We start from the raw sequence: 141,214 nt of genomic DNA, 5'->3' as shown, positions 1-141,214 counted from the left end.
ACTGGTGATTTACTGTGGATTCCTGGGCCCATTTGGTAGTTTGGATGTGTATTTTATTTTTTCCTCAAACGTACAACATGATGTTACGATGAGATATCTCCAGCGTAGCTACAATGGAGTGTAGTAGAAGAAAAAATGTCAATGATCTAAAACACCAACAGTACATGTCAGGTTTGAATGATTGTTGAACCAACATTTAACAATTATTCAGGGAGAAATCCATCGTAGAAGAGGCAGAGAGACCAATCCTCCATCAACAGGAGCCGCAATAGACCAGAATCCAATGCAGCCACAAGACAGGTTGTGTTTTGAGTAAGGGGCGTGACTCGACTGGAAACTTTCACTCTCTCCACCTACACCTAAAACCAGCCCAGTCCAGGAAAGTTCTCTGGTGGTTTTTGCAAGGCATTCTGGGAAATAAAAATGAAAATGTAAGGAAATTATTAGATATCTTTTAGATTTTGCCCATATTAAAAGCAGTGAACATACAAGAAGTTACATTTATATTATATATTTTAGACTCTTTGTAATATCACAGAATTAAACATTGCTAAGCTTTACTTAGTAAAACTGGGGGCTCCTGTTGTTTCCTTTTACAGTCCAGTTTCACCATATGTACGCCGTAACATTTATTGCAGAAAATGTATAGTATAGGTAATACAGTGTTTTACCTTGTACCTTTACATAACATGGTATGTGTATGTTGGCCTGAATTGAATTGAAAAGGAAATAACCAGTTATCAATGATATGGTAAGAACCTGGTTCATTACATGGAAACAAGCTTTCTTTTAAAGTTCAGTTTCGCCTTCGTTTCAGAGAAAATTTAAACGTATTTCTTAGTAAAAAGTAGTAATGGTCGCCATTACGTAGAGATGAATCTGAGAATACCAAACTGATGCCGACCTATAAGAATGTATCAAGGATTTAAGAAAATGTACCATGAAACCATGTTGTCTGTCAGAGTTTGTATGAGGTCATTATCAAAGAAAATGGACAACTTAGAAACAGGGTTAATAAAGTGGGTAGAGCCATGAACAATTACTATGCAAGAAAAGATAATTTATGGATGAGTACTGCCTTAATTCCTGAAAAATACACAATTAAACTGGGCTATTGTTAATATAAACCGTCAGTACCTACAGGATAGTTCCTTGGCATGATGGGTAATAGAGGTGTTAAGAAAGTGTAGCCTAATTACATAGGAAGTATGCTGTTAAACTTTTGTTATTGTTGTAAACCTGAGACAGTACCTGAACTGATGAGTAATACAAGATGTGATAGTACCTATTGACCTACTTTGCTATTACAGTGTTAATTACTTGGTAATTTCCTATTCTTACCATGCATTTACCTTGTGAATACCTAGTTTGACTATAAAAGGAGCGGTGACCAAAATGATTACTAGTCTCTGATTTTTTTTTTCTACTGCAGATTTACAGTAGAATAGAAGAAAAGTTACATTTCTGCATCAACTGTCAACACAGAATGTTATTTCTTATTCATGGATCTAGTTATCTCTTGTGACATTTGATTTTGATCATCAAAGTCTATTTGAGTAAAACAGCCAAAGAGAAAATGCACATCCCAAACAGATTTCCTCACAGCTGGCAGGCAGAGATGAATTCAGAACCAGTGGGCTCTGTGCCTACGGTTTTCATGGTGGAAAAAAATGATGTCTAGAAAAAAATAATGCCAAAAATGTGTTCTTTCCACAACCAAAACACAAGAGTCTGTTGGATTCTGTATTTTCTTTCAACGTCAATTTGAGTCCTACAGTTTTAAAATAGAAGACACATTGTTCAGATTAGAGATTTACCCATAACTGGAGTCACATCACAGCTATCCTCCCTTCAACTTCATGGGTCACAACCCACATTACGTCCCACCATGTCATACTGATTCCACTTGGTTCCAATTATCCAGGAAACAACTTCCATGAATCTGTCCCCCGCGTAACCGTTTGACAAATGGCCTAGTGTCAGACATACATTCAGCTTTTATTGTTGCATATGTTTTCAGCTTTTTTTTTTTTTTTTTTACAGGTCCAGCTACTGCTCCGCTCCTCAACCACTGAGCATCCACGCTGTGCCAGATGCACAGTTCATATCACTCACTGTGGGAGTTGCTATTGTTTGTGTCTTCATGCATCAGCACATGAATTACAAACACATCCAGTAAAGATCAGTGGGATGAAAAGATGGAGGGTGCAGAATAAGTCCGCCATGAGGCTATGTGACATTCCTGACACTGCATATAGACAGTAGAAACTACAAGTGACTACATTTACAGGCGCATTGATATTCAGATATTATCCTACTCAGGTGTTCCATTGAAGAGTTACATTGCAGTGTTACCATTAAAAACTCAAATACGATAGCTGGGATATGCCGATGTTGCGATACTAAGAGTTCACTGATTTTGCATCTGTGCAAATCCTGTTTCCATGGTTAACATTAGGAATATTCCATTCATCAATGTATCCATTTTTGTGACAGGAATATGAAAATGCATTGAAACACCTTATTCTTTCTTTGATATCAGCCAGGATATGAGATCTAGATACTCACTCATACACTCATTGAGGAGCTCATCAGGTGTCCAAGCACCGCTGGAGGTGCTGGAACCCTGTTGTGTTTGCTGGAATTCTTTCTTCTTTCATCTTTCTTCTTTTTCTCCACTAAAGGTGTCTGCAGCTAAGTCTTACAGCAACCATATTTGGCAGGCGGGCTCCTATGGCCCCCCCCACTACTCAGGCAAGGCAGCCCACGCATATTGGCCACATGGTGGCGCTATAACAAGCAACTTTACGTTTTGTCCAATAACTTCTGTACCGTTTGTCATAGAGAGAAGATTCCATAGGTTTATCACTTTTAATGTCCACCATATTGTACTTTCCACCATTTTGAATTTTTTTAAAAATCACTTTTTTTGCAATTCCTCCTGGGCTGTTCATCCAATTCACACAAAACTTGGTGTGGACCATCTTGGGACCGTCCTCTTTCAATGTTGTGTAAAGGTTATTGATAGGCCAAATGGTTTGGCTTTTATCAACCAATGACCTGTATACAAAAAATGCCCTAACACAAAATTGACCATAACTCATTGTCCATTCATCTACTACTTTGAAGCATATGTTGAGGAGTGTGGCTAGAGCACGGCCATAAAAGTGTTTTGAGTTCTACCACTAGTGGGCGCTACAAATACAAAAAGTTTATCACATAATTGACTGAAAAGATTTTTATGAAATTACTCTGATGCCCAAGTCGATTTATGAAATTTGGTTGTGATTGATGAAAGTGGCCGTGGCTTATTATATAACAACCAAATCTCCGTAGATATTAAAGCCAAAACTTCAAAAATTTGTAAAAAAATAAAACATATGTCCTAGAGAGTTAAAATTTTCAGGACATGTCGGCTGAAGTGAGATAAATCTTTCATACACTGGTACCTACCCTCGATTCCTTATTTTGAAATCGTCATACCTTAATTAGTAAACAGATAAAAAATTGTAATGATATCTTGAAAACTGAGCGTACGGTAGATTGAAATGCGCAGCTGCAAATAGTTTGATAAATTGACAATGTGATATGTTCAAGATATTCTGATCAATCTTTATCAAACTAAAGACAAATGATGTCTGGACTCTCAAGATGACGTGAGTAAAGCCAATGATTAATGTGGGGCACTAATACAGTTATAATATTCTTTCTGAGGCTTTCAGCACAGGTGGAACTATATGACCTATCACTTTTGTTTTATTTCCTCCATGTGGAACACCAAAGTGGAAGTTGGCAGAGTGGGTAAGCACAGGTCTTTGGAGCATGAGTTCAAGTCCCTGACGTAGTGTGATAGTTTTGAAGTTTCATGAAAAGTAAATCAACACTAAATCACAACTCTCTAAACTCAGAGCAGGTGTTTGGCATCATCTGTCAAAGGCAAAATACCTGATTTTGACATCACTGATTGGGGTGTGGCCAGAAGTGCTTTAAATTTTCAACCCATAGAGAGCAGTGCAATTGTGATTTAGTATTGCTCGTTAATGGAGAGCACAATAAAGCTGCATGTGGTTAAGTGGTTAGCAATGTCAATCACACGCTGCGGTATCACAATACTTCTCCCTTTAGTTTCTCCTCTGTGAAACCAGGAGTGTGGCTCAGCAGGTAAAGCATCAGCCTTTCATGTGGAAGACTGTGTGTTTAAATCCAGGCTTGTCTTGTCTGAAATCATAAACTGCCAAGAACAAGGGTCATATTTTCCAATATGAAGTTTGGCCATTGTGGATAACTTGAACAATGTACGATGAACAATATCGCCGCAATTGAATGATAAACTTGACAAAAGTCACAGGCTAACACAAAATTAACATGTGCAATCTTCACTAACCGCATCTGTCTGTCTAGCTTGTCTGCCTTCCGTAATGTTTTGTCTAGCTGTCTGTCTTTTGAAAGTGTGCTTGGACCCTACAATCCCCACTTGCGGCTATATTTTAGTTTGTCCTTTGAAAATAACCTGACACCAGGAATCATCAGCTTATTGCCGGATGTAGTGCAGGAATGAAGAGGCACAGATGTGAGTGCATCGTTCCAGTAGCAGAATTTTTGAATGGCTTTTTCAGGATCACAGAAGCTGGTACACATATTCAAGATTTGAATCTTTTTCCACAATGATATTGTTCCATTTAAGTAATAATCTACTACATTTTCATTTTAAATAAATGTCCATTTTGCTACTCTCTATAAACACTCGGTGTCAGGTGGTTCTTTCCTAGTAAAAATCCTCTGGCGCAGAGGAGGTGATGCGTTTTATGTTTCAGGTTTGTTTTTGGAATAAATAGAAGAAGGATTGGGTAGGGAAGTGCAGTGCAAAAACAGCAATGACCAAACATGGAGAAAAAAAATGAATAAATGAATAAAAAAAATGCGGATGCTGTAGATTACCACTTTAATGCTATTTGTTCTGATCTCATAAAGAAGAGGTCATGAGTTAGAGTTATAGAGGTCATGAAACCTTACAAATGTACACAGTATTTGCTGGCTGAAATGTCTAGCTCTTTATCTCAAAGTATGACGACTTGCACTGATCTTTGTACTCCATTCATGTTTTAACAAAGCGTATCTTAAACCCAGATAAATCCAGATCCCTAGAGCGCTTTAGCTTTGAAAACAGTTTTGTCCTCACTGACCTGAACCTGCTACACTCACATCAAAGCACAACTTTTCTTGAGACAGGTGCAGCTCTGCTCATTCCAACAAAATAGCAAAAACCTTATCTTACCTCTCCTCAACTGACATGTGCGTGTGTGTGTGTGTGTGTGTGTGTGTGCATGTTTTCATATCATATCACATATCATAAACAATAAGCCAAATAACACAAAACATACACAATGCAAAATTTATAAAAATATGTGTAATGTCATTTAATGTATGAATACCTTACATGACAATGTAATAAAATCATATGGACTCTACAGCTACACAGGCAAACCAGAATGTTCTTGTCTTAAGAGTTTTTTTTTTTTTTTACAGTAAGTCAAAAACCAAAGATGAAAACTGAGAGAAAAAAAAATCTCATATTTCCCACCCAAAAGATACAATTCGCACATATTTCTCCCAAGTGCCTGGTTGTCTGTGGCTTTGGCTTCAACAGGCTATTAAACATGCACTGTTTATATTCTGGGAGGCTGACTTAAGTGTCCAGCACAGGTCCGTCCAAGTAACACCATGAGACTACACATGAAAAGATGATTTCCAATTGCACTAAAAATGTTGCAAACTTGACCTCTATCAAGGCTACAATACACACTGTCCCGCCCTCCTCGCCCTCAGCTGGTCAAGTTCACGCTCCAACAGTTGTCACTCATCTTGATGAGCTATTTACCTTCAAACAGCATCTATCCTGAGGCTGAGCTAACTGGCATCAGTAAAGCCTCCACAGGTGTTGGATAAGCAGATGGTGAGCACAGCCAATCTGCAATAAAAAAAACAAAGCAATGCTCATGTTCTCTGTGTTTTTGAATAGCTTTTGTCTGCCACACATTTAGCTTGGCGGTACTTTTATGTCTTACTGCTTTTCTCCATTGTTGTTGCTGTGGCTTCCCTGCTCTGTGGCCGCTAGCCTCACCTTAATAGCCGCAACCAGCTCACTGCTGGCCACGCCCACAGCAAATCGATTACACCCCAAAATGTCCCCAACAGCATTGAAAAGGCAATTTCAGGCAAACAGGAGAATTTAGGTACGAACACACAGGTCACAGATAGACACAGACTGATAATGTAAAACATATCCAATTTGTTTTAATGTCAGAAAAGTTGCATATTGTAGCTTTAAGTTCATCTACAGTCTATATCAAAGCAAAGTGTCATGAACCAGCCTCTGGGAGCAGTTTGATATCTGTCCCTCAGAAGAATGAACCACCGCTTTGTACTCTGCTCACTGCAATGTGAACGCACATTCTCATGCATTTAAAAAACTGGACCCACAGGAATTTTCTGACCTCAATATGGGTTCACCAGCCAAGAAAGGTTAAGAACCCAGGGCTTAGAGGCTATCCAACAGACAGCCCTGCCATTTTGATTGAAGACGCATGAATGTGAGGAATCTGTTATTTTCCCAAACGTGTTTCAGTGCTGAAAAATCCTACATCTTTGGTCACAGTGGTGATGGTAATTCGTAGTGATTGGTGTGGTGGATGCACCTTGGGTTGCATTGTTATCATTCCCAGCAGAATAGTACCCCTGAGGGAATATGGCCTGGTAGGATCATTCCTTCTCACATAACATCTGGACACTTGTGGTTGTGGCTCGGCCGTGGAGATAAACACTCTCTGGCATACAAGGCAAGGGAAGGTGAGCAAAAGGTCCTTGGGTCATTATAACCTTCAACACTATTCTTTTAAAACACGACGACCTCACTCGGTTGCTACAATGTAATCAGTTAACACACTATTGATCAAAACACCAGTGGTCTTTGGACAGTCGACCTGGATGGCATCAACAGTCTCATAAAATGTTGTGAGATGAGCATGAACTCTGAAACGCAGATTACGAATTACCGTAAAACTTCAATTAAAAGCCGAGTCCCTTTTACTGGCCGGGTGTGGCTACAAGTTTTGACAAGTAAAGGCCGATCTCAATTAAAAGCCAGTTGCCATTGACGCTGAGAAGCAGTTTATTATTTTTTTTTACTTGCATTCAAACGTCAGTCACATTTGCTGATCGCCATGGCGGCACAGTAGGTAGGCTGGCTACCGGTATTTTGATTGGGGCTCGCTCGCTCGCTCTCTCTCTCTCTCTCTCTCTCTCTCTCAGTGCATGAGGTTGGCCTAGATGCGCTGTCTCTCGAAGCAAATAAAAGCCCGGGCTATTAATTGAAGTTTTACGGTATGTGAAGATTACGTTTCTCCACCACTGATTGACAATAGCACAAAGTGGACACATCATTTGAAAAGGTTAGCTAACTGTTAAGTCTGGGCAGGTAAAACAACTATAGAGTTTATAGTGCACTGATTCTTTCATCACTCGCTCGATCTTGATCGGGTACGGCATTAGGACTGCTGACAGATTGATGCACGCTGAAGCTCCACTGCACTAAAATTGAGGTCACGCTGATCTTTAAAGGTGGGCTTGTTTAAGTGCAATACATTTGTACCTTAAATTTAATACGGCAATAATTTTTTCTCAAAACAGCTGCTAGTGTGCTTGTCGTTTTAGTCCGTTAAGTCCAGTAAGCTGAGGTTTTACGATTTCCGCCCCAACTTCCATGCCCTCAATTTCCACCGCACTATTTCAATGTCAGACTACTTCATGTTTCTAGCTGTGTCTCCTTCACGTAATCCATTCATGGTGAGGAAAGCGCATTTTACTCACTTTTCGTGCACGGAGCATGTATTTGCATTTTAAGATCTCGTGCTCATTTCATGAAATTTCGTGAAAAGACGCTGATGGTTTTCCTTGACATCACTACTCCTACCAGTTTGACGGATCATCATGGCCAACGGTGTCCAACGGTGTTAAACAGCGTCCATCCCAGTTCAACCAATGCTGCTGCTTTGTACCCGGAACGCTCTTCCCAACACTGTCCACAGCCTTGAGGTCAACATGAATGAGAGGTTGGCTCAGCTGGGATCTGAATTTCTAGGACAGGGTGGGGCTGCTGTATGGAGCCTGGCTAAGAGGGGGAAGAGGGGAAGGAAAGTAGCAAGGAGATACAGAGAGAAAGAGGTAGAGACTCCTTAGGTTGGATCAAGTTTGCTGGCACAGACCAGAATGTTTTTGGATGATAGCTTGCAGGAAAGCTTGAGTTTATTGCCTTGGGTTTTTGCCATGGGTGTCAGCACATTTCATTTAGTCAGTCACCTGTAAGTTTTATCTTAGAGAATCACTACTGAATCCATAAACCGCTAACAACAACCAAACAATACTTAATCAATTTACTCAAAGGAAAAATAACCTACTGCGTATTCCTACCGGGAAACCCCCTGAGAGGGTAAAATGGTATGTGGAAGTTGAATTTGATACACCTCATTCTGTCCTGTGTATTTTTCTCTAATTTGTTCTGGGTATATAGCTGAATGTTTTAGTTGCATTTTCCAAAGCAAAGTATAGCAGAGGAGTTCAGTCTGGGTAAAGTTCTGTGTTATGTTCACTGGTAATGTTTTGCACTGGAACGCACCGGTGGTTGGATTTCATGAGCCTGTGCTTGTTTTATATTTTCACAGAATCACTGTGTCACTCTTATTTTGCCAATAGCTACACCGCCGATTTATTATTCATTTCATCATTGGGATCAGCATTTCTGCACTGAGTTAAAGTAACATAAATAATTCTGGCTGGCATGACTTGAAACATCCTTCTCGACTAAAAAATTATAATATGAAATGAAACCAATATACATAACAGTTTTTCAATTGTCTTCAGTTGATTTTGTTTGCCGAAAATATTTTTTTCCTAGTGGATTAGTCTTATCAGGAATCAAAATTTAACATAAGATGAACTTCATCCAGTGTTGCAGCCTTCTGAGTCTCCATGTTTGCGAGGTGAGGACCTCACAGGAGACCGCAGGCTGGCCTGAGCCCCACTCACTCTGCGCACGGCTTTCCGATTAAATTTGACTTGGAAATCCGACCCAGCTGTGGTCTTTACAACACAAGCCTCTGACTGTAGAGACTTCACTGGTGAGACAAGAAGGCAAGGCGAGCCAAGTCAGGCCAGTGACGCCCAAATAGAAACTCGATGCAAGAGGCACAATTGTCTGTGTTTGGTGTCTTCATAATGATCTAATCCCATTACAAATTAGGAATGTGTTGTTCTCTCAGTGCCACTATTTATAATTAGGGAAAACTCTGAGTGGACATATTTCACTTTACAAAAGATCAACATTTGAATACAATGGTTGTATTGAGCTGCAACGTGGGTGTGATTCTGCAGAATATTCCTCTCTGGTACGTGACCTCGTCATTGATGTGTCTTCTGATGAGAACCTGTGAAACTGAGAAAGTGCACCTGGTGCATATTTCACTGAGCCTACTGTAGAGCAGTGGTTTTCAATCCTGGTCCTCAGGACACAGAGTACTGCTGGTTTTCCCTCCTACCAGCTACTAAAATGCAGTTACTTGCTTTCACCTTGCATCTCAGGTGCGTAATCGTCCCCGATTAGATGGCTAGAATGAAAACCAGCAGTACTCAGCAGATTGAGAACCACTGCTGTACATGACTCTGATGACCACTGATTTTGTTACATTTGATTATCATCTTGGACAGAGCGTCCATGAGCCACAGGGTAGCAAATCAAGAACTTTATGGGAAAAAAACATGATTTTTATTAATTTAATTTCTAAAATATTCGTAAAAGAAATAAGTAAAAGAAGGTGCATCATTCCCATGCTACTGATATTTACTACATCTTCTCTCATGTAGGATCAATTCCTGAGCAGGCTATGTTTTCTTATGGGCCTCAACAATAATATGGTAACATGACCAGTAGACCCTTAAGAGTTACAGAACATATATCTTGACTCATTCACACTGGAAGGTGTACAATTTTACAATCTTATTCATTATTAATTGTGATTATTGACATAAAATATGCAGTACATACATAAGATAAGATAAGATAAGATAAGATAAGATAAGATAGCACAAAGTATGTAAGTACAGGTAATAGAGAAATAAAGGAAATAGCTACTAACATAGAATAAAGGTAGTCAACATAATATACAACAATAGAGACAATAAATATAGTGCAAATAATACAAATAAATGCAAATAACAAATGCAATTCAGATTGTTCCATGGATATATTCCTGAGGTACATAGTATCCCTGTTCAATAGTCAAGACTCAAAGGTCAAGAGTTCAAGTTATTACATGAAATACAAGAAAATATGTAAGATATGTGCTGAGACAGGACTTCATATGCCAATGGCCTATCAAGGTGGTCTGTTTCTATTCCATTATAACAGTTGAACTGCTGGATTTTAGTCATCTTGTACGCTTGATTTTTTCATAAATGAAAAAAAGAATCATGAAAATGATAGCTGATACAAAGAGAGAATGGGCATGAGTCATTTCTTTCATTGAAAAGTTATACTAATTCAAGTTTCTAGCTCGTGTTCTCACTCTGACACTTTGGTATTCGATGTTGAATGGGATCTCACTGTACTCTACGAGTCCATTAATCTCTGGAGCCACGTGAGAGTTGTAGCTGTCCAAGCCTGTAGGAGAGATGAATGGATGTGGACCGGACGTGGCTATGCGGGTCTTGTTTTCGAAGGAGCGTTTGATGTTGAGTTGAGTTGAAGTTGAGCACAGTGGGGACTAGCGGTTCCAGGACCGCAGCTCGCCACGCTGCTCTCTCTTGATTACTTCAGGCCTTTACGTAGCTTTCCCGTTCTTCCGGGCACGCCGACACATGCACGACTTCATTTCCACAAGGAAGAGGGCAAACAATTGGCCCATTAAATCCAAGCTTCTTCATAGGGAGACAAATAGAGATTTAAATGAAGTTCTGCTCCGCACAGAGGAGCCAGGCAAAGCGGAAGGTGTTATTCTTTGGTCCTGGAGGCTTTCTCGGGCTGATCAAGGGGCGCAGCCATCAAAAAGCTCTAGACAGTTCATCCTGCTCAAAATTTAAAAAAAAAAAAGCTAACCTCCCGAACCAGTGTGCATCTGTTATCCTTGAGAATTCCTGTTGAGTTACTGTGCTACTGAAGGTTGCAAAAAACATTCATCCACAACTTAAGATAACGGTTTAGAAGAATGGTTTTATAAAGCCATGAAAAAAAAGAGTATTGTCTGAAATATGGAAGTACAATACCAGAAACCTTTGTGCAATGATTCAATACTTTGGAGTAGGTGGATTCTAACTACTATAGCTCTATGCTTTGACAAATGACTGCTCTGGGCCTCCAAAGGAACTCATTCATCTAAAGCCCGAGTATCATAGGTGAGACAGAACGTAGCGAGTGACAGTCTCCTGAGCAAAGGGTTAAGTATGTGTTTGCTGTGGTCTAGATGTATTTATTTCGCTTCACATTTGAGATCTGCGGAGCATTGTTTCCACAGGGGAGGGTGAGCAACAGGTCGCCCCTGTACAACAGTCACTGCACAGTCTGCACGTGCTCAATGATTCTCAGGACAGAGTGCAGTTGTGCTCCCATCCAGGTGCATGGAATGATAAATATGTGTTCTTTTGTGAGTACCGCTCATTGGGGAGAGCACATTTTGGAAATTTTATGGGAATTTTTATATATACTGAGGGAAGAAGTCATCATGACATACATATATTAGCCTATAGGCTATGTTGGAACCGTGCATTATCCTCATGAGTGTGGTTTGATTCTTGCATGAAGAATAGAATAGAATAGAATAGAACTTTAACATCCAGCCAAGGCAGGAAAATTGTCTTGGTCTCACCTTGGTCTCACCAATTAAAACACAACATCACATCCATCACATCAATAAAACAAGAACATCACATCAGTGAGAGAAGGGGTGGATTAGTGCAGTTTGCATTTTAAGATAGTGATTTTAGTCCAGAGCCAGAAAATGCATCCTCATCCCAATAAAATCCTCCTGGGTATTATATCAAAAGGACACTTTCCAACTTTTGTCGACCCCAACACAGAACTCAGATGTATAATCCTTGGCTGGCTGTTTTATACAAAATGGAACATTTTATGTGTGGAGCTGAACTAAATGACGTCTCCTCTATGGCTGGAATTTAAAATGAACGGCCTCCCCCATCAGCCATATATCATCATGATATACAGCAAGTAGAGCAGGGATCTAGTATAAATTCACAATCCACACAATCACTTTCCACAATGCCAAGACTCTCAGATCCAGATTCAGTCCGGGTTGTCAGGAGCTGTCTGGATAACTATGTTTTCTCCAGGTAAACAATTGCATTTTTGGCAACATTCAGTGCAAAATTGAAATAGTCCAAAATATGTGGAAGTCTTCCCAATAAGCAATTGTAGATTCTGTCCAGTCCCACGCACATTCATGGAAATGACATAGTAGATCTAATTTGAATATAACTTCAGCTCCCTGGCTCCCTGGTTGATCTGCCTTCATCTCTTCAGTAACATTAAGTTAGCCGCTTTGCTAGTTAGCATTAGCAACTGAATGATTAGCAAACATAGCTTACACCAGAGGAGGTGTTGCCCTATATATTCAAGAGCATCTGCTGTTCAAAGTGCGGGATGATCTATGTGTGAATGGACTAGAGATCCTGTGGATTCAAATTCACCTCCCTTTCCAACAACCAACGTTAATTGGATGTGTTTATAGGCCCCCAAAATCAAACACATTATACCTGGATAAAATATGTGAAAGTATTGATCTTGCTCTGGATGAAAGGAAGGAATTATTTATGCTTGGGGACTATAATATTGACTGGAAAAGCAGTCACTCTGATGGGAACAAGACTAAGTTTACTCAATATATAGAGAGTCGTAATTTATTTCAAATGGTACAGGATATCACAAGGTCCTCAAGAAACAAATTTGGGCACAGAACTGAAAGTATTATTGATCTGATATTCTGTAATGCTCCGAATAAATGCTCAAATGTTAAATCTGTCCCGTTATCGTGGACAGATCATAATATTGTGTGCATTACTAAATACACCAAAGTGCCAAAAAGACCTCCTAGAGTGACTATAAGACGGAGTTTTAAAAAATTTAACTTAGAAGACTACCAGACAGATCTGGCCGCTGTTCCATGGAACCTTGTGTATCTTGAGGATGATTTGGATTGTGCTGTTGATTGTTTTACGAAATTGTTTACTGATGTTGTTGAGTACCATGCTCCTATAAGGAAAAGTACAATTAAAGCCAAATCATCCCCCTGGATTGACCAACAACTAAGAGAAGCAATATCTCAGAGGGATGAGGCAAAAACTGTAGCATCTAGGTCAAGATTAGATTCAGATATTATGCTATATAGAAAATGCAGAAATTTTGTTGTAAAATTGAATCGTCAGAAAAAGACCCTATATTATAAAACAGCTTTTGAGGGATGCAGAAACAATTCAAAACAGATATGGCATACAGTGAATGGTTTGCTTGGTAGGTCAAATAGTACAAGTCCTGTTAGTGTGGAGGTTGATGGAAAGATTAGAACAAAACCAGTAGACATTGCCAATTACTTTGCTGACTATTTTGAATCAAAGATAAATGATCTCAGGTCCAATATGAATAACAATGCCTCAAATGAATTACTGGTAGGTGAAGTAGACAAAAAGATTATGAAGGGGAAAAATTTCAGTTTTGTATTACCAGATATATCATTAGATGACATTGAGAAAATCTTGATTTCACTTCCTGATAATAAATCCCCAGGGTACGATCTTATTGACAACAAATTGTTGAAATCTGCAGCCCCATATATTGCTAGACCTGTAAAGTATCTATTTGATCTTTCTTTGCAACAAGGAAAGTTTCCCACAGAATGGAAACATGCAAAAATCTGCCCCATTCCTAAGGATGCTAAAATAGCTTTTACCGCACCCAACAGTCGCCCAATTAGCTTACTCTCCTCCTTAAGCAAAATTTTGGAAAGAGTAGTAAGTGATCACATTTGGAAATATATGGAAACTAATAACCTTCTAACCCATGCTCAACATGCATATCGTAAAAATCATTCTACTGAAACCGCTCTGTTACATATGACGGATGAGTGGCTAAGTGCCCTGGATCAAGGTAAACTTGTGTCGTTACTTCTTCTTGATTTCACTGCAGCGTTCGATTTGATAGACCACACAATTCTACTTAAAAAATTAATTAATTATGGCTTCAGTAAGAATGCTATTAATTGGATGAAATCTTATTTAAACGGTAGAAAGCAATCTATTTATGTTAATGGCTCCTTTTCTTCTCCACGTATGATTACCTGTGGCATCCCACAAGGGAGTTGCCTCGGACCATTGTTATTTATTATATACACAAATGATCTTCCCTTAGTGTTAGCCAACTCAAATGCACATATGTTTGCAGATGATACAACCATCACTGCAGTGGCAGATTCACAAACTCAGTTGCATGAATATTTATCAAATGATTTTAAATGTGTCATCAAATGGGTGGAAAACAATAAATTGGCATTAAATGTAAATAAAACGAAAAATATGATTATATGTACTACAAGAAAGAGGAAGAAATTGAAGCCATGGTATTTAACATATGGCAGTGTTCAAATTAAAGAGGTTACAGAAGTCAAATTATTGGGAGTTAAAATACAAAACAATCTCTCATGGACGGCTCATATTACAGATCTTTCTAAAAGAGTGATGAAAATGGCAGGAATGGTTGGACGAATTGCAAAGTTTTTATCTAAAGACATTCTAAAGGTAATATCTCATAGTCTAATCTATAGTCACATTAATTATTGCTGTGCAGTGTGGGGCAATGCAGCTCAGAGAGATATGAGGAGACTGCAGATCACACTTAACAAGGCAGCAAGAATGGTCTTAAGGTGTGGGTTTGAAAAAGGAGTGAGTGAACTACATATTACAATGGGATGGCCCACAGTAGTAGAGCATGTGAGACAACATTCTATAGTACTAATTTCAAAAATTCAAAAGTTTAAAAAGCCAGTTAGTATTAAGGACAAACTGCTATTAGTACGTGATAAACATCAAGTTAACATAAGAATAAGAGATAAAAATCATTATGTACTACCAAAAATAAAAACTGAAATGGGAAGACGGACTTTTATTTTCAGAACTGTTAAATTATGGAATTCATTACAATAACTCACTCAAGAACAGTACGGCAGCTGGATTGTTGATTGCAAGATTTCAAGATTTAAATGTAGTTATCATCACACTATTGTATTGCACTGTCAGTAGGTTTGTAGAGTGAACACATGTAGATTAATATGTGTATATATGTAGGTCCATACGGGATAAGTGTCAATGTATGTAGGTTATAGGTGCCATGCATGTATGTATATGATATATGTGTGTCAATAATTATGTGTTGTATAATATGAATTATTGTATGCTTAAATGTTTTTAATGTGGACTCTTGGAAGATTAGCCAATAGGCTAAAAGAGATCCAAATAAAATCAAATCAAACCAGTGATTCTCAACCTTTTTCACATCGAGGACCCCTACAGACCCCCATTTGATGAGATTTTGTCTCTCAGACCCAAATCTGAGAATATTTGTATTGTTAGATATGATTTTGTCCAGAATCCCATGACTATCTGTATTGTAGGTAGAGAGATAACAGTGAAACTATAATCAAAATAGTCTACATTTCTTCTACAATTGTGTTAAAACTTCTTGTAAATGGAATAATGGTGAAGTTTAACAATTCATCATTTTGCTGGGGACCCCCTGTAACCCCCTCAAAGACCTCTGGTGGTCCCCGGACCCCACGTTGAGAACCACTGGCTTACACCATATTACATACATACATAGAAGCACTGCTTGTATAATAATGTGATTTAATTTAAAATGCCAGAATATGTTATCCTATAGATACCGCTCAATAAAGAACAGACATGATTTGTAGGAAATGTATTTCTCAAATGCTAAAAAAAAACAAAAAAAACATGCTTTTTGCCCAAATGGTAAAAAAAAATCGCTTTAATTTGTGTTTGTTTGTTTGTTTGGCAAGATTGCCTTTTGGCAGTAGCATCTAAGCCACACCAGCCTAACTGTCCGGACAGCCAGCAGAAACTGTGCCAATAACACACTGCCTGCCCACACCTGCAGTTTCAACACTGTCCAACACAGTCCAGCCTCTGTATGTCCAACTTCACTTACCAGTGTGCTAAAACTTATGGTCTACATTTGATTCAAATTCCAAACGCTTAACTTGATATTCAAACGTGATATAAGTTTAAGATTTTATGTTTGATTGTATGTCATATTGTGTTAATTATTATAATGGTTATTATATTGTCTATTATTATGTTATTATTGTTATTATAACTATTGGTGTTGTTATTACTGTTACTACTATTATTATTATATAGCATGACAATATAAAATAATAATAAAATCAACTCAGTTATTATTGTTAGCTATTGTTGTGATTATTATTGCTGTTATAATTGTCTCTTTTTCTATTTCAACCAAACCTGTGTACATCAAATTTTTTGTAACCAATCTGCTTACTGTTGATGTGAGAAACCCCATTTTGAATATTTTGGTTTCTATTCTTTCATGACTGCTGTGTTTGTGTAAAACATTTCTATCCATAATAAAATATTATTCACAAAAATAAAAAATAAAAAATACATGAAGAATTAAGCCACGTGATTTGAGATAAAGCCAGAGAGGCTTATCAGAATTATCTCCGTAACGTAGTTAATCAAAATAAAAATCACAATAAAAGTTTATGTAAATTGAATGTATATTCTGAGCGTTACATAGCCTTCAGTGTCTGGGATCTACATCGATAAGCCTGCTAGTCTTCAATTATAAGGAATGTCAAAGAAACAGTTAAGCAATAGAGACTTTGCACACACCCCATCTAGTTAAATAGGGAAATTTCCAGAAGTGTCACCATCAGTGCGTTGTAACCTGTCCAAGACCTTGTTTCCACAAGGAGAAAGTGGTTGTAAATGTCATGTCTTGTTTACCATGTGAAGTGATGAAGGCGAGGTGAGCGGCACAGGAGCAGAGCCAGACCTGGCAGCCGGGGTGTACAAGGCTCCTCACTAGTCTGACGGGAACCTGAGGGAGCAGCTTTCTAGACTTCTAGACACTTCCCACCCAGTAGACAGGTCACATGAGAGCAGCATGCAGGCCAAGCAAAGACAGGAAAGGGAAAGACAGGGAAAAAAGACATAATTTCCCTATATAAAGCAATGTTTATTCTGGAGGAAAAGACATGTCATCTGGCGGAGATCGCTGGTCTGCATCCCTGTTCACACCAAGCTGCAGAAAAAGGCAACTGGGATCAACAATTTAATTCCTCTGGTGTTTTGATAATACGAACTAAACACAACGCATTCCCTGCTAGTTTCTAATCTGCAGCCATGTGACTTTGTCTTCTCACTGACTTGTATGTGACCTGTTTCTGTGCTTGTTTTTGTCCTGCTGTCATGCCTGCTCTTTGTTTTACTTGACAGGTGATGTTTTTCTGACCATGCAGACTATGCATTATCTGTACAAAAAAGAAAAGAAACGGCACGACACCCCTTGCCAAACCAAACCCACTGACGCAAATAAACATACAGTGAAAAGACAGTAGCCTCTGTCTAAAGTGGGGGTTTCAAAGCCTGTTCTTGCATTCAAAGACGATACAACTTTGATGTGAGGATAAGCTAAAGCACCGCAGCTGGCGCTGGATTTCACAGCTTTTCTGAGATTTTGAGATTTTGAGAATAACTGGTTTTTCATCATTTCTGCTGTTTTGCTTGATCTTGGTTTTGTAAGGTGTTTTGAAATGAAACTCCAAAATGAAACATCAAATATCTGAGGGAAAAAAAGAAACACCTATTTCGAACACAAAATTAAAGGATAGTTGAGTAGGTAAATCCTGGATTAAGAAAACGCTTGGACAGACTGGATCCTCTATATTTTAAATGCATTTGAATGATGAACTAATGCCTTTTTTCCCCCTCATGATAGGTACATAGCATATTAGAAATGAACTAAATTTGTTCTGTTCACCACCTCAAACACATTATAATCTATTCAACACCTTTCCATGCAAAGCGCTGCAGCAATAAAGAATCCACTGCATAGTGCCAAGATATAATTACAGACTCAGATGTTATTCTTGGACTAAACGAGCAAACATTCCGCCAACATTAGTGACATTTTTGCACCATTGATGGAGACTTATGACGACTTGATTTATTTGAGGAAGAGTTTATTTGTTTATGAGACTCCCTGTTACTCTTCCTGGGGTCCACACACACAAGGTCTAATCCCCCAGGAGACTTCAAGGCCTCTGCGGAGGGAGGGAATGAAAACAGCGGAAGGTTACGTTTTCTGCAAAACGGTGTCCGAGTAAAACCTGTCTTACTGCCCCTCATGAGGAATAATACGGATTCTTTACATGGTCTTCAAACTTTGTATTTGCAAGCATTAACTCCCCCAACATCAGCATTTCCAACGGGGCTAGAGATGCTTTCTATCAAACTCTGCTGGGAAGGGATTGCAGAAGAATAACAACTGACAACGAGACACAATTACAGTCTTTCTGAAAATGAAAGTAAACAATTACAGTGACATGTTATTGTAAGACAAGATCTAATGAAACTTAAATGATCCCTGTGGGGAAACTGGGTTGTTGCAGCAGCAAATAGTGACAGGATACAATGTATAGGTACAATGTATGAATGAAAAGTATGGGAAAAGGTATGGAATTACAGTATTATTATAGTTCTGCAAAATAGCAGTAGGACTTACTAAGGGTAAGAGAGAATGATTGAAGAATATGTACGATATGAAAATACACTAAAAGTATATATAGAAGATATGGAAATATACCAAAGAGTATTAAAATATGCAATATGAAACTGGTGTAAACGATATAAAAGTATCAATATACACTCACGGAGCACTTTATTAGGAACACGGTGTTCCTAATAAAGTGCTCAGTACTAATACTGGGTAGGTATCAGCTAGCAAAGTGACATCCGCCTCCAGGTTGGACGTGTTGTGCATTCTGGGATGCTTTTCTGCTCACCACAGTTTTAAAGAGTGGTTATCTGAGTTACTGAAGCCTTTCTGTCAGCTCCAACCAGTCTGACCATTCTCCTCTGACCTCTCTCATCAACGAGGCGTTTCCGTCCGCAGAACTGCCGCTCACTGGATGTTTTTTGTTTTTCCCACCATTCTGTGTAACCTCTAGAGACTGTTGAGCGTGAAAATCCCAGGAGATCAGCAGTTTCAGAAATATTCAAACCAGCCCGTCTGGCACCAACAGCCACGCCACGGTCAAAGTCACTGAGATCACATTTTTTCCCCATTCTGATGTTTGATGTGAACATGAACTGAAGCTGCTGACCTGTATCTGCATGATCTTATGCATTGCACTGCTGCCACATGATTGGCTGACTGGATAATTGCATGAGTAAGCAGGTGTACAGGTGTTCCTAATAAAGTGCTCGGTGAGTGCATATAATATATAACAATGAGAAGGATATGGGACTATGAAGACAACAGAAACATGAATTTACAGCACAAATACATAATGCGCAAAACTGGGATGGGACAATATATCGAAATTCAACATATCGCAATACAAAAATGTAACAATACGCATGCCCATACGCAGGCAGAAAAATGAATCGCAATATTAGCTCCATGATATTCTGCTGTAGTAATCACAAATGAGACAACCTCATAAGACCATCACAATTTCACAAGCTCTCCATGGAAATGATATTATTGTCACTTTGTAATGACATTTTGAAATTGTTGTTTACATTCTAGCGAGCCAATGCCATCGCTAGAAAGATTTGTGGCTCAGAAATAAACATAATTCTGCACAGTCAGACTTTGTTGTCATTGAACTTTTATTTATTACATCGTATCATGGTTTTATCGAATCGTGAATCCCATATCGCGTATGGAATCGTATTGTGAGATAAGCAGATCATCCCATCCCTAGTGTAAAATGTGTGTGATATCCACATGAACACATCTACAGGGGGCCATGCAATGTATAGAATGTGTCTAGGCATGTAGATGTGCGTTCTAAAAACCAATGCCCCATGCCATATATTCACTTCACAGATGATAGATAACGTATGTACACAAGATGCCACTTATATACATTACTACCTGTCCCCTTCTCAAACCTCTGAATGGAGGCACCAGCAAAATGACAATGTGCAAAATGCATGTGCATTATACATAATCTGTACTCAAGATCTAGTGAGTCACGTGATCAGGATGGTCTTACCACTCAATATAATAATAATAATAATAATAAACTTTATTTGTATAGCACCTTTCGTACAAGAAATGCAGCTCAAAGTGCTTTACAACAGAGAAATTACATGCACCGAGTGCTTCACATAAAACTTGATAATGATAGTGAGAATAAGATAAAGAGGAGAATAGAATACATAAAATGCATCTTCACATGAAAATAGACATAGAATGAGCATAACATAAGATGGAAAATAAAACCCACTGAATAACAATAGTAAAAATATGAGGAATGCATAACATAAGATGGAAAATAAAATCCACTGTAAAATAATAATAAAAATAAAGTTAAAAAATAGAGTACATACTCAAGATCACTATCATTATCAGAACAGGGACGGTAGCATACGTATGGAAAATGCTTCATATGTGTTGAATCATGGAGAGAATGTACACAAATACGGTTTGACCAGATTGGGAAAGACAGTACAAAAAGGAATTCTGGGTAATTAGTAGACAGTGCAGGCGCCACGCTTCAGCACCCTCCTAGCCTTTCATCATCATATTTTAGGCTGTTATGGGACGTTGTTTGCCTAGCTGTTGTAAACTGGACTGCACAAATAGGAAGCCAGGTAACATAGGTGTTAAATGAGACTAATAAATACTGATAAATATTAGGGTTCAAGGTTGTCAAACTTTTGGACTTTGGTGTCAAAAGTCATTAGCAGGAGCCCCAATCACAGACCAAGCTTCATCCTTATGCGTTCAGTCTAAACATCTTGTCTTACAGTCTCACATGCCCAGCAGAGTTGAATGATTGATTTACATGTAACGGCAGCAGTGTGGTTTCACCACAGCTACCAAAACACAGCATGTTGCCCAGTGAGTTTTCAGCACATGTATGCTGTGCACAGTCGACACTGGCCCATAGACAAGCAGCTCAGTCAAACAGAAGACGCTTTTAATGCAGAGCGCTACTGTATGAAGGTTAACTGCAGCTTCTGATCACGTCCTTTCTGAAGCCGCTCAGTAGGCCTCACTGTTACCTCTCTCTTCCACAGCAACAGTCTCGTCTGCATATTCAGCTGGAAGTCTCTCTGAACAGAGGATAATTTGAGCTGACATCATGAGGAAATGAGTGAAATATAACACTCTGGGTTACAATGTGGAAATTATTTCTTAACCGTAAGCAAATCTACTCACTTCCCATCCTTTTATCTGGAACAGCTCAAATCTCATGCTATAATTTTCTTTGCTGGTAGACTAATTGGGCACAAAAACATTCCATCTAGGATTTACTCAAATAAAAAAAAATACAAAATACAAAAAAGTACATCTTGATTTGACATTTCGTCCCATCCCTTCTACCCATGTCCCACACATAAACTGGCACTCAGAGTAGTACTTGATGTCCACTTTCGCAGCTCTGTGACAGTGAACATTCTGAGATGTTTCGAAACTCTGATGAGCAGCCAGTGATTTACATTAACTCAATCTGCAATGCTGCAGATTAACGAAGATGGCAGGAGGATGGTGTCTCAGTGGGACACTTTCTCAAGAAAGCTATTAAACATCGGCCAAGGGAAACTCTAAATCTGTCCTTCTTGGTATTTCAAAGTTTTTTTCATTCTTGAATCCAGAACTAGCGGAAAAATCCAAGGCTGTTCCCAAACATCGATGGCTGTTGGATTATCAACATGCAGGACAAACGGATCCAAATGCAACAATATCAGTCTTCTGGCACATACAAGGGTGTCTGACTTCCAAGCTATGATTAATACGTCAAGTCTACAGCTGAGGCAATGATGGGGCCACAGATTTGGCTTCTGATTTATCTTCACTCCACACTGTCACATACACTGTAATTACACACAATGGTTCTATCTTCATTCCCCATGGAAATGAACTGCGCTGTGATCTTCTGGTGGAGGCCTCTAAGAGCACTATATCATCGTCCATCAATTTTAAATTCTGTAACATCTTAATTTGCAGTTCCACAGGTCGAAGACAAACGCTGACAGTGGCTATGTCAGTGTGGTTTTTTTAACGTGGCACCTTTGCGTGTCTCGTTTTGTAGAATTGTGTAACATTTGAGACAAACAACAGGTTCCCATCCTTTGAGTCATAAATTCATCACTTGGAGCTGCTTCCAGGTCTGAGCGTTGTGGCACGCAACCAGTCTACGGAGAGAGCAAACCACAACAACGCCCCCCACCTCACCACCCCCGCTCAACACCACCATACCCACTACGTGACTGTCGTCGTCCCTCCCCTTCTCTCGTTGCCCGAGGCTATTCATGTCCTCTCATGTTCAGTGTGGCATGTAAGACCCTAAAATTACCCCGCTACACCTATTTACAATTTATTTCCCCTCAGGCGAGCACAGTAGTTGTCACTCAGATCACGATTACAGATATACAGCATGTCTTGACAACAAAACAAACACAAGCATTGTTTGAATAACTTCAGAATTTGGCTATAGATAATCCTCAAAAACAGTCCACAAAATCACCCAGAAATTGAATTTAATGTATTTAATTCAAAGACAAGACAGTAATAAAGTAAGATAATGACACAATAAAGAACAATCAAATCAGACAGCCAACATAAATTACTGTAGTTCTTAATTAACAAATAAAATGGCAGTATAAACATCTCAGGGGAAGTACTAGCAAACATATTTGACATATTCACAAAGTTGTAAGATTTCAGTTGACTTCCAATAACCACTTCTGGTGTTTCTCAGGGCATTTGAGCAGTGTAACACTGTAGAGTAGTAAGGCTGTGGAGACAGTCACTGAGTCGAGGCTCTGCACCCGTCTCACTGGGATACACTGCCACCTTGTGACCAACCACATGGCCCAAGTTACTTTCCATTGGACCATGGTCATACAGGATGTCAGCCTCATGGATCATGTCACACAGTCCTCACAGTGCAAAGGGCATCATGCAGCCTTTCTGGTTAGAGCTGCAATATGCAACATTTGACATCTGACATTAAAATAACAATAAATAGGATATGTTATACATGAACAGCTTGTGTCTGTCTGTGAGTCTGTGTGTTCATGCCTAAATCCGCCTGTTGGTCTGAAATAGGCTTTCCAATGATGTTGGGGACATTTTGGAGCGTAAACCATGTGTCATATGGGCGTGGTCAGCAGTGAGCTGGTTGTGGCTATCAAGGTGAGGCTAGCGGCCACAGAGCAGAGAAGTCACAGCAACAACAACCATGGAGGAAAGCAGTAAGAAGAGGAAGAGTCAACTACATGCACACTGTCCACTGTCCAGGAGTAGAATGCAGCGTGCCATCAAATCCATCCATAAGCTATCACACCACAGTACTGTTTGGACAACTGTTGCTTAAGGGACTTGCTGGTGAGGCTCTTTGGCAACTTGTTAACGTGCTGTCTGGGGCTTATGTCCTCTCTATAAAAGCTGTTAAGCAGTTAGCATGTCTGTCTGTTGATGTCATCTCTTTAAAAGGCTGTTGATGGCTTTGATTTCATCACCAGAGAGAGGAGAAAGGCTGTAGCCCCTCAGCTCAGGTTTTCCTGGAAATAAACAGAAAGACACACATCATGGTCATCATTCAAAACATTGTTAGCATGGTATAACATGGTATAACCTGACTGCCACTTTTTTTAAAGCTCAGGAGCATTAAAAAAGTCATCATGACTGTGGCCTTTTTCCACAATTCCCATGAAGGATTTTCCCTTCATCAACAGGTTTTCCTGAAGAATCATTTTTCTTGTTCCTTGTTTATTCTTCTGAGTGTACAGCCAGCTTGATGAACGCTAACTGGAATCAGTTTCCACACCCCTTTCCAACAACCTGACCATTAGGGCGATAGTACAAATCTAATGACACATCAGCGTCTATGGAAAACTTTCAGAACAGTTCATCTTCTGTATGAAATATAATGGAAAAGAGATGTTCCTTCTGCACAGGCTAGGGATAGAGGACATACAGTGAATTTTCAATGCTCAGGCTCTTGTGAGGACACCATTTCTCTTCAGTTTTATTTGTTTGTTGTTGAGCTAATTCATCCAGAGGGAGAGGCTTTAAAGCACTATGCAAACATCTCCCTGGGCAGACAGAAACTTTAGCCTAACAGAAAAATCATTAAGCCAAGAATACAAAATAAGAAAGAAATGTTGCTGACATAAGGTGCAGTCTGTATGGTGTGGCCGAGTAAATTATGCTCCCCTCTGTGATTTATATTTTGATATATGTCCAGAAATATGTCCACTTTCCAAAATACAGTTCTTTAATTCCACAGAATCCCATACAAAGACCTCTTTGGTGTTATTCACATTGCATTCTTTGTATAATGATTTATTTTAGATGATACTGAACTCAAGATGAGTATTCTGGTCAGTTAACTTTGCTTTTCATGTACCAACAAGGACACAGAGTGTATATTTGTAAATGGACAAAATCAGTCATCATTAAATTAAGTCCCATATGAGCACTGGCATTTGAAAATGAATCAGTGATGAAATGATCTTAAATGACTATAAATTAACTTAGTGTGAGGCACAAATCACTGAAAATCTTTCCAAATGGAAAACTAGTCCCATCCCAAACAGTGTCACATATAGTTTCCCCTCAACTGTTACTGAAACTTGTGACCTTTTTAACTGGTACATTGCCAAGTGGCCAGCTGAATTGAATTACAGCCAGAATGGTCATTCATACCTTGCATCTCATTGAGACGATTGACTTTTGCTTTCAGTCCTTTGCGAAGGTCATTTATTTCCTTGTCTAGCTGTTCCTGGTCTATGGGAAAAAAAAAAAAAAAAAAAAAAAACATAACAAAAGTGTTTAGGATTGTTTCATAATTAACAATTAGATTTAAAAAACAAATAAATAATTACAGTAGAAATCTATAAAATATAGTTAGACGTTAACTGAGCAGCTCTTACCTTTCTGAATCATCTCTCTGGTCTTTGATTTGGGAAATTTGATGAACATGTTTCCAAAGCAAACCTTCACTTTCCCTGGAAACGATAGCAATAATAAATAACATTTGAACTACAGCAACTATAAGCTTGGCCTATGACTAAGCCCAGAAGGCACATCTACACCTACACAGCTGGCTCATACAGGCCATGTTTCAAATCAAGACGCCAGGACTGTTTCCACTGTGAAACAAATCATGAAACCTTATGTGCATAATAGTTGGTTTCATAGCCTGAGCCAACGTGTGACAATGATTGCCCATGATGTCAGTGACTGAATGTTTGGGCCAACATGTGCAGGAACAATTAACACTAAAACAGGATAATGGCCTACTCTATGTTATGGAGCAATGTTATAACAACACAGAGCCTTTCATCTTCTTTGGCAGCATCTCGTCATGAAGGCATGGACACTCACCTGAATCTGGTATGTCGTTTCGTAGTGCGTTCAAAGCCTCTCTGTTCCTATTCCTCTTTGAGTCTAGGTCCACAATCTGAAAAAAACAGAGAAATTTAGAAATGATGCTAAACCATTAACTCTCAAATTAATAAGAGCTGCTGGGTTAACATTACTGCTGCGGCAATGTTAGTTCCTTTGTTTGTTCATTAAAGACTGGGGGAAATTAAATATCAGGAACAGATTCACAGCCCAGTATCCATCAAGTATTCAGATTAGGCTTTTAAGAAAATCACTATAATATCCCCAAAGGACTTAAAGTGTATCTGCGGTACTCAATAGTGACCTTGTATCTGAACTTCTATTGTATCACTGTAATATTTATTTGATACTGCATGCATTTATAGTTTTGCTGTGATATATGCCTAGTATCCTTCTAGCATACAGTAGTTACTACTACACTTTTCCCAGTGAAGAAAATAAAGTAAAAAGAGGGGAAATGTAATCAGCAGGATGTAAGCCTCATGAGTCAAATAGCTAACTTAGCTAGTTAGCTTAGCCGCTAACACTTCATTACGAAGCAAACAGAAGGTTGCATTAAATACCGCGGGGCCCGCCGGCCATGTTTTGCAAACCATTATTAGTTTTTGGTAAGTCAGTAGTTAGCTACCTGTTGTTTATTAGTGAGAACATCTTCAGCCGCCTCCTCAACTTCTGTCAAATACTCCAAAACACGCTTAGATTCAGCGTCCATAGTGAACGGTGTGTGTTGCTATAAAAATACGTCCGGTCTGAAACAACGACTGGCCCGGACCTGACCGGCAATAAGGTAAAGACAGGCAGCATACAATATGAGATTCCTCATTGATCACCAATTTTAAAATTCAAACTTTCTGTTTCCTCCTGCTGGAGCTGTCATTTTTATTACTTAGAACAATCCTAACATATTATTACATACATAGAAATCTTAACATAGCTCTTATGCTGTGAGTTACAGTTTAAACACAAATACAGGGTAATTTAATGAAAAAAGAGAAGAGGAAAGAAGGAGAGGTAGAGAAAGTAGAAAGCTACATCCAAATGCTCTTCACGTATTCATATCTTGCCTGAGATTTGCTATTTTTATTTTTTTCCAATATAAGGGAAGTTTCATTGCTTTTTTGTTGGTTATCTTATTGGATATGGAGTTTTAAAAATATGCAAAATACAGAATATTGGGCTTGGACTTCATCACTATGTAGGCTACTTATGTAGGCTACATGGAATTCATCAAATGGGCATAAAAAAACAGTATTGCAATCAAGAAACACAACCATAGACCTACTTTCTTTGATATCAAGAAGTTTGTTAAAAGCATCAAAATTGAGCAATGCAGTACCTATCCAGAATTTAGAAGATAAGACAAGATAATGAAAGATTAGAAGATAAATTGAAAAATAAATGTGATATTGCTTCTTCTTCGATATCACAGAGGGAGCAATGTGGTGAGATATCTGCTTTAAATTTGCATAAAAAATGTGTTGCACAGGTCAAACCACCCATATGAACTTCTTTGAATTTACTGTGCATCATAACCTTGTTAGGGTAGAAATTGGAAAAGATAGCTTCCATAAAAAGAAAGCTGTAAGGACACAATTCTGGTCTAAACATCTATTTTACCTTGTTGTTTTTGGAGTTTAGTAGTGCAGACAGGTGTACAGACCCTCTTTGGCATATTCAAATTTGTCTGAAGGAGACAAAAAATCTATGCCACATTATCCCTGACCTGTAGCATTTTGTGATCCCAAATCAAGTTTTTATTATTATTGTATTATGTTACACTATTATTTAACACTCAAAATAAGTGGTGACAGAGTGGGCTTGTTAACACTACTAGCAATGGTGAGTACCCCTTCCTGTACCCTTGTTTCCACCTGTCTTACCATTCATTTCATGTATGAGCTGGGTAGGCGAGGACTACCTGACGACCTGTTCACAGGCTGAGTGAAAAACTGCACCCATGACATGAGGGAATCTCATGGAAACGCTCCTCAAGGGCCCTGATAGCAGCCTGCAACATGTGAAGTAATGGCTCTCTTGTGATTTTAAAACAGACCTGGAGCCTCAATTATAAAACAGATTCCATTCTATGATCATTTCAATATATGAATGATAATAAAAAACATGAAAATGATATCTATGGGATTTATACCATGGGTCAGGATAGAAATTCATTTTAGCTTTTGACATATGAAAGAAAAATGGAATAAATCTATGTAATCCACTGATTTTGGCCTCGAGATCCCTTTCATGTCACAACAAGCTCAACTTTTGATGGAATTTGGTCAGTCAATTATCAAAATAGTGTAGTGTAATAGAGTACTTTTTAGAAATGAGCCTCCTGGAGGTTGGTCTAGTTGTAAAACTAGACTATGTATGGCTGCAATAATCAATGTGTGTATGTGTATGTGTGTGTATTTATGTGCATGCGTGTGGGAGTGAGTTAAATAAGAGTATGCATGGTTACCTTTTCTTGAATTTTGTGTATTACAAAAGAGTGTATTACCTTTTTTATTAGTGTACATTGAAATCCAAAACTTTTAAAAGACAAATGTTAGTATAAATATTCATAAATATGTGGTCATAAGATTCATGTATGACCAAATGGGCATGTATGATACACACTGGCTGTAGCATTAGCTTACTCCAATGAAAGCATTGGATAAAACAGAAATAAACATAAATGTGACTAAACACCTGGTGCCCCTGATATGAGAAAATCTGGCAAAACACTGCATCCGCATGCATGAACAAATTTGCTACTTTTGTTGTTGACTTGTTCAAATGAGGAAAAATGACTGAAAATACATTCGTATTTGAGTGACTGAGTGACATGAAATCAAGTGCATTTAATGTGATGACTATAGCTGTGGCAGACAAAAACGCTTCCCGTAGTCAAGTTGCTGCTACGTAACAAACTCAACCTGTTTCGGCCTGTTAGGCCTGCTTCTAGGTGAATGCTTGGACCCGGGTAAATTGTCCATTATTGCAGTGACGGCATCTGGTTTTATCTCCTGTTCCTTGAGCTCCGCCGCTCTCCTCCGCTCAGCTCTTGTTCTCCTGCACTCAGAACCACTCCTCCTTTTCTCTGATCCATCTCGCTGTCTCTCTATCCCACCTCTTCTCTGTTCTGAGCCGCTCCTTCTCCTCAAACCCGTGGATCTGCACTCCCCTGACCGTACGTCCCCCGCTCCCCAGCAGTCCCTTCGAGCCCCGACACTTGAGTCCCTGGCAGTGGAGTGAGGCTTAGTGGCAGCACCTTGGACAGGGTTGCGAATATTCCCCAAAGCTTGCATACGTCTCAGGTGGCCGTTCCCCCTCACCGGGCTGTTGAACCTTTGGACCCGGGACGTTAAGTTCTTGTCCGAGGAGTGCACCCGGGTCTCGCTGTAGCTCCTCTTGGGGAGGGAAACGGGACCCCTGCGCTCCGGCAAGGGACTCAGTCTGGACTGACGGCTGAGGCCGTGGCTGGAGCAGCAGCACGAGGCGCTGCAGGCGGAGTAGCGTATGCGGCAGAGTGTGCAGGCACAGCCGGAAAGCAGGGCAGAGTGGCTGGCCAGGCAAGAGAGGAACGTGAGGGGGAAGGAACGCTGACACTGGAGGATACTCTTAGGAGAGCTGAGGCGAGACGAGGCGGCGGCGGGCGACCTGTGGCAGCTGGCCGGCACGTCCGACGCGGCGGATTTCCCGCTGTCCTCCTGCGCAGTCTGGATCTGGTGCCACTCCAGCTGCAGCAGCCTCTCCATGTACCTCTCCAAAGGGCCCACGGGCCCAGGCCGGGGGGCGCCCCTGCCCTCCACGTTGTAGAAGACGGCCAGTTGGCCGAGACTCCAGGAGTTAAAGGGCGGGGGCAGGAAGTCCGGGAAATGGAAGCCACCGTGGCCCTGCCCTCTGGGTCTGCGGCCGTGGGAAGGGAAGTCTTCGGGGTCGATGACCTCCGGCCGCAGGTCGAGCTGCGGAGGAACACGGGCGGCGGGCGGCGTAGGAAGTCTCTCCGACTCGGACAAATCGCTGTCACTGTCCCCTTCTCCGTGGCCGCTCAGACCCACAGCCTCCTGGTTTGGTGTGTGGCTCTCCAGCAGGTCTGGGCTTGAATCAGACATGCGGTGGCAGGGAAAGGCCGGTGAATGTCGAGTCCCTCTGAAGCCTGCATGCTTCTGTTCTCTGTGGCGGCAGCGCTGAGCCGCCTGCTGGACCTTTGGCTCCTTGCTGTCTCCTGCAGGGGACGCTGGATGGGACTTTGAGTCTGACGCTCCCTGAGTACTGGAGGGAAACATACATTTGACCGTCTCAACATCCAGGCAGCACAGAATGGCATGAAAGGTACGTTTTCTCTCACAAGAACAATCTCACCTGTGTTGATGCTGTGGTACACTGCATTTGGTCGAGGGGATGTTAGCTTTGTGCTTTCTTCGTTGCTGGAGCCTCTGTGATTACAGAGAAACACTATTAAGCCTGCAGATCCATAGGAACTATACACACCTACTTAATTATTCATGCCAAGCACAGTCTACTTAATATTAATACATTGTCCTTCTTTAAATGCATCATTTTTATTACTTAACACTTACTTTCTCAGTATGGACACTGTCTTGAATTGGGAATGTGTTCTGTGGCTGCAGTGACTTCCGTTGTGATTGCCGCCGACCCATTTTGTTACTTGGGGAAAACCAACAAAACAGATTAAATATTAGAAACACAACCAATGACCCAAAAAAGCAAGGCCTTCATATGTTAGAATACAGTATTTGAAACATAAAACATAAACGGCGACATAATCATTTGGAATCACTATAAAAGCATTTTATTTGTATTTTTTTATATATATATACCTTAGGTGTAAACACACAAAAAATAGTATTTATAGATGCAGGTATCTACACAGACAACAGCGTTCCGGCGCCGCCAGTGAAGCAACAGTGAAATTACAGAGCGCGCTTACATTTCTCCCAAGAGATCCCATAGAGCATCCCTCGCAATTTATAATCGAGTAACAAAAATAAAAATTCTAATAATAATATCGAATCCTACCTGGCCACATTAGGCCTGTTGTTGCTCCACGGCGCCTTCTTCCATTCCCTCTCCCTGATGGAGAGCCTCTCCAGGCATTGTTGTGGCACCCGCTCCTGCAGAATTGTGCCCATCCCAGCTTACGATAAGCACCAATCAAACGGGCGAGTGGGTGCTCCACGCAAAACACGATGGTGTGATCATTGTGAGTGGGGGTTGTGCACAAAATGCATCTTTTTTTTTCTACCAGAATTCGTCGGCTTGCAGTTGGAGCCCGCAGCACCGCGCACGACTCGATTACCGTCCTGCAGAGAGCGATGGAAGCCAGTATGGGCTGTGCGCTGCTCTGTCTGGTCTACAAGCAAAATGCATCAGTCAGGAGCCTATAGATCATTATAGACATGGATGCGCCCTGCTCGCATGTTGTCATACGGCGCTCCTCTTATAGATCAGAGAGAGGGAGAATTTCCACAAAGAGCAAATGCAGTGTGGGGTTGGAATAACACACCTGCTTTTGTCGAAATGTAGGCTAGGTGTTATGTAGTGTAGGAAATGCAGTCTGTGTATGTGTACGTGCGTGGACGTGCGCATGTGCGCGCGCGCGCGCACACCCCTGTTTCCCATCCCATAAATTCATTAGTTTCATTAAGACTTTATCGTTAAGAATATTATGAAATATTATTTTATATTTTCAATTCAATTTGCCACTGCAACATAAGACTACTCACTAAAAAGTGATAATTCGCTTTCTTATTTAAAAACCTAATATGACTTGTATAGATAGCCTACTTTTAATTGTGAATTTTGAATTTTCTATTTTGCAAATATAGGCTAAGAGATAGGCTACTTGTAATCATTGTATAGGCTCAGTACTATTGCATATTGAAATACTAAAGTAGTGACTAACAACAATGGAATAGTAACTATTGAGAACTGGAGCAGTAATTTAATACAGCTGCTGGTGCCCTTAATCACTAATGAGACTGGAATAGTTACACTACTAGTAAGACTTCAAACATAGACAAGTAAATTGAATGCAGTTGATATTTAAAATAGGCCACATAGGATTGTGACTACTAAAAACAGAAAGCAACTGGTGTAAATCAAAATAGTTACTAGTAGTTTGACAACTGAATCCTCTTAAAAAGTTCCAAGTAAAAATAGATAACTGATTTGTAAAAGCAAGACTTACTAGTAACCATTACAATTGTTTCTATTGCTATTACTGATAATATGTAACCCACTTCTATCTCGTAAACAGTTGGCATTTCATGTTAGTAACTATAAAGAAGCAATAACTGAAGGCATCCTCAGGGAACCAAGAGACACAGCCTACTAGAACCTGCTATAAATATTCACACCTCCCGTCCCCAGTTAGGGTCTCATGTTATATGTCAAGGGCTGAACTCAAAGGGTGGGAGCCATAGATTTGTTCTCTCTAGTTGGCAGACCTGTCGTTGGGAGAATCCATCCTCAAAAGGCTTGTGACAGCTTTGTAGGCGGGTTACGTTGTATATTAGAGTCTGTGGTTCCACTCGGTTCATCTGGGGCGACTTGCAGTAGCTGGATTATTTTTTGCTCAAGATGTTTGTTGTTTCCTGTGGAGCATTAGTGGCATTTGCTGGGATAGGCAGGCTCTTCACTGTCATGTGGTCGCAGTTGGGTTCGTAACAACTTTGCCCTCAGTGAACAAGGTCAGTGCAAGAAACCAGTTGACAGAACACCAGACATCTCTGCTATAAAGGTTTGGTCCTATTTGAACATTTTTAGCATGCAACTGTGTTAAACTGGAAAAACATTTACTTAATCATTTGTACATCGTAAGCATTTGGCTGACGCTCTTATCCAGAGTGAGAACAAGGTAAAATATAACAGCAAGAACTTTAAGCTATTGTTGACATCATAGAAAAATAGCATTTGTAACTGTCTATTTGCAGTGTAGATGCACATGTACAGTATGGGAATCTGAGTGATGAGGTTTTGCATTGGTTGCTTTGTTTTTCAAGGTGTGCTTAGTGCGGTGAACATGTCCGGAGCTTGTGAAGGCCGGCAGCAGAGGGCTTCTGCTGGGAAGGCTGAGACACATCCTCAGTTCATCAGCGGCTTCAGCAGCGCGTCCGCCACCAAAACAACCACCATCCGTCTTAGGGACATTTACGATCCCAAACCTCAACCTCCCAAAGCCCCGGTCCAGATCCGCCCTCCGAGTCCGAGAACCCCCTCGGCGAAGGAGCCCGCGTTGAAGCAGAGCCTGTCCAGCGATCCTCCAACCAAGCCCATCATGAGGAGACGAGCTCAGTCTCTTCCTTCGTCCGCGGAGAGGAAGAAAGAGCTCAAGAGCCCGCAGGTGCGCTTCGTGGACTCACTGGGCCTCGAGCTAGAGGAAGTGAAGTTCTTCAAAGTTGCGGAGAGCCCCCTGATCCCGCAACACGTCTTCTCCAGACTGCTGATGAGCTCTGAACTGGCCTTCGGGAAGTCACTGGAGCTGTCCCTGCCCTACTTCAAGCCTTGTTTCCCCGACAATATGGGAGCTCAGCCCGGCTTCCTGAAGCGTCTCTGCTGTCAGAGCGTGTGCCTGGAGCAGGTCCTCTGTTCAGAGCTGGGGATAATTGGCACTGTACAAGTACTTAATTTAGCTTTTGAGAAAGAGGTCACAGTGCATTACTCTTTCACCAACTGGAGGATCTCCACGGACACGGCGGCATCCTGGGTATCAAGTGGTTGCCGTGGGGAGCCTGATGCGCCAGAGACGGATATCTTCCGTTTTCGCCTTCCTGTCCCACCCTTCATTTTGCAGCCTGGAGCCATTTTGGAATTTGCCATCTGCTATCATGTAGAGGGATGTAAATACTGGGACAACAACGATGGGCACAATTATAAACTATCATGCCATAGCTACAAACTGACTGTGCCAAGAGAGTGTGAGGATAGCATGCTGCATTTTACATGAGTGGCCACATGGGAGAGCCACAACATCAGCATACAGATTTTGGTGACAAACATTAAGTGAAATACAGTAATGCCTTATCAGTATTAGAACATTTCCCTTATCTTGGTATGTGATGCTTTAATTAGGCGCATGAAGAGCTCAAATTTCGCTAGAAAGGCCAATGGATTTTGGGGAGTATAAGAGGAGGCCAACAAGACATCAGTTGAAAAGGTTTTGAAAATCTAACAACATGGTTTGTACAAAAAGTGGGTCTAGGAAAAGTCATAGAGGACATTTTGAAAGCTGAGGTACATTATTTCAATTCTAAAAATCCAAATAGCCATCAATTGAGGGTGGCTTGGCCTTTCCAGTGTTAATAGCTGCAAGAAAATACACAAATGTCTTACTTCTTAAGTCTGCAATTCAAAAATAACCAGGTCTCATTAAAGCTGTATCACTGTCCACAGTACAAAACCCACTCCTAATGGATGATTGTAGCTTGATGATAATACACTGTTACTGATACAGTAATGGGCCTAACATCTGGTTAGTCTCACCACGCAGTTCAGTTCAGTCATAAAATATTGATATTTGTTTGAAGTCATGGAAGGATTTGTCTGAATTCCTGCTGTGATGGTATTCAGCTTAAATCCCTGGCACCCCTCTAGAGAACTACAGAGGAATTTGCTCACTCGTCACTTTAGCAAGTCTGGTGACCCAATTTTACACGATCGACAGTCTGACAAACATATGTACTGTTCTACCTTAACAGATGAACGCAGAATGGCACAATGTGACGAATTCATATTTTGCATTGATTTCACACACATGGAGGAGACATAATAATGTACTTGTAACATGAGGCGTCTGTGCCGCTGCATGCTTTCTGCTATAACCAACAGGGCCTGACCCCATTCTTCTGGAGCCTGTTTTGTTTTGGGAGAGGAGGGTTCACGCGGATTACAGGGAGCAGTGTTTAGGTCATCTGCCTCAGAGTAACTGGCTCCCTTAGATCCAGACGGTACTGACCTTTCACCAGACAGTTTCCACTGATACTAGAGCCCAGATTCCAGAGGACTTTCTGGCAGGCCGGCCCGCTTGGCTCTCAGGAGGGCATTCTTCCGTTTGCCTCACTCGCTGCAGCTGTATGGCCACATGGCACGCTTTAAACATGATAGCAGCTAGCTGAGCATCCACAGCCATTACAGAGCATATCAAGCCTTTTCTACAACGCCCGTCGGTCTCAAGGTCTTACCTCAGGCTGACCAGAATAAAGGGATTATTCATTCATTGAATATTGACTGAGAATATTGCTGTAATTTGAATCACTTGGTTATTTAAAAATGGCAGAATTAGGTAATAACAATGCCATTCACCTATCAATCACTTACTACAGGCTTAATACTGTTGATTTCATATGGAATAGGTTGTTACAGTCACATGTTAGTTAGTAAGCACTAGATGGAGCTATTGCCCAAATCTAAAATCCCACTTTTTCTAATCTTTTTTCAAAAACTACCCAAGACCAATGTGTAATTCCTTATCAAATAATCACAGTTCAAAAATGTCAACCTGAAATAATAAATAATAAATAAGAAAAGTGTCAAGGCATATTTGATTGAACATCATTGTTGCTACATCTCCTACTGTTTTAGATCCACACAAGTTCAATATGTTTTATCTTGACTTTTTTTTCCCCCTTTCATCTCATTTGACACCTCATGAATACATGCTATAAATATCTCTGTTTTTATTTAGGTGACCTTTTCTTCATATGTCCAAAGAGTGTTTTTTCAAGCCACCCCACGCATTGTTCTGTTCATGTGCAATCCTCGTATGTCATTGTATGTTTCGATTCACTAAATAAACCAAAGTAAAATATGAAATAAACTGTATGGTCATTTTTGCGTTCTAGTCCCTGCAGAAGTAACAGTGTCATCTGTTGAAATGAGATACACTTTAGGTTAGGGTTGATTTCTTCATACCATCCCATCACTTCCTTTCTCATCACCGATTCCTGATCGCACTGTACAAAAGCCTCTTTGTCTTCAAAAAGTTTTGTCTTGTAGGCGATCAATTTAGCAAAAGTAACAAAAACATTCTGCAATTGCACTCCCCAAAGAAATCTGTTTTATATCCATGGCTCCCAGAAGGCGCTCATAACCTGGCAACCCTCTGTTGTTGTCTCTTGCACTTGGCCTCTGTAGGTTGCTGGTAATTATTGGATTCACAGACGATGACTTATTCCACTGTAGCAATTATTGTGGATAAGGGCATTAACTAAACGGTAAACTGTAAACTGTAGCAGAGCCTCGACAATGAAGCAAACATCTTAATACTGCAAGGCTTTATATTCACATCCAACGTGTGATTATCTGAAACGTCTCCATACTTGAGCTGAAATCCTCATTGTTTATTCTAAACCTGCACTGAAAACAATAACTAACTTCAATACCTCTGTCTTTTAGGGATGCTTGGGTTTCATTCATCATGCCAGTGTGTTGGGACGCACATCCATGCAGCAGAGCAGCATTGTGCCTTTTTTTGGGCTGCCATCCTGCGCTTGTTACTGGCAGTTATATAAGAAGCCTCCATATAAGGTCTACAGCATGATGTGCCATAGTGACGTTTTCTCTTCAAAATGAACGCATCGTTATGAGTCCCAGGCCTGATGTTGCACCATTAAAACACCATTATGTCCCGTGTGTTCTGAAATAAGGGGCGATGCATCACTGCTAACAGTTGTTAATTGTTACTTTCAAGTGTAATGTGAGCACCAAGTGATTTCCTCAAACGCATAATTTAAAGCTGTAACAATTTGTTCATGTGTGTGGTTCTTACTGTCAGCCTCTATGTGGTCTTATGCTGTTGAGTAATGATGTTGTTATGTAGTGCTTTTACGTCATGCAGGGAATTGTTCTTCATTAGCGTGGCCGGAAAAATGGGAAAAATGTTTATCAGGAATATGTGGACCCCAGGAAGACTAGCTGTGCTTTAGGGCAAAGCTAATGGGGATCCTAACAAATAAACAAATAAACAAATAAACAAATGTGGAAAAAGGAAGTGGTCCAAAGTATGACGCACCTTATATTCCATGGCATGTTAAGAGGCTAAAAAGTCATCACGCTTACAGTTGGCTAAAAATTGCTCAACATATGTTCAGTGTGTGTGTGTGCGTGTGTGTGTGTGTGCCTACCCTTGGCCTTCACCCATCTGAGGGACACCCGGAAGTCAGGATATCCCACTCAGGCCTATGAGAGCATCCCTTCCTCCCACACACCTCCACAGGTCTCAGGCTGTTTTGGAGGGATGGGGTGGGGTGGGGGTGGGGGGGGGGGACTGGTCACTACCGGCTCACTTCATTACTCCACACCGCGAGTGGTCTTGGTGTACAGTAAGACTTAAAATGGAGCCGCCATCTGTCCTCGGGCCAGTGCCAGGCTGCCGGCTCTGACTCACACAACGTGTGCGTCGATGTCAGAAATGTGGCTAAAAACTGCGCTGCCAATCTAAACGGTGCGCTTGAACGAGATATTAGCATCTTTTTGTTTTTCTCTTTTTTTAATCTAATCCATGTCACCAAAGCATGAGGCTTCTACCTCCCGAAAAGCGGATTTTCCATGACCTCACATGTACCTACAATTGCTATCATTTTAATGTGTTTGTCAGGGAATAAGCAGGTATTTAATAGGCAGGCCGGGGGAGAAGTGTGACACGGGGATCTCAATAAGCCAAACACAATGGCCTGTTTCTTCCATTCTTGTTCCTCTGCCAGCATGACGCAGCGGCACAAACAGTTATTAGGGCAGCAATTTTCCCCCAAACTGGGTAAATGCAGTCAGGTGAGCTGGTTTTTCATGATGCAGATTAACCTAACTAACCTGCTTAATACCGTGCAGGTAGAGATAATGCCCTAAAGATGACGACTGGCCTAATTTGTCAGGGAATAATAGATTGCATGATGAAAAGGGACGGAAAGAGGCTACAAATGGGTCACTGCTTACAGCTTGTAGACTAATTGCCCCTTGTTTTCTCCTAGAGGGTCTGTCAAACCATTTTCTGTCAAGACTTGCACTTGGGATGTCGTGCTACCAGCTGACGCAAAACTGTAAAGTTGAGTATCTGCTTATTAAAACACACAGAACATAAATTTGAAGGGATTATACAACCTATTTATGATGTGTAGTCTGCAAATATCACCCGAATTCACGTCACGACAGTATGTACGCTTTGCAAAACACACACCGCAATCACACCGAACACAAGACAAACAAGGTTTTCTTACAAATTCAAAACCTGTATTGTGCAGACAATAAATAGTGCTTACAAAGGGATTTTTGTCTTGTACACAGACAAGGTTTCTGTTTAAGAACATTTACACTGTCGATATGAAACTGAATCAACTGAATCGGTGAGACCCAGACACAGCTTGGGGATGTGACTACTGGTACTGGAGTGGGACAGGCTGACTTGGTCACATGCACATTTCCCCCGTGTGGCATCGAAAAAGGCCATCTTCCAAAAGAGTCCGTTTACAAAAAAACAAAAACAAAACAAAAAAAAGAGTCTTTGTTTTCGTATGGCAAATATGACCCTTGTTTTTTCCCGCTCCTCCGACAAGGTGAAATGAGGGTTAAGGAAGATGTTCCTCTGAGCAGAAGTGGAGCTTGCTGCATGCGTCTCCTTCTCCCGGCAGCTCCAATTCTAGAGACATAGCCTCCAAGGTTCACTGGACCCAAATATCAGGACACCCACTGACTGTGGGCCAGGGCACTGGAAGACTCCATGCAAGGTCTTCACTGACAGAACCAAACATCAGCAACTCTTCACAGAAGAAACCTTGCTAAGGCCGGTGGAACCTGTACGAAGGGGGAAAAGAGGGGAAACTGTGAGCGTGGGCTGAAACACTCCCATACCAGGGGTTTCATCAATCAGAGCCCTATTAATAGCCCAATGGACAGCGCTCTTAAGAGCAGCCAATAGCTTCTCCTCGGAAATGGGGTCTTGCGTAAGCACAACCCAGGCTAATTCAGGGCGGACATTTATTTTTTATTTTTTTAGCTGCTGATAGTTATTCTTAACATATAGCGTAAGCAAAACGTAAGCTAAATATGTGCGGACATTCATTATATTGGAAAGGCGGTGCGAAAGGGTGCAACTTTCTCATCTCCAGAGGGTTGGATGCAGCTAAATTTGGCCCTACTCTGCAGGGTCCGTACCCATTGATGTGAAAACGTAGGATAATTCATGTCCTTGAGTCTCTGCACACTGTCACACTGACCCTCTTAGAAATCATCAGTTTACTTTACCATCATATATTTTATAATATGTTATATTTTTGGGATGAGATATGAAAGGCACGATAGTTTTCTATCTATACGTACTGCTATGTCTGTGCATAGATAGATATTGGTGAACATACACATGCAAATGCCTAATTATAACCCATAATTTGGTCTGTCAGCCCATGTCACACCCATTTTTATTTCTTTTTTGTATCGTCATGTCTATTTGTTTACTTATCCTTTTTTTATTTTGTCACATGTCTGTATGTCTATTGTTAAACTGCAAAATAAAGTAGATATAGAAATCATCAGTTGACAATAAGACCAAACCGAGAGTGAAGCCACTGACCTTGTCAGGTGCTTGCTCGAAGAATGAACTTCCATCTCGTTACTTTTGAACTCGTTCAGCTCCTTCCGTATTGCTGCCTGCAGAAGAAAAACAACAACAACGACGAGCGTAAGCCCAGGTGTGTCTCTTTATATATAGTGTATAGCAGTTGCACAGGTGGTGAAGCTATTCAAATGAAAAGGTTAGGAAACCATGCCTTATGTAAAGCAGAGAGGAACATCTGAGGATTACGAAAGATAATGTGAGTTTTATGTAAAAGGTCAGTGGCAAAAGAATACAAGCACCGCAAAAATTAACCCATCTATAAATACACAACTATTTCAACAGTAGCCTAAAGACAGAGACGCAACAGACAGGGTTTTGAAGATACCTTGTCAGCAGCTGACAGTCTGGTCCAGGGCTTGTCAGCGCGTCTGTCGTAGTCCTGAGCTTTGGCCACTTCCACATAGTCGCTGAAACGAATGAGGATCTTCCTGTCCCGCAGCTCATCCACTGTCGGCCGCTGGTTAAGCTGGAAAAAATGAAAACGAGTTAGAGGAGACGGTCGTAAACCCGGGATCAAAGAGCAGTAATGGTAAAAGTAACAGTAAACTAAATAATAAACAATATAGCAGTGGGAAGTCTGTTATATACCAGGCGGTGCATTCAGGTTTCACTGTGTTTTTGAGGATCTCAGTGTGTGCATGCATCAGTGCTTGTATAGGTTGTATGTGTGGGGTTAAGTGGGTGAAATGTTAGGAAATAGCTGGCGTTACTGGCGCCTACCTTTCTATTCAGCCGCTGTTTGATTTCCCTCCTCTCCTCCTGTTCAGTCTGGTCATTTCTTTCTGTTGGCACCAAGGAGAAAATAACAGAAACGTAAGGCAAAAATCGACATCCGTCCAATGTCCTTGCATGTATGACTGCATTGCCATGGCGATGAACAAAAGTAGTGCTGCTCGAAAATCGGGATCATTTTAATCACCAACTGCGAACATACAGGAATTTGGAAAGACATTTTGCATTTTCTGTGACTAACAGAGCTACTATGTCTGATCCCCTGCGTAATAAACCGTCCCAACAGCTAGACTGGGATTGTGCTTATAGGACAGGACTCATGGCCTGACTTCAAGTCTGGATCAGCGAGTATCTGGTTGTATGTGAGCGAGAGAGGCAGAGCATGGGCAGATTAGGGCACTAATAGGATTCATCTTTATTAGATACAGCAGGAAGATCGCTCGATGTTGCTTCATTTATTTTTAATCTCTCTCTCTCTCTTTTTTTCCATTCCAAAAAATATATTTGAGCTGCTGAACTAGTTTGGCAGCTTAAGAGGAGGCTGGCACCTGTCACCCTCTGAGTCAATCTCACTCTTTCACTGCTTTTGGATGAAAGCCTTGCGAACGGGAACACGCGATTAAATGATCTGCATTTTACGAAAATGCTTTTAATGAGACTTCGGCCTGTGGTTTGGGGTTACGAGCGCGTGTCTGTGGAACCTGGTGCGGCTTTCATCTGCAGGCTCGGGGTGACTGCTCCTGATGGCCAAGGCCCTTAGCTGTGTTTGTGTTTTGCTTGAACACATGGCCCTGGGAAGGGACAGACAGCGCCGGTGATAAAACAGACAGCTGCTGGAGACTCACAGGTGCCATGTCTGAACACAGAGGTACGAATGCGGGACTCGACTTTATTATTCTAGTGCATTTGTAGAGCTTGATTCAGGATTTACACGGATTTAAATGTGTTACAGCGGAAGTGGCATCAGTCCAAGAGACCTGAATCTGCTTCCTAAAAAAATACTCTTCTGAATAAAACAGTAAACAGTGTTGTCCCTTAGGAAAAAGAACTGTAGTAATCCTATAGTAGATTTTACAAGGATACTATACATATATCACAGTAAAACTATAAGTCTCTGTACAAGAATATTATAGTGACAGGCGACCATAGGGGATAAAATAAACTCACTAATGAGCACGCTAGACTATAGGAATATTTTATGAATATTATAGTGATTTTTCTTTGGGGGTGTGTCGTTGTTTGGATAGTTTCTGAAAGAACAGACATTGCCCATGATGCCTATGCACAAATTAGCCTCTTGGAAACATTAGGGATTTTTTTCCTTTAATTAAAAAAAACAAAAAAAAAAACAACTATCTGGTGAATGCAACGCTATAAAATGGCACGATGGATTCCAATAACTTTTACTATTCACAATATATGACACCATGCTTGGAAATGTGACCGTTGTAAAATAAGAATGGACGAGTGAGAATACTTCATCACCATGGCAATTCACTAATGAAGTTTTCCCTTACGAAAAACAACTACAGTATTCCTATAATACATTTTAGACGAATACTAAATAAATATCACGACAAAACTATAATTCCCTATAGGAATATTATAGTGATAGAAGGTAAAAAAATACCATGATAAGGTCACTATAAACCCACTATTGATTACCACAGACACGCTAAGTCACTATCGGAGTAGCCTATTATAAGAGTATTATAGGAATATTATAGTGATTTTTCGTTAGGGATGCAACCAAATCTATACAATATCAAGACTGCCTGGGCCTAGTGCGGTCCAGAACTTCTTGGACTATATCGTCCAGGTCTATTTAATCCACCGACGGTTAAACTACTTACGTTTCAAGATGTTCCGACTCTCCAGCTCCTCCACCGCTGGCCTCTGGCTCAGTCTCCTACGGAAAAACACCAAAATTACGTTCTGGACCATTTTGATCCACAGTTTTGTTTTTTTTTCTTCTTTTTTTTTACTCCTCAGACACAAAGTCTCTCTCAGTCTTTCACTACAAGCACTTTGGATGCCTGAGTGTGTGTGTAGAGGACCAAGATCTACACATCCTAAAAGCAAACAGCGCGTCCCATCTCGAGTCCAAAGAGCGACTTGTTTTATGATTATAACTCCTAAGTCGGGAAAAGCTCCACATCGGGATAAAAGTCAAGGTGCGCGTTTTAGATCGCGCGTCAAAGTCCCTTCAATAAAGAGAGAGGGTGGCTCTATTTCCCTCCCTAAAAGCCGGGAGCCACGGAAGGCTTAATTCTCCAGGAGCTCTGAAATGGAAAGCAGTGGAAACCAAAGCGTTGATTTTCTCTTTTATCCCGGTAGGCTGGAGGCGGTGCTGAGGATGCTGAGCGCTGCGTGGTCTGATCACAGTGGAGTGGTGCGGCACAGGGCTGCCTCCCTTTAACCACAGGCTGCATAATAATGTGAAGGGGTGGGACTGAGGAGGAGATTCCCCATGCACACACACACACACACACACACGCTCTGAACATGCCTCCAAAAACCTGCTGCAGTTAGGGAATGAAGCGAGGTACAGTGCTGATTCCATATTGTGCGGTTATTCAGCCTTATTAGTGAACGCAGTTGAGGGAAAGCAGGGATGTAGTGGAGGGTAAACCCACCTAAACTCACTTAACCCACATTCTTTACTTGCAGAATAGGGTTCACCTGCCTTTTTAGTCTGGTATCAATCTTTATGATGTAAATTCGTAGTATACATGATAGTAAGTATTATCAAACTGATGTAAGTTATATGAGGATAGGGTTTCTTATTATAGGAAAAAAGCTTAAATTAATGCTTTTTTGAATGTACGACAGATTTTTTTATAATGGTGTTTGTTAGGGATGGGATGATACATCGAAATTCAATATATCACAAATACAAAAATGTGACGATATGTATCGTGAATCGCAATATTAGCTCCATTTTATTCTGCTATAGTAATCACAAATGAGACGGCTTGACCATCACAATTTCATAAGCTCTCCATCCAATCCAATTATTAATATTATTTGCACTTTGTAATGACATTTTTAAATTGTTGTTTACATTCTAGCAAGCGATGACATACTTTGTTGTCATTGAACTTTTATTTATTACATCGTATCGTGATTGTATCGAATTGTGAACCCCATATCGTGTATCGAATCATATCGCGAGGTGAGGATATCGTCCCATCCCTAGTGTTTGTTTGTCTTATGATGCTGACTGACTGGAGTTCATAATTTAACACCTATGATAATTATGATACTTATGCTTGGCTTGTCATGTGTCGTAAAAGCTAATATGCTGTTGAACACAACGGAACTAAATGCCAGGCTCCCCAAACATGGTTGACATTTGAAGGAGGACAGCAATCTACAATAGGGCAAGAAGGAGGCTGAATGGAGTATCAGTAGGGCAGATAAATATTTCATGGCCCTTCTGTACTAGTACTGAAATGCCTAATATGTGACACCATGGCATAAATACAGCCATATGGACATTGTGACGAGATGAAAACAAATAGGAACGATACTGTAAAGTAGTATTTTCTGATTCAGTAACGTGTGGAATTTAAAAAAAATGCAATTTAAATGCAATGCAGCTCACACGTTAAACCAAAATAAAGTCTTGGCCAAAAGCTTCACCACCCAGATTCAGACAGCGTAAATTATCCGCATTCCACATCACCTGAATTTTAAGATTCCACACATGACTTTCCAAGATAAATCCCTTTCCCCGCCCCCAACATACTAACTGCCCCCCATGCACTAAATTTGCCCCACAGCTGTCAAGATACAGCATTGGCTTCCAACGACGCAGTTTAGAAAACACTCCTATTGCCTAATAGGAAATATACTATTCCAAATCTTGTTCCATGTACTTTCTAAACATCAAAACCCTTCCGTGTTCTTTGTTCCTAACCTGAAAACCTTCCCTGGATAAATAAAGGTTTAAAAATAAAAGGTCTATCAGTCACGACTCACTCCAGAAGAGGGCAGGGGACTCTCCAATCAACCACGGCCGGAACATAATGTCGCCAAGCTCTAAGTGTTGAGAGGTTGAGAGGTACAAATGATTCACACCAACAGCAGGGACTATATTAGAAAATCTGCAGCCGACTGGGAAGCTAGAAACCCAGGAGCATCATATCCGGCTCCCTCCATTGTATTCAGACGTTGCTCTGACAAGCTCAGTCGCCTTGTTAGCTTAAAGTGCTGACTGGGAAAAGGACGTTACATTCTAATCTATATCGGGAACGCTCCGTCTTTTTCGAAGCAGGATGACCCCCCCCAAGCCCCAATTTATAGAGGTGGACAGGTGCTCCGGACACTGACAGTCTCGACTCTGGGTTCGGTATCGTCTTCAAATTGTCCAATTATACCTTACTGTCCCCTGCAACTGCTTTTCCTAGGTCTAGTCTAAAGAACAAAGGTGAGTGGGATTTTGTCATCTAGGCTTCAGAATGAAGGAATGAAGAGTTCAACCTGAGGAGCTTATAGGCTGCAAAATTATAGTGTCATCTTTTTAATCACTCAAAACAGTATTACATACATATATTTGTTGGAATAAGGAACGTAGTTGGTGGCTTTTTCCCCCCTCATCCTCACTGTTTAAAATGTCACTTGCCTTCCTTCTGCTGTATGCTCTACCAATCAAGGAAACCTATATACAAATTATGTAGTGCTGTTCATAATCCATAATATATATTGTCTGTTATCTGGATGTTGTGGATACCATGATGCCTGGCAACGATGTTGTTGTACTCTGATGATGTTTTTTTTTTGTTTTTTTTTGTTTTTTGTCAAAAGACCTAATAAAATCTAAGTGTTAAAAAAAAAAAAAGCAGTATTACAGACAGGCTTTTGCATTTTTGTTTCTACTATATTACTGTTTGTGTATTATTATGGAGCTATGTTTGATATATAGCTTCGTAAATAATAGCAAAAAAAAAAGTCCAAAACTAAAACTAACCCTAAAAATAAATAAGAAATTAAGTCAAAGCCTAGTGAATATTTCTCAAATGCTGTAGTGACTTTTGTTTATTATTGTTTTAGCATTTTACCACTTAGTAACACTGTTTTGTTTGTTTGTTATGTTTTATTATTATTATTTTGATGCGAGTAATGGCAACTTCAGTTGTTAAATCTGCTTGCTATGGTCAGAATTGAACACAGGTCTAAACAAAACAATGGCACTAAATATTGGCCCCAGTCCTGAAAATAATGGCTGGACGGCACCTAGAATGCGGATCTAAAATCAGTGCTACTGCCCTGTGATGCTTCAGCTGTGACTGGGACCACCGAGGGCTTACAAAACAACACCAGTCACACAGAGATGGAAATATTGGGAGCGGAGTGGGTTCAATGTGCTAAATGGAGCAGAGCCATAGTAGGATGTGTGGTAGACGTGGTACAGTAGATGACATCCAGGTCAACGGCATTGGCCTCACTATGCAGACTGAAGCAAATCTGTTACATCCGTGCAGCCAAGTCGCCCGAAAAAGATGTATCAGAAAATATTAGATTAAAAAACTGCTCCGGATTTAAGGCAGTAACCATAAAAACAAATATTGTGTGAGTGAGTCAGGCCTTTTCTATTTGGCCAAACAGTTCTAATGGATCTTTAGTCACGGCCTCCTGCAGCGATTTGCGCTGCACGAGAACTCACCCACTCCGCCTGGTCGGAGGTAAAAGTTCCTCATTTGTTGGACAACTCACCAGCATGTCAAAGCAATGAGCTGGCTGTAAGAGCAAGGGCTGATGGGAATGTCAGCCCGTGAAAGTGGAGGAGAATGGGATGAGTCAGGGCGCCACGGGCCGGGCCGCGGCCTGCTATTGCCCACTGAGGTGTGTCCTAATGCCTCGCTCCTTCCCCTCAGTGACAAAGCCCGAGGACAGAAGTGCCACGGTTGGATGTATAGTCTGAGCGAGCCCAGGACGGCCTGAGGGGTGGGGCGGGTGCCAGGAATAATTAAGGAACCCTCTTTCATCGCAGAGCACCGGAAGCTCGGTGTTTATGTAACTTAGACAAAGCGAAGATTTGACGTCAGGACTTGGGTGTGTTGGAGTGTTGACCTGAATGTCTCTCCCTGTTAGTAAACCACGGATCTGAAAGACGCAGCTTCATTGAAGAGAATGGTGCTTGGACATTCATTTCCGGGATCATGCAACACTTTGCTGCATCCATTATACATACTATATATCAAAAATTACTCAACGTCCATTCTAAAATGCTCGGTATATCGCCCATGGCTCTGCCTGTACTCCAAATATACCTTTTACCTTGTTCAAAGGCTTGCTGTGCTATTGATGAAAGATGAATGGGTCACATTCAAAGGCTCAGACATGAAACCTGCTTTATAGAAAACCAAGAATCAATCCTGTATCTAGCCACTTGTTTGACTCCCAAGGCTTTGCCCTTTAGTGCAGGTCCAGAGATCAAGGGGGGGCAGTCATGTCTGGCTCGGGACGACCCGCTGGCAGCACAGTGTGGAGGAGGAGGAAACTTCAAACAGCTACGGCCAGGTTAGAACGCTTTAGGTTAGCGCACATTAGCTATAAACTTTCACATCGAGGAGAAATGGCATGAATTCAATCTCCTTATTGCATTCAAAACCATTATTTCTCAGGGCATCCAGGTGGATCTATGAGCTAAGGCAAGTGCTCACTACTTGCAGCATTTTAGGTTCAAGTCCACCAGTAATTATGAAAAACATAATCTGATAAATGTCTCTTTACTGTCCTGAAATGACAGAACAAACATTGATTTAATGATGCAGCAGTTACACCACATCCTTTAGCCGACATAGCAGCTCTAACCTATTTACAAATCAATGTCTGATTCCGTTTTCATAATGAACACTCTTACACTCAACTGGGAGGCCAGAATCAATGCTGGAGATGGATAATGGCCAGATTAGGAAAAACAAATATTTAGTCATCTATTTATTTATAGTCCGGGGAATGTAGCGGTAATGATGAGCAACAAAATTGCCCAAAGATTTCATTGGTCACGTCTCTGTTCACTGGTGATCTCATTCTCATGAATATGAGGTTAGAAAGGACAAAAAACAACCGTAGCTTGAGTGGGTGCAGAGGCTTTGGGACTTTTGACATTTGAATTAGAGGGTACTAGCATCTAGATCCTTAGAAATAAAAGCCATTGTGTAAAGCTAATTACTGCATGTGGGACACGGATGATCTATAGTGGTGACAACATGTAATTTGAGGATTTCGCTTCGTGCCATATATGTGCAAGCTGTGTCATCCGGTGCTTACGTATCTCCAACTGCTTTACAGTATCTGCCAACTCCAGCCCTGTAATTGGGCTGATGCCCGGTTGTGATGCTTCTCTCTAGAAAAGGCACAAATAGAAACCAGAGAGGCGCAGCAGAGAGAGAGAGAAGCGTCCTCACATGGAACCACAGAGACAAAGACTACACATCGTCATCATCATCATTTTAACCCTTATTCAACCAAGCAAGTTGAACACATTGTCACTTAAAGCAAAGGTCTGGGGGAAGAGACAGTTCACCAATGCACTAACATTCACACCAAAGCCTTGACCTGCCATGCATCTTCGCCAATCAATAAGAAAAAGAGAGAGAATGGGAGAATACATTTTTGGAAGAGAATGGTAGGAAGCGCTACAGTCGGATCATTGATGTATCTCCAAAAAATACAGAAACAAATCATTAAAGAGCCAATTGCATAACGTCTACTTTTTCACCTTGTAAATACATTCGATTTTGTGCCCCCAAAGTAGGCCATCTGTTTGTGGTAACAGACTCTGCTCTCCTCATATGAACTGTCTGAGTGGAGGGTCAGCATCCAGGCATTTCTGGATGTTGAGAAGGCGAACCCTTAGCTAACTGAGTTTTCCTGCCTGCGGGAAGAAGAAAAAAAAAAAAGGGAGGGAAGCCCCAGCAGAGTGTGCATTAATATTTCATCCAGGGTGAAATGGATTATGAAACTGAAAATCTTCTCTGCGGTTCCACAAGGAAGAGCAGCTAGCCGCCATTCAACAGTCTTGGTTGCCTGGAAACTGCTGCTGCACTGAATATGGTTTATGGCAATAGAACTGGAAGGAATATGATTTAAAAGGGATTCCGGACAATCGTACTGTAATGATATTAAAGACGATTGCTCTTTTGAAGGCAGTTTTTTCTTCAATAGAACCCCAGCTTTCTTTCAATTTTGAGATTAAGAGCAATAAATGGCTGAAAAAGAGAAAAACATCACCAGCGCTTTTTTTTCTTAAGATTATTTTCCGGTCTTAAGATTTATTTCCAGGAGGGTGATCTGTTCCCAAATCTTTGTAGTTTAGAATACAATATCTAATGGAAAAATGTAAAACCTAAAATTCTAAACAGTGAAGATATATTTTTAAAAAATGGGATCTTGGTAGAACAAAGCTGTATCAGAATCTGACTAGTAAATGACAATTATGCATGTACAGCATGTATGTGTATATGCATATAGCTGAGTGTGAAGCTACATAAGTGAGTTAACTTTTATATATTGTATCTTTCGTGTGGAATATTTGTCCCATTTATGCATATTTTCTTTTTTTTCTGTTTAAATTAAAAAATGGCATAAATAAGTCTCTAAATATGGAAATTAAAACTACATTGCAACAAGGATGACACAATAAAGTATATTAAAAAAGATTATTTTCATGGAACTTCTGGAGAGTGAGTGGATGGGACGGATAGAAAGACAGAGGGGACAAAGCAGGCCAAGACCTAGACCCAAACCCACAGCACTGGGTGCTCACAGCATGTACTCCCCTTAATGCTAAATTTCTACATGCTAATATTGCATTCTTGCAGTCAGCTGCTGTGTTGCCAATCCAATACTGGGTTATTTATAGGGGTCCTGGACAGCAGCTGTGTGTGGATGCTTGTTCCCTCTGTCCTGTTTCACACACTGAGTTGTGGTGTCAGCAGAAATGGGTCTATCCGCCACAAATATCCAATTATTGGTTGCTCCGTGGCTCAGCGGTCTGAGGCAAATACTATGAACTGTCATCATTACAACCTCTGCTGCATGTCTTCCCTCCTCTACCTCTCTCTCTCTCTCTCTCTCTCTCTCTCCCCCCCATCTTTCCTGCCACTCTCCACTGCCCAAAACAGCAGCAATGAAGCTTTAGTTATAAAAACATTTCTCGGAGGCAGATCTGGAGGATGGTTGGATTATTTCTGGTGGCTCTCATTGGTAGAGTTGAACGTCAGTGGGCGGAGCCAAAGAACCAGTTTTTCAGAGTGCAAATTAGCTAACTGTTCACTGGAATGGCAAAGAAGGAAGGTTAAAATATAAATAAAAATATAAATGGTACGGCTTCTTTCCTTTATTCATGACCATAGCATTCCTGACCCTGGAAGGTCAGCAGCTACTAGCTTATCTAGATAGCTATAGGCTAGTATGGCTAGTTTGCTAGGCTAACTAGCTAACCTAGATAACTTGATAACTATTCCTCTCTTACCTCTTGCCTTTTTTTTACTGAGCTTCAGTCTAGATATGGTTCTATGCCTCTGCCCATTGAGATTTAACTCAACCAATGAGAATTATTCCTGCTTCCTGAGCAGCTCTGGCTCCAAGAAATGTCTGTATAACTAAAACTGCAGAAATGTCCCGAAAAACAATGCCTTCCAAAAAAAACCCTATTCATCCTCCTCTTACACTACCGCTGCCATGCTCCAGCTCCTCTCATCTAATCTCACGCCCCATTCCAGCCTCTCCTGATCACCGAGGACAGGGGAGAGGGTTATCACATGGGGGAGAGAGGGGTGTGTGTGCACGAGCAATGCTATGAATAATTCAAAAAGCCTCCCATCTAAAAATAACAACCCAAGCATTTCTGTGGGAAATTCCAGGCATTGATGTCTCAGAGATTGTTATTGATATAGTAAAGTCATCAGACGCCGCGCGCGTGGTCAACACCCTCCCACAACCTTACGGGCTGCGGCAGCATCTCGGCAGTGTTAAAAAGGAAGTTCCTCTCATTACTGCTCTTACATAATCGCCTGATCCCCTCAGCCGAGGCGACGGGCGGAGGACGCCTGGGCCGAAGCATGTTTTGGACCGTAGCGGAGGCAGCGACAGAGATGTAGATCACTGCGGTAAAGCGAGGCCGGCTCTCCAGAAGAGCCCTGCGGGGGGAACGGGGACGGTTCAATCTGAGGGGAACTGGAGGAGAGAGAGAGAGAGAATACAATCTCTCCATCAGCGCAGAGAGGGGGGGGAAGGAGGGCAGGCCGGGCTGTGACGTAGATAAGCCATTGATTATGGCTGGTGCTGCAGTATTTCGAGAGCTAAATTTAGAAACAGAGGGTTCCCTTCTCCTATCCCAGGCCAGCCCACTGCTCTGCATTCTGCTGCAGCCTGCCGTGCTTAAGTAATGTAAATCAATGCAACATGCTATGTGTTCTTCAAATATCACGCTGCGCTCTTCAATATATACATGTATCAGCGGCTGTGTCGCATCACAGCCCTTATGGGGGAAAAAAAAAGCTGCACAATGCATTTTTGTGAAAATTAGATATACCATTAGGGGCTCATCTAATAAGATTGGGGGACCTTTCTTTGTATGCGTAATTCCTTTTAATTCCAAAATGAATGTGTTTCCTGTTTCTTTGCATATGGTGCAACATGCCTGCAGCTGTGATGTAACTTATACCTGTCATGTATCTGCTGTACTTGTATTGGTTATGTGAATGGATACTAAGCCTTTGTTTTGTTTCATTTTGTCTATTGCTTTGTGATCCCTGCTAACTCCCTTCTCAGACCAAAGTCTATTTGAGCACATGTCCTGTACACTGTACTGACATTTGACAAATCCCTTGTTGTTCATGACTCTTTCTGAAAACCCCCAAAACACATTTTGGAAGGAAAGAAAGAAAGAAAACGTTGCAAAATCATGCATAAAAATGATTATTCACTGCCCAGTTTAGATAACTTGCAGGGTATTTTTAGGAAAGCAGTCACAGTATAAGGTCAAACTGTAAAAGTATTACTACTGCACCAACTGTATACACACAGGTACTTAAATTCCAAAGAAAAGGGATGTCACTAATACAATCACGTGGAAATTAGCACATAGCTACGGTATGTCTACTGTTGAAGAATACCTGAAAATAATACTGACAATGGCATGCTTATGAACACTCAGTTGCTCTTAAATTCCAACTCCAAGGAACGTGTAGAGTGGAATTATCCTAGAAGGTCTTTTTTTTCTTTATTATTTTTTTCTTTTTTCTTTATTTATTCAGGGGGAGTTTCACTGAGAGCAATGCTCTCTTTTTCAGGAACACCCTGATCACATTCACACACACATTCACACCTGGAAGCTGATCAGTACAACCACAGTCTGATCTGCTGCCACTGAGGTTGGGGTTAAGGGCCTTGCTCAAGGGCACCTCAGTGGTGGTAATGAGGGAGGGGCACTTTCCCCACCCAGATTTATCCTGCCGGTCCGGGGGATTGAACCGACGACCTTCCGGTCACAAGCTCGCTTCTCTAACATTTAGGCTACCACTGCCTATTTGCACAAGTATATTATATACCTGTGAGTACATGAACATAGCCAGTAAGTCAGATGAATGCCTTCGCATCACGTTGCACGGTGTGCCTGCTACTGTTCTGCACGAGAGTAAAGGTGGAAACGGCTGGCTGTTATCCTTCAACGCTGAAGGCCATTCTGTTCCGATGTTGTACAAACAGATGCGCAGCCTGTGGCCCTTCACAACGCTCACACACTCTGCCATGAGCTTCTCAGGCAGGACACGGCGTGCTAGCCACCTCCACAAACACTGCGCTCATAGAGTCAGGGTGATTCATCCAATGTGTACACAACCAGTGGTACAAGATGGATGTTTAGAGAGCAGGGTTGCAGGGTTGGAGGGTGGGGGGGTGGTCACATCGGCCTTTGTCGTCGTCGTCGTTCGGGCTGCCAGGAGGGACTAGTAATGTTCTCTGGCGGACCACGTGGCGAGCGGGAGGACAGGCACGCTGCGGGGCCGAGGCAGCCGAGCACATGGTGCCGTCATCTCAAACAATGGCATGCCTCAGCTGTCCGTCTCTGGCTCAGCCTCTTGTTGACGACTCCTGTTGACCGGCCAGTCCTGCAGTCGGCCGCGTAGCCGGAGCCGACAACCTCCAGCAGCTGTGCAAGCCGAGCTGGCCTGCAAACACAGCGTCTGGCACAGTGACACTCACAACCCCCTGTCCGTGGGACTGGCAGAGCTTCTATATTACTCTCAATGCAAGTTCTTAGTGTTCACGTGTGGTTCTTGCTGCAGCTTCTCTGTGAAACGCTTCTGAATTGTGCATTGATTCGACTGTCTGGGTCGCTTTAAAGTGGTCATCCTCAAGATCACCTGTCAATCAAACAGTGTGTCCAGTACTGACGTCTTTTTCCTTGGATTTTCTGTTGATGCAGTTTGAGTTTCTCTTTTCTGTGTCTGGTCAGCCATGGTGGCTATCAGTGCTCATGCTAACTACCCAGTTCTTCTTCTGGAAACGTAAAACGCATCACTTCCTGTGCGCCAGAGGATTTTTCCCAGGAAAGACCTACCAGACACCGGCTATTTAGAACAGCACATGTAATAGCTTTCATGAACTGGATATAGGTTGAATCACTATTGTGCTATAGCAATCAGCAATGCGAGAGTATACTCCTCTGCTATGTGTGGCATCGAACCAATCTGAGTGCATTTTGGCACAGACGACAAACTCCAGGCAGAAAATTCATCAAACCAATAATGTACTAGATGTAACACATTGTGTGACCTGCAGCTCGGTCCACCACAGTCCTGCTGTTCTGGTCTCTACTCTGAGCTGACACTGCCTGCAGACACAGTCCTGCCTTCACCCAGCGTCCCATTGTTGCACTTTCCCCTCATGACACATGACACATTGATCATTTCCTCTGTCTATTATGTAAGAGCGATCAGGAGCTTCCGTTACATAAGCAGTTTGGTGGAGTTGGTAGAGTTGATGTAGACTACAGGCTAAAGTGCCTCAATGAGAACAGCACTGTCATCAGAACATCCTAATGGACGCAAATAGAAATGTTCCAGAATATAAGACATGCCGGATAATGCCTTTTGCAATTTCGCAATTACTTGCTGGGTTTTCAATTCAATGAATTATGTTCCTTTCTGAATGCACGGCTGAATGCGTCGCCAACACAGTCAGACACGCATACGTACACGTGGCAGCTCACATGGAAAGAGGTGTGCTTGCAGCAGCCTCGGTTTATGATAAGGTCGCATACATCGCACGCACACAGAACTACTCCAGCTATCCAGATTGACACACAGATGTGAGATGCCTTGGGCGAGGTGGCAGGAAAACACACGTGGGGAAGCACGATGCCAGGCTGGAAGAAGCTCATGGGCAGCGCTGTGTTCTTAGGCCCGTCTGAACATCAGCACCGCCTTACTCATCTCTCACACATTATGCTAAATTACAAAGCGGAGAGCAAAGGCTCGGCTGTAAATTAATTAGGGTTCTTCAAAGCGGCTGACAGATAGCCCTGTTTCCCTCCCAGTGTGGTCACACAGGAACGGAAACCTGCTCTCTTTGTCTCACGCCTCTGTGTCTTCATCTCTCTAATTAGCAGCCCTGACCTGCGATGGTACTGGGTATGTTATGAAACCACACCCAGCGGGAACTGGCATAACCACAGCACCAGTGGCCGGATCTCCAAGGGACACCGACTCCCAACAGTGAACTTTTTCCAGTAATACATTATGTAACGATTTAGTATTTCGATGTCAGTAATAGTATTTCTGTTACCAGCCAAAAAACAACAGTTGTTACTTTTGCTAGCACCCCCTCTAAGTATCAGATTGAAGATGAATTATCCAAAAATTATATCCCACCCACATCCTTTGATTTGTGTTCCCCGTAATTAGTCATCATCCTACTACTTTAGATGAGAAATGGCAGAAAAGCTGACTTTCTCTAGGTGGAAGTGTTCCCACTACTTTGGTTTCATGGAGCAGATGGACAACAAGAACACTGGACACCGACACTTTGGGGTGTAACGTAAAAATAATATAACAAGTTGTGCAAGGGAAAAATAAAGTGATTTATTACTTTTGAAATGAGTAACAAGTAATGAGTAACATATTACTTTTTTGAGTTATGAGCCCAACTCAAATCCTCCTATTCTTAGTCTACTGTCTGGGTTACAAATATTGTTTTGTATTTTCCTGCACTCAAGATAAAACTTAAACACTGTGCTTAAATCAACAATCCACACTAAAATTGAGTTCACATTATATGTTTGGCATATTATGTTAAGGATCAAAGCAGCCATCCAGGAATTTGCCTTAATTATGAGTAAAAATGAGGGCATCTAAAATTCTTAGTGCTAATTACATTGCTGTCGTGTCTTGATAATTTATTCTGAACTGTTATTATGCCACTGGAACTTAATAGGCTACAAAAATGGCCAAAAGGAGTAAAAAAATAGGTGAAAAAACGTATTGACTACTATTGAATATTGACGATTTTGGAGCTATAAAGCTATAAGCCATAAATCCATCCTGAGTGCTTTACATGTACGCAAAATACAATTTCACATATTTTATTCCATGTTCGATTCTATATTTGATCTTGAGAGTGAAATTAATATGCGTGAAGATGAACAACCCAAAGAAAGAAACCATCTGTGATGTTATGTCACTTTCTGGAGCCGCTCCATGGATGATGAAGAGAGACTGACTTATCTCTCTTCGGTGGCTTTTTTTTGACCTTTTACAAATAAATGAGCTTGACTTCACCGTGCTGCTAACAACGCTACACCAGATACTGTACCCAAATCCCTGGAAAAACCACCCTGGGTACAGTCACAGTAGATTTCACTACACAGTCTATTTATCGTCAATGCTCCACCACAAAAGGCTGGCTTGCTGACAACACCGGCTGGAGTCCTGGCTCTCTTTATTCTCGTTTTTGGAAACAAATCTTGACTAAACTGCCCAACATCAAGAGAACAGAAAATGCAAATTCTGTCTTAGGCCGGATTTACACCTTAACGCTGCATCACATGCTGCAGCTTGGTATGAGCAAGGTTTCTGCTTAACTTTATCCAGGGTTCCCACACCTTCTTAAACATCAAATTCAAGTACTTTTCAAGGACTTTCCAGGCCCAATTCCCTCAAATTCAAGGACCCAACACGGCATAGTTTGAGACACGGATCAAGGTTAATTACTGTTACAACACTGAGAATTTTTATAATGAGAACTAGCAGGCTTTACAGAAGCTCACAGACAATTAAAAAGAGAGAGAGGCTTGAATGTGTGAACACTTCTAAACTGTGCTGTGTTACAGTGATGGCAGACTATGTGGTCTCTTGCCTTCTCTAACACAAATATATAAATTCAAGCACTTTCAATGACCCATGTCTATTTATGTCTATTTTCAAAAAATTTCAAGGCCTTGATTTTTTTTTCTCAAATTCACAAACTTTCAAGGATTTCAAGGACCCGTGGGGACCTTGTTTATCATAAATCTATTCGGTAACAAGTTATTATAAGCCACTGTACACGCTTCATAAGTACATTTTAATGACATTATAACTGCATCAGAAAAATGTCATAATACACTACAATGCATCTTGAATCCGGCATGAGCAGGATTTGCTGTGTTCATCTGAGAAATCACATTAGCTCAGTTCACATGAAAAAAAAAAAATCTTTGGAATGATACCAAACACATGAATATTACATTGATGGTTCTGCAATGTGTCATACCTCACTCATAATAATGTAGTTGATCTCATTTTAATTTAAGCAATCAGAGTTTATGAATTACTTATGAGACATTGTGAGACACTAATAGGAATTCACAGCTCATAATACATTTGATGTCTCATAAGCAAAAGAAGCATATAGGTTCCAGTGGTAAACATAATTATAACTGCCTCATAGCTTGGTTATACCAGATTCATAATGCATTATAGGGTATTGTGGCATTTTCTGACACCACTATGATGTAATTCTAATGTTCTTATAAGGCGCTTATGATGTGTTATAACAAAAATAAATATATAGGCACCAGCGGTAAATATATTACTTATAACATGTCTCATAACCTGCTCAAGTCATATACATGATGCATTATAATGTATTATAATGTAGTTATAGCAGAGAATATTTTCTGTTTCAACCAAAGTTGGCAGCCAAAAGGGGGTCAACCTCAAATTAAAGCACTCAGCTCTCAACAGCACACAACTCACTAACAGGCTACTATCACAACCGCCTGTTTAACAAAGGTATGAAACACTCCTACATGTGTTAATGGTGGAAAGTGGAAACTGTTACAAAGCAAGGGAACCAATAATAAGGAAACTGACTTACTAACTGACTTACTATTGTTGACTTTATTAGATTGCTTCTGCCTGAACCAGTAAAAATCAAGGAACCTTCAAGAACTACATTCATAATGTAAGGACTCTCCTGACCATGAAGGTACACAATCAAAATGAAACCATTTTCAAGGCATCTTGAAATACAAATACAAACCCTGCTTTCAGCACTATGATGAAATACACCTCAAGCTGATATAAAAGCTCAAACAACCTATAACATACATGAGTTCTGTTTTAGTGTGTGAGGCCACCATCTTCCTTTGGTATAAAGTTACTGTATGTCGAATCAAAACATTGGGTGCTGTGACTTGTGACAGCATTGTCAGAGTCAAACCTTCCTCCTCCCACTCGGAGCATTGCATAAGCCTACCAGTACACCCTGTGCTGTATTATTCAGTGAAACCGAACCTGATCTGATTGTTAATCCTATTAAATTCACCATAATAACAGCCTATCGCCATTTACATAACACAACAAATAAGATTATGTTCTCTGTTGCATTCCTCCTCTGCCTTTCAGAAAATCCTGTTCCACACTCCAAAAAAACATCAGACCGCTTGACCCAGAAAAGCCGCAACCATGGTGTGGAGTTGAAATATGACAAAATGGAAAAATCTTGTGAGAATAAATTAGCATTGATACTATGATAAGTGTTATCACTCTTGGGGACCAAAGGATTCATGGTTACATGTGCTGCGATGAATCATCAGAGTTGTTCATGAGAAACTGGTTCCCCCCACTGGCAGCCCGATTATTTCCAGCTTTAAAATCCTCATAATAAAAAAGGTAGTGATGCGGCCCTGCTACACACACACAAACTGGGTAAGACATGCAATTCAATTTTATACAATATAAACATTATGTTTTGAGAGAGAGAGAGAGAGAGAGAGAGAGAGAGAGAGAGAGAGAGAGAGAGAGAGAGAGAAACATGCCATGAATGGAGGGTTTAAGGCTGACACGGTACACCTGTGTGCTATCAGAAATGGTTTAAACTTATAAAATTCTGTATCATGGGGCCATTTCTGAGTGTGCATGTGCAGCACAAAATTTCTCAAAGTATTAGATGATCACAGTTACCATCCCAGTCAAATATTGTAGACCTGGGTGCTCCAAGACATGGAATAGGAAATTGACTTAACTTATACTGTGTGTGTGGATGGAATGGACTAACTAAAGAACAATATGTGGTAATTAAAAAGGTGGGTAAACTCCCAACCATCAGGCAAACAACCACCAATATAAACTAAAATATCTGTTATATTTTCAGAAAAGCATTCATCTATGCTTTTCTCTCTTATAGGACCCTATCCTCATATCACTAACATCACTTTGACAGTACTTATGATGATGTATACTATGAACTTACTAGATAAAGATTTAGCCTAAACTAAGGAGGGTAAACTCTAAAGTAAAGTAACTGGCACACCATATAGTCTTAGTCATTAGATTACATTGGTGGTTGTTTGCCTGGTGGTTGTTTACCCTTTATATTAACTACTACATCACTGCTTATATATTGTTCTATATCCATGTTGCGTTTACTGTAAGTCTCTTTTCTGCTACACGTTTCTGCGGTTGTTAGCGGTTGGTGGAAGGGGAACAGACAAGCAGTGCAGAGAACAGTGAGTGTCGAGTGATGAAACGGACATACATGGGAGAGAGGAGGGTGTGGGGGGGGCTGATGGAGGGCTGATGGGAGGGGAGCTGATGGCAGGCTGATCTGGGTCCGCACAGAGCGACTCACTTGGCCAGCTTCATCTCTATCTGCTGGCGGATCTCCTGGCGCTCCTGGTCGCTGCGGACGGGGAAGATGTTGCGGTCCTCCAGCTCCTGCTTGCTGGGCCGGTTCCGAAGCTTCACGGCCAGCAGCTCCTTCCTCATTCTGCGCGGGAGGGTGCCTGTTGTTGTTGTTGTGGGCGGCGGCGGTGCACAAATTAAGGTCACCAACAGCACAGCAGTTTTTGCTCTGCCAGACATACTTTTCCAGCTAAACCCGCTAAACTGGCGCTAATCAGTACACACACTGTGCTTTCGTGCTTTCCTCACAAGACCTGAGACACAGGCTCGTTACATGACAACTTATACCAACATACAAAGTTCAAGCTGCAAAATAATTGGCATGTAATGTTGCTCATTTTGTGGCTCTGTTCTATAATGCAGCTATGTGATCATGTAATTTATGTATTCATATATGGCTTCTTATATGGATTTTATGATCACAACAGTGAGCTGCAAACACTCACTTACACTGAGAAAGTGGTACCACTGAAGGCATTATGTGTAATTGCAAGCACATTATAAGCACAATGTGAGCGCATTATTATAATCAGAGCATGATACAATACACACAATGTGCAAAACTTTTACGGACTTGGATAATCTGTGAGGCAACTGTATAGTTAATGACATGATTAAACTGAATGTAATTCTCTGTCTGATAATTGTATTGCATGAAAAGGTTTTCTATAGGCTATAATCTGCTTGTAATGCATCAAAATGCACTTCAAGTAAAGTGCTACTGGGTATGATTTAATTATTTTTTTTTTCAGACCCATAGACATAGTAACCTCAGACGTCTGTATACTCTTGATGACCCACATAGAGTGACGCCATTGGCTGAATGACTAGCCAAGAATTAGGCCACCACAGCAGATGTTGACGGGCTGATGAAACTTAACACCACTAAGTCTGCTATTCGTCATTATTGCAAATCTCCCTGTCATACTCCCACTGTAAACAAATATCAGCAGAGATTATGCTGCTTCATTATCCATTGACAGGGCGCCCGGATTGTGTTGGATTTCTACATTAAGAGGTGATTAAGATGATAGTAAAGCAAATATTACAGCACGCGTCTATTATCAATAGACCTACCAGAGATAACGGACTCATTCCAGCTGTCCTGGTCGCTGTAGTATTCGTCTAGACGCCGGTTCTCCTTGTTCTCATCGGACTCCTTCTTGCTCTCCGACTCGCCGGCAGGCTCCTTCTCTGTGCTGGAGGTGCGGGACAGACGACCGTCTAGACGGCGCTTCGGAGACGAGCGCGCCTCCTTCGCCTGGAAACTAGGGTCACAAAGCACAAGATAACCCTGTCAATTAATGTCATAAGACTTCAGTACATGCCTTGTATGATGAGTTGCAGCATGGCCCGACGTTCGCAGAGTCTGCCGAGCGGTTCGATGGCTCAAAATTGATCTGAAGCAAAGGCTGAATAATTAAAAACCAAGGAAATGCACACTGACTTCAGAAGAAATCAACCATTCCCACAAACTGCTGTGATTAAAGGCCAACCGATACTGGTGTTTAGTGAGGAAAAACCCAACAATGACTGTACTTTTTAGGAAAGGTGGCTTCTTTTAACGCAGGCCACAGAACGGCCTGGTGGTTAGACAGATTGTCCCGTACGTAAAAGGTCATGGGTTCAATCCCCACAACAGCCTGTCCTGTCATAGTGTCTTTGACCAAGATGCTGAACCACTCAACCACTTACAGTAAGTTGCTCTGGAAAAGAGACTCAACTAAATGCCAAAAACATTGAGGCCATAACAGTAGAAAGGCCAACATACCATCAATTGACAGCTGTTGTGAATTTTAGAATTTAAATATCACAGATTGCAAAATTGTCTCTCTAGATCCACTTTCTATACAATCCATTGTTGTTAGATTTTCAAAGTCACGTGAGAAAAGAGTAGAGTATAATTATTTTTACCCCCTTTAATTGATGGCTCTTTTGGTCCTCTCTCAGACCCCAAAATTCCATTGGCCTTGCTAGTGTTAATATTCTGTATTCTGTGCAAAAGCTGTCAGCGCAGTCTGTAAAATCTTGGGTGTCAGACAAATGAGCTTTAGAGACATTCATGAAAGCCAGGTCCTGTCTGAGATGAATAAGCCCCAGTCCGACTCACTGCATGCCCTAAAAAATGAACTGGAGCTCCTTCTCTCTGCTCCTCGTCTTTCACCAGCAATACAACTTCTGTAGGAACTATTTTATTCCAGTGGCTATTTCTTATTTAAATGGGCTCAACGCATAGGAAGCACACATAGGCGTCACATATACATCACATTTCTACATACAAATGCATAAAATCTATAGGATTCCAGTATGCTGGCACCGTGGACAAAATATATGATTCATATGTCATGGGTTTTATGTCATTTGCATATGATTCTATTTCTAACACTTGCATTGCTTTTGATATTTCCTCCCTATGTAATATGTATGGTTGATGGTTTAGAGCACTTGACAATAATTCCCTGCAGGAAAAATAGGTAGATCATTTATTTAAGTATATTAATTATTATATATATAGCCAGGCATGAGAATTTGTTTCATTACAGCATTATAAATGCTCCTTCACTATGCATATAACATAAACTACAAATTAATGGCAGGAAGGAATTAATAAAACATGTATTTTTGACAAATATCTTTGAAACGACGATTTCACAACATCCATGAACAAAGAAAATTGCATCCACTGTCTTGTGCCAAGTACAAAAAAAGCATTAGACAAGACAGAAAAAGTATGAGTGAAGGAAGGGGCGTTAACTGTCAAGAGTTTTGTTCCCAATTAGGCTATGCGTCGCTGTTCAGAGGGGATATGCTGTTTAAGCTGATTTTTATTTATTCCATGTTTTGAATGAATGAAGACCTGAGCACCCTCTGACATAAAGACATGTGGATCCAGGGACTGGATGCACAGTAGAGTGCCAGTAGCGTGGCACAGTTAGAGTAACCCTAACCCAAATACACAAATAATGTCTTCAGAAGTATCTTGTTACAAATGATATGATGTCACCTACAACACAGAAACTGCAAAACTCACAAAGGTAATTAAACGCACATGTCTTGAAGACAGAAGTGCCCATCTTGTGTTGGCTTCTTACCTGTCCTGTCTATGTTTGGTGGCCAGGGCGCGGTGCAATTCCTCAATGATGCAGCTAGGGGGCAACTGCGGGTGCAGGGCCCCGAGGTGGGGGGACCCAGTCGGGGTGGAGATCCTGCCTCGCAGCAGGGAGCCCTGGGGGTCTTTGGGAAGCGTGAAGTTCCTGGGCAAGGTGGCCGGGGACTTTTTCACCGGCACCGGATGAGGGCCTGCTGAGGAAAATAACCAAATTGAGATACTGCTGCACACCGATGGCACATCTCGTCTATGTGAAACAAAGCTTTGCCCTGGCAGACTCACCCTCTAGGCTGCCCAGTCTGGTGAGCAGTTTGACCGGCAGGTTGGGCGGAGGAGGGGTGCTGGCTCGTCTCTGAGGCTGGGCCACCGCCGCTTCCTGTTTCCCCTCCGCGGCCTCCGCTTTCCCCATGGACTGGTCATCGCTGGGGTCAGTGAGGGACGTGCTGTCGTCCTCCCCCTCCTCACTCTGACTGTGCTCTCCGATTGTCTTGGAATCCTCGGTCAAATCTTGCACTGAAATCAAACAACAGCCATGGTAAGACACAGACAGGGTGTGTGTTTTCACGATCTCTGTCTCCATCTAGTGGTCAATCAGAGAAACAGTCAGAGAAACTTCCAGACTGCAACCAGGCAAGATTTTCGATGTAAAAATACACCTTATCAGCCTAAATTAGGAAGGGTGGTTACAATAGAGAAAAGAGTCCCACCCCCACTATTTACTATAGATTTCAACAAATCGAATTCTGTTGTCGGCAGGTATGGTCACTGTGCAGAAATCTTCTCCACACACAAGACATGGCAAATGGAAACTAAACAGCAGTGAACGCTCTGTCCAGAGAAAGCTGGACTCACCAACAATGGCTGAACCTCTTCACCACCTCCACCCCCACCAGACAATAACAAGAGGACATTTAGATCAAGGATTGCACCTCTTGCTGCCTTTTGGTGCCACCAAGATGCAAAATTGCCTCATACAGCTTTAACCACATTCCCAATACAAGGAAACCTAAAAGAATACTCTTCAAAATAAACAAGTGGTGTCTTTGATTTGCATACTACTGAATTTCCGGTGTGTTATCTAGCCAATCTAGGGCTTTGTGGCGTTCTTTTACCTGTGGAGGGATCTAGATCGCTGCCCAGGTCTTCCAAGGTGTTGGCCAAAGGCGCCATGGGCTCGTCATCTCTGTCCTCACCGTCTGAGTGTGTCGGGGTGTCGGGGTCTTCGCTGTTACCCCCGCAAGCGAGATCTGACTCTACAGGCAGGCAGTGCACAGGAGAAAGAGGACAGCAATGGGTCATCATAGCGATTGGGCATCATATGGCTAGACGACATGAGCAACTGAACTGTAATAAGCCTGGAGTTATTATATGTGTGTGGGGCGTGTGTGTGTGTGTGTGTGTGTGTGTGTTCATCCATGCCCTCTGATTTTGCACCTGTCTCCGGCTCCCCGGGGTTCCTCCTGACGAGGTCATCTCTGCTCTGTCGTACAGCTGCCTTCTTCTCCAGCGCTAAACAACACAAACATTCTCCATTTACGAAACGGGTCCACATATTGCATGTAAATGAAAACAATTTCAGCAGCTTGGGTCCATTAGCAAGCACAGCCCCCCCCCCCCCGTATTCATATTCACCGAGCGTTCCCAAACCACTCATGTGAGCCGCCCAGTGTTTACTTCCGCTGATGCGAGCACGAGCTCGCTCAAGCGGTCTTTTGTCGCTGCGCTTCACACACTCACTTGCCGAGGGCTTCAGCTTCTCGTTTTTCTTTTTCCTCCATTTCCACGGCTTGAAGATGCGTCCCAGGCTGGCCAGCTTGCTGTTGCGGCGGACGGGAGGCGTGCGAACCCCTGAGACCAGGCAGCCCGAATGCAGCGCTCTCTGCTGGTCCATCACATCTACAGCACAAACAGTAAAGCACAGCCGTCTTAAAATAGGCCGGAGACGACAACATTCATCACGAACACAGACGACAAGGACAACGATCAGCGCTCCGATGCAGTTGAGGACTGAAGGAATTTCACAAGTCTGCATATATACACACAATTGATGAAATACTACTGACACCCTATCATGTGAGAGTAGCAGATGTGGGTCACGGGCTGTAAACGCTTTATTGATTCCAGCCTGATGGCTGAGGAGGAGCGGTGGAGAGGAGACAGAGAATGGTATTGTTTGTGTGTGACTCACATGGTTGCAGGGCAGCCAGGCCCTCCTGGCCCCCGGGAAACACAGACAATGGACTGCTTTTAAAAACACATCTTGAAAGACACACGGAAATAAATAAAGTCAGCTTCGGCTTTAATTGCCTTTCCTCGGGTCAAAGCAGCCTGGATTCTCCACTGCCGTCCCATTGGCTTGTGGACGTACGCAGCTTCAGGAATCCACTCCAGTTTGGCTAAGCGAGGTCCAACTCGAGTTCCTTTGAGTGACAGGATTGCACTAGCCTTACTCGCTGTCTACTGACAGACGTCGACTGACAATCAATGGCCATTCCTGTTAGCTGGTACTGTGACTTCTTGAAGCACTCCAAGTCTGCATGCTAAGCTGGAAAAGGCCCGGAGTAGGGATCACAATGGACAGACAGTGAGACAGACAGTCAGACAGACAGACAGAGAGGCTGACTGTGCTGACAGAGCTGACTTTTGTTATGCTGCACTGGGTGGCAGATACTGTACAGAGAGAGAGGGCTCTAGTTCCTCTGAGGAAGGACAGAAATAGGATAGGCACTCCTACACAGTCTGGCTCTGACAGCGAGCTGACACCTCAGGGAGCTTACAGCTGAGCCGTGGGCTGTGCAGGGATCACTCCATGAACGCTCTCATTTTCTGTCACCGACGTCTAAATCCACAACATCTGTTCATTTATCTCTTAAGAAATGGGGTGCAAAATAGGCCCTGATCACATTATTAGAAGACAAAAGTAAGTGTATTGTGTAAGCAATTTGTATTGGGTTATTCCACAGGTGCAGTGGGATTTGATTTCTGGCAGAGCCTAGATCAGCAAGTAATTGACGGACAGCGACGTGCAGGAGGTGGACAAGTTCAACGTCAACCCCAATGAGCACAATATTTTCACAGTATGATATCATAGCATTGTAAAATTTCATAATAAAACAGCTTTGGAACCTGTTTTGAACTGATACCAGAAAAATATTCAGGTCGTAATTTCACAAAACCATGCAGGTAGCAGCTATGGATGAATATGCACTCTCAACTTTCAATTCAGCGCTATATTTACAGGGGTTTTCAACATTGGTGCAGGTCTAAATTTGTCTAAATGTTTGCTGGGATGCTTTTCTTTGACTTAAGCTTTGTGGACTAGAGATCCAGTTCAAACTGCTTCAGCTGCCTACAGAAGCTTCAGCATATTTTCTCCTATCACTCTGGAACGGACCCATGACGGATACGCCTGGGATAACATTACAAACATCCGCAGACTCCATGTACAACACGAGCCCAAACATCACTGAGTTTATTGATCCATGAACAAGCAGCGTATTGGCGCCTTGGGTTTCGCTGACACCCGAGGCAACCGCAGCGGGAGCCACACTGCTTGACAGCCAACAATGGGAAGCAGGTCAGTCGCCCAAGTCATGTCTGCCTGCCTAGGATGTGGTGGGGAATTCAGGTCAAGCCTGTAGTAACTGCAGCAGCAGGCCCAGGGTCAGGCTGCCGTTGCCATGGTTACCACGCTGGATGCTGCAGAAAAGGCCCTCGGAGGCAGAGAATCACCACAGCATGAGGAATAAGGGGGTTGCTGGGTGGATGGGAAGGCTGTTGCCACACAGAGAGAGAGACCAGCGGCCAATCATAGCCCAGGATACAATAATGCATAATGTAAGTAGGGGAGTCGCTGTATTTTTAATTTTCAAGTTATGCTGAAAAATTTATTCAAGTGGTTAGGTGTCAGGTTTGGGCAAATTGTAACACTCTAGCAGGCTTTTCTGCAAATGAGGCAAAAAGTGAACATCCAAGACATCGTTCTTTTCACCATAAAGAGAATCAAATGTCAGAGTAAGCTACTGTGCAGTGGACACTAGCCTAAAGCAAAGGTCTACTACAGCAGATAATGAGGCTGCTATGTCACACCAAGCACCTGGAATTAAAAAAAAAAAAATCACACCATCCTCATTGCTCACATTACCAATAATTGAATTGTTCTCAGGAGTCTACTACTCCTGAGTGTTATTGGTTATAAAAAGAAAAAAAAGAAAAAAAAAAGAAAGATTACACCCTTAGGAAACTAATCCTATAGTACATTTTGGAAGGATGTTGTACAAATATCACAGCAAAAACAAATCTCTTACTCCCTGTAGGGTTATTATAGAAATATTATAGAAATGCCATAGGGGATTAAAAAAAGGGAAAATTTCAAAAATACAGTGAAATGGTCGCTGTAAACTCACTACAGAGCACCACATACACACTATATGTCCCTATGGGAATATTATAGTGATACCATAGGAGATCTAAAAAAAATACCATGAAGTACTTTAAAGTCGCTATAAACTCACTGTTGACTACCACAGACACGCTTTAAGTCCCTATAGGAACATTATAGGAATACTTTAGGAATACTATAATGAGGGTAAATAAAACAGATGCTGCTTCGCTTGACTGACCCAAAATCAGTCTGATGTTGAACCAAAACAACTATTTCAAGGTTATTGCACTTACATATCATAAGATATACGTCCTCTTCAAAGCAGTCGATATTCACATCATATCTTCCAAAAGACACGAGTGGCTCCTATACTAACCGGAGACTGCCGTGATTTCGCGGCCGTGATGTAGGCTGTAAATACCGGAAGAAACGTTGTCTCCGTACACTTACTCCGTGTAACACCAAATGATATATGATGTTCGGCTATAGTTTGACGGCGATTGTCGCGGTCGGAGTGAGCAGAAAGTCCGAGTGGGCGGCTTTACATCTGCAGATCTCCTGTTAGTGTTTATGTGCCATGTGGACCCCGCCCCTCCGGCAGGGAGGAGGGAGGCAATACACCGGCACACACTGCAAAAAATGCATTTCACATAGCCTACTTCACAATGTGTTGACTTAGAGATATGCTTCAAAATTGACATAAATTGCTCCAAAAAATGCTTTTATACATGCAGATGACATTGATTCGGAATCTATTTTTGGACACTGGGAATATGTTTTCTTCCACTGCTGACAACAAAGCCCGTATAGGCTATCTGTAAGTAGGTGTACTATATAGCCATCTTCAGAATATTTTCAGCTTATAGATATGTTTCAAAGTAGACAAAAAAATGGCCCATTCATTGGCATTAATTTGAAAAATACAAAAAAAAAAAAAAAACAGTGTCCAAAATATATTTTGATTTTTCGATTTTAAAACATATCTACACATATTCTTAAGTATGAATATACTTGCAGATACATGTTGTCAAGGGAGCATAGGAAAAAAATGGATTTCCAATGTCTAACAATTTCCAGAGAAAGTCATCTAGATGTAGGTTTTGGCATATTTTGAAATCTCTTAATATATTCTGAAGTGTATGTGAAATGTATTTTTTGCAGCACTGGCTAGTCTCCTCGGAAATAGATACATGATGTATAGATAATTGATAAATGATGATAGCACAAACGTTTGACATGTTTTTGCTCTTTGAAGTCATGTGCAAACTATAGCTAATAGACTCTTGTTACAAGGGCTTCCCTTACAGAATAGAAGTATTAATAATGCTTATAGTAAGGATAGGATACTATACAATGTTTCAAGGTCATCACACTTATATATATATATCATAGGAGATGCAGCTATTATGTCCTCTTCAAGCACTTGATATTCACATATCTCCCAAAGAGCAGACTGGCCCCTGCTGACCGAGACTGAAGCTTTCACAGCCGAGCTGTATTAGGCTTATAAATACAAATAAGTCTTTTTTTTTTTTTTTACAATGGCTTCCCTCACAAAATAGAACCAAAGCAATCCTTTGATTAACAGATACTGTACAAATATCGCAGCAAAAATGATATCACAGAAAATAATACCACAGTAAGATAAGATCACTATTGAGTAATACAGACACACTACACTACAAATCGTGTAATATCATTTTTGTTAGGGTGCAATGGCTTCATTCAACAAACAGGCAAACCTATTTGTCTGGGGTATATATATTTTTTTAAATACATTTTTACCTTCTACTTGGATACACTCCTCAGGGGCACAGGAGACTAATTATTAATTATTCAGACATCATCAATTGGTTTGTAAACAAAACCTTTGTGGTTTCAGATCAATTTCTAGAGAGCCACTAATATGCTAACAGCAGGAAGCGATGATATACATCAGAGATGATAAAAGTCAATGGCTGAATTTCTCCCCAGGGACAGACAAGCAGTAAGTAAAGTATAAAAACAAAGGCGTGTGCTACTCAGTGAGCATGAATCTCATTCAATATTTACAAGACTTCATTATATATGGTCAGAGATGGAAGGTATGCCACACTTACTCAAGTACTGTACAGTCCAGTAATGAAAGGTTTTAAGGTAGATGTAATTTACTTAAGCATATCTATTTTATAAGGGATCTAAGTACTTTCACTCCAATGGATTTCTGTTAATAATTCATTAGAGAATTTAAAAAAAAGGCTTTGCATACAAAATATGATCAGTTCATAATAAACTGATGAATGGCCTAAAGCTTGCAAACATAAGATCAGGGACTCTGAAGCGACTGCAGTGCTGCACTGACCTGACCATGAAATGTGAGCAGATTGGAGTTTCAGTTATGCAAACATTTCTCAGAGGCAGAGCTGCTCTGGAGGCAGAAATAATCTCATTGGTTGAGCTAAACCTCAGTGGGCGGAGACAAAGAAAGAAGCGCAAGATAGCTAAGTGACAAATTTGAATGACAAAGAAGGAACTCTGGTTAAAATATAATTAAATCATCTAAATGGCAATGACTTATTTTTTTGATTTTTTCATGACCACAGTATTCTACGGTCAGCAGCTAGCTAACTAGCTTACCTAGGCTAGTTTGGACCTGGAAGGTCAGCTAGGCTAACTAGCTAACTTAGTATGGCTAGATTGTATTTTTTCAATAAGTAGCAAGCGCGCTAGGCTTCATAACATTAGCTTCCTCCTCTCTTACCGCTTGTTTTTCTCACTGGGCTTCAGTCTAATGTTACTGTAGTTCTTTGGCTCCGCCCACTGAGGTTTAACTCAACCAATGAGCAGCTCTGTCTCCAAGAGCTCCAATCTGCAAAATGTGAGGGCATTGTTGTTTTGCACTTTTGCACTTTTTCTTTAGATGCATAAGGTGTGTGTATGTGGGTGGGGGGGTTAAGTGGTGTTCAGTCACAGGGGAGAGGGGGCAAAATGGAGAACCAGGCTCTACATCAGCAGTTTAACACAGCTCAAACCTGCAGTTATGGACTGTCCATCTGCGGAACAATTTGCACCAAAGTGCTTTACAATTGATCGCACTTCTCAGCCACAAAGTAACTGAATCAGAGAACTGTTATTGATAGTCTTAGTGTATGTTCAGAGAGGACTAAAACAATTATGAATGACCCAACATCCACATCCAACAAGTGTGGAATTTGTTTCTTAATGTCTGGAGGCACGAGTGGGTGATTCTGCAAAGATGGTTCCAATTGCGGTCACACAAAATATAACAAATATGTGTTAAAACTTCAAATGTCCATACAGATTACCAGATTGAACCAATATAATAATCACACTTACTCACATGATATTTACGCATATTGAGAAATGCCTGCTTCTCATCTTGACCCTTCAAATTAATGTCTAAAGTTACAGCAACTGACAATTTAGAACTTTCTTTACCGTTTATGTTTGCCGTTCTAGTCTGCTTGTTCTGCATGGCTCTTACTGTTTGCTTGTAAGTTATTTCTTCAGCTTCACCTTGTTGCTTGTAAATTATTTTATTGTTTGTCTATCTGCTTTACTGTACTTGCTTGTCTTGCCTGTATGTTTGTCTTGCCTGTATGTTTGTCTTCTACTGCCACATCCTATTATGATCCATGTTGCTTTACTGTATGATATGGTTAGGGTTAGGGTTAGTCAGTTTTGTTATCCATGTTGGTATGATGTTATCTTTTTAGTATTTCACCTATCGCCCTGGGAGTAAAGTTGAAAATTAGCTGGCTGGATGATATTGGTACATTTACAGAAAACAATGATCCACTGTGACAGTTAAAATAAACCAAATAAAGTACGTAAATCCCTGTAAGTTGGTAGTATTACATGTCTGTCTAGTTGATGTTCTATTAATTCCAAACAAACTGCTGTCGCTGCTGCTTAAACTTTAAAACGCATCACTTCCTGTGCGCCAGAGGATTTTTCCCGGGAAAGACCGGGTGTTTAGAACAGCAAATGTAAAAGCTTTCATGAACTGGCTATGGGTTGAATCACTACTGTTTTAAATCAATCAGCAGTAGAGAGTAGCAAAACAGACATTTATTTATATGGAAATGTCGCAGATTATTTAAATGTTATGTTCCCCAAGACGTAACAGCCCAATGAGGAACTGCTAGCATTAAAGTAACATTAAACCTATGTAGCAGAGACTCTAACCCAGGATGTCATACTTATATAAGGCCTGGAGCTACTCCACAGGCAATGAATGGGAGATTGACTGGGTTTTCTTCACATTTGTCTGACATTTAACACCTAAATGCTTTGCATTGCAGTAGCGCTACCAGTTCTAAACCAGAAAATGGACACGTAGCTCCAGAAAACCCCCCTGCTGCTGAAATCCAGTCCTGTTCTCCTTTAAATCTGCTGAATCATGCATAGTGTTTGGGATGCAGCCTATGAGCCAATGCAGTCTCACAGTGACAGATCGGAGAATGTAGCAGCAGGGAAGACACAGACACTCTGATTCTCTGGGATTCCACTGAAAGGGATATTTCAAGGTTGGGAGGAGGCCAGGTTTGTCAGGTCAAACTTGGCGCTGTCTGGGCTTAGCAGCAGAGTTAGCTCCCAAAACATGTCCTCACAACAGGTTGGTTTGGAAGGAAACTATAGGAAAATGAATGAAAAATGCACTCATCTCCCCCATGGATGAGAAATGCTTTTACTTGCATGGGGTGGATTTCATAGTTTGCCTTAAGTCTCATGATCTGAATAGTTTTTTGTAGTGTGCGTTCTTTTTGTAAGTTTAACTAACAATTTGGTAGGAATCATGTGAGATTTAAAGCAATATTCCACTTAGTTTTAACATGGGGGTTATTTGGCACTTGGCCGCCATGAAAACCAGAATATAAACTAATCAGCAAGATCGGATGCAGCTGGACGAGTTTGTAGCGTTTGAATGAGGCCATGAAAATAGCCTGAAAACTGACATTTAACACATTTGTGAACAGATTCAGTCATTGATCCATTGTCATTTTGCATTTCTGTTCTTGGTTTACACTAAAATTAGTATGTAAAAATTAAAGTAGATCCGGTCTCCCAAACAGGAACTATCTCTCCTAAATGGTATCCCTCCGCTATGTTCTCTTCTATCAATAAAAATGCTATTTGGCGAAATTATGTTCTAAAACGTTGGACCAACAGTCAACTGAAAATCACAGCAGCAGGATCTGTCATTAAATCTGTTCACCAACGTGTTAAATGTCAGTTTTCAGTCTATTTTTGTGGCCTCATTCAAATGAATTGGAAGTAAAAACCCGAGCGCTCGTACAAACTCGTCCAGCTGCATCTGATCTTGGTGAGGAGTTTATATTCTGGTTTTCATGACTAAAACTAAGTGGAATATTGCTTTAAGCATAGACAAATCCCAAGTAGAAAGAACAAAGCCAGATATTGTAATACTATAAAACCATCAGTGTAAAGAGTAATAATGTTTCCAATGTTTCATGCAAAGATACAGTAATCAGGTTTGTTACAATATTATGGGCTACACTCTCTGATTGTTAAACCTAAGAAGAAATCTGGCCCTTATTTGTAACAAATAAATGTTTCATGCCTGTGTTTTACAGCAGATCTGTACCGATGCCCTTGGGGGCTTTCTCTTTGTAAAATGCTCGGCTCCTTCTCAGCAGCCATTCCTTTCCAATGGCAGCGAGCTGCTGTGTTTTTCCTCTGTGGACTTCCAGTTGGATGTATTTCATCGGCTGTGCTGGAGTCACATCAGAACAGTCTCATAGTTACACGCTGATTAATAGCTTTCATTTTCACTTTTTAAGACTTCATTCCAGTGGGAGGTTCACGTGTTTTGAATCCAGCACCCAGTTTCAGCAGATTGATTTTTGCAGCTGCTGCACCCCCTCCCCTCCTACTCCTCCTTTTGCACTGCTGCGAGATTCGAGTCTGTGAGAGTGATCAGTCTCTCCACTCCTCCTACTGTGGGCTTAAGCATTTTGCTTTAATTACATCTGCCAAAGCCACAGAGAGCAAAATATCTCTTTCGTGATAAAGCCTTAGCTAGGCTTCTTCCGTTTCCCCATCTCTGTGGGATGCAATGTAGATTTTGTAAAAAACAAAAAAAAACAAATGATTCAAAACAACTCAGCGATGGTGGTCCACACACTCTATATACTTGTCTTCCCTAAGTGATATCGCAGTTCTGTTTCCATTTACCCAACCCTTCATATTCCCTTGTTGTAGGGTGAGGATGTCAAAGGGATCAGCTGGATGCTCTGGTGTGTTCTCATGTGCAACATATTGCTTTTTACCCGGCTCTGAAAGGAATTAGGTCAGCACATGAAACATTCATAAAAAATACATTATGTGTAAATGGCTGACGGCTTAAGTCAAGTAGCTTCGCCGAACGAGGGTAGTCCGCCGCCCATTCGCTGCCTCTGCTCCCAGTATCGACACACTTTCTCTCTCAAAATAAAGCCTATTTATGGCATGTGCACACCCACCCCCATAAGCGTGTGCTGTTATTGTGAAGATGGGACTGCGATTCCAGCATATGAAAACCCTGAAGGATACAGTACAGAGGGGTACAGATGTAGAAAAACATCCATGCAACTGTAAATGTATAAAAGGCAGTGTTGCTAAAGCAGAAATTATGGGCATAGAGAGCACAACGGAGCATAAAAACAAAGCTCTGTTATTTGGCTTTGGACAGCATGCAGACCAGTGAGCACAAGCCACAGCCCGTTTATCTGAGCATGGCACCACCATCCAAGCTGATTTGTTTTCTTTTGTCTGTTTCGGGGGGGAATTTTGACACACCAAACAAGAATTTTCAAGTCCCACATCCCACATTGTTTGGCTGGTGGGGGAGGGGAGGGAAGCGGGGCGGGGGGTGTGTCTGTGTGCATGTGCATCTTAATTTTTACGCTCTATGATGTGTGTGTGTGTGTGTGTGTGTGTGTGTGTGTGTGTGTGTGTGTGTGTGTGTGTGTGTGTGTGTAGCGGGGGAGGGGGCGGTACAGTTTCTCCGTTTCTATTTTTTGCTGCCGCTCAATCAAGCGCATGGAGACAAACACTATCTATATGTATTGTTTCTCTGTTCTCTCAAAGGGAAACCCGGCCCTGGAACAGAATTAGCACATCGCTACATGTTAGTCCTTTGATGTTATTTACTCCCTGTGATATCAGACCATTTGGGCTTGATTTGTGCACATGGACAAGTCACTCCAAAGCTCGAAATGAATCCAAAAAAGATGATATCAACTCCCTTTGTGGACATAGTGACACCACCCAAGGTTATGGACAGATTTTCCAGTTCATGACCATTAGCAATACAATTGATTAAAGCTGATTTTGATGTAAAAGTTCAAACATTCTCGGAGTCCACAAAGTCAGTCTCTAGTTTGTGGCTATCTTCTTTCCACAGATTAGCCCCAGGTTGCCATGTTGTAATGACATTACACTACGAACCGCAAATCCCTTTAAATAACCTTACATTTACATGAATTCACCCCTTAATTCATGCAAAATCCCCTTAAAATTAGTTAAGGGAGTGATAATGGAGGAGACCCCATCACAACCTCCTTAAACACCCTCATAATTTTTGACATTCTAATATAATGAAAAATTCAGGGTACAGGAACTTTCCCTTAATAACTCATGAATAACCCTGTAAACCATGTACAAAAGGCATTAAAAAAATCCCTTAATTACTAGTGCCATCAAGCCATGAATAGATCCCTTAAAAACCGGTGATAGTAACCATTACTTTTTTAAAGCTATGTTATTTTTAATGGATAATTAACGTTTAGGTAATGGAGAAATTAAGGACATTTCAGGGATAAAATGAGGGGGTTTGGTTTCGAAGTGATCACATATTAGAGAGTTTTGGTTTCCAGCTTTGGCAGGGGAGTTTTTCCATGTATTCCAAATATTGAGTGAACTCTTTACAGTAACATAGTCAGCCTACCTCTGCAAGCTGCTCCAGGTAGTAGGCAGATAGTCAGACTGCCTCACTGGTCCCAACCTTCAAGGTCCCGGTCAGCCCTGAGGAACAGTCCCCTGCTCTGCCCTTCTCACCCAACCCTGCCTGGCATTATGCGAGAGCCTCATACATAGTGGCGTCTGTGTCCTTTCATTAGATTGGTGGAGGGTGACGTCATGTTTTGTCCTGCCTGTGGCGCGGCTGTCCGGGGGCCCTGGAGTCAGTGGGACCCAGGGACATCTCTGCATAGTGCATAATGGCATGGGAGATGAGTAGGCAAAAAAAAACACAAGGTGCTTTTGAATTAGCTACTGTACCACTGAGTCTTGGCCAGCTAACAATAGAAAAAAAAAATCAATGTTGCGCCAAAGACCCAAGGGTAAAAACACACTGACGGAACAACCTATTACCATTTGAGCAAAGTCACATTTTCATTTAAACTGCTAGATTAGAGTCACATTACTTCCACAACGCTCTACATGAATCATTGCCATGCTGTCCATGCTAAATCCTTCATCACTGTTTTCAGATGTTCCACTTCTGAAACAGACACGAGATCCACAATAACTCAGAGGAGTTGCATCAGTTCTAAAAATATCAACAGAAGGGCATGAAGTTATGCAAAGTTTTTTTCTTTTTTTTTTTTCCCCATGTGCAGTTTTCGTTTTAACCTCCTCTGAGGAAATTTCAAAAGCTTTCGAAGCTTATTCTAATGCTGCCTGTTCAGTTTTCATCCCTGTCTCATAATGTGAGGGTTGATTTGGCCTGAAGTGCAAATTCGGAAACGTTCTTACTTCACTCTAACTACAACTTAGCTTAAACCTTACTGTAACATGGTGCAGAGTAAGCATCAGACCTTTTACATATTGCTGTTGTGCGCAAACCTTGTAACTAGCTTGTGCTATTTCGGTGATTGCCATGTTTTCAATTCAACTGAAGGATTACATGCTCCTCTATGGGTTGAGGAAATTCTCCGACCTCTTGGGCTTATGAAACCCTTCCACATCCCATCGTTCAGTGTTGAAAATCCATTGTCATCAATCTTAAAACAATAGCTGCGACTTGGTCTTTTTATGCAGTATGACCTTGGACAAACCGCGAGTCCCTATTCATTGCTGGCCAGGTGTCCGCAGTGCTGAACTCATCCTGACAGTGACTCAGACACGCTTAACCTGATTGTCACTGCTTCATTTATGCAACATAACTGCCAAGTACGGCCCTCTTGTGGCTGTATCACCTACTGTCAACAAGCTCCCCTACTCTTCTCACTTCAAGATGTCATTCAACGCATCTCCAATCCTAGAAACCCCCTAGACCCTCAGCCTCATTCCAGTGCAGTAGTGCCGTTACTGTAAGGCAAATTTGACTATTTGTAACAAAACTGAGGCTGCAGAGGACACTAGCTTACATCTTCACTGGGCTCCCACCCCATGTCATGGAGTTCAATGGCAACAATACGGATGCCATGACACCCTAATGCTTTACAACAGACATTTCAATTGAGACAACTGTGGACGCTGGAACTGACACTGCTTTTCTGCCCTAGCATATTTATAGGCCTTCGTTTTCTATGGCCAGCTATGAACATCTTTCATCCCGTTCCCCTCATCTTTAACTATGAGCTGCTGTCAAAATGCTCATGTGGCGGTGAAGGAGATTTAGCACATGTTCCTTGCTGAGCTGAACACTCTCGGCACCCAGGGTAACCACGTAGGAGTGGGCCTGCCGGGTTGCCATGATTGCTATGCTCTCTGCGCGATCCTGGCTCTGAATATGGAACGAGACGCACCGGCTATGCATAGGGCTTCCCGATTAATAAAACATGAGCCGTGTCGATTCACATATAAGGGATCCTAATCTCCTCATCGGGGGCCTCTTCCACCTCCTTCTCCGCTCCGACTGGATGTGAGGATGAACTCAAGCCTAGCACTGGCTGGAGGAGGAGGAGGAGGAGGAGGAGGAGGAGGTGGAGGATGAGGGGGGGGTTAGTCCAGGGAGAGAGCCTTTGATGTTGCAGCAGCATGTCAGATTAGCACAACAGGACCAGCTCAAATGGGGGGAAGAGGGGAGCAGGCAAAGAGGCTCCTGCAGGCTGGAGGCAACACCAGGGATTGACTAGGCACCTGTATCCAATAAACACACAGATGTGACGCAAAGATGCCTGCAGTCTGATGCTGCGTTCACATTGTGGCCTAAAAAACACACAGGCCATGATATTTCAGCATCGCGGGATGTCAGTCAACTGCATAAGCCTTGTGGTTGCCAAGGTGATTTCAGTATGCACACTGATGCAATAAACGCTGATGCTTTAAATTCTATTATAACGTGACTGTGCATTTTTATTCTTTCATTTTATTACAAAAAGTCTATTAGGTTATATTTTGCTGAAATGACTAAACGTGATTCCCACTGTACACGAATAGGAAGCCAAAAGCAGGGAATGGGAACAGCCCAGCCAAACCAGAAATGTGGCGGTACATCTTCTCCCAAAATGGACAGTCAGAAAAAGAAAGTTATGACTTATTCACAACTTCATCTTTGTTGGAGGATGAGACAAGAAGAGCAGGTGCACGACCTCATGTGGGTGCATCCACTAGATTTTACAACATCTGGTTTGTCTTCACCACCACAGCAGAGGGTGAAAGTCGTGAAAAATCAGCTCACAGTATTCTGTTCTGTCTGCAGGCATGGTAGGCGTCGCTTTACGCCGGCGTTGGCAGAGTTTACAGTCGTTCTGCTACTGAGAACAATGAACATCCGGTTTGCCGGCTACCGCATATGCCACAATTTGAATGCAGCATGAGTCCAACCTTAAGGCTACAATGTTTTGGCTGTGCAGACTATTCTGCGTCATCCCTAAAAGATGCTGGTGGTGATGTAACCTGCACAAGATGATCAAGGTGGCTGCTAACCCACCATCTCCTAATAAAACCAGGAGGAATTCCATATAAAGGGAGACTATCCTTAGCACTGTGTTGTGTGCAGAGTCTCCTGTCTCTAGCCGGTTGAGCAAAGCACTGGTATCTAGGCTCTGTTAGGCTGTAAGTTCTGGGAAATGTGTATTCAGGTTAAATCAGATGGTTGGGAGTCCACAGCGCTCACTGCGCTTATCTGGAATGAAAATGAGTGGCATGAGAATCTGATTTTGAAGCTTTACGCGAGTATTCAATCTCAGCACTAATGACCAGTATCTTTAAGACGTAGATTTGTCTGTATCGGTCATGCACCATCCACAGTAACATCCACAGAGAAACTGCTGTTATCCTACATCATAATCCGAGCAGTGTGATGGAATAAGAGGTCATTTGTATATGAAGACTGGTCTTTTGTGCAGCTGATTCACTGTGACATTGCCCAGCTGGGCGCCACGATCAGAGATCTGTCACTCCCCTCTCTCTCCCCTCTAATCGTGACGGTTCCTCTCTGTTCCTCAAGTGCCTGCTCAGGAGCCGAGATCAAAGCCGCAGTAGGGGTGCCAAGGCTATGAAAGGGTTAGCACTGAGCGGAGGGGATGGAGGCATGGGGGTGGGGGCGGTGGGGGTGTGTGTGGGGGGGTAGGGCAGGCGGGTTTTCACTGCTGCATTGCCCGAGCGCCTGTCCGCCTGACGCGGCATGGGGAAACGACAGCTTCGGTCGGAATCCAACCCCCGGCAGCTGCAGGGGATCCGGGTGAAGTCGGCAGGGAGAGATGAACGTGCAAAGTGGCAATTAACGGTATATGACAGGACAATCCTGCCAGTGTGGTCGCAAGGCTTCACGAGATATACCAACGCCGTTACGTAACCATAACGACCACGACAGCATGACAGGCGCTGGATTCGCCGTCGAGGGGCACGAAAACAACAACAGTGTGTCTCTGTTGGCGAGAGAACATTAAGATCTTTCTGCACTATTACTGGAGCCTCCATTGCTAAAGATAGCCGACCGTGTCAGATGGTCTGATGTTCCGGGCGGCCATATCAAAAAGGAGCGTAACATCGGAGCACTGAAAATGAGAGTCCCATCAGCTGTGGTGCAATAAGAATGCTTAGATATGAAGTCAGACGAAGTTATGTTTCTTATAGGCATATTATAGTCTCCTACCCCCCCCTCCACCCCCCACCTCAGCCGCCCACACGCCTCACACTTCAAACCATGATTCAATAACTGAACTGTACGAAAAGCTCCTTATTTGTACACATACAGCTGCTGTACAGTATCAAATTCTCTGTTCGACCAATCACCTGGGTCCTTCTCTGCTGCCACACATTGAATCCACGATACCTGGGTTCTGCTGGCCGGCAAACAGCAGCTTCAAGAGCCTATATTTTAGCACGAGTGATTTATCATGTTTCCATATCGATCCATTACTCAATACCTTTCAAAACGGTATTTTTTTTATGAGCGCTCATGCTCGCCGGTTATTGAGCAACACCGAAGGCCTGCCCAACGATTCTCAGTGGGAATGTGATCCGCCCTCAACAGATGAACACAACGCAGCACGTCGTACCGATGAAACACAATTCACAGACTAAGTGGCATTTCACTTTGAATGGCCGGTTGCTGTACATCACCGACCGCATTGAGAGAGCCAACCAGTAAGCGAAGCAGGCAGATAAACACCATGTCGGCTCACAGTGGGAGAGCCAAGTGCTGCTGCCTTCTGCCATTTGGGTCACCATGGAAACAGCCACATACACAACCAGCACTGTCTTCAGCCTCAACTCAACATGCTCCAATCCATGTGTGATGACGAGGTCTACATACTTACTTCCCATACTGTAAGAAAAATAAATAAATACATTTCACATACACTTCAGAATATGCTCAAGGGCAGGTTTCAAAATGTACAAAAATTGGACCAAAAAAATGTATTTCTATATGTTGAGGAAATCCATTTAAAATTTTGGACTCTTCTATCCAAAACACAATTTGGCCACTCAAATGTATATTTCAACATGTATTTTTTTTTTTTCTTAGTCAGAGCTTGCTAATCTCAAGAGTGGAATGAATCATACACTGGGCAATAACTGAGTGACAGATTGGTAGGAAAATATAGGATAATTAATATACTCCTGCCATTACAGCAATGAAGCATGTGGGTCTGCAAATGACTGAACATCTTTGCAATCTTCATATCACACATAGCAGTAAATCAATGCAGGCCATCTTTCATTGAGTTAGCACAAATACAGGATGCTGTGCTGAGAAAACAGCCCAAATACTAATAATGAGAACAAACGGGTATGGCACCAGTTTAACAACATTTCATGTATTGGTTACATGAACCATGTACATGTGTTGCAAATACTGTGAATTCACTGGAGGTGCGTTCGTGGTTGTCATTGTCAATGACATTATCACAAGTGCAATTTCACAAATAGGGCCCATTGCACAGCGGTGAGTACGGGGTAGTAAATGACGCACGTTTACAACACAGCCTACGTTTGTTGCATACAAATTCACTGGGATCACCGCGGTTGTGATCGGCGTGACGGGCTGCAGGCGATGCCGTCCCTATATGAACGAGCTGCCAAAATAACAAACCAATGAGCGATATGCCAGGCGATGACAGGAGATGTGCAACATGCGTCTAGGCCCTCTCCCCTCTTACCTGCTCTGTGCGCTTCACCTAAGCGGACCTCGGAGATGCTGCTCGGGTCACTTTGAGATCTTCCCCGCTGCAACACGCAATCCTCATCCAGCCCGTCCGACGAAGCCATGGTGGAAAGACAAGCAGAATGGAAAATGAAATACTGGACGCGGTATCACCGTCAGCCAAGGTCACTGGCATCAAGTGGTGGTGCAGATTTAATGTGGCTGGACTGCTGCTGCAGCTCCTGGTTCCCGATAAGGAGCAGTGCTGCTGGAGAAAGGGAAATCCATTACGCGCGCTGCATTATGCTGCCTTCAAGTGCGCCTCGTAAAGTCCTAGCTCCAAGGTCTAAATGCGACTTGGCAGCGCGTTCATGTTCGTTTGGTCGAAAATAATATCAAAATGGACTTTGCAGAAAGTTAGATTTTTTTTGGTTCATTTTGTTTTTATTTTAGAAATAAAGCAACACAGAGCTACTTTGTGGCAGAGTGGCAGCAGGAAAAATAGCGCTTTAATTCATGTATTTGCCAAAAGGTGTTGTAGGTATACACCTCTTTTACCATTAAAGCTGCACTAGGCAAGATTTTTATGTAAACATCTCCCCGTCTTATCAGCCTAAATCACAATGGGGGGCTGCAACAAAGAGTCCCATCCCCAAATTGATGGATTGATTCGCCCTATTTGCTCAAATAAATTCTGGTGTCCAGTATGATCACTGGGGGAAATCTTTAGATGCAGAAAATGACGAATTGAAACTTAAAGGAATAGTTCACCCAAAAATATAAATGTTGTCATTATTAACTCACCCTCATGTTGGTGGAAATACTGGTGAGGTTTATACTGAATGTCCAGATAACACACAGCAAGTTAGCTAGCAGCTTCATGTCTTCTGATGTAGCTATGGGAATTGGTTCTTTAGAGTTCCGAAAAAGGGCAAAAAATGACCATAAAATGAGTCCAAACAGTTTGTACAGCATAATCCAAGTGTGCTGAAGCCAAATGATTGCACTGAGAATCCAAAAGACCATACCTAGCCTATATTTAGCCTATTTAGCGCAGGTCTTCAGTAACTGTTGTTAGTTTTCGAAAATGCTAGTTAACTCACTGTGTAGCAATTAGAAGTAAACTGCTGGCGCTACTAGCAGCCTTTCTTAGATTGTTAGGTTGTTGAGATCTGTATTGCAGTCATTCCAAATTAATTTTGAAGTTAAAAAAAATGTGGTGGCAGTTTGCAAAAAATGGAATAGTGTGAACATCCTTTCGAAGTTCTATTTTCCACTTTGTTGGGTCGTTCATTGAGATCAACTCATAATTCTAATATTTCCGACAGCACTTGAAGGCAGCGCTACATTCGCGTCCGCCTGTGATATTGCGCGTCATTGACGTTTTGAAAATGGGGCACAATGTGCGACTTTTCCCACACATTTGACTACATTTATTGACAAAAAACACACAGACAAATGTGATAGAGCTTGATAATCACATGGTCATTTGTTAGGCTAACAAGAATGACAGGCGAGCAGAAAGTATAATGGCAATAATGCTGCTACAGTAAACCTGTCAGCTGCGATAATTACCTACAAGCTGCTTAGACTTTTCCATGTCAACGTGCCCCAAATAGTTACACAATGCACAGGCCTCCATAAGATAATTGTACATAATTGTAAAATATAGTAGGCTACAAAAATATATAATTAACTCACATATATCACAATTAGATTCCACGACTTAAAAAAAAAAGGCAGATTTAATTTGAATCAACAGACAGAAAAGAGAAAAACAAACAAACAAAAGGAATCAAAGAAGAAAAGTTAAGATAAAATATCTTATGATGGAGTCACCAAAAGCATATCTCTATTATCAACTGATTTAATCATCTTTTCCAAAATTAGAGATGTCTTAATACTCATATATATGACGTTGAGTCCTTTATTTATTTTAGAAGAGGTGGAAAGAGCCTGGAGCTAACTTCTCCTAGAAAAGATCAGGTTCATTACGTTTATACATCTTAGATAATGGGGCTTTTAATGGAGATTTGTGTAAACTTGTACATGTTGTTGTTATACAATGAATGCTAATTGTTTTCATGTTGTACTTTTTAAGTGCAGTCAAATTATCATGGGAAATTGTGAGTTTAAAAAATAAAATTTGAGGTGTAAATGCATATATGAAACGATTCATTTCATAGCATTCCCGTGATGTCACATGCGTTTCCTATCAAAATGGTGCTTTACAATATACACAGCTCATTGGTTGTGGGTGACAATTGATCATATTCACCTGTTAATTTGTTAAAATCACCTGCTATTTTCCTACCCGTGTGGTGGTGATGGAAGAGAATACATGAATACCTTGACAATACCTAACCCTAGCCTGCCACCTACAACCTGACACAAGGTGGCAGTCTGACTTCCCACCACTAGGTGGCGGAAAGGCACGTTCACGTCGGATGGCACCCGACGTTGAAGACCAGAGGAAGAAAGTTTCCAAACAAACATGGCAGAAGGTGGTGAGAAGGAAAGGGGCTCAATGAAAACTTCCAACAACCCAGGAGACAATTTGTCACCGAGACCCCCCGAAGATGAGACGTCGGACAGTCCCGGGTCTGAAGTCTCTCAGCAGGACCTGAGAAGCGTCCTGGTCACCAGCGTGTTAAACCTGGAGAAGCTCGACATAGACCTGTACAGGTAGCTGGCTGAAGTTTGGCATCCACCTGTCTGTGGCATATAGCCCACAGTTTATTCTTTAAGCTTCGTATTGTCAAACCAAAAGTCAAAAGTGGTGCTGTGGGCAACTTCACATACGTTTTTCGAGGGTTACATGTTGTTGGGCGTTGTGTTTTATGTTGTTTTAAGTCTAAAGCGATGTATAATCCATGGAGATAGACTTGGTGCTGGCTTAATATAATGCAAATGTTATGCTGTTCTGGAATATTCTGTTCTAGCTGTGAGCAACCATGTGCCATGCAGGGCTGAGAGTCTGCAGGTTTTCATTTAATTTCATTGATTAGTTCCTCCTCTCTGATTTAACTTGTATTAATCAGTGAAATCAGCTGCTGTAGGGTTTGGGTGTAATGAATGAAACCATGGCACATGGTTGCACACCACTATTCTATTATATATTCAGTTTTGAATGCAAAGTAGGTAAGGCACATCTCTAATGCACTGTCATCAACCTGCTCACAAGAGCAGCTTGGTTTCTATCCCCTTGACAAAAAGCACAGTTCCTACACTCAGTAGAATTTGTAATGAGAATGAAAAACATGATTTTAGTGTGTTTTTAATGCTGAGGTCACAGCAATTTTCTGATATTATTATGTTGTCACCTGCCAAAAATGGTTGAAAACCCCTGTTCTGGCCTATTCAGGTGTACTGTGAGATTGAGTTACCGTTGTTCAGAATACTTCTCTCTTTTTCTCCAGAGGAAAGCACCATTGGGTGCCCCGCACCCAGCGTTTGTTTGGGGGCCAAATAGTTGGTCAGGCCCTTGTAGCTGCTGCCAAATCTGTCAGTGATAATTTTTACGCCCATTCTCTTCACTGCTACTTTGTACGAGCAGGTAAGTTGAGTTGACCATGTATGTAACAGGTTAAAGGTGTTAAATTCACTCCTCCAGTAGAGCTCATAGACTGCACAGCCATCACACATCACACATCATACTGACAGGAAAGGGGCTCAGTGTTAGAATGAACAAAACCTGTAAAGCTGGTTTTAACAATTCACTGTTACTCCTAACAGTCAGTTCTCTCAGTATTTGCCTGCATCACAAATGTGGACACTGGAGAACTGAGACTCTACACTGTGATATCCTACCAATGTACTGACTGAAGCTGCTCCATTGACATTTAATGGGAGAATCATACAGTGTTTTTGTTGGACTTATACAATGTTTATCTTCATAAAAAAAACTCACTTGGAGGTAAAATTATTACAGTGCAATCAACTTGAAATCTACCTTGACCCTGAGTACTTTTACCATCTTCTATGGCACTGTACATTGGTGGGACATTGCAGATTAGGGGGTGGGACAGACTCTTCTTCTTTGTTTTCTAGATGTTGGAGACAGCGGAGAATCTTCATTAATACAGACTGAACTTTCAGAGGAATCTAGCCATCATAATCTTACCATAATCAATAGGGTCACAGAATAATATCTTGGCCATGGAGAGGAAGCAATAGTCCTGGCTTGCACAGAATAAAACCTGTATTATCTTCCCTACAAACCCAGTTAGCCCACAGTTTTCTATTGGGTTGTTTTCAGGGGATCCCAGTGTTCCAGTGCTGTACCAGGTGGATCGCACAAGGAACGGACGCAGCTTCTCAGTGCGCTCTGTGAAGGCCATCCAGCACGGACAGCCCATACTAATCTGCCAAGCTTCCTTCCACATGCAGCAGCCCAGTCCCCTACAGCACCAGTTCACCATGCCTGTGGTCCCTCAGCCTGAAGACCTGCTCACTGTAGAGGAGCTCATTCAGCTTTATCTCAGGTAGAAAGCTGTTCCGTACAGAGGAGTTTGACTGACCAGAACTTGTCTGTATTTGTAGATGAAGGTTCGTTTTTAGGGGTGGGGCTCAGCATGGGCCTCCGATTCATAGTACTACAATTATGAATTGGTTGCTGATGCATCACAGTTCTGATTGGATCTAATTCGATATATGGGAATTTTAATCACTTTTTTTCAACATTTAATGGCAAAATACCTCTAAGAACACAATTTCTACTCAAATTTGTTAACTCAATTTGTTTGCATTCCCAGTATCTAAGCAGGGCAGGCCTACAAATTGCAACAGACCACACAAACCAAACAAGTGTGCCCTTAAACTTCGTAAGCTTAGAAAATGCATTAAACCGAGCAACCAAAATAGGTAAACAGTGTGCCTATCCTAACCCCTATAATAGACTAAAACACATAGTGAGTTTATAATCCCTGGTTCATGAAACTATGCCGAACTGCTAGTAGATGTGTCGCAGCAATCTGGAGCAATTCTCCTAAAAGCAAACATGTAGACTGATTCAGGCTAATGTGATCCCATTTACTTTGACAGTCCATCAGATATTCTGCTCATTAACATCCCCGACAAGCTGAAGGCATAATCCATCAGTCCGAAGAGTATACTTTCTTTTTGTACAAATAGCACTGAGTTATAGTTAATTTCAGACAATGTCTTGTTTAAATGGCAGCATATTCCTAAATAATTTTAGTTTGAATCAATCCATACAACAAAAACATAGTTTGTATCAGCCTCGACCGCTTATTAAAGAAGCCAAGTTATAGCAGCCCCAAATTATAATGATAAAGTCGTAACGTACAATGATGAAAATGTGACATGCACCTTTTATTTATTTTTTTAAATTGCACAGTAAACCAGACCTAGCAGAGAATGCAAAACAAGGCCTGAACAAACTGTTGGCTAATGAGGTCCCCATTGAGATAAAGCCAATCAACCCACCAGCCATTTACCGACGCATCGCAGTGGAGCCAAAGGCGCTGTTCTGGGTGCGAGCACGAGGACATATTGGTAAAATGCAACTAATCCATTACACTGCACACATCCGTACATGGGGTAGAAAGATGCATTTGACGCTACAGTGGAATGAATGAAAAATGTGTACAATATGAAAAACATGAGAATACGTGCAGTATGAAAATAAATCTAAATATTGAGATGTGTGCAAATTATATAATATAGACCAGTATATGTGAATTAAGAGATATGGTGCCAGCAGCTGATCTCAATACTGAGAGTATGGCTTATCATTTTGAAATTTTGACTTAATTTATTTCTATATATATAGGCCTACCTGGGTGGCGAAGGTATGTGTGTGTGTGCACATGTGTGTCTGTGTGTGTGGATGTGTGTGTGTGTATGCGAGTATGTAGTTTATGTATTTGCACATGTACATCTTTATATATACATTTTTATTTTGCCATTATTATTATTAGAATTGTATAATTTATTTATTTTAATTTCTATTACTATTTTTAATTTGTTATTTTTATTTGTTTATTTTTTCTAAGCTGTACTTAGTATAAAATGTCAACCTCTTTTGCACATCATATTTCTGCTTTGTTATGTTTACCTTTTTAACTGATTGTATGTCTGCAGTTTTTTGTTGAAAATTAATAAGAATTTGGTCAAAAAGAAAATAATATAGACCAATATATTGAATAATACAATCTGGGCAATATTTGACGACCCATTATATGAATGTGTTTCTTTCAGGTGAAGGGAACATGAAGCTGCACTGCTGCGTTGCTGCTTATGTATCAGATTATGCGTTTTTGCGCACAGCGCTGCTGCCGTATCCCAACCACAGGGCCCAGTTCGCCGCCTCCTTGGACCACGCCATGTGGTTCCACAGCACTTTCCGCTCAGATGAGTGGATGTTGTATGAGTGCGAGAGTCCGTGGGCAGGTCAGCATGTTGTTCAGTTCCCATCTGCTGTGCTTATTTCTTCCTTCTGTCTCTATCTGTCCCAACGCTGCCCAAACAGGTTGGTGAGGGGCGGTGTGTATGAGTACAGTATTTTTGTTTGTTTGTTCGTCTCTCTACCCACTCTCCAAAGGGTTTCACAGTGATATGAGATTCCGTATAGTCATTTTTTTTTATAGGAATTTTCAGCAAACCAACAATTTGAGGATGAGGATTTAAGATGTAGGAAACTATCATCTACTTGTTACGTTTCTGTGGAGATCAGTCTCACAAGGAGGCAAAAGCAAATGTCACATGATGCAGAAATTTTAAATGTAAATCTATCTGTGAATCTCCATCTATTTGTGTGGATACTTTTGAGACTCTTCTTGCAAGCAAATCACCGAGGAGTCCACAAACGCTAGAAGCTGGCCAGAATAACCAAGAATAAGACTTTCAGGTTAAGTGTTTAGCCTTCAAAATAAAAGCGCAAACGTTTATAAACGTGTAAAATATAGATTTAACCTAATTTCTTTTTATTTATTCATCAAACCCAATAATTATATTTCTTTGGCATTTTACAGGCCAAAGAAGAGTCTCAAAAGTATGTGAATATCTTTAAGCAATGAAAATAGACATGTTTGTGTGAAAGTTTTTAAAATAAATATTTAAAAAATGTTACTGTTTATGTAGTCATGATATATTAATGAAAATTGGAAAGCATTTATTCACAGATGCTTTTACATATTTACATATCGGTTTACATTTTTTCAAATGGTGAGTTACAGATAAAAAAAAATCACTCTGCATTTACTGTCTGACAGATTTCTGCGCAATGTGACATTTGTTTTTGCCTCATTATGAGATGTTTGATCTCCATGCATTTCTGAATAATCAATGTTTTATAGTATGTTAGATCAGTGATTCACCGCCTATGATCCACTTAAGATTTGGGACAGAAAATCCACCTTATTGTGCATCCCCACTCCAGCCTAACATGTCTCCTGGCATCCTACAGGGAGCAGCAGAGGCCTGGTGCAGGGCCGCCTGTGGAGAAGAGATGGGGTGCTGGCCGCCTCCTGTGCCCAGGAGGGCGTCCTGAGAGTGAAAGCAGTTACAGAGGACAGTAAACTTTAGGAAGATTTCTCTGTCACACACCTGATTCATTCATAAAGGCATAAAGGGTATGAATTGCATGCACTGGGTAAAGTAAAGTAAAGTTGTCATTACATATCAGTGAAGTTGTATAATTGATTTAATAAGCGTGTATTTGGAGTTAATCACTGGAATTGTAGATTATATATAGCTCTTCAATGTAAACTTTCACCTTTCTTTCTTCTTTTTTTTTTTTTTTTTTGCCGATTCTCATATTAATAACTGAGACTTCTTATGTCACGGCAATAAGATGACTGTCAACAACCAAGGTGTCTCTCAAGGTATAATACAACCAGGCATCAGTGTGTTTTTGGGTGACTTTGGTCCTGTAGATTTACTGATTCAGTGCATTGAGGAAATTTGCGATCTCATTTTAACAACCATATCAATACCATCACAAGATCAGCTTTTGATCATCTTAAAAATATAGCCAAAGTAAGGGGTCTTATGTCAAAACCTGACTTAGAAAAGCTGATACACGCTTTCATTACCAGTAGTGCAATGGTCTTTTCTCTGATCTCCCCAAAAAAGACTCACTAGAGAACAGAACACATTACACTGGTTCGTAGATCACTGCATTGGCTTCCAGTGTGCCATAGAATTGATTTTAAAATTCTGCTGCTTGTCTATAAAGCACGAAATGCCTTAGCTCCAAAATACATTTCTGACCTGCTCTTAGGATATGAGCCACCCGGACCTCTGAGGTCATCTGGGACCGGCCTGTTAGTTCCCGTGGTGAAAACTAAATCTGGTGAAGCTGCATTTAGTAATTATGCTCCCAATTACTGGAATAAACTTCCAGATGCCCTGAGATGTCACCTCTTTTAAAAGTATGCTCAGAACATTCCTTTTCTCTGTGGTCTTTTGCTAAATCATCTATATGTATTAATTTATTTAATTTATGTTTATCATCCTTACCTATTTTATCTTTCTTTCTTTTTTTTTATGAGTTGATAATGTCATTTTACCTGACAAATTACATATTTTTTGTGTTTTATGTGACGCACGTTGAAATTTGCCTTGTGTATGAAATGTGCTATAAATGAAGTTTGCCTTGCCTGGAAGAGAATTTTTCCAAATTGTTTTGTTCAAGAAACAATAACAATAGCACAAGTCCCTCAGGTTTGATATGTTTTGGACCACTGTCACATAGCAGCCTATTCAGCTGCACAAAGACAGAAAGCTTTCAGTTCATTTTGTGCCGACACCACATGAGCCTCTTCACTAAATTAAGTGTTCTCAGTATGTGATCCTAAATATTTTGAGCTGATACATATTTCTGGAAAAAATTCAGCTACATACTTACGGACAAATTTCTGCATGTATGCTACTTCTATCTGCAAATATGATCTGATAATGTGAATAGCCTACGATGCACATAGTATACAGATTTTCTAATCCCCATTTTCGCAAACTGATCTTGCTGACGTTGAGTCAAAAAAAATTAGCAGACGGGTTAATTCTGATCCAGATACCGCAAGATCAAGATTACAGAAACCAATCCAGATTTGCAGTCCTAAAACAGACCTTGGTCTTGCCATCTGTTAAGATAAGGCAACAACGTGCTGTGAGGCCAAAAAGACATGAGTGAACTAACATATGAAGGTGTGGTTTTCAGTCTTTAACACATAGAGTTTCCTGCCAAAAGGCAAGTGTGCAGCCAAGGGTGTCCGGAATTGAATACGGTTACGCCAGATAAAAAGAGAGTTAATCCAATCCCATTACTAAAATCCTATCAGAAAAGCTTTGAAAAACTGGACCCTGGACACACGTCTGCTTATATCTGAAATTTTCTATAATGTGAACAGCTTGCAATTCTTATTTGCATGTACATACAGTATGTTTTCCCATCTGTATACCTGACAATGTGAATAGCTAATAATGCACAACTTGCTAATCAGCTTCTAACCTTTCCATCTTTGTGCTATGTGTTGTAATACATACTACCTTGGCTATCTTGTGTCGTGGAATTTCTTTTAAAGTCGATGAGAGTGCTAAGTCTCTAAGAAATTACCACTATCACAGGGTTCAAGATGTGATGAGACAAAGTTCTTTATTTGAGAGCTGTGCACTGCCACCCCAGTTCTGAAGGGTGATTTCTCCTCTATCTTTATATTGTAGAAAAATGAAACTCTTTCCCATGGGAGTCATCTCCTGTTATTGGTTAGTTAAGCATAACAATAATCAAAGCACCTGGAACATTTCCATACATCGTTAGAGAACAAGGCACCTCTGTAATCTTCAGTTAGTTTACTCAAATCTGTGACCTTTGGCCTTATCTGTTAGTGGTCACAGCCTGGTACACGGCTTCTCATAATTAGTCTAACACATATAATATTCTCACACTAGAAGGATACATAGTAGTTACACACATATATATATATGATATGGGTCTACTTTACTATGAAATGAGTATTTTTCTCTTGGCATCGTCCTTTTGCTTGGCACTCTGTAGCGCCTCCAAGTGGTGACGCGCTGAATCGTAGTCCACGAGTTCGCGACCACGTTTAGCGACTCGTTCCTGACAGACGTGCAGCAGAAGCAGTAGTAGTAGAGCCATTTTGCCATTTGTGTTCAGTTTTATTGGACCTGAATCAAGTAAAATAAAAACAACTCTGGCTACCTTAAGCTCAGGTAAAATTTGGGTATGTGTGTGGTTTTGCATGCCTGTGACTCATACCATTAAACTAACCATTAAAACACAGGAGAAACATCAGAGGCCGGTTTCAGCGGCGTTGGATTAGGCTGTAAACTGGCAGGGAGTCGCACCACTGAAATTTGAAAATTTAAATTTTATAGCTTCTTCGTGATTGTAGACGACATTTTCCTCACAATATACTCCATGGAGCTCCTGGTGAAGGTGTGCGTCGAACCCGTACAGTACTGAAAGAACAGGTACAATGTGCCGACCACTAAGGGCAACAGAAACCGCAACACGTTTGTAAATAACACACAGCAAAGCCACTGCACTACGGAGGCCTACAAGGGACAAATGGAAGGATAAACGCTAACAGCTAAGCTAACGGTACCTACAGAGATGTCTCACCAGTTACCAGTCTCACTTTGCCAGATCTTCCTCCCACTGAAGGTCACATGTCCCACAATGACAAGTGAAGAGGTAGGTAGCAAGTTTACTAGTTTAACAAGTTTACTAGTTTACCCGCTCGCTTCATCGATTCCGCCATTACCACAATTTTTTTCAGGAATGGGAGGGGGTGAGCGCCGCTTTTAAAGTCGAGATGAAACGGCATTTCGAGAGTATCTAACTTCCGTATCGTGACGTATTTCCGAGTGAAACAGGAAAGACAGGCAGGACGTAACGTTGGGAGGAATTTGATTTGAACGTTGAAAAGTGGGTGTGTCATAACACCCGAAGACACACCGAAGTACCATGCTGTTGCTAGCTAGCTAACTAATGAATCTTAGCTCTGTGCGCTAAAAGTTGAAGATTGATTGATGGGTGGATGTCATGATATTATTGGTTGAAATTGGTTATGGGCATGCTTACGTAAGCACACGGCATATTTTGTTTTACAGGAAGAAAACATGATTGAATTTTGATATAAGAATACAAAGAAATTGATTTTTTGTATTTTTTTTGGCATATATTGTTAAATAGGTGCACAATATGACCGAGGATGTGATCTAAAAGGGTTAAAAAGGCATTTTTCATTTCATCTCGACTTTAAACAAAAATGCTTTAAAAAAAAAAAAAGGATCTTCGTTCCGGAGCGGAATTCGACAACAAGCTTTAGAAAAAAGGTGAAAACAGCAACATAGCTGGCTGCTGTGTGGATATTTTTATAGCATTATGTCTCAATGAAATCTCCACATAGCACACAGGTCTGATATCGCTTATTGCAGGTTTAACCCTCTCTCCTAATAAAGTTAAAAATGATGTAGAAGGACAGAGAGTGAGAGACCAAACGAGGAGACGTATGGACGGAGGGATTTCTACTGGAAATGAATAAACAGACACACTATCTGTGCATGTGCGTTTGTTTGCGTGTATTAGTGAGTATATGTACAGTATGCCTCCATGCATGCAAAAAGCGTGTGTATGTGTTTGTATGTGTGTGTATTGCAAACCAGCTCCCCTTTCAAGGTTTTCTTTACCAACCCATCCTGGGAGGCAACTTGCGCAATCTCATAAAAGGGTTGAAAATGGTCAAAACTGTGGCACTTCAAAAATGATAGGTGTTTGTAATGCAATTTGGTCATAACATTTTTTTAATATATAAATTATCTTATTTATTATCTTCTTCTTTCTTGTATCATAGTAGGAGCATGGATGAATAGGCAAAGTAGCCTATTCTGATACATTTTCCTACCCGACCCACACTCATACATGTAGGCATCTCAGGAATATGCCCTGAGTTGTAGTAAGTAAAGTGAAAATCTGATTAGCTAAGCATTTTATCTCTGTGCTTTGAGTCAAACTCACTTCAATAAATTTCATCCTGACATGCTTTCAAGTTTCTTAATTCAGGTAGGTAGCGCTCTAGTCAGGTTTTGTTTATTCTGTCGATCTTCACTTAACTGAGTAATTGACAGTGTTGAGTATTTTCTTGTTCAGTTTCATAAACTGGAAACTCAACATTTCAATTCAGCAACTGATGACAGGGGAAGCTGTTGCTTCATATTTTATTGGTTAGCATAGCACATGAATAATTGATGCATTTAAATGGAAAGGCGTAGAAATGCACACTAATACAAATTCACAATTTGATGCACGTTTTGGGATAAATTGTTTTTATCTGTTTGCTTTTTGAAACCCATCTTCCTCCAAATTGAACTGAAGTTTTGAAGCAATCTTTGTTAGTTATTTCTGTTGTCTTATTTGAATAAAAATGAAACAAGTTTTAAGTATTGTCATCACCTTTTTCTTTATTTTAATATCACTCTTGGGAATAAAAGTTGGTTGTCAATTGTTCTTCTCACAGTTATTGCAATTCAATCAATTTAACCACATTAAATCTTCAGTTTAATGTCCAAGTGTAACTCCAGTTTATGAGAAGCCACCTAGGCCAAAATTGAATACTTCACTTGCACATACATATATACCAGTACTAAGCACTTGCACATACATGCATACTCTCATGCATATACATACATATATACATACATATATATACATGCATATACATGCATATATACATGCATATACATACATACAGGCATGCACACACATACATACATACACATGTAAGTATCTATGTATATGAGTGTGAGAATGCATGTAGGTGTGTGTGTCAGAATGTATTTATGTTTGTGCTTGAGTATGTATATATGTGTGTGCATAAGTATGTATGTATGTGTGTGGTTGAGTATGTATATATGTGTGTGCATGAGTATGTATATATGTGTGTGGTTGAGTATGCATATATGTGTGTGGTTGAGTATGTATATATGATTATGCAGCACCATAGCTCCTGCATAACATAGCTAGCTTGACTGGGAAGCTAAGCAGGTTTGGCTGTGGTTAGTCCTTGGATGGGAGACCACCTGGTGTTGGAGGACCAGTAGGAGGTGCTCTCCTCTCTGGTCTCATGAATAATATCCCCAATGCCCCAGGGCAGGGACAGGGACTCTGTCCTGTGAGTGAGCACAGTCCTTTGGATGAGATGTCTGTAGATGGCGTTGTTCAGTCATTTTCAAGCTAATTCATGAACTGAAAAACATAACAAATAGGGGGAAGATGAAATTAGAATGAAATAGTCTTTAATTCATTTACAATCCTGGATGTTGATCATTTTAACTGTACAGCAGTGCATAAGTGCGAAGCAAAGTGAAAAAAAAAAAAAGAGTTTAAGGCCTGTATCTGGAAAGTCATAGCTAGTTAAAGGCTAAAGTGAAGAGATAAGTTTTTAGCTTTCTTTTCAAAATATTTAGCGAGCTGGCTTCCCTGATATCTATAGGTAGTGTGTTCCATAGCTTTGGGGCGTAATTGACAAAGGCTGCATCCCCGATTTTCTTTCGGCTGTTGCTGGGAACCTCCAATAAACCAGCAGCAGATGATCGCAGTGTTCTTGAAGGCAGGTAGTGAACAAGGGAGTTAGCAATGTAGCTTGGTCCTAGCCCATTAAGGGCTTTGTATATAAGGAGGAGGCCCTTAAAATCAATTCTAAATGTTACAGGAAGCCAGTGTAGAGCAGCTAAAACTGGACTAATGTGCTCTCTCCTCTTGGTTCTGGTTAATAGCCGAGCTGCAGAGTTTTGAATGAGCTGAAGTCTCTCAGTGTTTTTTTCCGGGAGACCAGTAAAAAGTGCGTTACAGTAATCGAGTCGGCTTGAAATAAAGACATGAATCAGTTTTTCAGCATCTTTTTGATTTATAAATGGTCGTACTTTAGCTATGTTTCTAAGGTGGAAAAATGATGTTTTCGTCACCTTGTTAATGTGGGACTTGAAGCTTAGATCTGAATCTAGGATAACACCAAGATTTGTAACCTCAGATTTAATCCAGGGAGTCAATGTTCCCAGATTATTAAACAGCATTTCTCTTTTTGTTTTAGGGCCGACTAGTAGGATTTCAGTTTTGTCCTCGTTTAACTTTAAAACATTTTTGCTCATCCATTTATTTATTGCCAAAAGACAGGTAGTAATGGAGTTTATAGCTGCAGCATCATTTGGTTCAGTAGAGATGTACAGTTGCGTGTCATCCGCATAACTATGGAAACATACATTGTGCTCTCTAATGATGTCACCAAGTGGCAGCATGTATAGTGAGAATAATAATGGACCAAGGCAGCTCCCTTGTGCAACCCCAAAACAGATGTCATGTTTCTCAGACACATGATCTCCAAGACTGACGTAAAACTTTCTCCCTTTGATGTATGTTTTGAACCAGTTGAACACACAGTCAGAAAGACCAACCAACTTTTCAAGACGATTGATTAAGATATCATGGTCAATCGTATCAAACGCTGCACTTAGGTCCAAGAGGACAAGAATTGAGACCTTATTTTCATCAGAGTTGAGTCTGAGGTCGCTGATTATTTTAGTAAGAGCAGTTTCAGTGCTGTGGTATGTTCTAAAGCCTGATTGAAATTCCTCCAGGATATTATTTTCTTTAAGAAAGGAGTTTATTTGCACCGAAACTACCTTTTCAAGTATCTTACTAATGAATGGAAGGTTGGATATAGCCTATAGCTTGTCAGTGCATTACCATCTAGGTTGGGTTTCTTTAGCAAGGGTTTTACAACAGCTGTTTTGAAGGCATCTGGGAAGATGCTTGTTTGAAGGGATGTATTTATAATCTTCAGGACATGACTTGAAACACTATCGAACACCCGCTTAAAAAATGCTGTAGGTACAGGGTCAATACATGAGGTGGAGGAGTTACACTCGGTGACAGTCTTGCAAAGCTCAGTTAATGTAATACAAGTTAATTTTCCCATGGCTACATCTTTTTTACAGGGTTTGCTGAGGTCATCTGTGTTTACATCAGCAACAATGCTGGTTCTAATTGAAGTTATTTTGTTATTGAAGAACAATGCAAGTTCTTCACAATTTGATGCAGAGGACTGCGGACGGGTGGGGGCAGTGTTGAGTAGCTGGTCAATAGTGGAGAATAATATTCTAGAGTTTCCAGCATTCTCTGTAATAATCTTAGAAAAGTAATCCTTTCTTGCTAGACGTATTGCTTTGTTATAGACAGTCATGGCTTCTTTGTATATATTACAGTGAACTGTGAGACTGGTTTTCCTCCATTTTCTTTCAGCTGCTCGACAGATTCTCTTAATCTCATTAACACTGTTATTGTTTAACCATGGGGAGATTTTGTCAGTCGACCTCTTTTTAACCTTTAGTGGAGCAACAGAATTTAAAGCAGATGACAAGGTACTGTTGAAATTTTCAACCATGTCATTTAAAGAGCAGTCAATGCTGTATGACTCAAACGATTTCATAACATTAGAGAACTTTGCTTCAGCCTTGCTATCTAGAATCTCTTTTGAACCAAAAAATCCCTTTTAGTCTTCGTTAAGATTAGGCTGGCATCAAAAAACACAGTGATGGTCAGAAATAGGTAATTCTAATACTGAAACATTGTCAATGTTTAATCCTGTTGTTATTACCAAGTCTAGAATGTTACCATGCTGATGAGTGGCTTCATTTACATGTTGGGTAAGTTCAAAGCTGTCCAGTAAATTCACAAGCTCCATAGCTTTGGAGTCATTCTTTTTGTTGATATGAATATTCAGGTCTCCATTGAGGATTAATCTATCATATCTAGTGATACCAAGTGAGATCAGCTCTGAGCAGTAGTGACTGGAGCAGCCGAGGGTTTAGGAAGAGGCATCTCGGAGATACTTCTGCAAAACGGTGCCAAGGTAAAGTTCTGCCTCAATATTGTTGCTAAATAACATTTAGGCATAGCCCACTTTTTGTGCGATGCTGGGGAAAAAAACAAACCGGTAACACTTTACAATAATGGTACATTAATTAAGGGTTAGTTAATGCTTAATAAGCATTAACTAACCCTTACCCTTAATTAACAGTTAACTAATGTGTCTAGTAATCATTTACTAATGGTGTTCATGTTAACTAAGATATTAATTTATACATTATTTAATAGTTTAAAAAGATGCTATTAACATTAGTTAATACATTAATAAGCATGAACTAACAGTTAATTAATACAATAATAAGCATTAAGTAACTGTTAACAAATGTCTCTTGTTAACATTTATTAAGGGTTTACATGTTAATTAAGGTACTAATATTAGTAAATGGTTGATAAAGATGTTAACATGTATGTCATGAAGTTAACAGCTAAGCCGTGTTTGTTTTTTATAAATGTTTATTTAAGGGTAATGATTGTCCACTTGCTTGTCCATCCTCCAACTTATGACTTATTTTTGGTAAAGGTTAAGATCAGTGGACACACTCCATGGTCTTCATGTAGAGGTTTGCTTGTTCCTTTATCTTCATGAAGACGTTCCTTAACTTATAGCCTAACCTATAAATTATTGTACATGTTATATAAGCATTACTTAACCATAATTGGCCATTTATTAATGCTCTTTGTGACCCTTATTGTAAAGTTGAAACATGTACCCCTTAAGTAACACTTCATAAGTGCATAAGAGTGCTGAATAAGCATTACTCAACCATAATTAACCATTTATTAATTATTAGTCAGAATTCTGAGATTAAAGTCAGAATTCTGACTTTAATCAGCCAGAATTCTGAGTTTAAACTCAGAACTCAAATTTTTCACGTGGCCCTAATCCTCTTCCGTACAGATAGCTATATTTTGGGAATGCTTTGATAACTTTGCTGTATTTGTTCGCTTTAGTACTTACATCGACAGCACAGTTTTCTCTCGGGGTTGGAAAGAAAGAAAGTTCACTACACAGCCGGACGATACGGAAGGATTTAGCGGAGCAACAATCGCTATAAAAATCGTGGTTTATCGTGGTATAGTTTGGTTATATATGGTCAGCCAGTCAAAACAGTTGTGTTGTTGTAATTCCTTGCTCTGCCACAAGAAAACTGCTCTCAACAGCGATCGCACATTTGAGCTTTAACATTTGAATATAGTTAACTGCACACTTCCATATACAGCTCCTATCTGTGTTACTTTTTCTTTGGAATCTCTGAAGCTTGTTCATCAACACCTCTCCATTTTACTAACTTGACCTTCACATCAGGTCGCCCTCCTGGACATGAATGAAACCGAGGGAAAGCGTTCAAAGGAAGCGTTTGACAAACAGTATGGATCAGACAAAACTCTGTTCCTGAACTGCAATGTTGAGTCAAAGGAGCAATTCAAAGGTAAAATCACCTTACTGGTATCACACACACACACACACACACACACAGAGACACACACACACACACACACAAGTGGAAGAGGGTAAAGAAACATTCTTTCGAAGACCTCAACTTAGATATGAAACAAAAAGTTAATCACATTGTGTTATTTTCTACTCACTTGCTTACTTGCTAATTCTCTGCAAACAGCTGCCTTTGAGAAAACCGTACAAACCTTTGGACGTCCAGACATCATGTGCAACAACGCCGGCATCATAAATGAGGCTGACTGGGAGAAGGCTATCTCCGTGAACCTCGTAAGACCTACACAGAGCACTGAACTGCATCTGGTTGTGATTATGTCATGTTCACCAAATCACAGCTGTAACCTTTGTGATTCACTGTTGCTTGCGTTCTTCTGATTTTGTAATAATGAAGGATAGAGCGACTTCTGCTGTAGTTACGGCTGTAAAATCGACCTGAAACTAAACCTTCACCATACTGTGATGCAGATGGGTGTTGTGAGAGGAACCTACCTGGCTCTGGAGCACATGAGCAAGCTGAATGGAGGTCAGGGAGGAGTCATCATCAACATAGTATCCATAGCAGGTAGGTGCAGCCCACAGTACACTTGGACAGGTGCGTTGTTTGTTCATTTCAACAAGAGGAGTGCCGCTCCTTTAAAATCTACAGTTAGTAGAAAGACAGATTGCTTTTTTTTTTTTTGTTAGCTTTAGTCTGAATTTTACGTATTGTTAATAATATGGACAATAATGTATTAGATATTGTTTTAGCTCCAGTTGTAGAGGCCTACATTTACGTTTTTGATAAAGATGGATAGATAGGATAAGATGAGATTAAATTTATTGATCTTAAAGTGGAACTTCGGTCATTGCAGCAACAAAGAATATATATAAATATATATAAATAAGATTCCACTAAATAAAACTAAAGATACAGAGCTCTCATTGGGTAGAGAGAATTCTCACCAGACTTCATTGAGATCTTGGTATTGGTAATTTCCAAATACTGAAATCTTGCACCAAGAGATTTGTGTAATATGCGATAAAGCAAAATGACTTGATTTCCTGTTTTCATTCATAGAGGGATGCTAGATGTCTCTAGAGGTGAATAATGTATTGCATATCAACCATTTTTGTCAAATGGTGACTCCTATTACTCCAAAATAATGTTCTATGTCTGTATGTTCTAAGTCTCTTATACAGAGAAACCTACGAGTGCAACAGATTCCCAGATAGTCAACATTACAAGCAACCAGTAGTAAGGTGTGCAAGGGACAGGTGTGATAAATACAGGTGTGTCTAGAAGGATCATGTTCCATAGAGAAATGCTTCGTAAAATAAACAAGAGCCAGGGAGAAAAGGTAGAATGGGTCATTTGTGGGTTTCTATTTGTCTGGATATTGGCAGCTCAATATTTTGAAGCATGATGTTGACTGATATGAGCCATATGTACCTGTGTACAGGTACACAGGTACATATGTACAGGTCTGGATCCTATTCTGTGCACTCCTGTCTACACAGCCACCAAGCACGGAGTGGTCGGCTTCACTCGAGCCATGGCGGTAAGCCAGCTGTTTTTACGATCAAGTCCGAGGAGCTGAAGAAAACATCTGGATTTTGTATAGCAAATGATTCTGATGATTTTCAGGTCTTGAAAAGGTCTGAATTTGTTGTAAATGCTATAATTCTTTCTTCTTTTTCTCTGCTAAACGTGTCTGCAGCTCAGACCATCCTACAACGTTGGCACTGGAGCCACCCGTGTCCACCGTCTTGATTTTCTGCCATGTTGTACTTTATGCGAAGCAGTGTTTCCAATAGTCTCTCTCCATTTTTGTCCTGTTTGCGCCAAAATCGGCAGACAGTTTCAAGGGACTGAGATACACAAAGCTACTACAGACCAGCCCAATTGCATGAACCGTTTGGCCGCTATCAACAAATTTGAAAAAAATCGTGGCCAACTGCATAATTGGCCAGAACTCCATAGCACTTTGTTCAATCATCGTGAAACGTGGTAGATATGTGAACTTCAGTGGTTTAACACATATTAAAAACAGACAAAAGGCCACACTTGTTTTTTGAGAATTCCTGTAACTCGCAAATGCTGCTATACACTTAAATATGATTATGATTGGTCACTATAATCCCCTTCCAAACTCAAAATTGAAAAATATGATAAAATGTGTATAAAATGTGATTACTTTGGCCTAGAGGGCTGCAATTTGAGGACATGTCGGGTGAAGTGAGATAAATCTTTCATACACTGATACCTGACGAAGGTCGCTTCACCCCGTCTGGAATTAAATACGTTGTCATGGTTACTCGTTTCTTGAATCTGTATCTGTATCTGTATTCAACTATTAGACATTGGGTACTTTTTCATTTAAAGATGTTAAATTCATATTGCTGAATGTGCTGAACCAAATGTCACAAATGCCAACTACATTTTATCTTGTGCTACTGTTTCTGCAGCTTGCTCTTGGCACTTGAACCCCTACAATCATAGTTTGCAGCTATATTATCCATTTGAATCTGCCAAAGTCCTTTGTCAAGTCAACTGACATTCTTTCCAGCCCTGCTTTGTGACCCACACATGGGTTTCACCTGCTCTTCAAAATTTATTCTGTGAAGTTTTTTTCTTCTCTTTTTCAAGGTGTGCTTGGACCCCAGCAATTGCCACTTTCGGCTATATTTTGCAAGCAAGATCAGTAGTACATTTTTTTTTTTTACGTTATCCCTAATATAGGAAACTTGGTTAACTGGCCTCCATAATACGAAGAGAGAACATTTGAAAGCATCAAGACAAAAGTATAAAAAATGGATCATAAAACAAAACTGTGTCTTAAAAAGTTCAACTTCCTCCTTCGACACGCTCCTTGTGCATAATTCATGTCGGCCTCGAGTGACTGTGATTCATTCTCCTAGCCGAGTCCACAGTGCAACACTCGCCTAGCGTTCCTCCTTCACAGCAAGACTGCTGAAACTCAAAATGTGGGTGTGTGTCGGCTGTACGGAGGGCCAGGCGCCAAGAGGAGTGACTCACTGCAGTCCAGGAGGGAGACATGCTTTATGCACATGGCCCGCTCATGGATATGACGGACTGTTTTGGATAGGCTTGCTAAGATTCTAGTGTAACGCTACCTAAATATGTGTGTCTGTGTGTGCTTTACTAGGCTGCCTCTGATGTATCGGGCTATGGCGTACGGTTCAACATGCTTTGCCCTGCTTTCATCAAAACTAAAATCAACATGCATGTACGAGAGACATCGGGACAGTTCGCCCACCTGTTGAAAGAAGCCAAAATCTTTTTACAGGAGTTTGGGATGTTAGAGTGAGTCTTTGCTTATAAGCCTTACAGCTAGACAAAAGTAATCATTTTATCTTGCACTGAAACAAAACTTGATCCTTTGCAGTTTGCCGAGACATTTATTCACCAAAAGTAGACAACGCTTAGACCTGTCTTTGTTTGCTATCATGTATACGCTTGAAATCATTCTACCTTTTCGTTCCAGGGTGTCTGAGGTGGCCGAGAGATCCCTCCAGCTGGTGACAGATGAGACTAAGAATGGAGAAGCCCTCATGATACACAGCAAAGGATCAGATTACATCACGTTTCCTAAACTGGAACTGCAGCTCTTGGCAGTGACAAAACACAACACCAAACACAAATACAGAAGCTCAGCAGGCAAGAAACTGCAGCTAAAACATGACATCTAAGATTTATGAGTAGGCTACATGCATATTGTACAGCAGTGGAACCTTATGTTTTTATCCACTTTCAACTCATGGTAAAGCACAAGAAAAATGTCCTGATTTGTTCTATTTACGTGTCAATCAATCACGTGATAAATAAAGTTTCACACCAAACTTTCAAATGCTTTCTCATTTGTTATGATAGCAGCCTTATCCTGTAATTCCCTGATTCTTTGTCACTTAATGAAATACCAAGCTCAAACTGGAATACCCTGGAGACAGAATAAATGAGTAAATATCAAATACCCAAAGTAAAGCATTAATTTTATTTGCAGATCCCTGACAAACGTATACAGTAGTGAAATGAATTAAATGTCAAATATTGTCACTTTAAACTACTCTTTCAGGTTCTCCCAGGTTTCCCCATTTTTTTTTTTTTTCATAAAAACAATATTAATCGATATTAAAAATATTACGTTTATAATACAGTAAAGTGCTAATCCGTCTCACTGTGGGCACTCACTGGCCCAACATAATAATACAGACACTCACTGTGGCTAATAAACAAAAGCGAAACTGCCAGTGCAAAAGAAAAAGAGACACATCTGCATTGCTCCTCAGTCCCTTCTCATCTTGGAGTGTTTTTCATCTTGGAAATGCAACATTAATACAGGGGAAGACTATATTTTTCAATCCAAAATTCTGTTAAAGATATGAATATATGCATGGGGAAGGACAGGAGAGATGCTGTCAAACTGGCAACATTGCGGCTATAAGGCATATGGTTCATGTCATGTTACATTGCAAATGGTGTTATAAAGGGAAGGAGAGACTCTTTTCAAAGAATTGTCAGACCTAGGAGTTTCTTCTTTTTCTTTTAATGCTTTGTTTGGCCGAGCCAAGAATCATCAATTAATTGAAATAAAAATTGTTAATTTCTATCATGCGCCTGGCTTATATCAGTGAATATGATCTGAAATGACTTTTGTGACTCTGACCGCCGGGGGGCAGTAATATGCCTTGAAGCATCTAAACTGCAGAGATTTGTAGACGAAGAAGAGGAATAAGAAGAAGAAGAAGAAGAAGAAGAAGAAAAATCAGTTCTTGGAGCGCTTGTGAGGTAATTTGGTTAACGCTAGCTCGCTAATATATGTATATATTTATTGTCGGAAGTAAATATTATAGCCATTCACCCTAGCTCCCTTTTTTGACAAATGAAGAAAACAGAAACATTAATGGTAACCAGCACATGGAATGCTAACGTTGTCTAATGAAGCCTAGGTGCTACGTAGCTAGCTTTTTAGCCTAAACGTTGCCAGGTAACCTGTTGGCGTACTGACGCCTACACTAGCTAGACTCCTTCGAGATTGCTCGAAAGAAGATCCTACTTATAATAACGCTAGTTAGTTAACGTTATAGGGCAGCACAAGCTCTTGACAGTAACATTAATTCTAGTGAATAATCTTATAAATCCATAGCTAAAACAATAATGTTAATTTAGCTAAATTAGCGAGATTACCTAAAACCTAAGGACAGTTGTATTACCAGCTGATGAAATAGGATCTAAGTTGGAGCTATGATCTGTTTTCTAGGTCTGTGGATGTAACGTTAACTGTAAGCTTGCACGTCTTGAACCACTTGAGTGGGTAAACTTCAATGAAGAATGGACAAGGAGCAGCGCAACACTGTTGTCTTAAATGCTTCAAAAAGAGAGCTGTTTACTGCTAACAGTGGATACAAGTCCCTGCAGAAGAGGCTAAGGGCTCAATGGAAGATCCAGAGGTAATTTATTTGCTGTATAACGCTTACCTATTCATCTCTGTTGCCTGAGACTGTCTACTGGACCTGAACAAACCGTATTATCCAGAGTTAGCTTACTACAGTGCAGTAACGTTAACAAAAGAAATGTCTCCCCTAGTATTAAAGAAGAGCTGTCCTTGGAGAAGCTGAAGGGTGTCAAGTTGTGGATAACCGCTGGCCCAAGGGAGAAGTTCACCGCATCAGAGGTGATGTATCTGAAGGGAAAGGAAACTTTTAAATCACTGAATAGAAAAAAATGGCCAGACATGTTTTCCATACAACAGATAGTTTCTTGGCCACAGAGATAGTATTGTTGACAAGCCCACCAGCCGCAGCCAAAAATGTACCTGCACTTTGCCCATGGCTGCTTCTAATTTCTCATCCATATACGGGTTTTTCAAACAACCACATAATGTTGTGTCCCATTATATTTTAGCTGGAGGTGCTGAAGCAGTACCTAGATGGAGGGGGAGATGTCCTTGTCATGCTTGGCGAAGGAGGAGAAATGAAATATGACACCAATATTAACTTCCTCCTGGAGGAGTTTGGAATAATGGTCAACAATGGTACATATGAAATCACCTCAGATAGCGCTTAACATCATCTAAAAGGTGTTATGCTTGAATGATGCAGCAGTGTGTGTTTTTGTTCTCTCTCCATCAATACTGCAGATGCGGTTGTGAGGAACGTTTACTACAAGTACTTCCATCCAAAAGAGGCACTTGTGTCCAACGGTGTGTTGAACAGGTTAGTTGTTAAGGTATACATTTCCCCCACCTCTCATATATACAGTTTACGGAGGCATAATTATTTAAAACTCTTTAACAAGCTCTTTGTTCACTTTTCTTGTTTAGAGAGATCAGTCGGGCTGCTGGCAAAGTGGTTACAGGAATCATCGAAGAAGAAAACACTGGAAATAATGCACAGTAAATCCTCTGCTTTTACATTCTTACCTTCTGCATTAAGTACAGTGTTTAGTGCTGTGTTGTAGGTGCTGTTTCATCTTGTGTATTTGTTTAGGGCTCTGACATTCGTGTACCCGTACGGTGCCACCCTGAGTGTGATGAAGCCCGCTGCGGCTGTCCTTTCCACCGGCTCAGTCTGCTTCCCCCTCAACAGGCCTGTCCTGGCCTTCTACCAGGTCAAGGTCAGAAGCAGGATTTAGTTTCCATCCATCATATCCAAACCACACAATGCTTGTGAACGTATACTTGTCAGGTGATGTTGAAAGATGTGTCTCGTGCCTTTATAATGAAGGAGGGTGGCAAGCTGGCAGTGCTGGGTTCCTGTCACATGTTCAGCGACCAGTACTTAGACAAAGAGGAGAACAGTAAAATAATGGTGAGTACAGCTGACGTATAAAGAGTCTTTTCGCATTTTTGTCCATTACCTCACATTAAAAAGGGTAAAAAAAAAAAAAAATGTATTCTGCCATCTTGTGGAATCTGTTGAGCGATGCTTCTTGTGGCCTGATAGTCTGTCACGCTCTCTCATTTCAGGATGTCGTGTTCCAGTGGCTCATGACTGATAATATTCAACTGAATCAGATCGATGCAGAGGACCCAGAGGTGAGGCAACATATTTCAAAGGAGATAGGAACCTTTTTAATATTGCAGTTTTAATCAGGTAACAAGCCTGTGTGTCCTTGTATTCCCTAGATCACAGATTACACCATGCTACCAGACACAGGGTGCTTGTCAGAACGACTTCGGGTGTGCTTGCAAGAGGGTGACGAAAACCCCAAGGACTTCACCTCGCTCTTCGATATGTCTCTATTCAAACTGTCAACCAACACTTTACCCCAAGTCATCAGGTGAGCATGCAAGATACACCTGAGAACATCACATCTGCCCATTACTGCTATTATTCTTGGCAGCTAATGTCAAGTGTTTTTTTTTTTTACCCCTTGCAGTTCTTACAAGCAGCTGAATGTGAAACACGAGCCACTCCAGCTGATCACACCGCAGTTTGAGACTCCTCTACCTCAGCTGCAAGCCGCTGTAAGTTACAGTCCTGCATTCTGGTCCCACCTCAATTTTTAAATATCCATATAATGCAGTCCCAAAAATAAGTCATATGTAACACTCAGGTGCTTGGCTTGTATGTATAATGTAAGGGAACAAATATACTTTAAGATCCATAAGTTTGAAGGATGAGTTCTGCGATTTTGGCCCTTTATATAATTTGTCTCACATACCTGTAGCACTTGGACCTGCAGAGAATATTGGCTCCAAATCCGCCAAATGTATCCTTTAATAAATGTTAGTGGATGTGTTCTTGTCTGTTGTAGGTCTTTCCACCTGCCTTCAGAGATTTGCCTCCACCCATGCTCGACCTGTTTGATCTAGATGAAACGTTCTCCTCTGAGAAAGTGCGCTTAGCACAGCTCGCCAACAAATGCAAGTTACCTTTGATCATAATACTTTGTTCTAATCTGTCATTGGGAAAAACTTGCACATCAGAATTTTGTTCTGAAGTTATTAGTTTCCGCCCCAGGTACAGACGACGATCTTGAGTTCTATGTGCGGAAATGCGGTGAAATTTTGGGGGTGACTCCCAAGTTGGATAAAGATCAGAGGGATGCCAAACACATCTTGGAGCATATTTTCTTCCAGGTTGTCGAGTTCAAGAAGCTCAATCAGGTGAGCCATCCCCCTCCCCACAAGCAGATCAATTAGTTTTTTGTTATTGTGTGAAAGGCTTTGACTAAAATTACTGTTCTTTCCTTGCAGGAGCATGATATCGACACAGAGGCGCAATTTTCCCCATTCTGAGTAGATTCACTAAAAATGGTAAAGTGTTCATCTTTTCAATATGGAGGATTTTCAACTCTAATGTGCTTTTTCATACATCCTGACCTGGCAACTAAAGTTGACCCGTTTGAAAAGCAAATATTTAATACAAAAGTTGTAGAAAGGGGGGAGAAAAAAAAACTGGCAGTGGTGCTGTACAGGTTTGGAAAACAATGCATATAATGTAATTTTGTGCTGAAATGTAAACTAAATACCCTTATCTTTAGCCTTTTATACCTTCCTATTGTATTTTGTTATGGAGAAAAATTTAACACTACTGTAAAATACACTTTTCAAAATAAAGTCGTTTGAAATACAAAAACTTTATTTAAATATCCATGTCTTTAAACATTTTGTACAAGGCATCCACAGCTCTTTGCACGCATCCTCTTGCATGTATCCTGTAAAAATAAAAAATAAAAGTCAGTTTGGAATGCTATAAAATGAGGGTTCAGACTTTTCAGGGAAAACCATCACTAAACCTGTGTTTACCTTAAGGTTCTAATCCAGCACTGGGGTGGGGGGATTAATCTCCAAAATCCACTCTGGGCCACCAGATTTGAACCAAGTGTATGGCTGTAGAACCCCCAGTTTCTTGCTTCACAGCTTCTGAATTGCCTCCATGTTGTTTAAATGTTTGTAAGGGGAGGCCGCTGACCATATCAGGGAGGCAATGTCAGCTAGCGAACCTGACGCAGACTCGGGTTTGGGGCTCCAGGTCGACTCCAGGCTGCTGGACTCCATGCAGGGCTTGGGGCTGTTGCTCTCCGATTTAATCATTGAGACGTCCCACGAGATTTGCGGGGCCGCGAGATCGACGTCGGACCGGTCCAAAGCACCCGCCAGTTTGTGCTTTTGGAGGAACTCGCAGGGAGTGGAGGACTTGCCCTGCAGAGGCACGGCGAGGTGAGCAGTGTGGCTGTCCCGACGGGTGAAGGAGGTCGCGGCAGAGGGAGACGCCGAGTCCGACGACAGGTAGAGGGAGGGCAGGACGGGCGGCTGGGCCTCGCACCCCTCGACCGCCGTGTCGTTCGACGCTCTCGACGTGGACAGCTGCTCCAGAGACAAAGCTGACAGCAGACTCTGCTCCCCGAAGAACTTCCTATCCAGCTCGGATGGAGACAGACACTCAAAGCTTTTCAAACCTAAAAAAAAAAAAGGGAGGTGGCAACAGGAATCGCATCTGATCAGATTTGGGTGATTCAAATCGAAGTACCGGCTTAATAAAAACTGTTTTCTTACCTGTAATAACAAAACCTCTCTCCATTGTCTCTTTGGGCTAATGAGTGCCAACTGAAATCAGGTGGGTTTTAAAGTATTGGAGCTGCTTGTTAATTGGCCCAGCTGGAGGCTCGAGCTGTATCTGGCACAAGTTCAGCTGGTTAAATAGACAGGTGCAGAATGGTGCTGTCATGAAATATTGCATAATTTACAATTTCTTTCTAGTGTAAAAAGAGAAAAAGACCAGAGCGTTTACATTACAAATACTGCCTACACAGAGGATAATTATACAGACAATAAATTAAAATCAGACAAGTAATGGAGACGTGGCTACAAAGGGAACGAACTAAAACAGACAGATATTCTGTACATTTGTTCTGTTTTGATCTTGAACTTGAATGAAAATAAATAGGCTACTATATAGGCCTATTGTTGAATTGGGCGGAAGTCAGTAAAGTAAAAGAGAATGTCAAAATGTGAGATATCAATATTTGTAACCATTTTGTCATTCACAATTAGTAGCCTATTTGCACATCCGTGCAGAAGTTCACTATAAATACATAGGTGTTGTGTTTTGTAGTTTCTAGTTCCATAAAGGATTTTGAAAGGTTTACCCTATTGAGCTCTACACTGGAAATTGAAAAAAAAAAAAAAAAAAAAAATGCGTCGACTCCATAATAATGTTTAATATGTTGATGAAAAACGACACAAGGCATTTTTGGTATCAGCGACTAAACAACGGAGTTTATGCATTCGTTTTCCTGTTGCTTTGTCGCTATATAACAAGTGTCCTAGTTATAACTAGCTGCGTCAAGCCTGCTAGAGAGAGCTAAAACAACACCAGAAGTAAGGCAATTTTGCATACAAAATAAAAGTGAATTGGGTGTACAGAATGTCAGTATGGAGTGATGCTGTTGAATAGATGTCCTTTGCAAAATGTCCTTGCTACAGTATATATTAAAAGCCATATTTCAGTTGCAGAAATATACCTAAGGCTATAGAATATAATATAGCTCCTAGTGTTACAGATTTTATTTTGAAGATTGTCACCGGAAGTGTTTTATCTTGCTGTTGCTGGCTTCACGCTGGTTGAGCTACGCGCACGTCCAGGGCGCATTACGTCACTACCCGGTTTCTAGGAGAAAAGAAGCGCGCGAGATAGAAATCCAGGAGCGCGTACAAGAAGTCGCTCCAGCTGTTCAGGCTGTAGCATTCAACAGTGCAGCACTGACTTTGTATTAGCAGTACAGATAAATTTATAAAAGGCAGTAAACAAGCTGGATACAACGGCATAATATCGGAATACACGCACATGAAGTGCAGAAGCAGCAGTACAAATCACCGTCTGATTGTAAACAACCGAAACAGTGGGAAATGTCTTGGTGGCCGCGCGGGTAAGATGTTGATCTTTGCTATCTGAATCAACTTTATTTATTGTGGTATAAACCATCTTAAACAATTAACGTCACATTATTAAATGCATTCAGCTGTAATAACGCTAAGTCAGACATTTTGCGACCTAATTTGGCGTTAGTTTTGAGTATCGATTCTAACTTCTGCCGCCCTTTTCCCCACAGTCCCATTTAACAGTGTGCAATGTTTGCTTTCTGGCGTTAGACATCCTTTCTGTCCACTCACAGGAATAAACTAAACCTGGCAAACACTGCACTAACCTTATAACTTTGCCAACCCTTAAGTTTTACCTATGAAATCGCCAAGTTAGGCCCCAAACCCTAGTTAGCCCTATAGATAAACTTGATAATCAAGCTAGCCTCGCCGCACCGCAAGGGCGGGCCAGTCTACATAGCCCAACGTTAGCTAGTTTCTGATTTCCAAATCAGCTTTGTAAGTGTATCTTAATCACAGCTGTTTGTTTTTCAGTGAGGATGGAGAGGAAGCCATGTATCAGGACACCGACTCTGATGTGGCAGAGCAGAGAGACTGTGGAAAAGTGAAGGTGAAATGGACACAAGACGAGGTGATTGTCACAACATGTCCCAGTATTTTAACATGTGGCCTGGGCGGCTTCTCATGCAGTCAAAGTAACCATGGCTCCCTGGCAACATAACCATGCTCATTTTTTTATGTACACAGGATGACAACCTTAAGGCTCTGGTTCAAAAAGTGGGATCAAGTGATTGGAAATACATTGCCAGCTTCATACCAGTGAGTTTGATCTGCTTTTCTGCTATTGTCACTTTTATAATAAGCTTTAGAGACTTGTAAGGAGCATTATCTGTAGCTTCTAACACTTGTTTTATTTGCTTAGAATCACACTGAACACCAGTGTCAGCACCGCTGGTTTAAGGTGTTGGATCCAGATTTGGTTAAAGGTCCTTGGACCAAAGAGGAGGATGAGAAGGTAAATGACTTGTTGGTTGTGAGAATACTAATTTTATTGCCAGCACCGCATCTTTCCAAGAACAGTGTTGGTAGACCTATGAGTTAGTGATGATGCTAGTGCCCATTTTCAGATGCATACTGACTGCCTGCCATTTCTCCTTTCAGGTCATAGAGCTTGTGAACCTCTATGGCAACAAACAGTGGGCCTTGGTAGCCAAGCATCTGAAGGGCAGACTGGGGAAGCAGTGCAGAGAGCGCTGGCACAACCACCTCAACCCCGACGTGAAGAAATCGTCCTGGACAGCTGAGGAGGACCTTGTCATCTACAAGGCCCACTGCGTGCTCGGAAACCGCTGGGCTGAGATCGCCAAGCTGCTCCCTGGAAGGTAACCTATCCTCTTGTTTCCAAAGCTCTCTGTCTACACTGGGTTTAACTGGCTCAGAGGATGAACTTAAAATTGATAGATTTTCATGTTATTAAAGTAAAGTCTCACTTATGAACTCTATTCCAAAGAGTTCATGTTATAACTTGCATTTATTCACAGGACAGATAATGCTGTGAAGAATCACTGGAATTCTACCATCAAACGCAAGTTAGAGATGGGCTTCTATGCTGGGGAGGTCTTTAAGCCAAATGAACTTGAAGAGATGTTGGCCCGCGTTAATAAAGACATGCAGGTGGGCTACCATTCATTGATGTGCTCATCTACATGCATGGTGTGTTCACAGGTAAAGATGAATGGAGTATAAAACAGAAATTAAATCCTGTTGCCTGATTTCACAGATGCCCCATTGCTCTGATGCTACTGTGGACAAGGAGCCAGAGCAGAAAACAAATCCTTCAGTAAGGGGCCAATCACTGTGACAAATATCACAATTTACTGACAGCATTGCATTGTTTAATTTAATGAACGTCAATAGACTTGTTATAAATAATAACAGTGTTTGCAGACAACACATACTGCGTAGTAGTGGCCATGTTTGTGATTTTATTGTTCTTATAGATGTCCACTTTTGCCACTTCTTGCAGGAAGCGTCTACTTCAGCCGCTAGAAAAGCCAGCCCAAGCGAAGCCGGGCCCTCGAAGGCCTCCTCCTCCCCCAAGGACGGGCTGAGCCCCAAGACTGAAGCAGACGCTTCAGGAGAAATGAACTCCACCAACTGGGTGGTGGACAGCTCCGGCTTTCTCTCCCCCACAGGCCCAGTCTTGAAGGAAGTGATGGACATGGTAGATGGGGTAAGAATATTGCGTGAATAAAGTTTAATTATTATTGATTAAAAAAGATTTATTATGCATTTCTTAGATCATTTTCTTTGGTCATTTTTATTATATTGATGTGTTACTGCAGTTAATATGCCATTCAAGACTGAGTGATTTTAGAACATTCATTTCATCTTTTGATGGAATTCTCTCTTTTCTAAATAAATCTCATCACCATACTCATCCATGCACTGTTTGTCTCCTCCGCTGTCAGGACCTCGATGGCTGGTGCAACCTGGCGGCCTTCGACCTGCCCGAGGAGAGCCAGAGCCCGGAGCGCCACCAGTTTCGTCTGGAGGGCAGCGCCTTGCAGGAGCTGAGCAAAGGCAGCAAGGGGGAGCTCATCCCCATCTCGCCCGGAGGGGTCACGCCGCCCTCCATACTGAACCGCCGGAGCCGCCGCCGCATCGCCATGTCTCCCGACGCCAATAACTCCATGACTCCCAAGAGCACTCCTGTCAAAATCCTGCCCTTCTCTCCGTCACAGGTAATCCCTCTCAGTCGATCTTGTGGTATTTCTCAGCGGCGCCGTTCGTACCGCAGTCCGTTAATTGCCGCGTGTCATTTCAGTTCCTCAACATGTGGACCAAACAGGACACTCATGACCTGGAGAACCCGTCCCTCACGTCCACGCCGGTGTGCAGCCAGAAAGCCATCGTTACCACGCCGCTGCAGCGTGACAAGACGCCCCTCACTCAGAAGGAAAACTCTGTGTACGTGGCCTCAAGTGCAGATCTGACTGTTAACGTTCCCCTGTTATAGAGTTTTGAGTGTTTATACTTTGTTTTCATGTAGGTTCATTACGCCCAACCACAAGTCGGAGCTCTACACTACTCCACGAACCCCAACGCCGTTCAAAAATGCCATGGAGAAGTATGGTGCTCTGCAGCCTCTGGTGAGTCCCTCTTTGAGTGTCAGCAATAATGACGTTCGAGTCGGTTCTGTTTCTGGATGTTTCAACACTGCTATTTTTCCTCCCGCACATCTTAAAGCCTCAGACTCCGAACTTGGAAGAGGACATAAACGAGGTCATTCTCAGAGAGGCTGGGATTGATCTGGTAGCGGTGGGTCCAAGTCCGCCTGAGCAACGCCGCAAAATGATGGTGAGTGTGGGACAACTTTTATACTTCACCCGTATTAACAGAATACACTTACAATTGTACAAATAAGCTCTTTGATCAACTTGGCATAGTGCAATGAGGAGATTGATGGCAGCTTCACCCCTGTGTGTCCAGTATACATCAAGATCACTATGCTGCATAGTAATGTTTTAGCACATGGTATCATTTTAGTGGATGGTACATGCTAGCTTTGTATCCTCTCAAAGCACAGTAGCGCACTAAGGCCACATCCACACTAATACGTTTTCGTTTTAAAACACCGTTTTAAAACGAAAACAATCTCCGTCCACACAAGCGTTTCAGAAATAATCTCTGTCCATACTAACACGCCTGAAAATGCATATCACATGACCATTCACGTACACTGGGCATGCGTGTGCCGGTGTAAACAGGAAGCAGATTGTCTACTCTGCGGTTGGTTGCTTAGTTGCAGAAAATACTACGGAGAGGCAGAATTTAACTGCACAACAGCTGCTAGCATAGACAACAAGGTCGGTAACGCCAGTAATTCGTTATCCATGTTGAATTAACCACTGGTAGTCAAGGCTGATGTCATTTGTTTTCTTCCGGAAAAGGGTCACGTGATAGGGGCGTGACGAATCAGGGAAGGACACGTCGTGACTGATAATACCCAATCAGGAAGCGAACGTGGGTGTCTGCATCATCGTTTTCAAAAGTCTCCGTTTCCGCCCGTCCAGACTAAAACGCAATCCCGGAGTTTTCGAACTAAAACGGGGTCAGCAGCGTTTTCAAAAGTCTCCGTTTTAGGGGTCCGTATACGCCGGAATAGTGTGGATGCTAGGCGTAAACGTAGCAAAAGTTATGCGTTTTAAAACGAAAACTTATTAGTGTGGATGTGGCCTAAATAATGAAGAGATGAGGAAACTATCGTCAAACATTTTGTCACATTTGTTCAAAGTCCTTGTAATCGAGTACTTGTTTGCAAAAAAGGTTTATCTTGGGAAAGTTGACTGAGCATACATACTGTTTTTCAACAACGGCTTGCTTCACATTCACACAGCGACACAAATTCACACCTCGGAGCTGCCGGTTAGAGTCACAGTCTTCTACTGTTGGCTGCTGAGCAGCTCCACTGGAGCAGCTGGGTGTGAAGTGTCCTGCACAAAGAAACTTCACAGCTTTACCCACCCAGATCTTTCTAAGCTGCTACTGCCACCATCATTGAACAATGCACTGAAAGTTTAGTTCATTTTACACGTTTAGGCTATAATTTTCTTATGCCCCTCACCCCTTAGTGAAATCAGTGCTCTCAGTTGAGCACAGGGGATGGGAGTTAAACTATTGATGGTGGATTCATTGGCATTTCCATACCCTAATGAAGGTCCGTGCGGACCGAAACATTGATAAATAAAATGATTGTACATTGCATGAGCAGTGTTCGGGAATTTCTTCATTCTTATGTTTTTTTTAATGCTCCCAGCATCGACCTCCTATGAAGAAAGTGCGTAAATCCTTGGCCCTAGATGTCATGGACTGCCATGAGGTGGCTACAGCCAAACACAAGTCCGTCAAGTCTGAACCCAAACATCCAAACCCAAACAGCATCAAGGTAAAAAAAAAAAAAGGTGTATAAATGTGTTATTAACCTGTCAATAGTTTTGACATGCATGCTAATTTTTTTGGCTTTTCCTCCTTTTTGGTCACAGGAAGAAACTTCACTCTCAGTTTCTTTGGACTCGTCTTCGTTTTGCGTTAAGAGGGAGGAAAACATTTTGGATCAGGGCTTCCTTTTGGGACCAAGTGATAGTGCCATACTACCCTGCCCAGCGCCCCCAACTCCAGTAAGTTCCACCTTTTTAACCTAAACTGAATGGAATGCCTAAGCAATGTGAAGTTTTTCACATACCATGTCTATTTTTATATAATTCTAACAAGTTGTTTTCTCTTTTCAGATGTCTAAGGAGTGGGAGACGGTTGTATGTGGGCAAACTAAAGACCAGCTCATAATGACGGAGAAAGCGAGACGCTACCTACGCTCACTGAGAACCCATGCTCCTAACCGGGCTCTCATTTTGTCCTGAGACATGTCTCAACCATATGCCAACATGTTACAGATACAGAACTTTGTTGTTTTCTTCCTTTTTGCTGATGTAAGTGGTGGTAGAGAAAAGAAAATGTTGTCATAGTTTTGAACAACCTTAGTCATTAGCCTGGCAATGGATACCATACAGCGTAGCCCTACAAATGACTTGAGTAGGGATAATTTGAGACATAATGGTGCTTTTAAAATCGGTCAGTCTCAGTCAGAAGGCCTTGAGCAAGGCTCGAAAAACAGAAGATATGCATCACATTTCACTCTGTTCTTTTTTTGCACTTAAAACTAATTTGAAAAGAACAGTGAATGTACAGTGGTAAATCACAGCAGTATTTTACTTTCAGTGAATGACGTTTTACATCGCATAACGTATGTAATTTGATAGTATTTTTTAAAGTTGTGAAGAATCTAAACTCAGGTTGCATCATCTCATCCAAATTCCCAGTTGTATATCTTTTGAATTTGATTGTGGAGTGAAGTGGTGGGGGTTGATCAGTAATATAAAAAAAATATTCACCATGAAAATGTTATGTCAACATCATAATGTCTGCTGTATAAATGATAATAGTAAAGATGTGCAGAGGTATGTGGATAAAATTGACATGAGGCATGTGCTTCGTTCAAGTGCTATTGGAAATATCGCAATTACAATTTGAGCGCACATCAGTGAGCCAAAAAACTGGGTAACAGAGAAAGTGGGTTTTCCATGATACCTAAGTAGTTGAGTAGTTAGAGGGCAGAGAACATGAAAGTTGTGTCAACAATTGATGGCAAGGGGATGTATTTTACTACTATATGTTGTTTGACGTTCTATGTAAATAGTATTGTAGGGTTTTTTTTGTTTTTTACTTTTACCATACAACAACGTTTTGCTAAGAAATTAATGAAAACATCAATGACATGCCTAATGCACGTTTGTTCCTCTTAATTCTGCCAATGCGACACAAAATAACTTTATACTGCTTGATTTCTAAAATAAACCAACAGCTACAAAAAAAAACTATTTTTGTTTTAGAGTCCGTTTTGTTACCATTTTGGTCCAAAGCGCTTGAACGCGCGACAAGTCGACTTTTGAAATGGGAAGTAGAAGCTTACGAGGAGCACGTGAAGGCAGCATTGGTTATAACCTATGGACGTAAGTGATGAGAAACGTTAACCAATGAGAGACGGACACAGGGCGCCTTTGTATCAGTTGTTAGCACAGGAATAATGACAAGGTAACTAGGAATCCATTATAGTGTAATAATGCTGACCAACGAGCTAAATGCAAACATCGGTGTGTGGATGTAGCAGCTGTTCTCACTATCTGAACGAAGACATTTTCGGCATCAGTGCTGTTCGTTCATTCATCTGTCAAAGTAACAAATCGGTGTAGATGATTTCTTAAAGGGTTGCAGAAAATAAAATATCGGGAATAGACAATATGCTCTACAGATGAACCAGGATTTCTTGGCAGATGTATTGATATGGTCTGTAAAAATAATAATAATAATAAAAAAAAAGATTTTGTAGTGCCAATTGTCAAAACTGTCATCCTCCGCCTCAGAGAATTTACTTCCGGATTGCGTTTTTCAAAATAAAGGTTTTTAACTAGTCTAACGCTGGAGGCGTTGGAGGGGCTCCCAAACTTTCCGTGTAAGGGGCCAATCCTATTGCCGTTTTTCTATCATTCAACTTAATGTAAAAAATAATTTGTTCTAAACGTAGACACGAAGCTATAAATATGTGCTTTGGTATATACTTAAAGCCTTAAACTCTATCCTTCAGTTTTCTTTCGTGCTTTTATTTTGAAATGTGAAACGGACAGCCGGATGTTGTACCGCTGCTGACAGACGGATTCTGAAATACCGGAAGTAGTCGTCGGTTTTTGGTGACGCTGCATTAGACTGCAAGACATGGCCCGGTGTAGTAAGTAATTTACTTCATTAACTTCGAGCATGATGTTATATTTGTGTATTTATTACGAGTTACGTATTATAATGGATGATATTACCGAATGGCAATTTTCAGTAGTTATGAAAAAAATGCTACGCGGCGCATGCAGTGTCCTGCTTCCTACTAGCTAGCTAGCTTCTTAGCTAAAGCCTGCAATGGACGAATGAGTGCTAACTCAATGAATGAATATATATATTTGTAAGCAAAAGGCAATGAATGTACTTTGTAAAATTGCTTTGACTTTACTGTCCAAGATGGTAATTGTTAAATCCACCTTTTCGCAAGCTGGCAGGTTAATTTGTCCCCGCCTTGTGTCCACAGGGTTATTAGGGTTGTTTCTCCTCAGCCTGGCTCTTGTTGGAGCCCAGGCTCTCACACCGTCCCACTACCTCTCCCTGTCTGATGTGGCCAGACTCCAGAACCTCTTGAGTCAACCCTTCACTGACCTGGAGTCTGCATACTATTCTGTTGTTGGTCTGACCAAGCTGGGAACGACAGTTACCGATCAAAGTGTAAGAAAATTACCAATTGTTGAAGTCCATTTCTGGACTGAATGTGTGCTTATTAATACTGATGAGGGAGACTGAAATACATGATTTGAGCATCACTCCTATTTTTGTTTTTTATTACATATTCATAATGATGTTTAGCTGTGTTTATGTCACAGCAAATGACAATCACTGATGTTTGCATACTGTGACTGAGAAAATGTGTTTTTGTATTTACAGGAAGCATGCCAGTTCCTCAAGGCCCAGCTAGACCCCACAAGTGTTGACTCTCTCTTCTTTGCTTCTGAGGCCAGTCAAGCCCTATCAGGATGTGAGGTATAGCAATACTAAACCTTTTCTCTCGCTTTGGCCAGTTCAGCTGGCCTGGTGCCATTCTTAACATTCAAAAACATTGGTTTGCGTTGCTCAATTGGTAGAGCTTCACACTAGCACTGCTATGGTTACACGACTGATCCCCACTGGGACCACCCACACTACAAATATGAACCAAGAAGCTTATGTTACGTTCCTGTTCCCTCCTTAGATCCCGGTGTCCAATGAAACTCGCGACATTCTTCTGGCGGCAGTTAGCGAAGACTCGACTATGACTCAGATCCATCGGGCTGTGAGTGCGCTCAGCTCTCTGGGGCTTCCTCTTGCATCCCAGGAAGTTGTGGGTGCCCTGGCAGCTCGCATCAACAAGGAGGACAACGTTATGGCGTAAGTACCCAGTCGATTGTGCTCACAGTGATTAGGTGATGCAGTAACATCAACGTCTGTTGGTTCATCGTCTCCCTCCTGTAGGGACATGGTTCATTTGTCAAGGCATTTATTTTGTGATCTCTCTGGACAGCATCACCTTGGCTCTGCACACAGCAGCCCGCCTCTCCCAGCAGGCCGAGCTTGGGGGAATACTGGAGGAGATTGAGGTGAGCTCTATATAACGTCCACCAGGTGGTGCTGTGTCTCTGTCCAACTGCAATCCATCTTTACACATGAGATATTCTTACACTTGGAGCAAGCCAAGACGGACTACATTTATGCACATTTTTCTACACTACGGTTTTGAGCAGAGTCTGGCATTTATGTGTTTTTGTATTTGACTGACACCTTGCTTTCCCCTCTCAGGATCTGACCGCTCGTTTGGACGATCTGGGTGGCGTCTACCTCCAGTTTGAAGAGGGACTCGAGGCGACTGCCCTGTTTGTGACTGCTGCCTATTTGCTGTCAGATCATGTGGATATGGAGCCCCCTCTAAAGGAGGTATCGTCATTCATGTCGGCAGTCTGTTAAATGTTCTTTCAGCCTATGACTTTCTCTGCAGGTGTATTCGTATGTGGAGATGATGGAACATATGTTCTCCCCACAGGACCAGGTCATCCAGCTGGTGAACTCCATCTTTAGCAAGAAGTCCTGGGACTCTCTGGCCGAGGCCTTCAGCGTGGCGAGTGCTGCTGCCGCCCTCTCCGGCAACCGCTTCCATGTGCCGGTTATTGTCAGTGCTCAGGGTCCAGCCACAGTGTCCCACAGCCAGCCAACCTTGCAGGTACGCCTCTAAGATCTTCACAGAGCTACTGTCCTCAGCACCATTTTGAATCTCCCTCGTAGTAATGGTGTCTGTCTCCACCTGTCTGATTCACAGCTTCTTGTTACTGATGTCCTGTCTCAACCTCTGACCTCGGCCAACGTGCTGGTGGAATCTGCTTACTCTGTGGCCTCCAAGAGCGTCATACTCAGCCAAGCCCCTTTCACTCTCAATGAGTATGTATCATTCCTTTACATTAATATAGCCACCCCCCCCCCCCCCCCCCCCACTCACAACTTGAAAACTGCCCCAACAGTTAGAAGAAATGTAAACACACAGTTCATTATTTGACCTCATTGGCTGCCCCCTCACACACACAACTGCCAAAAATTCAACAGTTAAGTTTGTTTTTTCAAACAATAGTCATTCTTGAGTTAGTTTTATTTTTAAAAAAGACCATTGCTTTTTCAGCAAACATTCACAGTTTCCTCAGAATTATTTTTTTTTTCCTGCGTTTTTTCGACTTGCTCTTTCAAGCACCAGGTGCCAAACAAGTGGAATTTCTTCATCAATAGAGCCTGGCTTGTTGGTGTACATCAGTATGGACACACAGTGTATGATTTTTTTATTCTGCTTTTCAGTGGCATCTTTGAACTGAACTTCATGTCTAACCAGCCAGCCAGCGGATATTACCAGTTCACCGTTGCAGTGACGGGGGATAGCCGACTGGTTGCCAATCACATTGAGGTGAGCTTGTACTCAGTATTGGAGACATCATGTATAATTTGCATGGATCACGCATAATTTTACTGGCCCTGGAAATAATGTCTTCAAAGTATTATCCAATGGTGCATGGGTCACATACTCATTTTTATGCATGCAGTCAAATATTTCCAGAGAGGTTGTTTTTGGCTCTAATTGGCATGAACAAAGAAAAGTGATGCAAATGATTGTGTTCTGGTTGAGTCGGAGGTGAAAGGTCTTGGCTGCTGCCTCTTGATGTCCCATGGTTAAGCTGTTCAGAGTTCTTGTCAAGAATAATTATTTAGTTTTGTTCAGTTCGAACCCCTTTTGGGGTACTTTATGTTGGTCAAGGCTAACAAGTGTCAAGCCTATTCAGCTTTGTAGCTATTAAAATTGTCTACTGTGCATGAATGTGATGGTAATTGTTCCTTCTTTTTGGAATTTGCACGTCACCCAGATTCTCACATTGACTTGATTTGACGTTGCTTTTTGTTCTCTCCCACCCTCTGACGCTGTTCTCCTGTAGCTGAAAGTGAAGGTGTCCACTGAGGTGGCCATTACTCATATGGATCTCTCTGTCGTGGATAAGGACCAGAGCATCGGCACCAAGACCACCAGGTTAGAAAACAAGTTTCATGAATTAAGTCCTTTTTAATTCAAGATTACTTTATTTGTCCCTAGGGAAATTTGTCTTGGACGTAAAGGCTGCCACATAAAAATACATACAATTATAGTGCAGTAACAGACACAAAGTGCATAGCACAAAACAAGTGCAGACATAAGTGCATTCAAGTACATGCAACACAGCCCCTCATTTCATACCCTCCTAACTATCATTATCAAGTTTTATGTGAAGCACTCGGTGCATGTAATTTCTCTGTTGTAAAGCACTTTGAGCTGCATTTCTTGTATGAAAGGTGCTATACAAATAAAGTTTATTATTATTATTATTATTATTATTATTATGTCCTGAGTTTAGGAGATTCACTGATGGAGCGATGAAAGAATTTTTATATCTATTCAGGTATCTTTTCATGTATTTAATTGGAACCCTGTAGCGTCTACCTGATGGGAGCAGTTCGTATTCTGAATACAGGACATGGGAGGGGTCAGCGATAATTTTCCTAGCCTGTTTAACTATAGTCTTCTCGAAGAGTATTTGGCGGGAGGAATACTCCCTCACCCCCATCACTTTCATTGCTGTGTGGACCAGTCTATTTATTTGTGATTTTAACTTAACTGATATGTTACCAAACCAAGCTAAGATTCCGTAGCGTAATATACTCTCTATCACAGCATGATAAAATAACATCAATACCCTCTGTCCAACCCCAAACACCCTGAGTCTTCGCAAGAAGTAGAGTCGCTGTTGAGAGTTAGGAGCATGATTATGGACTAATACATGTTTTGAAATGACCCAGGGTGGACTATCCCTCCAAAGCCAAGAGCCCCTTCACAGCAGACAGCCACCAGAACTTTGCCATGTCCTTCCAGCTGGTTGACGTCAACACCGGAGTAGAGCTTACCCCTCACCAGGTTTGTACTCAGGCTTGGGTATGAACACAAGTCAGCAGCCAAAAGCTGGCATGTTTGGGCTGTTGCTGCTATGTTGGTCTCTCAAGCATCATTTTATAAATCTAGGTGGCCTAGTTGGAGTTTTCTGCCCTGTGTGTAATCATTCCAATGTCTTTACATGCCTTAACTAGATTACTGTTTTTTTTATGTCTGTAAAAAGGAGTTAGGACTCACTTATTTTATCCCATTTTCACAGACCTTCGTCAGGCTGCACAATCATAAAACTGGCCAAGAGGTTGTGTTTGTGGCCGAACCAGACAGTAAGAATCTGTACAAGTTTGAGTTGGACACAGCGGAGAGGAAATCTGAGTTTGACTCCATCTCTGGCACCTACTCCCTCCACCTCATCGTTGGGGACGCTACCCTGGAGAACCCCATCTTGTGGAATGTGGTGAGTGCCAAGTGTCATGTTGGTGGAGGCGTGGGGAGATATTGATTGATGTTGTAACGAGTGATCAACTAGTTAGAATTTGATATTGAGCTCTAAAGTTGATCTGTTACGTGTTGAAAGGCGGATGTTCTTCTGAAGTTCCTGGACGAGGAGGCCCCAGCCACCATTCAGCCGAAGACCCTTTATGTGCCCAAACCAGAAATCCAGGTAACACCGGTTTACTTCTCGCTTGCATATGACTCGCTGTATGAATTGCATACAGCAGAAAAACAATAAGCAGTGACGAGCAGTTCCACAGCTTTTAAATGTCCTTCTGTCTCGGCAGCACTTGTTCAGGGAGCCAGAGAAGAAGCCTCCCACGGTGGTTTCCAACACCTTCACTGCTCTCGTCCTGTCCCCCCTCCTGCTGCTGCTCATCCTGGTAATATTTTTGACTTGTGTGAAAAATTTCTCCATGAGGTCTTGTTTTTATTTTTGCCATCAGGGCCGCTAAACTGTAGAACAAGCTGTCTGAGGAAATGCATTTAGCAAAATCTATCTTTTCATAAAACACAAACGAAAAGTAAACTATTATAATTATTGCTATTATTAATAATACTCTTTTTTTTTTTTTTTCGAGAGTACTGAGTTTTGTTATTATTGCTGGATGGACAGTGTGTTTTTCCCCAGCAAAGCTCTTCAGAAGGAAACCTTGATACCCAGTGAATGAGACCCCAGTTTTCGATGATTGCAACACTTGTTTTAATTTGAAATTACAAATGCAATGGTGTATTTTTTTTCCTGACATTTGCAGTGCTGAGTAATAGTTATTGTTACAGTGGACTCTGATTCATGCATTGTGCATTACATGGAAAACGATTTTTCAGCTCTTTTGTTTGCAGCCCTTTGGTGTGAGAATAACATTGTCTTTTCCCCCCTCTCCTCTGTAGTGGTTTAAGCTCGGAGCCAACATCTCCAACTTCAGCTTCTCTCCCAGCTCCATTCTCTTCCATGTAGGACATGCAGGTTAGTCCCAAGCTTTCAAATGTGTATCACTAGAGAAATGACACTATGTTGCTTTGCAGCCATTTCATCTTCTATTCATCTGCTATTGTTCAAGATAACAAAAGAATTGCAACAATGACTTTGTCTCTCTATTGGATTGTATATTTTGATAGCATACTCAAAGCAGTTTTCAGGCTGTTTTTCTATGGCTCAATCTCTGCTCAGCAGCTGTTCTTGTTTACATGTTCATGTTCAAGCCCCCTTTGGTGTTTTGTTTCAGCCATGCTGGGCCTGATGTATGTTTACTGGACCCACCTCAACATGTTCCAGACCCTCAAGTACCTGGCCATCATCGGCAGTCTAACTTTCCTCGCCGGGAACCGCATGCTGGCCCAGAAAGCAGTCAAGAGGTACGCCTCCTGATTGGCGCCTGGCAACACGGGCCAACAAATGGTTTCTAGAGAGCCCTTGATACCAGAAAGAAAGGCTGGCCCCTTTCAGTTGAGAGGGCCTCTGGTGCTTTGAGGCCTCTCTGTAGTTCTTAGATCGACTTAAAGGGCCTATTCTGCACCGCTAGCTCCTCAGTAGTTCCCCAGAGGCCGACGGCAACGCCAGGCTCTCTGCCAGTGGAGTGTAGCCTTCAGCTGTAGAGCTCAGGCCTACTGGGACCAGGAGAGAAGCGTGCCAGGCAGATCTGCATGGGTGATGATCTGAGTGGGCAATTTCTTCAAGCCATCAATATGTAGAGCCCTCAAAAGGCCAGAGTGACAAATTTGTGCCCTGTGTCGCTGACTGAAGACTGAAGACGTCAGCCTCTAATTGCTCACTTTTACCCCAGAGTAACCAATGACTCCTGTCATTTTCGCCATAGCCCATTTAACCATATTTTTTATGAAGTAGTAGATTGCAATTAATATGATTATCAGAAATGTCATTTTCAGGTTCCAGCTAGTTCCTATCTCCTTGTAGTTGGTGCCTGTCTCTTTTTAACCCCTCTCTCTACACCCTGCTGTAAATTTCTCTTTACTCCTCTTTCAGGATTGCCGCAGAGCAAAGTAGTAGGTTGGCAAAGTATAGGAGCCTACGATAAAGGCCTCATTTGTAACAAATGGTCGGGCTTCAAGGCTGAAGTAAGGGCATCCTCATGGACTGCATCCCAGTGCATCTCCATATGGCCGGCAGCGTGCATGGCTGTGTAGTGCTCACTCATTCTAGTTCTGAGTGTTCACGTGTATTTGACCCCCCCTGGTTTGCCTCTCACTCATCCCACCATGATCATTACCATCATGGCCGTGCCAGCACATTATTAATCCCTCCATTGTAGTCTTAGCGCCCATGGTTTTGGTTGTACCATACCGTTTTAGTGACATGTTTTGTGTTCATGAGCCAAGATACGCATTGTCCAATGCTTAGACATTCACCATGAGAATCTCTCAGTGTTCTTGGCAAGTGACGTCCTGTTTGTTGTGGAAGGCTGTACACAGTAATGCATGAGTCAGCCCTTTTAAGTGACTTGTCAATAATAAGGTGTTAAATATACCCAGAATGTGTGATGGTGATAGAAGATAAAGATATAGATAAAATGTCTTATTCATCTCATGTTTTAAATAACTCATGTATATTTCTCTTTCTCTCTTACAGAATTGCAAGCAAATGAGGACAAGAAAATTAAAGAAGACACGGATGAAGGTCTTTTACATTTTTTTTCTTTTTTGTTTCCAAGGAGTCATTCAAGGATGCATCACATCAGACTGTTGAAAAATGGCATGGTATTTCATGAATCCAATTGACAATTTAAAAATGCAGTTTGTCTTTTTTTTTTTTTTGCCACTCGAAAGAAAACAAGATATGACGGTGTCTCTAAGAGACCGGACAAACGCTCACTGACAGATACTCCTACTGAGGGCTGTAAAGCTAACGATCGTTGCACTTCATTTTCCTGTGATGTTTGTTTTCTGACTGTCCGACATGCCAATGTTTTATCGGTGAGCTAGGATCATTATTTGTGCTTTTTCTTGATGGAATTTGGGTTGATTCGTGTTTTTTGTACATTCCTCTTTCCTGTTGCTCAACGCCCATCTCATCCTGTAATCAAGTTTTAGCTATCAGCGTGTTTGAGCTGAGGCTAAACCATCAACTGTAGCACTGACACATTCATCATTACTAACCATGCCAGTGTGATCGCCTGTTCAATGCATCACATATGGAAGATGAGAGGTGTTCTCCTCTCTGTTATAAAGAGTTGATGTCCCCCAGAAAAAAAATGGTTAAAATAAGTTATGGGCAATTCCAGGAAAGGAGGTCTTTTTGTAATGAAAAGAGGAAATAAAGGAATTAAGATGATTTTGAGTTTCTTCATCTTTCTTTAGTAGTGAAGGGAAAGCATGATGAAACCACTGAGCACTTTTTGAAGAGACTATTAACACCCTTAAGTATTCCTTTTCAATCAATAGAGACAGTGGAAAGCTGAGGGGGAAAACAGAAGTTTGGGAGAGGCAGGAGATTTGGTTCTAGTGGAATCTGATCCTAGACCAGCAGGGGCGCATCGGGTCTCGAGGTGGGTCTTTACCCTTACACCATCACTGGGTTTAAGCATTGTTATTCAAGATTTCACTAGTGAGATTATCAAGTGGCTCTTTAAGTAGGAGGAAGACAACTCCTAGTATTTTTGTGAAAAGAAAACCGCAACATCATAACTTCTTCTGCATAATCGTCTCCACAGTCACGAGCTGAGCTGTAGATTTTCTTCACAGCTTTAATGGGAAAATATCATTTTCGTCTGCAAAGAAGAGGTCAGAGGAAGTATAAGAAAACAAGCAGTGGTGGTTTTGAAAAGTCGAGTGGTTTAGGAGCACCGGCTGTCTTCAGCTTGTCCAGTCCGCCATTCTCAACTCAGTAATCTGTAAAGACCAAAGACTTGGATTAGTGAAAGACTAACATTATGCAGAGTTATGCTTAAAAACTTGTGTCAACAGCTTTCTGAATAGTGTGTTTATTAGAGGTTTTCTGGTGCTGGTATTTACTGACCTGGGCCTCTTGACATCCCCATGCGCTCCCCTGTATCTCGGTTTCCTCCGGATGGATGTAAGATCTTCTTTATAGGTCCCTTCATAGACGTCCGACTGACGTTTCACATAGCTCTCGCTTTCATCTCTGCAGAAAAACACCAGCAATTTCTGTTTCACACACAGCATTCAGCTCCTGATGGAATTGCAAAGATCGGAGACGAACCACACAGAGCGCTCTTCTTCTACTACCTACCCTAGCCGTTTCCCCATGATGGTCTGAAGGAACTTTCTGGCGGAGATCTGGCCCAGGACTTTCCTGTAGCTGTTAGTGAAGATGGCGTCTGCGTGTCGTCCCGAGCTAAAACCAGACAGTGGACGAGAACGCTTTACATTTATTACACAACATATTCTTGAACAGTTTTGAGGGAAAAGTCAATTGCAGTATGATGAGAGGAAAAAGGCCATCAAGATGCTCAGTGATTGTAGGTTGGGTAGCCAAATCATTAGAAAAGCCATTTTAGAGATCTCTTTCAGGCTACATCAGATTATGGCATTTATTCATCTCTTGTTACGGTACATTTGGTTACTGTCCATTCTTATCCATCTTCAATAGCCCCATATTATACTGAGACACTGACCGTAGCTCAGCTTGCTCCCTGGGAGGACTTCTGTCCTCTTCTAGCTGTTGCACTGGATTCTCTATGGAGGACGTCATTAGGATGGATGTGTCTCGCTGGCCAAACCTGAGAAATATCACATCCCAACACACAAATCAGTCACTTAGTTGCTTACTGTGGAATGCTGTAGTTAAATATTTACACACATATTGATGCTTAAATGTATTTGATTATTGACCAAACATAGAAAATGATCTAATAAGAATCTAATGTAATAATAAATCTAATCTAATAATAAAAAAATAGCTTTGATAGATCAACGTGGACGGTTATTCCTCGTTCTAACTGCAAAAACGTCCACTTGTTATTCCTTTTATCCCTCGCAAAATAGCATGTGGCACTGGACGCTGTGTGCGGCGCGCTGTGTAAGTGGAACACGGTGACTAATCCAGACATCTTGACCCTTCTTAGCATAACAAGAGCGCAGGGCCACGGCACGACGGGCGGGGTGACCCGTGAAAGGTTTGAAGCACCGTGCACCGTGAGCATGGGTGCAGCGGCTCCGGCAGCCCTGACACTGGGATCAAGTCATTGTCTATCAGCAGCGCCTCATGCTCTATTCAGCCTCATGTAAAGCATATCAGTCATTTCAGGCTGAACATGTCCATGTCCATGATAAAACTGACATCAGAGAAAGTTCATGTTATCCATTTCTCATGTTAAGGCTTTCTAGCAACATTGAATGACACATAATCTATTCAATGTATTTAGTTTTAGTGTCGATACAGGTCAGATTTCTATCCAAATCCTATCTTAAAAGTAATAAACTTCATCGAGCAATTCATTCATTATTTCTGCTGGTAACCATGCCATTGTATATCACATTTTTGCACAAATATTCATATCTGAACAGCTGAATTAAACAGTCATCAACAATATTTATTTCAATAACTTCAAAAGCACTCCTAAAAATCAGTAAGGTAAATGAACAGGACATGAAGAATTTCAATTATATTTTTCTATAACCACTTTTTTTTTCAACCATCACTCCACTGAAGTATTCTGTATTAATTATGTCCTTAATTTTAATTAATTATGAGCGAATGAGCTTATCATGACTTACCTAATGGATGGGTAGAGTGGGGAGCCTGATAGAGACATGACCAGGCAGCAAAACAGCAGCAGTGCAGCTCTCTCCATCATGACTGCTAGTCCCGGGGAACAATGGACAGCTAGAATAAATGACAAGAGTAGAAATTACATTAGAAAAAAAAAAAAAAAAATGCTGAAGCCACAGTTTCCCCTCAACTGATACTGTAGCTCTGCAGTGGGCATGGAAGTTGCAGCAGGCAGAAACTGTATATACTATGTTGGATATCACCAAAAATGATTGTACTAATTCAACTCTTGATCAAACAAATGATCAAAGCTTAGATGTCAAATTGGCAAACAAAACAACACAATGCAAAGCAACTCTGTCGTATGCTACATTTATACGACAGAGTCCATATCAATTACATTGATATGGACAGAGTTATAATCCATTTACCTTGATTTGTGTGTGAATTCAGAGCGTCGCTGCAGTTCCTCCTTCAGTCATTCAATCATCTCAGACTCCCTGTGTGGTGGGTAGGACTGGACAGAAGCAAGGCTGGAACACACTGTAATTTGTATCTCTTCTCTGCACTGCATGGCCAGTTTATACTGAACCTGTAACTCCCAGTGACATCACACATGATTGTTCTCTTTTCTTCAGCTGAGGTGTCAGTATGGTCTCTCTCTCTCTCGCTCTCTCTCTCTCTGTCTCTCTGTCTCTCTTTCTCTCTCTCTCTCTCTCTCATACATTCATATGCAATTTCTTCTAAGTCGTGAATCTAAAATAATAGATTAGTACTGTGTTTCCCAAATTATCTCTTTTCAAGGACCCCCAGATACTTTAGTCCATGAACCTTAATTTCACAGGATTTTGTGCTAAGGAACTCTATCTGAGAAGATTTTTGCTCTTAGATATGACTTGGTACAGAACTGTACAGCCTATGCTACAGATGGGGTGATAACCATGTGGAGGGTGACACCTCTGATCAATTTTGCTCTCATTTTGCTGGCCCCCCCCTAACCCCCTCAGGGACCCCGGTTGGTCCACGGACCATAGTTTGGGAACCACTGGATTAGTAGACATAACGAAAAACATTTTACCATATCTCTCACCAATAAGTGTTCGGCTAAGTAATGAGTATTGAGCTAATTTATAAAACAAATTTTCTCTGGGTATCTACCATACGGCCCATCACAGCTTCTGCTGGCTTCCGGAACCCTTTTTGAAGGAGGTGTATCTAGACGGGCCGAGAAGGTGGACGTACTGGGGGACATGTTTGGCTAACGGACAGTTGTTTACGTTCCCAAAGGTATCTAGGCGATGCAAGAAGTTTAGCCGTTTCACTCCTACATACTTCCCTTTTCGCTTGCAATATCTTTTTTTTTTTGCCGATATACCCTTAGTAAGCTACGTATTAGCCTCGTTAGGCTTCGACATGTCTTTACATTAGTAAAAAATTGTTTTGTTACTATTCATGACTATTCATTAATATTGTATTTTTTGACTGTTGTACGCTGTTCCGGGTTTCCATCAGTTGGAATAGGAAGTGAACTATCTTGACACTTTCTTATCTTTGGTTCCCATTCCCACATGAGTGCTTGAATGACATTTAGTATTATCGTCAACGTTAGTTAACCTACCTACATACAGTAAATTAAGACGAACTATTTTCGCTAAAAGGAAAAAGCATTATGACCGAGAACTGCAGCCTGAGCAAACAAGAATGCTGAGGACTGCTAACGATAGCTAACTCGATAGCTAACTCAAGTTAGCTAAATCCAGTGGAGGGTTAATCAAGCCTTAGTTTGTATGGAATAAAATATGGAATGCCTTAGGACTTTAAGACCCTTGTTTCTCATTCCCCAACAGTGGTTACGTATACGGTGTATACAACACAGCTATTATTGCTCTAAGTTAGCTAACGTTAGTGTCATTTCACGAGAGACCAGGAGCACAACGCTAGATAAGTTCAAGACTCAGTTAACCTCTGGTCCAAGTTTTCACGATTTTGTCAAAGGCGTTTCAGTTAACAAAATCCCTGCTGCCAATGAGGGATACAGTGACAGGCATGCATATCTTTCCGAGGACTCAGAGATGGGGAATTCAAGGAAAGGTTAGTCTGCATTTCTGGAAGCCATGGCTCATTTTATTTTGTGCCAATACCAAACGGTCGTATATAACCCCTTTGTCTTATTGCAGTATGTTTTGAAACCTATGGATGTCAAATGAATGTCAACGACACGGAGATAGCGTGGTCCATATTACAGAAGAAGGGGTATCAACGCACTAATGACTTACATGAGGTACAGGGAGACAAATTCTAGTTAGCATTTCTCATTTCAACACAGTTTATTGTGTTTACATTTTACTTGTGCTTTTACAGGCAGACGTTGTTCTTCTGGTAACTTGCTCTATAAGGTAAGGTACAAACATTTTTGTGACAATTGTGCATTTTTGCACTTACACAACCCATAGAGGACCATGCAATCTTTCTTTAAGAATACACAAAGTAATGCAAACACCTCTATGCTGCACTTTGCCAGAGAAAAAGCTGAACAAACAATTTGGAATAGACTACAGCAACTCACAGCCATGAAGAGGAAACGCTTAAAGAGCCGCACGCCAATGAAAATTGGGATTTTAGGTAAGTCGCTTCACTGATTTTTGTGCACATATTTGACCGTCTTACTATGGCTATGAATGATTGTGTGTTTATGTCTGTGTCTGGCCAGGTTGCATGGCAAAGAGGCTAAAGACGGAGCTTTTGGAGCGGGAGAAGCTGGTGGACGTTCTGGCTGGCCCAGATGCGTACCGGGACCTTCCCCGCCTCTTGGCTGTAGCTCACGGGGGTCAACAGGCGAGCAACGTGCTGCTGTCGTTAGAGGAGACCTACGCCGATATCATGCCCGTCCACCACGCCCCTCACGGATACAGCGCTTTTGTGTGAGTGTGTAGATCGTTACACACCTACTATGGCTTTGTAGGGAGTTATTCATCCTCCACACTCACCTCCCATGAATCTTATCCTCTACAGTAGTGCCGTGTCATTACGTTGTAACCTCTGATGACCCCTTGTGTGCTTCCATCGCCCCGGCAGGTCCATCATGCGAGGCTGCGACAACATGTGCAGCTACTGCATTGTTCCCTTCACCCGAGGGAGAGAGAGGAGTCGACCCGTGAGCTCCATCCTTGAGGAAGTTCGTATGCTGTCTGACCAGGCAAGTTGTAACCCCAACAAGTCAAATTAAGTTTATTGGTATTGCCCTTAATCTCAAAGGGCTTCACAATGCGCACATTATGAAACAATAAAAACAATAAGTGAATTTGAAAATGACACCCTGAACCTTAATGCAATGGGTGCAGAGAATGGGCAAACAAAGATTAAATGTTGATAAAGTGTTACAGAAACAAAATACACAGAATAAACACAATAAGAATGCCAGGGTGAACTGTCTGGATCAGCTGCAGTGCATCAATGCCAACTCCGGTACAACAAGTCATTGTCGTCATTAAGGTCATCACAAGAATGACACCTGGAATTAATCAGTGAAATTTGACAAAAGCCGTTGAATATGTCAGAAGTCATAGAAAAATGACTTGATTTTCTGCTTTTTTTTTGTTTTTGTTTTTGTGCAGTGACCCCAAACTAACACTAAGTCTATACTGTGCAGAAAATGTAATAGCTTGGATCAATACTCTGCATCAGTTGCTAATTAAAGTTTAGTACTCAGAATCAATATCAATAGCAGTAAAAAAGTAGTTCCAGTACATCACTAATAACAAGCTCTCCCTGACTTTGTATGTGTGTGTGTGTGTTGTGCATGTACACGTGTGTGGTCTCAGGGTGTGAAGGAGGTGACGCTGCTGGGTCAGAACGTGAACAGCTACAGGGACACGTCGGAGACGCAGTCCTGCGGATCGGACCCCACCCAGCTCAGCCGGGGCTTCAGGACGATCTACCGAACTAAGCAGGGAGGCCTGCGCTTCTCCGACCTGCTGGACAGGGTGTCGCGCATCGATCCCGATATGAGGATCCGATTCACTTCACCTCATCCCAAGGATTTCCCTGATGAGGTGCATTGGGTTTTGACTTAAGAATGATTGTAAAGCGTTTGATGGTGGTGCTTTGTCTGTGTTTACAGGACAGCTTGTAGTCGTGCCTGCTGCTGATCAGTCTTGAATTTTGCAAAAAGCACTCAGTTTCATACATATCCAATATTTGACATAGTTTTTGGTCAAAGGGTGACACTTTATTTGAACAGTCTAATGTTGATACCAATGTTGTATGTAACCCTGACCCGCCCCCTGTGTGTATCTGTAGCTAATTCTCAACGCAGTCTGTGTGTTTGCGTGTACAGGTTTTGCAGCTGATTGAGGAGCGAAGGAACATTTGCAAGCAGATCCACCTCCCAGCCCAGAGTGGGAGCAGCCAGGTCCTAAAAGCAATGCGCCGCGGGTAAGACAAGTTGGACTTTTGTAGAACAGCCTGTTAAAATGTTGTGAGCAGATGTTCTTATAAAATGTCTTTTCCACAATCTGCAGCTATACAAGAGAGGCCTACCTTGACCTTGTGGAGAACATCAAGAGAATTATCCCAGGTAGACTATACAAATCTGAACTCAAGCTACAGTATAATAGACGTTTTGGTATTGCAAGATGAAATGACTAACCTAAGGGGAAGCATCAGTCATATTGAGTTTCTTTCATTCATTTCTGTCATTGCTCCACTTCTGAACAGTGCGTGACTCAGTGCATGAATCATTAAATATGTAATAAAAGTTTGCCTCTGCTTTCTGTTGGATCTCATTCAGTTTGAAACCTATCAAACATCCTGCTGCAGGCATCCTTTTCACTCTGAAGCTGCATTCCATTTATACAAACTGAACGATGTCCATATTTTATATACCCACAGCTTTTGTTTCCTTGTTTCAATAGAGGTTACACTAGGATTAATGTCTTTAAACATGTATTTGATCAATAATCTTCATCAAATGAAAACGTCCCTGCTAGCTTGCACTTCTCTGTCTGACCAAGCATTACTTAATCTGTCATTAAAGGGGCAATTACCCCAAAAGTCAAGTTGCACAATGGAAAATGCCTGTTGATAATATAAGATGGAGGTCTGAGGACAGAAATGAGTGAAAAGCACATTTGACTGGTATTTTCTTTTAAAGGGTAATGTGTGGTTTGACTGGTTGACTATGTGTCTCAGGTGTGAGCCTCAGCAGCGACTTCATCTCAGGCTTCTGTGGTGAGACGGAGGACGACCACCAACAGACTCTGTCTCTGATCAGAGAAGTGGGCTACAATGTGGGATTCCTTTTTGCCTACAGTATGAGAAAAGTGAGTCCTCGCGTTTTGTCTAATTTATTGATTTCAGAGTGAAAGCAAAGGCCATTGACTACATGTATGTTCTTTTCGATAACCCCATAAACGTCTCGGTAACACCGTCTCCGTCTGGTTGTCATCCCCAGAAAACCCACGCCTTCCACAGTCTGCAGGACGACGTGCCAGCGGAGGTGAAGCAGCGCAGGTTGGAGGAGTGTATCGGTGCATTCAGAGAAGAGGCTGCGAGGGTCAACGCCGCTCTCGTCGGCAGCACACAGCTCGTCCTAGTGGAGGGAGTGAGTACTAACAAAACATGACTAGTACAGCTGGAAGATGAGCACACTGGGCTCAGTATCTATTCCTGAGCAGTGGTGGGTTCACTCATTACTCAAAACATGTTATATATATTACTCATTACTCATTTTACAGGTAATAATATACCTTTATTGATTACTCCCTGGGAGCAGTAGGTTGTTAGACTACATGTAATTTAGCTTCAATCTAATATTTGAAGGGGGTGATAACACTTATTTTCTTGATTGTTCCCTGTAGAATTATTACTGAAATTGAAATAGTTATTTGTCACACTACTCGTTACTGGGAAAAGTAATAGTACTGTAACACTATACTGTATTAAAGTAACACGTTGCCAGACAACACTGATCCCTAGAGTGCACATTTCTGAGTGGTTTACATTTTTGTGCAGGAAAGTAAAAGATCTGCCAGGGACCTGTGTGGGCGGAGTGAAGGCAATGTGAAGGTGATTTTCCCCAAAGAGGATGTTGCTGTTCAGCCTGCAGACTCTAACTCTGCCCCCATCAGCCCTGGAGACTACGTACTGGTGAAGGTAGGTGTAGGCCTTTGGTTCATATGATTACAATGTGAAAGTGGTCCATCTCCAGAGAATACGGAGGTCTTAAAGACACATTTAGCAATTTGTTTCAAATACTGGGTACATTCACTTCTGCTCTTGAACAGTTTGACTTTGAGATGGAGATGGAAAATATGTTTCTCAAGTTTGGAACTGTCTTTACTAGTCACAATTTAAAATACAGATGTTTTAACCACACACACACACTACTAATGTACGCAAACCTTTAACAGGCTCATGTAACACTCATCTGTCACACACTGGCCTCTGTATACCTCTTATAATAAAAAAGTCAGATCATACATTTCAGCTTGAAAAACCTGTCTCCAGTCTTCTTAATCAAAAGATCACTATAATGGAATCACAGATTGGAGCTTTAAGGCGGTATCCAGTACATTTAAAGGTTTATTCATTCATTCAATCATTTATTCTTTCATTTTGTGTGTCTGCTTTTGTGTTCTGTCTTGTTTCCCATATAGATATTGTCAGCCAACTCCCAGAGCCTGAGAGGCCGAGCCCTCAGCCACAGCTCCCTGACACACAGTGAGAGCCTGCTCAGTCACCAGCTTGACGGACACGTGGCTTCAGCTTGACCTACAGGCTGTAACCTGTTATCTACACTGAGGTGATTGAAACATGCACCTGATAGACAAGGGTGACACCCACAGGAAACAGGCTCTTATATTTTGAAAAAAAAAAAAATGGCACTCCACCCTCTTTTCTCCTCTTTGACTTTTGCAAATTTGAGGTTTTGTGGAGGCTGTAATTATGGGGACTTAAGCCATACAAAAGGCATGCTGGACTGCTATGGTGGTGTGCAGCTTGAAAACTGATGAAAGATTATGTATGATGTATGAAAACATGAATACATTATTGAAATGTGTTGCTTATACAACAACTGCTGAAAAAACTGACAACTATTTGGTTGTTTTTGTTGTAGATTGTATGGGATTCTCCAAACTGTAGTAAAAAGGTCATGTATCAGCACATTTGTAGAATTGCCCTGTGAGCTACAAAGTCGGAAATACTGATGCAATAGCATAGAAGGATTCTATTAGAGAGAAATAGCCTAAAGTCAGCAGCAGAAGGTGCTGTGATCCGCTTTGCAAGGAGCATGTTATTAAAAAACATGACTGTGGTGACAACATACCCAGTCCTGCAGCCTATTACCTCAGGATTGCAATAACTCGGTAAGAATAGTTCACTACACACGACAGTTTACATGGAAAAAAAACCTGAATTGAATTCATTTTTACAGATGTAACAAAATGAAAAATAATATAAAAATGGCAAAAAGGATAAAGGTCTGGTGTGATATCCCCCATTTAAAATACAACCTGGAGGTCTGCATTCATTAGGCTTACCGGAAAAGTAATACTTGTGTATCTTTCAGTTCTTTCAGTATTGCAGTTCTCTTTAGGAATAATTTGCGAGTCTGTCAGATAGTTGTTCCCTGGCTGTGATTGTTTCTTCATGGTGGCTTACACCAGTGCCGAAATGGATCCTGGGAGCTTCCAAAAGTGCCGTTCATCCTGTGAACTGAACGTCTGTCCCAATCAGCATATAGCCCTGGAGAGGAATAGAAGGCACAGCAGCTGTTACTAACAGGATGGAGGTTATGGGCTCGGCTGATCATTTTGATATTTAAGGTGTTGTCCACCAAGTTCAGTTCTTACGACTGTCCCTGTCTTATTATAAACACAGTAGTTAAAATAACATGCAGCTTTATAGAAAATAGTGAGTTTCTGACCTTCAGGACTTGAAGCTGAGTGTTCACAAGCTTCATCTTTCCAATCGTAGGAAGTGGATATCCCTCCTCAAGCCGAGCTGCGAAGCACAACACACACATTTACACCAACTTGTCACATTAAAGCAATGTGGCAAACAGAAAACATTGGGGAGCAAGGTCATGTGACAACTCTGTGCATACGTAGGCCTAAATGCAACACTGAAAATGCAAAGAAGCACATAAAGAGCTCACCATTCACTTTGGGTATCACTGCCACTCTCAGGACCATTTGGAAGATATTGTCAAGGGATCCGACCTGTTGGGTGTAGCTGGTTAGTTAAGGTGACACGCCTCAACATGGTCGAGATTCATTTTGCATACCGTGATTCATTTTAGTATGTGGTTCTCACCTGAAAATCTCCCACGTAACTTTTCCCCAGGGTCATATCCATCCTGTGCAAATTAGGCAAAATTAGTGCCATGAAGGACCTTTGCCCCCATTTTTCTCTTCTATAAACAAGCACTTTTTTGCAGTAACTCACTTGTTCAGGGTGACAGCTCCGGCCAGCTTCGTTCCACTCACAAACACTCGAGCGCTGACACTGGCATCCTATAGAGACAATGTGTTGAACCTGAAGAATTCATTCAAATATCGGTTGCCCAAGACACTTGAATGACTCAATTGAAACTGTAACATTACAAATTTCCCATTACTGCGTCTGTGTAACATACCATGTTTAGGGAAAAGAGAGGGGAAAGTGTGGTGTTGGGCTGGATGGCGTAGGCCATCACTGTGGCAGTGGCCTGGATGGTCACGTTGTTGGTTTCAAAGGTCATGACGGGGCTCTTCACCGTCTTCACCAACAGTTTCATCATCAGACCTGGGAACCGTTTGGCAATCTGGAAAAACACACAGAGACATCCGCTGAAGAGCTGCCGAGGACACTTATACTTGTTCTGAAATAAACGGGACACGAGGTCCTATCTATCACCTGTGGGATGAAGGCTCCGAATGTTCTGGTGTTCAGCCGGATGGGAGATTTTGCCGGGATCTGTCGGGACGGAGTGGAGAAGTCTCTTTAGATCAGCGTGTCATTGTTGTGAAAGTAGATTTATGAAGGATCAGAAGGATGTAGCTCACCATGTCATCGGTAATGTACAGGCTGAGAGCTCCAGCTTTGTTGTAGACAAAGGCTGCGGAGTTGGTGGTGAAGGCGGACATGCCGATGTACAACATGTTGTTGACCTGGGGCGGCAGGGAGAAGGGCGCGGGGGAGAACGGAGGCTCCTGATGCTGCCCAATGTTGTAAAATTCACCCTAAAGAGCACGGAAAGAGAGAAAGGGGAAGAGGGAGACGGGGGAGAGAGAGAAACAGGAATTACAGTCACATAGATGGCATGTGACATACTTTGTAATCAAATGACTGTTTCCTTGGTTTGAACTCCCATTAGTTTGAGCCTTAAGATTTTTCAGACTGGGTATAAATGTATAGAGACAGACTCCTCACCTTCAAGCTCAAATCTATGGAAGATTTTGAAATGACGGGCGACGACACCATGGAATATTCAATCTCTGCATACTTGTCCACCTTGGCTAGAACTGCAGCAGGACGACGGAAATTGATTCACATATATTCAGCGTCAATGAAACATCTTCAAACATACAGATTCAAGACATATGTTTCCCATAAACATTGTGTTTTACCATTGAGGGTTTTCAGGTGAGGGTTGATATCAGACACTGCATCGGCCACCAGAGGGCAGATCTGCAACGTCAAAGAACAGAGATGCACTAAGTGAAGGCTCTCGCTCCAAAAGGACCTTTTGAAAAAGGTGGCACCTGCTGCTAGACATTGATTGATGGCATGGACAAAACAAAGCCTAAAAAGTTCCCACAATGGATATATAGCATTTTGGAATCAAACCCTTTATTTTTTATCGATGAACACAACAGGAGAGGAAATTGTCTTCCTTTAATTGATGCTCCACTTCCTACACTAATCTTTCGTCCCTGATGTGTATCTTGGTGTAATGTTACCCCAACAGAAGGAGGAGTAAATAAAGTTACTGTGGCCTTATATATTTCTGTCACATCTGAAAGAATGTGGTTGCCTGTTACTTAGTTACTTAGTTATCTTAAAGTGAAAATTGCCCCTGTCTTACATGTTTGCCTGATTATCTATGGACCCAAAGTGGAAGAGTAATCACCTAAAAAGTATTCATGTGAATAAACCTCGTTTGCCCTCACCTGTTTCTGCAGTGCATTACGCAAGGCCTTGTCAATGAAGTTACTGAAGAGGTTGTATAACCAGCTGAGGAAGAAGAAAAAAAACAGGCATAGCAACATTTAAGGAAGTATGTCGGCGGCTGAAGGTGTCAAACATGACATGTAAAGCTGGAAATTCACATCGCACGCTTCCTAATCCATTTCCCGATATGCATTTGACATTACAGCGCATAGCAGGGTTGGTTTTACCTGGCTCCACCGTGGAATTTGATGCTCGCACTGCCTATAGTGGCCGCACAGTTGACGCTGCTGACCACCGGTCGGCCCGTCTCGTCGCTCTTGACGGAAATACTTGTAGTGATGGTGAGTCCGTTGATTCCCAAATCAAAAGAGCCGCTGTCCTTTCTATTGAGAGAGAGAGGGAGAGTCACAAAAGTAAATGCATAAGGCAGAGACCACTTCAATCTGCCCCTGTGTGACTTCAATTCACTCACATAATTCTGAAGTATTTGACTCTCCAGTCTCCATGTAGACTGATGAAGGCATTACTGATAGACAGGCTGACACCGGTCCCCGGCACCAGGGTCAGCGCAGACTTCGGTAATCCCAGATTCACTATTTGCATTCTGCAATATACAACATGAGGTTAAGGGTACTTGAAAAAACTGTAGTTATGACAGAGGTAAACGGTGGCTCAACTCTGAAGAGCCTTTATACACGGCAAACGGTTCTCAAAAGAATTTATTACAGCAGTGACTACGCGGCGGTCTTACCTTGTCAAACTGTACTGGACCTTGCCAATGGGAGCCACTCTCTCTGTCCCTGACATATCTGGGACCTTGATGGTTTTGAGTTTCTGCTGGAGCGATGCCATCCCTATCTGTTTGCCTGACAAAAAGGCAAGCATTGAAAGTTGGATGAGCAAATCCTGTGTGTCATTTTGTTTGTTTGGCCCTGGAGAAATGAAAGTTTTTCAGCTGAATAAGGGACTCATAAGTTTGCCACAAATCTTACCATATTCAAGGCCTTTCTCTGTTAGCTTGGCCTTTACACCAGGGTTGGCGCTATAGGTCATGGGGATGAAAGCCACCAGAGCCAGCCAGCACCATGGGAACATCTTGACTGTTGTGGCATACAAAGGACAAGATCTGATCAATGCTATGAACGTCACATCTTCATAAACCAGGCATGATCTCTAGTGATTATCGTGATTCAGTTGTTTGCTAACCTGCAAAGATTGGGTAACAATGAATGGAGGCTTCCTATTTTAGAGGAGAAGAGGTTTTGAAATATTACATTAGTTATTCAGTCTGGTCAGTGCTTGATATCACTGCACTGCATGTTGAAGATTTTAGAAAGTTCACCACCTGACCTTTCGTCACGGTCACATGACGGCACAATTTTTTTGCAATGGACAATAACTTCCTTATCGAGCTGCATGCAGTTTCCTCATTCATAGAAGAGGATTACATCACATCCTTAAGTGGCTTCTCCTCAGAGCATTGTCCCTCTTATTTTATAAATGAATGCCCTTCTTAAGTGTTCTCCATGATCAAGATAATCTGAGAGGTTAGGCTCTGCATACAGTTCAGCAATTCTTTTTTTTAAACAATGAAGGCCATGGAAGCCTGAAAAACCATGATAGTCGAGTCCTTGGGGTGGGGATTCCTGATTAACTTTAGGCCTGTGAAAGAGCTGACTGTCAGCGCTGCAGATAAAGCCACATGACCCATGATAAGTCAGCAGGCAAGCGGGAGTTTTATTAAATTAAACTGAGATTAAAGCCCCATTCCGGAATTTATTTGTCCGTTTTGAACTTGAGTAGGTATTTTTCTCACCATAGCTTGTTATAAATCTTGACTTACAGATGGAAATATTCATAAATCATTGTATCTCAAGACACAGATCCAGTGTTTACAATGCAAACAAACCCTTTATGGCTTTAAAGCTCAGACTTAGCTGTCACATACTATTTGTCCATCATCAAAAGCTCCATCAATCAAATTGAGAGTGAATCTCCAATACCGTGCTTTGTTGTTTTTGCCGGTGAGGTTGTTTGGATATTAGGATGTTGCATGTTTGGATCACAGAAGCCAAGAACAAAGTAGATAGGCTGACTTAATAAATCACATGTGACTGTGGGTGGAAACAATGAAAAGCTGTCTTTTGCGGGAGTTTCTATGTGGATCAGATGTCGCTCATGACATGCTCTCAAAAACACATTCTATATGTAAAAAAACAGCTCCTTATCGAAGAGACCATAAAAAACATCACCGAAGAAGTAATATGTACACAATATAAGTGTACATCCCCAATACTAGCAACATATACACTGAATGTACACCATATCAGGGACGTTTTCCTGATGTTGAGTTGCAGACCCTTCTGCACAATCCACATCTCAATCTCAATCCTTCTCTAAATTGTCTGCTTCTTCATTTGTGATTGGTACAGATTTAATAAGGGAGATCAATAGGGAATAAAGGCTTTTACCTGGAGTCACCTCTTCAGCGTACCTCATGAAAAGATTAAGTGTCCCTGATATTTTGTATATTCATAGTACATGTCTCAAGCTCTTGTATCTACATTTCCACTCAATCTTCAACAAAAAAGAAGTTAACACCACAATGAAAGTAAAACTATAAAAGCATAACCCCTCCCACTAAAGAACAAGTTAAGCCAGTTTTCAGTAACTTCACTGAGTCAGTGGGCCTCTTCCACAAATCTTTCATCAGTCAACATCAATCTTCCCTTGTTAAGAACCTTTTCATACAAATTAGAATTCAGTGTCTTCCTAGCACAAAATGATCCATTCATACGCATTTAAATATCTTTTCTTTAATCCATGGCTACACATAAATGATGAGGTATTAGTGTTGAATGTTTGTACTATCATTAACAAGACAGAATGGCAAAATGCAAATTGCGGTGAGACTTTTGAGAACAAACTGAAGAAAGTCTCAATTCACTGACTATGCATTACTTACCTTGAGCAGCAGTGTGGCAGAGCCAGAAGGTTTCTCTTCTCCTGGTGTGTCACCCTGGCTGGAAGCAAGGCACAGTGAAAGGGGAAGAGGAGGAACACATGGCCTCTAATTCACTTTGCTCAATCAGGGCGCGCAAGACGCGGACCGGGGACTATCCCAGATAAAGCAAGCGACAAGCAACGCATACCTCATTGCTCTGCTCCCTTAAAGGTATAATCCACTCAAAATCAAAAAAAGACAAATTCAAGGAGGGATTGGGGAAATTAATCCATTATCTTTGGCAGGGAATGTTTGTCTCCTGGCGTGTTTCTGCTGATAACTGCAGCAGCTTTTAAACAATTGAGATTGGTATTTCAAAAAGTAGGTTTTATCTTTGTGTGTCAGTGCAAGCAGCAGTCAGTGGTCAGTTTTGCTTGGAGAAAAATCCTTTCAGGGTTCATGGCTCTTACAGATTGGAAAACAATAGTGTGATGCATTTTTTCTGCTTATAGTACAGTAGAACAATAAGCAGCCGTTCATTCAAAATCTGTTTTGGTCATTTCCCAATGCTCACAATGTCATGTACCTTTCCCTTGTACTACTGAACACCTACAGTATGTAGAAAGCTGGCTTGGGTGTAAGAGGAAAAGGCCAGCCTCAAAATCAATCTCAACAACATTCAGTTAATGGGGCAGTAGACCCCACAGGCTTGACCTGATCCGCTCAGCAGCTAGCCCAGAAGCCTCTTTATATCAGCAAACAACAACTATATGAAAGGAAGTACACCAGAAACTGAACTGTCTGTTTGACGATCCACTTCTGCAACAACAGCTATGGAACTGTATAATAGATTAAAATGATCTTTCTCATTAGATGGATTTCTTTACTTTGGGAACATGGAGGAGACGTCTATACCATCTAAACCAGCATTAACTGTATCTATGGAAGCCCTGAGAGGCAAGAGAAAAAAACCTTTGAGATTCTCTTGACGGATCCAAATTTCTAAGTTGTGTCTATTTTTTTCCCTCCTTTTTTTATCTAAAAAAATTTGACTTAGTGAGCAAGCTAACAGGAAGCATATTGAACTGTGGCAACACTGAAAAGTCCACTAACTGCCAAACTGCAGTTCTTCACAATTGGTTTCATGCAGTTCTTACTGTAATACTAAGGTCATTCGTTTCGGCACAACACTAAAATTGTGTTTGACAAACGGTTAATTTCATGAACAAGAGTACTTTGCCCAGACAATACAAAGTACAGCTATCAATACTGCAGTGCACCTTTTTGCTATAGATCTTATGGTTTCTTTTTCTGTTACATGGTACTGTACACTGACACCACAAAAGAACGAAGGGGAGAACAAGACAAGAGAAACAGAGCAAAAAAAGACCTTTGAGTATTTTACTTTTTTATATTCTTCACATCCCAGTCTTTGCCGTCACAAAACACACAAAGCAAAGTGGTAGAGGAAGATAAAATAACATCAACAACAGTCTTACCGTAGGATTAGAAAGAAAAAAATCAGCAGAAATTTGTATTTTTAGTCTGCCTTTGGCTACATGTTCATATGTGTACATAATCAGCACTGAAGGTGTTTCCCCTCTAACCCGCAGGAGGTTGGTTTCTGTACAGGAAGTACATAAAAACAATGACATGATGACAGTAGTGGTAAAGGCATTGATGAATGTACTGAAATACAATACAGCCTCTACCTTTTGCTGGGTCCATCTTAACAAAAACATCCCAAAACATGAAATGTGAAATTTATTGATCATGTGCAAAAAGGGTTTGCACATGTGCAATAGAGATTCCCAATCGATACTACTAGTACTAGTACTTGATTTTACAGTACTCTATGTAGTGCAATGTAAATTATGCGTCACTGTTTGTCTCTGGTTTCTGAATTTCTCTTTTTTTTCCTGAGTTTTACTCTATCAGTATGTTTTTTTTACATTTACTAGATTTAAATTTACTAGTATTTGATTTCACATGAAAAGAAATATGTATCTATTGCCCACCATGTTAAAAATGGGCAATTAATTTAACCGTATTTTCAAGGATGTTTTGTCAGTGATTCATTTTGACTGTGACCTGCATTCATGGTTTTTGAAAGCTGTAAATCATAAATGCATTTTTTTGTGTGAAAGCAATGAAAAATCATTAACAATTTGGTCAACATAGAACAGTGTTGTGCCAACTGCATGAAGTGTTTTGAGAAAATGACCTCAGTATTGAAAATTACATGCAACCAATATTGAAAAAAGCTTGTCCCGGCATGTTGGTTCATGCATAGGAAATGAATGATGAACGATAACAAAGCATTCTGGGCAAGAGGCGCTGCTGAAGTCTACATTGTTGTTGACTCAGTCTCTCGGCCCTCGAAGGGTCGATCTTGGAAACTTCACTTATCACAGTAATGCAACGGCACTTAAGATGGCAGATTCCCCCGGGGGGGAGTGCCAAGGGGAAGTGGACGGGTTCAGGTTAAAATGACTAATGAAATGGAGCCTCCGTGTTCAGCTGATCCACCGCTGTAGGACTGCAGGAGGATAATGGGCTGAGGGTCCCAGTCCGGTCTCAGCAATATGATTTCCTAATTGGCTGGGTGTCGGAGAGACCGATTGGGCCGAAGGACATGTCCCATCTTGTGAAACACTGCTCAGTTCCCACAGAAAGAGAGAGAGAGATTTTTTTTTTACCCAAGCCTCAACTTTAAAACGGTCCATCTCAAGTGGACTCTTAGGAAGACACTTTTTTAGGTTGTTTTTTAATTTAGGCCGTTTAATTGA

At 41.4% G+C, this 141,214-nt stretch overlaps 11 protein-coding genes and 1 pseudogene across 14 annotated transcripts; 7 read left to right on the top strand and 5 right to left on the bottom strand.

Annotated features, from left to right (window-relative positions):
- Window positions 1-22,866: 22,866 nt before the first annotated feature.
- Window positions 22,867-26,464, bottom strand: pdrg1 (p53 and DNA-damage regulated 1). Its single transcript, XM_071906600.2, has 6 exons — window positions 26,376-26,464; window positions 25,727-25,802; window positions 25,273-25,347; window positions 25,046-25,126; window positions 23,355-23,898; window positions 22,867-23,301 (listed from the first exon to the last, which is right to left on the bottom strand). The coding sequence occupies exons 1-5, from the start codon at window positions 26,457-26,459 to the stop codon at window positions 23,816-23,818; spliced, it is 399 nt and encodes a 132-aa protein (XP_071762701.1). The 5' UTR covers window positions 26,460-26,464; the 3' UTR covers window positions 22,867-23,301; window positions 23,355-23,815.
- A 2,186-nt stretch (window positions 26,465-28,650) lies between these two features.
- On the bottom strand, window positions 28,651-30,888 carry fam217bb (family with sequence similarity 217 member Bb). Its single transcript, XM_071906531.2, has 3 exons — window positions 30,776-30,888; window positions 30,098-30,171; window positions 28,651-29,960 (listed from the first exon to the last, which is right to left on the bottom strand). The coding sequence occupies exons 1-3, from the start codon at window positions 30,886-30,888 to the stop codon at window positions 28,651-28,653; spliced, it is 1,497 nt and encodes a 498-aa protein (XP_071762632.2).
- Window positions 30,889-32,780: 1,892 nt separating this feature from the next.
- On the top strand, window positions 32,781-33,704 carry ppp1r3db (protein phosphatase 1, regulatory subunit 3Db). Its single transcript, XM_071906521.1, has one exon. The coding sequence runs from the start codon at window positions 32,781-32,783 to the stop codon at window positions 33,702-33,704; it is 924 nt and encodes a 307-aa protein (XP_071762622.1).
- Window positions 33,705-38,012: 4,308 nt separating this feature from the next.
- On the bottom strand, window positions 38,013-79,434 carry phactr3b (phosphatase and actin regulator 3b). The gene is made up of 13 exons (XM_071906613.2): window positions 79,326-79,434; window positions 63,120-63,278; window positions 62,817-62,891; window positions 62,495-62,635; window positions 61,665-61,895; window positions 61,366-61,573; window positions 59,351-59,541; window positions 58,221-58,374; window positions 41,948-42,003; window positions 40,083-40,144; window positions 39,688-39,828; window positions 39,318-39,394; window positions 38,013-38,542 (listed from the first exon to the last, which is right to left on the bottom strand). The coding sequence occupies exons 1-13, from the start codon at window positions 79,432-79,434 to the stop codon at window positions 38,527-38,529; spliced, it is 1,620 nt and encodes a 539-aa protein (XP_071762714.1). The 3' UTR covers window positions 38,013-38,526.
- A 2,361-nt stretch (window positions 79,435-81,795) lies between these two features.
- On the top strand, window positions 81,796-88,737 carry acot8 (acyl-CoA thioesterase 8). The gene is made up of 7 exons (XM_071906572.2): window positions 81,796-81,994; window positions 82,729-82,865; window positions 83,568-83,793; window positions 84,669-84,826; window positions 85,532-85,723; window positions 86,739-86,929; window positions 87,016-88,737. Exons 1-6 carry the CDS (start codon window positions 81,804-81,806, stop codon window positions 86,855-86,857), a joined length of 1,023 nt encoding a protein of 340 aa, XP_071762673.1. The 5' UTR covers window positions 81,796-81,803; the 3' UTR covers window positions 86,858-86,929; window positions 87,016-88,737.
- A 2,812-nt stretch (window positions 88,738-91,549) lies between these two features.
- LOC139917459 (15-hydroxyprostaglandin dehydrogenase [NAD(+)]-like) lies at window positions 91,550-100,371 on the top strand (annotated as a pseudogene).
- A 1,063-nt stretch (window positions 100,372-101,434) lies between these two features.
- On the top strand, window positions 101,435-105,223 carry ift52 (intraflagellar transport 52 homolog (Chlamydomonas)). 2 transcript variants are annotated; one of them, XM_071922645.2, is made up of 14 exons: window positions 101,435-101,467; window positions 101,940-102,129; window positions 102,266-102,353; window positions 102,584-102,713; window positions 102,819-102,894; window positions 103,002-103,073; window positions 103,168-103,294; window positions 103,405-103,488; window positions 103,647-103,715; window positions 103,806-103,960; window positions 104,060-104,147; window positions 104,438-104,546; window positions 104,644-104,789; window positions 104,880-105,223. In XM_071922645.2, the coding sequence occupies exons 2-14, from the start codon at window positions 102,011-102,013 to the stop codon at window positions 104,919-104,921; spliced, it is 1,305 nt and encodes a 434-aa protein (XP_071778746.1). In that variant the 5' UTR covers window positions 101,435-101,467; window positions 101,940-102,010; the 3' UTR covers window positions 104,922-105,223. The 2 variants fall into 2 exon arrangements, with proteins under 2 accessions (XP_071778746.1, XP_078139772.1); XM_078283646.1 differs by lacking the exon at window positions 101,435-101,467 and adding an exon at window positions 101,573-101,585.
- A 2,121-nt stretch (window positions 105,224-107,344) lies between these two features.
- mybl2b (v-myb avian myeloblastosis viral oncogene homolog-like 2b) lies at window positions 107,345-113,916 on the top strand. The gene is made up of 15 exons (XM_078283647.1): window positions 107,345-107,554; window positions 108,042-108,138; window positions 108,255-108,326; window positions 108,430-108,522; window positions 108,669-108,889; window positions 109,049-109,181; window positions 109,288-109,347; window positions 109,534-109,740; window positions 109,979-110,251; window positions 110,335-110,477; window positions 110,560-110,659; window positions 110,757-110,867; window positions 112,327-112,455; window positions 112,553-112,687; window positions 112,799-113,916. Exons 1-15 carry the CDS (start codon window positions 107,535-107,537, stop codon window positions 112,925-112,927), a joined length of 1,923 nt encoding a protein of 640 aa, XP_078139773.1. The 5' UTR covers window positions 107,345-107,534; the 3' UTR covers window positions 112,928-113,916.
- Window positions 113,917-114,759: 843 nt separating this feature from the next.
- Window positions 114,760-122,926, top strand: rpn2 (ribophorin II). The gene is made up of 17 exons (XM_078283645.1): window positions 114,760-114,849; window positions 115,198-115,388; window positions 115,605-115,700; window positions 115,909-116,084; window positions 116,218-116,293; window positions 116,493-116,627; window positions 116,734-116,910; window positions 117,007-117,125; window positions 117,531-117,636; window positions 118,160-118,251; window positions 119,055-119,169; window positions 119,405-119,599; window positions 119,720-119,806; window positions 119,925-120,020; window positions 120,529-120,604; window positions 120,864-120,993; window positions 122,225-122,926. Exons 1-17 carry the CDS (start codon window positions 114,837-114,839, stop codon window positions 122,238-122,240), a joined length of 1,896 nt encoding a protein of 631 aa, XP_078139771.1. The 5' UTR covers window positions 114,760-114,836; the 3' UTR covers window positions 122,241-122,926.
- A 99-nt stretch (window positions 122,927-123,025) lies between these two features.
- Window positions 123,026-125,420, bottom strand: ghrh (growth hormone releasing hormone). The gene is made up of 5 exons (XM_071919940.2): window positions 125,332-125,420; window positions 124,230-124,334; window positions 123,845-123,949; window positions 123,607-123,736; window positions 123,026-123,049 (listed from the first exon to the last, which is right to left on the bottom strand). The coding sequence occupies exons 1-5, from the start codon at window positions 125,409-125,411 to the stop codon at window positions 123,026-123,028; spliced, it is 444 nt and encodes a 147-aa protein (XP_071776041.2). The 5' UTR covers window positions 125,412-125,420.
- A 1,472-nt stretch (window positions 125,421-126,892) lies between these two features.
- Window positions 126,893-132,116, top strand: cdk5rap1 (CDK5 regulatory subunit associated protein 1). The gene is made up of 13 exons (XM_071919947.2): window positions 126,893-127,417; window positions 127,504-127,607; window positions 127,688-127,722; window positions 127,848-127,948; window positions 128,037-128,247; window positions 128,402-128,522; window positions 129,148-129,378; window positions 129,663-129,760; window positions 129,847-129,902; window positions 130,517-130,647; window positions 130,779-130,928; window positions 131,339-131,479; window positions 131,983-132,116. The coding sequence occupies exons 1-13, from the start codon at window positions 127,126-127,128 to the stop codon at window positions 132,094-132,096; spliced, it is 1,785 nt and encodes a 594-aa protein (XP_071776048.2). The 5' UTR covers window positions 126,893-127,125; the 3' UTR covers window positions 132,097-132,116.
- LOC139927710 (bactericidal permeability-increasing protein-like) lies at window positions 131,891-138,581 on the bottom strand. Of its 3 annotated transcripts, XM_071919950.2 has the most exons (17): window positions 138,447-138,536; window positions 137,953-137,975; window positions 136,474-136,581; window positions 136,233-136,347; window positions 135,954-136,085; window positions 135,709-135,864; window positions 135,481-135,544; window positions 134,938-134,998; window positions 134,741-134,832; window positions 134,374-134,550; window positions 134,225-134,284; window positions 133,965-134,132; window positions 133,775-133,842; window positions 133,643-133,685; window positions 133,485-133,548; window positions 133,254-133,330; window positions 131,891-133,072 (listed from the first exon to the last, which is right to left on the bottom strand). In XM_071919950.2, the coding sequence occupies exons 3-17, from the start codon at window positions 136,574-136,576 to the stop codon at window positions 133,031-133,033; spliced, it is 1,422 nt and encodes a 473-aa protein (XP_071776051.1). In that variant the 5' UTR covers window positions 136,577-136,581; window positions 137,953-137,975; window positions 138,447-138,536; the 3' UTR covers window positions 131,891-133,030. The 3 variants fall into 3 exon arrangements, with proteins under 3 accessions (XP_071776051.1, XP_071776050.1, XP_071776049.1); XM_071919949.2 differs by lacking the exon at window positions 137,953-137,975 and having other exon boundaries at window positions 138,447-138,581; XM_071919948.2 differs by lacking the exon at window positions 138,447-138,536 and having other exon boundaries at window positions 137,953-138,345.
- Between the last annotated feature and the right edge of the window lie 2,633 nt (window positions 138,582-141,214).

The sequence above is a fragment of the Centroberyx gerrardi genome, chromosome 5 (genome assembly GCF_048128805.1).
Source record: "Centroberyx gerrardi isolate f3 chromosome 5, fCenGer3.hap1.cur.20231027, whole genome shotgun sequence".
NCBI lineage: Eukaryota > Metazoa > Chordata > Actinopteri > Beryciformes > Berycidae > Centroberyx > Centroberyx gerrardi.
This window is presented reverse-complemented; position numbering and strand designations above follow the sequence as displayed.

Excerpts from the sequence above, each read along its gene's own strand:
- ghrh (XM_071919940.2), bottom strand. The coding sequence starts at position 125,411 with ATGATGGAGAGAGCTGCACTGCTGCTGTTTTGCTGCCTGGTCATGTCT. Across the intron at positions 123,950-124,229 it reads AGGGAGCAAGCTGAGCTACG|CTCGGGACGACACGCAGACG; the intron begins GTCAGTGTCTCA and ends GTCTGGTTTTAG. Across the intron at positions 123,737-123,844 it reads ATCATGGGGAAACGGCTAGG|AGATGAAAGCGAGAGCTATG; the intron begins GTAGGTAGTAGA and ends GTTTTTCTGCAG.
- pdrg1 (XM_071906600.2), bottom strand. The coding sequence starts at position 26,459 with ATGGACGCTGAATCTAAGCGTGTTTTGGAGTATTTGACAGAAGTTGAG. Across the intron at positions 25,803-26,375 it reads TTCTCACTAATAAACAACAG|ATTGTGGACCTAGACTCAAA; the intron begins GTAGCTAACTAC and ends TGTTTTTTTCAG. Across the intron at positions 25,127-25,272 it reads CAGAGAGATGATTCAGAAAG|ACCAGGAACAGCTAGACAAG; the intron begins GTAAGAGCTGCT and ends TTTTTCCCATAG.
- mybl2b (XM_078283647.1), top strand. The coding sequence starts at position 107,535 with ATGTCTTGGTGGCCGCGCGG. Across the intron at positions 108,139-108,254 it reads TGAAATGGACACAAGACGAG|GATGACAACCTTAAGGCTCT; the intron begins GTGATTGTCACA and ends TTATGTACACAG. Across the intron at positions 108,523-108,668 it reads CCAAAGAGGAGGATGAGAAG|GTCATAGAGCTTGTGAACCT; the intron begins GTAAATGACTTG and ends TTCTCCTTTCAG.
- ppp1r3db (XM_071906521.1), top strand. The coding sequence starts at position 32,781 with ATGTCCGGAGCTTGTGAAGGCCGGCAGCAGAGGGCTTCTGCTGGGAAG.
- fam217bb (XM_071906531.2), bottom strand. The coding sequence starts at position 30,888 with ATGGGCACAATTCTGCAGGAGCGGGTGCCACAACAATGCCTGGAGAGG. Across the intron at positions 30,172-30,775 it reads AACAGGCCTAATGTGGCCAG|AGGCTCCAGCAACGAAGAAA; the intron begins GTAGGATTCGAT and ends CTGTAATCACAG. Across the intron at positions 29,961-30,097 it reads GTACCACAGCATCAACACAG|GAGACAGCAAGGAGCCAAAG; the intron begins GTGAGATTGTTC and ends CGTCCCCTGCAG.
- acot8 (XM_071906572.2), top strand. The coding sequence starts at position 81,804 with ATGGCAGAAGGTGGTGAGAAGGAAAGGGGCTCAATGAAAACTTCCAAC. Across the intron at positions 83,794-84,668 it reads CTCATTCAGCTTTATCTCAG|TAAACCAGACCTAGCAGAGA; the intron begins GTAGAAAGCTGT and ends TAAATTGCACAG. Across the intron at positions 84,827-85,531 it reads GCGAGCACGAGGACATATTG|GTGAAGGGAACATGAAGCTG; the intron begins GTAAAATGCAAC and ends TGTTTCTTTCAG.
- rpn2 (XM_078283645.1), top strand. Across the intron at positions 115,701-115,908 it reads AAGCCCTATCAGGATGTGAG|ATCCCGGTGTCCAATGAAAC; the intron begins GTATAGCAATAC and ends TTCCCTCCTTAG. Across the intron at positions 120,021-120,528 it reads TCCTGCTGCTGCTCATCCTG|TGGTTTAAGCTCGGAGCCAA; the intron begins GTAATATTTTTG and ends TCTCCTCTGTAG.
- ift52 (XM_071922645.2), top strand. The coding sequence starts at position 102,011 with ATGGACAAGGAGCAGCGCAACACTGTTGTCTTAAATGCTTCAAAAAGA. Across the intron at positions 102,130-102,265 it reads GCTCAATGGAAGATCCAGAG|TATTAAAGAAGAGCTGTCCT; the intron begins GTAATTTATTTG and ends TGTCTCCCCTAG. Across the intron at positions 104,547-104,643 it reads AGCACAGCTCGCCAACAAAT|GTACAGACGACGATCTTGAG; the intron begins GCAAGTTACCTT and ends TTTCCGCCCCAG.
- cdk5rap1 (XM_071919947.2), top strand. The coding sequence starts at position 127,126 with ATGGAATGCCTTAGGACTTTAAGACCCTTGTTTCTCATTCCCCAACAG. Across the intron at positions 127,949-128,036 it reads AATGAAAATTGGGATTTTAG|GTTGCATGGCAAAGAGGCTA; the intron begins GTAAGTCGCTTC and ends GTGTCTGGCCAG. Across the intron at positions 130,929-131,338 it reads AGCTCGTCCTAGTGGAGGGA|GAAAGTAAAAGATCTGCCAG; the intron begins GTGAGTACTAAC and ends ATTTTTGTGCAG.
- LOC139927710 (XM_071919948.2), bottom strand. The coding sequence starts at position 137,980 with ATGAGGTACGCTGAAGAGGTGACTCCAG. Across the intron at positions 134,999-135,480 it reads GTAATGCACTGCAGAAACAG|ATCTGCCCTCTGGTGGCCGA; the intron begins GTGAGGGCAAAC and ends TTGACGTTGCAG. Across the intron at positions 133,331-133,484 it reads AGTGATACCCAAAGTGAATG|CTCGGCTTGAGGAGGGATAT; the intron begins GTGAGCTCTTTA and ends TGTGCTTCGCAG.
- phactr3b (XM_071906613.2), bottom strand. The coding sequence starts at position 79,434 with ATGGCTTCGTCGGACGGGCTGGATGAGGATTGCGTGTTGCAGCGGGGA. Across the intron at positions 63,279-79,325 it reads AGGTGAAGCGCACAGAGCAG|ATGTGATGGACCAGCAGAGA; the intron begins GTAAGAGGGGAG and ends TTTGTGCTGTAG. Across the intron at positions 39,395-39,687 it reads GACTGTCAGCTGCTGACAAG|GCAGCAATACGGAAGGAGCT; the intron begins GTATCTTCAAAA and ends TTTCTTCTGCAG.